General features: G+C 45.2%; 10 protein-coding genes across 14 annotated transcripts in view; 1 reads left to right on the forward strand and 9 right to left on the reverse strand.

Annotated features, from left to right (window-relative positions):
* The window catches only part of aatkb (apoptosis-associated tyrosine kinase b), a gene marked incomplete at its 5' end in the record, with an annotated part of 53,354 nt that extends 51,043 nt beyond the window's left edge, over positions 1-2,311 (reverse strand). The window contains one exon of the mRNA XM_079292960.1: positions 2,230-2,311. Within this exon, the coding sequence (XP_079149086.1) occupies positions 2,230-2,311 (82 nt within the window). The remainder of the gene's footprint in view (positions 1-2,229) is intronic.
* A 4,335-nt stretch (positions 2,312-6,646) lies between these two features.
* st6galnac (ST6 (alpha-N-acetyl-neuraminyl-2,3-beta-galactosyl-1,3)-N-acetylgalactosaminide alpha-2,6-sialyltransferase) lies at positions 6,647-18,314 on the reverse strand. 2 transcript variants are annotated; one of them, XM_079292951.1, is made up of 10 exons: positions 18,174-18,314; positions 16,644-17,003; positions 12,791-13,043; positions 11,486-11,651; positions 10,793-10,967; positions 10,364-10,502; positions 9,561-9,664; positions 9,038-9,121; positions 8,735-8,834; positions 6,647-8,360 (listed from the first exon to the last, which is right to left on the reverse strand). In XM_079292951.1, exons 2-10 carry the CDS (start codon positions 16,793-16,795, stop codon positions 8,190-8,192), a joined length of 1,344 nt encoding a protein of 447 aa, XP_079149077.1. In that variant the 5' UTR covers positions 16,796-17,003; positions 18,174-18,314; the 3' UTR covers positions 6,647-8,189. The 2 variants fall into 2 exon arrangements, with proteins under 2 accessions (XP_079149077.1, XP_079149076.1); XM_079292950.1 differs by having other exon boundaries at positions 12,791-13,046.
* A 3,257-nt stretch (positions 18,315-21,571) lies between these two features.
* Positions 21,572-38,915, reverse strand: cep131 (centrosomal protein 131). Of its 3 annotated transcripts, none has more exons than XM_079293821.1 (30): positions 38,805-38,915; positions 37,167-37,365; positions 36,899-36,993; positions 35,306-35,417; positions 34,860-34,987; positions 34,401-34,505; positions 34,104-34,283; positions 33,889-34,006; positions 33,665-33,781; positions 33,171-33,363; positions 32,920-33,014; positions 31,696-31,812; positions 31,432-31,594; positions 31,023-31,120; positions 30,755-30,934; positions 30,452-30,643; positions 30,194-30,325; positions 29,966-30,091; positions 29,761-29,877; positions 29,470-29,499; positions 26,906-27,008; positions 25,954-26,155; positions 24,349-24,456; positions 23,897-23,993; positions 23,700-23,774; positions 23,179-23,321; positions 22,562-22,739; positions 22,272-22,468; positions 21,994-22,054; positions 21,572-21,882 (listed from the first exon to the last, which is right to left on the reverse strand). In XM_079293821.1, exons 2-30 carry the CDS (start codon positions 37,350-37,352, stop codon positions 21,811-21,813), a joined length of 3,720 nt encoding a protein of 1,239 aa, XP_079149947.1. In that variant the 5' UTR covers positions 37,353-37,365; positions 38,805-38,915; the 3' UTR covers positions 21,572-21,810. The 3 variants fall into 3 exon arrangements, with proteins under 3 accessions (XP_079149947.1, XP_079149946.1, XP_079149948.1); XM_079293820.1 differs by having other exon boundaries at positions 29,725-29,877; XM_079293822.1 differs by lacking the exon at positions 29,470-29,499.
* Positions 38,916-39,207: 292 nt separating this feature from the next.
* Positions 39,208-74,247, reverse strand: rnf213b (ring finger protein 213b). Its single transcript, XM_079293928.1, has 65 exons — positions 74,203-74,247; positions 73,654-73,796; positions 72,898-73,571; positions 72,440-72,595; positions 71,352-71,521; positions 70,984-71,264; positions 70,657-70,904; positions 70,187-70,393; positions 69,824-70,037; positions 69,670-69,725; positions 69,425-69,590; positions 69,201-69,350; positions 68,707-68,805; positions 68,445-68,573; positions 67,881-68,034; positions 67,618-67,785; positions 67,379-67,528; positions 66,180-66,811; positions 65,498-65,657; positions 65,199-65,416; positions 64,974-65,117; positions 64,325-64,477; positions 62,540-63,857; positions 62,186-62,370; positions 61,950-62,102; positions 57,482-61,276; positions 57,249-57,385; positions 57,063-57,161; positions 56,830-56,942; positions 56,046-56,159; positions 55,874-55,920; positions 55,630-55,786; positions 55,320-55,455; positions 54,938-55,126; positions 54,451-54,590; positions 54,159-54,334; positions 53,876-54,079; positions 53,470-53,657; positions 53,266-53,386; positions 52,625-52,725; positions 52,354-52,530; positions 52,112-52,257; positions 51,916-52,015; positions 51,239-51,350; positions 50,880-51,078; positions 50,597-50,787; positions 50,271-50,393; positions 49,815-49,916; positions 49,484-49,726; positions 49,271-49,355; positions 49,141-49,175; positions 48,954-49,051; positions 48,720-48,870; positions 48,474-48,636; positions 48,287-48,381; positions 47,602-47,850; positions 46,782-46,914; positions 46,612-46,695; positions 45,866-46,022; positions 42,786-42,987; positions 42,619-42,696; positions 41,471-41,668; positions 40,882-40,971; positions 40,108-40,286; positions 39,208-39,581 (listed from the first exon to the last, which is right to left on the reverse strand). Exons 2-65 carry the CDS (start codon positions 73,741-73,743, stop codon positions 39,443-39,445), a joined length of 15,321 nt encoding a protein of 5,106 aa, XP_079150054.1. The 5' UTR covers positions 73,744-73,796; positions 74,203-74,247; the 3' UTR covers positions 39,208-39,442.
* A 6,583-nt stretch (positions 74,248-80,830) lies between these two features.
* Positions 80,831-89,930, reverse strand: nploc4 (NPL4 homolog, ubiquitin recognition factor). The gene is made up of 17 exons (XM_079293980.1): positions 89,816-89,930; positions 88,470-88,550; positions 86,429-86,538; positions 86,003-86,251; positions 85,872-85,920; positions 85,662-85,756; positions 85,461-85,584; positions 85,104-85,283; positions 84,765-84,851; positions 84,108-84,179; positions 83,894-84,020; positions 83,072-83,232; positions 82,819-82,890; positions 82,603-82,695; positions 82,113-82,229; positions 81,825-81,927; positions 80,831-81,711 (listed from the first exon to the last, which is right to left on the reverse strand). The coding sequence occupies exons 1-17, from the start codon at positions 89,828-89,830 to the stop codon at positions 81,551-81,553; spliced, it is 1,896 nt and encodes a 631-aa protein (XP_079150106.1). The 5' UTR covers positions 89,831-89,930; the 3' UTR covers positions 80,831-81,550.
* Positions 89,931-91,808: 1,878 nt separating this feature from the next.
* On the reverse strand, positions 91,809-92,249 carry pde6gb (phosphodiesterase 6G, cGMP-specific, rod, gamma, paralog b; the record flags this gene model as incomplete). Its single annotated transcript, XM_079293734.1, has 3 exons — positions 91,809-91,885; positions 91,978-92,018; positions 92,104-92,249. The coding sequence occupies 3 exons, from the start codon at positions 92,247-92,249 to the stop codon at positions 91,809-91,811; spliced, it is 264 nt and encodes an 87-aa protein (XP_079149860.1).
* Positions 92,250-96,255: 4,006 nt separating this feature from the next.
* oxld1 (oxidoreductase-like domain containing 1) lies at positions 96,256-98,276 on the reverse strand. Its single transcript, XM_079293924.1, has 2 exons — positions 98,103-98,276; positions 96,256-97,598 (listed from the first exon to the last, which is right to left on the reverse strand). The coding sequence occupies exons 1-2, from the start codon at positions 98,151-98,153 to the stop codon at positions 97,227-97,229; spliced, it is 423 nt and encodes a 140-aa protein (XP_079150050.1). The 5' UTR covers positions 98,154-98,276; the 3' UTR covers positions 96,256-97,226.
* Positions 98,277-106,466: 8,190 nt separating this feature from the next.
* On the reverse strand, positions 106,467-111,172 carry gprc5c (G protein-coupled receptor, class C, group 5, member C; the record flags this gene model as incomplete). 2 transcript variants are annotated; one of them, XM_079293901.1, is made up of 4 exons in its annotated part: positions 106,511-106,566; positions 107,032-107,166; positions 107,536-107,636; positions 110,173-111,172. In XM_079293901.1, 4 exons carry the CDS (start codon positions 111,158-111,160, stop codon positions 106,534-106,536), a joined length of 1,257 nt encoding a protein of 418 aa, XP_079150027.1. In that variant the 3' UTR covers positions 106,511-106,533. The 2 variants fall into 2 exon arrangements, with proteins under 2 accessions (XP_079150026.1, XP_079150027.1); XM_079293900.1 differs by lacking the exon at positions 107,032-107,166 and having other exon boundaries at positions 106,467-106,566; positions 110,173-111,160.
* Positions 111,173-118,166: 6,994 nt separating this feature from the next.
* gpr142 (G protein-coupled receptor 142) lies at positions 118,167-120,180 on the reverse strand (the record flags this gene model as incomplete). Its single annotated transcript, XM_079293401.1, has 2 exons — positions 118,167-119,125; positions 120,042-120,180. The coding sequence occupies 2 exons, from the start codon at positions 120,178-120,180 to the stop codon at positions 118,167-118,169; spliced, it is 1,098 nt and encodes a 365-aa protein (XP_079149527.1).
* A 10,661-nt stretch (positions 120,181-130,841) lies between these two features.
* Positions 130,842-135,073, forward strand: btbd17a (BTB (POZ) domain containing 17a; the record flags this gene model as incomplete). The annotated part of the gene is given in 5 exon segments (XM_079293421.1): positions 130,842-130,859; positions 130,862-130,976; positions 130,979-131,071; positions 132,712-133,006; positions 133,999-135,073. Coding segments are annotated over 5 exon segments (1,596 nt in total), but the record flags the coding sequence as incomplete, so codon positions are not given.
* Between the last annotated feature and the right edge of the window lie 7,093 nt (positions 135,074-142,166).

Here is a 142,166-nt window from a genome sequence, read left to right on the forward strand (position 1 = left end):
GCTTTGACATTCCCATTTCTTCTCTGCCTCCATCTTTTCATTTTCTTTCCCTCGCATCCACCTCCCTTCATTAAACTCATCCGTGCAGCTGACGCTCCCTCAGACAAACAAACAGAATCCGCTCGGATACGACCAGCAGCTCCAGCTCTGTCCGGCGAACATATGAACTTAACAAGGAAGACAATCTACTGGCTGAAGGAAAACTGCATGTCTAGTAAGACCTTCATGGAAAGAAAAATGATAATGAGTGAGTTTGCAAACTGAAGATCAAAATAGTCGAGCAATTAGTTTACCCATTAACCGTTTACTCTGTAAAGAAATGGTGGGAAATGCCATCACAGGTTTTTGACGTTTTTGATTTGTCTGATATTCAGACGACCAGATATCAAATTACATTTGAAGTATTCAAAGACCAAGAAAATCAGCAAATGTACCGACATTTACCAACAAGACGATGAAGACAAACACTTATTAGAACATACAACAAACCAGAAATGAACCATCAAACCAAATGAAATCCCATGACTGCATGCCTCCTCGTGGATGTCTTCTTCTAAAGACCACCGTCTGTCAAACATCACAAAGTATCCAAAGACACCATGTGTGACTTCAGACTGTCGGTCAGTGTTGAATAAGAAGATCGTGAAGCTGTTTTAAGTGTGAAAACAACACGTGGCTTAAAGGAAAAGTCTTTCCGTGATTGAGACCAACAAGCTCACACACATCAACACTCTGAAGAAGATCTCCACAGGTTAGCTTCAACAGCTGATCCAAGGATGGCTTCTGCCTAACTCAGAGACAAGCCTTTGAAATGATTCACACTGGATGCGTAATATGTCCAATATATGACATGTAATATTTGGAAAGCTCGTCATAATACAGGATGTGTGGCCAGACTCCATGTTTCTACAATGGAGGTCGCAATCTGGGACTAAAAGTATCGGATGATGATTTCAGCACTATGGTCAGCTCCATGACAAAGACTGACAGATGTTTGCTTTAAAGAAAGAAGTGCATTGAGTGTGTAAAGAGGAGTCTTTCGTCCTGAAGGCCTTCACAGGCTGGATGTAGTCTCAGACTGTGTCTGTAATGGCTGCTGGTTTTTGAACTGCATGTATGAAATCAACGTGCGCTCAACTGCTGCCATCTTAGATCACCATCGTAAAACACATTTTATCTCAATCTGGTGAAATAAATCCAAGAAGCACAGCTGGCAGCTGTAGGTCTATTAGAACACACACAATAAGTAACACACACACACTCAGTCAGAATTACCAGTTGAGTTAAGAATAGAACATTTCAGTGAGCCGTCACATGCACATGTTGTAAACGTGTGAGGCAGAGTGCAACAAACAAACAAAAAGAAAGAGACGAAGGAGAGAATGAAAAGCTTCATCTGGTAGAAAACCAACTGCTGCCGCGACTCAAACGCTGGAAAGGATTCATGCCGCTGAATGGATGTGTTTGCAGGCATTATGAACCCACGGTGGCCGAGACAGGAAAGGCAGCAGAGACCCACTGAAGCGTAGGATTACAACAAACAGCAGGATTAAGCCGGCTTCTGTTTGATGTCCTCACCACGATGCAACTCTAGGAGATGCTTCGGCTCTGTGGGGTAAACCCATTTTTTGGAGACGGGAAAGCCGGAGCCTGCTGCACCTTTTGGTTGCCTAGGAACCATCTGAATGACAGTAGCTGCTTATGCTGCATAATGATAAAATAGACGGGCGCTTTGCAGGGATTTCTGATTTATTTCCAAGATGGGTGTGAGAAAATGAGGCACTCTGCCTCCATTCATCATCTCCCACAATCCTGTTCTTTCCCAGCACTAATTGGATAACACGAGCTGCTCCAATTAGAGGAAGCCTTTCTGCTCCCACGATTCACCTTTCACCTTCACGTCTGCCTTTCACCTGAATATGCTTTGCAGCTTTACACCCATCTGACCTGAAAAACGAATCTCAGAGCATCTTAAAAAAGACCGTTGATCACACATGATGTTTCCCCAGCTCGCTTTTCTTTTCATGAAAAACATCAATACGGACGCACACGCAAGGACGCACAGCGCTGACAATTGCGGATGAGGACAACTGCGCCGTTTAAATCCTGAACTGATGCGTCGGCGTTTATCGGTAACCGATAGTGTCCATGCAGAAAGAACGAGTGTTAACAGAGAACAGCACATTAACAGCATTATTCTGGGATGTTAGCAGCGGAATGTCGGCTCACCTGAGCTGAATTGGGAGCTGAGCGCAAAGCCGGGGCTGAAAACCACGGAAGACATCGTCACCAGGAGCACCAAGGTCTTCATATCGGTGTTTCAACAAATTCTATTTAAAAAGTAAAACAGCAGGGCGCTGGTGGCAAAGAGCTAGGCAACACTATTTCTTGAACACAGCTTCATTTCCCCTCGTGATCTCTCTGCGCGCCCCTCCATCTCACACCGGCGTGACTGAGACAGACGCGGACACAAACGCGCTCCTCCTCCGGTGAGAAGTCACCGCAGGCCGAGGCCGGTGGATTTATGTCTTCCTCCTGAACTCTTCAGTCGAGACTGTGGCTGCAGAGGAGCAGGAGGAGGAGGAGGAGCAGGAGCAGGAGGAGGAGGAGGAGGAGCAGGAGGAGGAAGTCCTGTTCAGCAGTCAAGTTGATCCAGAATTTGATTTCCCTCTCTGGCTGCAGCTAGTAGCGCACAGTTTCTTCACGCGACACCTGGATGCAGTCGCAATCATCTGGACGCTCTGACCGAACCAGAGCAGTCACGTGACACCTCCGCAAATAAATGTAAAACAAATTAAACAGACTCAGTTTAGAGTCAGAGCCAACGGGAGCTGTCCGCGGTGCTGACAGGCAGGAGCGCCATCTTGCTCGCCAATGCGCCCAAATAGAATTTATGTAGCGCGTTTTTGCGCTCTCTGTCTGCAGGATGGAGGGGGGGGGGGGGGGGGGGGAGAGGCTGATAGGCTACTGTGCTGCCTGAACATGTTCAGCTGACGGAAACATGCAGTGGCTGTGTGTGTGTGTGTGTGTGTGTGGGGGGGGGGGCACTTTCTATTTACGTTGCTGAAACGGGTGCATCTTCACCTACAAAGTGAATATTCCTGTCATGACTTGTGTGTTATTGTACTTCTGGAGGCAGAGCCTGCGGCTGTCTCTTCCTCGGCCTCCGTAGAGACTCCCATGAACTGTGATGTAACAGCAGAGGAAAGGCACACAGCGGGACGTGGCTCTCCGGACTGTCCCCACTGTAATCCTACTGTTCATACATGTTGGGTGAGGCCCCCTCCCCCACCCGGCAACATTCATCCTCTCCCAATCCCCCCTCCTCTCCCCCCTCCCTCATCCTCTCTTCCCATCAGATTCCTGGCAGCAGAGGGAGTCAACTTTCCCCTCGTGCATGTTGCACGCTTACAACGGTTGTGACAGAAATGTCACAGACTGAGCTACTGAAGAAAAGTAGAGAAAGATCCGTCCAAGCACAATCGTCTGTCTGTTTCCCCGTCAGTCTCGCTGTGCACGCTCCTCGTTGCATGGATGAACAGTTATGCAATGTATCATTTATAATTAATAGACATTCATATTCTCAGAGACTTTCAGTGCTCTGTTTGAAGGAGCTCCTTTAAAGCCAAGATCATGAGACGTGGCTAAAAGTAAGCAATTATGAGAAGACATCATCTCTGCAATAGTTCGTTTAAGAATGCTCCCTCTATTGTTTTGTCAACGCAATCAGCTGACTGTGCACTCCACAACCAATATGATGACCCAGCATTACCCTGATGTGATGAAGGGTAACCCACGAGCAGTTACAGGTCTCAGCAAGCACGTACGCCTCATTTTATTGCAGATGAATGACGTGTCCTCTGACAGACGTTATTAAGACTAAAATATCCACGACCTCCCGCTGCCTGAATAACGCAGCTCTGGCTGATCACTTAAGCAGGTAATTGAGGTCGTATTGATTTAGAGCGGCGCACCGTTTGATTCAGCCTCTGAGTCCGTCAGGGAATTAAAGAAAAGAACAACAGATGCTCGGTAGAGATTCAGTGATGAAGTAAATCACCAGCAAACAACTTCCTGTCAGTCACCGCAGTGCGATCAAGCCAGAGTGGAAAAATACTCCGTAACAAACCGCAGGGAAAGAAAAAGAAGTACTTCCATCAAAGAACATCAGTCTTCTCGTCTGACTCCTCTGGTTGTATAGTCTGTGAGAACATGACTCTACTTCTCTCTTGATGTATTACCTCAGTCAACATTGTGAACATGAGTTTATGCTCTGAGCAAAGAGGCCATCAAGAAGGAAAAAAGTACATTTGTTGGAGACTATTGTATGTTATATATTTTTAATGATGTGTATGAATTATGATTATACCTTTGTCTTTTCAGTCATTACTCACTTTGTTTCTGCTTGTGTATTGTACTGTGTGTGATGACTGAATACAAATACTCCTAAAAGGAGGAATTAAATATATATTTGATACACAAAATCAAATATATATCTTGTTTTTTAAATATGAAAAATATGGAATTATGTGGGCCCGTCTGTTTCTACCAGATGGAAGCTTGTTCCAGCTGACCACGTTCAGGTTCTGTGGACCGTTCAGACTGCAGCAGCTGCTCTCTGACGAGGCGGCGGCCACGATGCAGGCGGGCGACACCGATGGAGACGGACACACGGACGCCAGAGGGGAGGAGCTTTATGACATGTTCTGCATTTTACAGTGTGTGGTGCACTGACTGGTAGTCACCACCGAGCGTCAGCAGTCAGTAACGCTTCATGTCTGAGGAGGAACGCTCACTCACACATGACGTTTAGTAAAGGAAATAAAAAACATATTTTAAAGCTTCAACAGCTAATGAGTTGTAAAATACAGCTTCATTAAGTCTCTAATGCTCCTGGCTCTGTTTCTCCCTCTTCAACCTCTGAGTTCTCAGACACGGTGAAGATGGAGAAGAAACCAAAGACGTAAGGTCAGGAGGTCAATCCGTGCTTACTGTGAAACGTCTTCAGGGGCAACAGAAGTCAAACAGCGCCCCAACAAATCAACTCCTGAAACAATCCCCACTGATCATCAGTCATTAGAGTGAATGCGTGGGAACCAGCGGTCTGAGTGCCAGACAGGATACGCAAGTGAGACCGTGTTCAGAGAGACGCAGCTGCTTCTGAGGCTGTATTTTCAAGAACACACAATCTCCATTAAAAAAAAATCAGTTTACTATTACAGGTGGAAACCTATTCAACAGGTGTACTATTGAAGATCTCCTCTCTGGGGGGGGGGGGGGGGGGGGGGGGAGGCCATGAGCCCGGCTGTGTGCACTGATGGAGAAGCACCAGCTACAGAGATCTGGACCTTTTCACATCTCACTCTGGTGCACTGACCGGGTTCCACCACTAGGAGGCAGCAGTCAGTAACTCATGTCTGAGGGACAGCAGCCCCCCCCCCCCCTCAGCTTCTCAATCTTTTACTTTCTATACAATGAATACAAGTGCAGACATGGAAGCTGCTTTCTGTGCTGTTTATTTATTCAAACCTCGTTTTTAAAGGCTGCGATCACGGATCAGAGCTCAGCTTGATGCAAAGGCCCTTCCATCATACGTGAGCACATGTTGAAGTCCACGCTGTCACGGAGGAGCAACAGCCCACATTGGTTATCACAGAGGGGCAAGACACCAAATCTACTTCTCTCAACTAACAAACATAAAACCTTCATCGTGGAACAAAACGCATCAAGTGGAAGTTGATGCAGCATCCAGACCTTCAGCATCAGGACCCGTTTGATTTTCACCTGAAAAGACGTGAACTTAGTAGAATGGGATCCACATCGTGCAATGAATCCAAAAGCATCTATTTATATCTCCGAGACAGAAAGCCTGATGTTGCAGGCCTGTGGCTGCACACTACCAACTACAGTATGTAATTGTAGCCTCCTGCTGCCAGACGTCTTGGCATCGCTGCAGCCCGACTCATGCACTCTGAAGCAGCAGCCCCCCCGACCACACCATGCACATCTGGCTGTGTGCGTCTCCCTCAGAGCCACGCAGAAGAGGTCACGAGGTCACTCCGTGCTTCAGTGTGTTACTACGGAGAGCTTGTGATCTCCTCTCTCTCTCTGGATCTTCATCAGTTTGCCAAATGAAAATGAATGAAAAGGTGAATTGTTAAAACGACAGTCAGCCACTGATGAACCCTCCGAGTGTTGAATGATAGAAGCGTTAGCACACAGCTGACGCCTGAACACACATTCTGAGAACGACGGCCTCAACCTTTTTATCAAGGTCTGACTTCCTGTTTCCTGTTGTGACCAAGAGAGCTTCAGGTCCGAGATTTCTAATCATCAACTCTTTCCAGGAAACTTGCAAAGAGTTGATTATGAATTTGGCACCAATGACAGGAAATTAGAGATTTTAGACATTTGAGGTTTGCTTTTGATCTTCAGAGAAGTTTCTTTACACACACACACACACACACACACACACACACACAGAATTTAAAATTGCCTGTAGACTCATCACAGAAAATGGATTGAATTCAGTAAACGTGTGCCAAATTGCGACAAGTTACAACAGTTCATTTCTGGAAAATGATCCCAAATGATGGAACCAGACCAACCAAAAAAAATGAAAGAATCACAAACCAGCCGATAGAATCACAGTTTAGTTTATACAGATTATAAAATGGTCAAAACCAAAAATTGCAGCATAAAGTTAACCCCTTCCCGGTTTGCACTTTGTCAGAATACGAGCCCACACTTCAGTCCACTGTCTGGGTGTGTGTGGATTCCACAAACAGTAAATGTTAAATACAAATGTTCTCTGATCTGCAGCTCGTCTTTGGTTTCTTCTCCATCTCAGACCTCCAGCGCGTCGTCGTTATCACAAGAACATCTGATATTACTGCCGAGGACGTGATGAGAGTCCAGTTGGAGGTCGAGTAGCAACAATAAATCTGGAGGCGCTTTGGCCCATCGGTGCCCCGGCTCACAGGAGTCCAGGTGCAGATTCCACCAGACGGGTCCTTGGAAACCACCACGAAATCCACAACAGAGTGAAAATGACTTCCCGCTTTGTGTCGCTGTGGAAACGTCCAGAACCAGCTCAGAAATGTCCACCTCAGCAGCAACCAAACCACCGAGTCACATTTATCCTTTTCAACCTTTTCAACGTCACGCTGTGGAACCTCGTGGCAGAAAGTACACGCGTGTGCTTTAAGAAGTCACAAAACAAATAAATGACGTCGCTTTAACTCAATACACTTTCAGGTTCAAATGCTTTTCTTAGTAAGCTCTTTAGTCACACTTAGTGTCACACACACACACACACACACACACACACGGCCAGCAGGGCTCTGACCGTCTATTTAGGGCGGGGAGACGGATATTTTAAGAAAGCAGCGAACTCAATTGCAGGCTTGTCAGCGCGCTGCATCACACGGACTGGACTTTGACTCACACGGGCCGATCGTGTGACACGTGATTCGTCTGGGTGAAGGGCGGCTTTTGTTCCAATCGCCGTTTAAAAGGTTGTCTACACGACATTAGTTCAGCAGCAAACATCTGTGCGAGGCTACAGAGGAGGGATGAGGATGAAGTGTTGAAGTCAGCGTCGCACTGGCTCCCTAAAGACGACGGCAGCGTCCCTCGCGAGGCTGCGGCCATGTTGAGCGAATAGATCCGACTTTAGAGTCGAGCACCGAGACGCGGCGTAAGAAGGCCGATGAGCCGGTGGAGCCTTCAACACCAGGCGATCGCATGTAAAGACAGAGAACAAAGAGACGCCGTGCAGAGTTCCTCCTCAATGAGAGGAACTGAGTGAGCCAACGCAAACAAAGGGCGACGCCTCCTCAGCACAAGTGCACAGGCAGCAGTGTGTCACTCAATAGAAACAGTTTAAAAAGAGCTGATCTCACCCTCACCCGAATCCTTTGGACCCACAAATCACCCAAAAGTTGATTTAAATGTTTCGTAACAAATACTAAAAAAAAATGTAAATAAAGAAGTAAGTGTCCATGCTGAACAATAACCGCAGCGTCAACAACAAAGACTCCTCGTTTGCTTCAGAAGAAGGAAACTTCTTTTCTTCTTGCTTTGCTCAGTTCAGAGTCTTGAACAAAAGGTTCGTCCCTCTTTGGACTTCCTGTCTGCTGGTAAGCCGCGTGCCGACGGGTCGCCGTGGTTACCCGGTCGACCTGGATTCACGCGTGCATGTAGAGTCGTATGAGGCCCGCCTGGTGCAGCTGCTGCCACAGAGCCATCTCCATACGCATGTCGTGGTTGGCGAAGAAGCCCACTGGGTGGTAGGTGCTGTCGTAGTAGTGGTCCGAGTAGTTCCTGTAGTCCGGGGTCATGAACCCGTACGCGCTCACCTTCATGAACACAAGAAGCAAGAGCTGCAGTCAGGATGAAACAAACCCCGTCATGTGAGAAATCTAATCTTTGAACAGCTTTATGTCGTGTTTTAACAGCTTCTTGTTATTCCCCACACAGGTAGAGAAAGCGTGAAGACTCTGATCTGAGGGGATCTCTGCCATCTAACTCATGAAGCATACATTCTGCCACGGCAGAACAACGTTCATGTTCCCCGAGTTCCTGGCAGCACCAAGTCAAGGCTGCACAAGTTCAGAGGATTCACAAGGCCGGCTGCAACACATCCTCACGCTATCAGGCGAGTGCAGCCGCGTCCCACAGTGAAGGAGCGGCTGACATGGAGCAGTGAAGCGCAGTAATGATGCATTCAAACCTGGTCGCAGGCGTGCAGCGCCGCCAGCAGCATCACGGCACCTGTCGACGGACGGTACATGTTCTTATATCTGGTTTTCAGAATGCCGGAACGAAGGAATCTGAAACAGAAAAAGTCAAACAACCCGACATCATTACATCTGCAGCGTCGGGGGTTAAAAGCTGCACAAACTCCGTGAGTGGGGGAACTCCCCCTCTGCAGCTCACTCTGGTTTCAGCCTCCCGCTTCTCTTTCAATCTCACTTCCAACTATTTGAAAGGTGAGCCCGGCCTTTCAGTCGGTCCACCTGCTCATTTGGCTCACCTGTTCCTGAGGTAACGGAGGAAGTCGGGGTGGTACATCTTCAGCTTCTCCGCTGACACGTCCTCTCCAAAGTACCTGGATGGACTGTGGGATCAAATACATCACATTGTGTGACATGAAGAGTAGAAGATGAAACAGTGTGAATGTTTACTGTACATATCTTTCTCTAGACGGCCACAAGGGCTGCAACACTTGACCGGGTGTGACTATGGAAGTGGTAGAGATGACACGGTGAGGTTTGAAGTCTTCCGTTGGTGAAGCAACAGCACGGAGCGCTGCCCCGCTGCCTCCCTGCCCCGCTGCCCCGCTGCCTCCCTGCCCCCCTGCCCCCCTGCCTCGCTGCCCCCTGCCCCCCTGCCCCCCTGCCCCGCTGCCCCGCTGCCTCCCTGCCCCCTGCCCCCCTGCCCCGCTGCCTCCCTGCCCCCTGCCCCCCTGCCCCGCTGCCCCCCTGCCTCGCTGCCCCCTGCCCCCTGCCCCCCTGCCCCCCTGCCCCGCTGCCCCCTGCCCCCCTGCCCTGGCTTACTCTTTGTCCTTCTCACGTCCTCTCTCCACGAGACGGTGTGTCGCTGCAGCCTTCATCATCAGGTAATCGCGGTCGTGATCCGGCAGAAAAACGTAGCGCGTTTCCTGTTGGAGAGCACACGGTAGAGTAACCGTACGAGACCTCACGTAAAGTGGTGCTTGGACCCCAGCTTGTAGTCACGAACAGGTTCGAAAGATAAACACAGAGAAGGACGCACCAACATCATTTGACACGATGAGGAGAACAGGGTTCTGTATTCGTTCAGGCACCAGGTCTGACGGTGAAATGTGGTTTGGGACTCGATATAAAAGTCACATGTTCAAAATAAACTTCCGTCTTTACAGGAAACAAGGCAGTTAGCTCGAGGAGAAGATTGTGTTTTGGGTTCAAATAAGCAGAGCAGAAGAGTTACTGAAGTGCAGACGTTATGTGACCAATAACCAACGTCTCCTGATCAAAGACCGCTTTCTGTTTGACCCAGGCGCCGCCATACTTCCTTCAGTCTCTGTACCTCCTGATCACGATCACGTGGATTACAGACAAAGTCATTTTGTGGGACATCTGCAAAATGAGAGCGCATTCGTTTATGCGGTTTATCTACGAACGCCGTATGAGAGCAGCCTGCACGGAGTCATGAAGCCCAAATACAAAAGAATAAACAGAAAAAGAAAAGTTTCCTACTTGCAGAAAAAAACTAAAAAAAAATTGCTAAAACAAGACCAAAAGAATAATATGAATACTGAATAAATGATACAGAATTTAAGCATTTTATGGAGGAAAGACTTTGAATTGTGGGTCCTCACTTTAGACTGAGGGGGTCCTCTGAAGCCGGCGCCGGCGTAGGCCCTCATGGAGTTCATCATCGTGTTGGTGGAGAAGGTGTAGTGGGTGGTCCGAGACCCCACGTCCTGCTCAAAGCCCTCAATGATCGCCCCGTTGGTCCTGAAGAGACACAAGTGTCCACAAACAGATGAAAACACACAAACGTCCTGGTAGTCGGTCCTGTAAATCTTCCTTTAATCGCACGGAGGACGTCTGCTATGCTCACTGTGTGTGGAGACCCTGAATCTCACACACACACACACACACACACACACACACACACACACACACCTCGAGACATTTGTACATGTTAGTAGCGTATTAAAAGCTGCTTAGAGGACAAAAACATGCGGCTTCAGAAACCAACAAAAGCACAAGAGCCTTGAGTGGACGCTCTCGACAGCGTCTACCTGAAGACGTAGTGGTGAGCGTCGATCTCCTTCCCTTTCTTCGAACCCTTCAGGACGCCACCGTTCCCCACCGCAGCGCAGCGGATGCACTCAGACTTATTGCTGCGATCCGGCCAGTCGTCCAACAGCTGCCAGCTAGACGTTGAGTTGAGGACGGACAGAGTTTCCACCAACGCTGACAGACAGACAAACCAATCACAGCATGACTCTGGATGAGCTTCATTCAACACAGCATCACAAACAATCCTTCAATCACGAGGAAAAGATTGAGCTGCTGATTCTGTCTGTGCATCCGCCCACAGACGTGATTGTCTGAAAGAAAAGAGTAGGCCCACATGTCCTCAAATACCCACAATGCTTTGCTTCTGTCTGGGTACATTTGGAACGTGAGAGCAGATAATCAGCTTTTGACGTCCATTTGGTTCATTCTTTTGTTTTTTTACATTGTGAGGTCGTGTTTTTGTACGAACCCCAGGAAGAGGAGTTTCTACTGATGATGGAGATTGCAGGATAATAACAAATTAGAATTAAAATTTAAGTCTTTTGGGAATTTGATAAACTGCAAATTAAAAATATAAAATAAAACACAATAACATTTTTAAAAAAAACATAAAATAACATTTTAATAAATTAAAAAGTTTAATAAAATATGAAAAAAACAAATCAAAAAATGTAGAAAAAGCAAAAGCTCACTCTTGTAATCGAGCTCCCCCCAGCCATGAGCTCCTGGGTACCGGCTCAGGCGCTGGTGCTGTTCAGGAGTGACGTGTCCGGCCCACTGCAGGACCGCAATGTGTTCCAGGAACCGGCCACCAAATGCCGTCTTTGTGACCCGACTTCTGATATTGTCTGGGCATTGCTGAGGGAGGCAGGTGACACATGGCCTCGTTATCAAACCACATACAGGAAGCACCTTCTCCACGCGCCGCAGAGGACTCAGCAGCAACAAACAGTTGTGTCCCACATCAGCATCAGTAGTTCCACTTGGCAGGTTCAGGCTCTCACTGGAGCTAATCATCTAGGACTGACACGCTCACAACAAGAGCTTTCAACCCCTGAGAGACATATTCATGATGAAATTTACATGCACACATTTTGCTGACGCATTAAATATGAAACCACATGAGGGCAAAACAAGTACCAACATGGCAACGCACGCATGGGAAGACCTCATCTCGTCAACTGCGTTCTCTGTGGAATGGATCATCAGCCTGTGTGCACTCTCCTCTTCAGTAACAGCTCCAAACCTCAACGGCAGCTGAACCGAGCTCACTGGAGAACAGCGTGTGCACGGCAGGAAACGGACCACGTTGATGCGTTGCTTTGTTAAGCTCTTACAGAGGTCTGGTTCAAAGGTTCAAAGACTTTGAGGCGGATTTGAGTTCCGTCCGGCGGGTTTTCTTCCCCGGTGGACCATCTGACAGATGGACAAAGACATGTGGCGTTGATGACACATTCAGGGTGGGAGCGGGAGAAAGCAAGAGCCGGGCCGAAGGAGGCGTGGCTGTGTTTCCTATCAGGCGTTCACTGCAAACACAGACCCACCCAGCCGCCCTATGACAGCATCTCCAGCCCCATGACGAAAACCAGAAGCGTGCGACCATCTGAAGCGCTGATGCTCCACATGTCCTCAACATCATGTGACTCAGGTCACAAGTTTACAAGGTAGAAATCACAACTCTCACCACCAAACCATGAGGAATATTTACATGTTTTCAAATCTCCAGTGGGGTATTTTTGCCATTAATTGGAGGATAAGATAAAAATCAACAATTAACTGATCCAACCAGCAAGTAGTGACTGTTTCAAAGCCTGATGGTGAATCAATTTGTCTCATTTAGCGGCTAGCTAGCTTTTTAATCTGACAGGAACTGGACTGAAAGAAACATGTTTAATTTCCTACAAATAATAAATCAAAGATGGAATAAAAAGGTGCTGTAATCACATAAACAAAGCAGTGAGAGGTCTGCACCAATGAAATCCAAACAAGTGACCAACCGTTAGTGGCGGGATGTCTTCACTCATGTAAGTGTCTCCGATGAACGGAGGTTCTGTTGGCCCGTCTGCCTGGACGAGCTGCAGCATCGGGGGGCCTTTGGTCCTGGTTCCGTCCGCTTCATCGGTCCTAGAACTGGACTTGGAGACATCCGGGGCGTTGTTCTCTGCTGGTTTGTGTTGAGCGGCCGGAGGGGGACGGGTCCACTGGTCTCTGCTGGTCTCTCGGTCAAGAGGCTCCTCAGAGTCTCGTGAGCTGCTGTGGAAGACGGAACAAGAGTACACACACACACACACACACACACACACACACACACACACACACACACACACACACACACACACACACACACACACACACACACACACACACACACACACACACACACACACACACACACACACACACACACACACACACATTTTAGTTTCTTACACTGATATTTGTACTCGTTTTTAATCGAATGTTAGGTGCATTTGCATTTATTTTTACGATATTTAATGTCTTCCTCAGCTGCTCTCAGATCTCACCTCCGTGTGTGTCGTCAGTATAACTTCTTAATACTTCATTTATCTTTACTCTATTGTTGTGTTTCCTATTGCTGTAATCTTTGATCGATCTCTGTCACAGAGATTATGAAAGTTCCATCTCACCACATCTCATCTGTGTTCCTGACTCGGGTTAGATAAGAGGATTGATGAGAATAATAAACTTCATTTTTAAAGCTCCTTTAGTGCAAGAAATGCAGCACAAGGCTTTACAATAAAGTAAGACAGATGTAGAAGCAAACGCAGACCGTCCCAATTAATCACATCACACGAATCCACACCCGGTATTTACACGGAACTGACGGACTGAGAAGGTCAGGGTGTAACCTCACTGCAGGTCTTACCAGAGTCCAGTGCAAACAGAGACACAGATAACAATAGAAGTTGAAAAGATTAGGATTGGTACCCATGTTTACCACGAGCACACAAGAAATATAATAACAAATAAAGTAAAATGAAACATTTTAAAAGAAGCGCAAAGAAGACTTTCAGGCCTTTTACAGTTCGTTAAAAGCTGAAGTGAAGAGGTCAGTATTTAAAAAATATAAATGTCCAATAGCTTTGGGGCTTAATAACTGACAAAGTCAGCAGCTACTTAGCTTAGCATAGGCAGTGGAACCAGTGGGGAACAGCTAGCCTGGCTCAGTCGGATCCTCAACGCTGTGCATCTTCTTTGTTTACAGCGTTGCAGGTTCTGGCTGAGGGATTAGCTTTCAGCAGCTCAGCCATTTCCCCGTTTCCTGCCCTTATGCTAAGCTAAGCTAAGCGACTGCTCACTCCGAAATCACATACAACGGACAGATGTGTGGTATCCATCTGACTAAGGAAGCAAAAATTCATATTCCCTGAATATCTAACGACTGCTTCAAATGTGTTATTGTAGATTATTGTATTTTAATTGACAGATTAATTTTACCGTTGGGCGCCTCTGTGGCTAAAAACCACAAGGGGTAAATCAACCCTTTAATTAAGTTAATAACTTTCCACACTAACACGTTAATCACGTGAGGATCTGAGGTTTATTTTGAAAAGTACGCTGATTTATGACTCCCACTGCATAACTTGGAAAACATATTGCAGACATGAAGAAGAGGGAGGAGGCTGCATTTCGTCTGAGATATTTAATGTTTGTGTGCTCAACTAACTCAAGGTTCACTTCCTAGCTTTTACAGGTTCGACTCATCTTTCCCTCGGCAGGTGGGAGCTGTCAGCAGGTATGAACCTTAAGGGGGAGGGAGTTGAGGAAGGCAGCGAGATGCAGCTGAAAGTTCCAGAAAAAGCCAGTGAGTGGACCCTGGTTTAAGATTTGCTGTTGTGACCTTATCTTTATCCCATTGTTGACCTTTTATAGTCGCCCTGATGCACCAGATGCTGCTGCTGCCGTCACCCTCATGAAAGATGCCAACGAGGCACAAATGCAATAAAGCGGCTGAATTGAAGGGTAAATGGAGCTCGTTAACGTTGAACAAAGATCAAAGGTCGACCTGCAGACGGGACAGGAAGTCAGGAAGATTAAGTTACAATGTTTTACTTTTTCATTTACTAAAATAATATCTATATCTATTAAATGATTGAATAAGTCATTATGTTTGGAGTGATGCAGGGTAAAATATTTTATTTATTTATTATGATGAAAAATGAATTGTATTGAAGATTAAAAATAGAAAAATGTATCTTTATTTTCCATTTTTTATGTTTTTCCCACTAAACAATGATTTCACTGTTCTTTTGTCCCGTGACTATTTAATACATATTCTAATATTGAAATTGAAAACGGTGTCCTGAATATAGTTCTATAGTAATAGATTAGTTTTATAAACTATGTTTATTTGAATATTAAAATGTATTTTATTTTCTAAATGTAAAAGAATCCTCCGTCCATTAAAAACATGGAGGTCTGCTCCTTCAAAAGCAGCTTCAGAAGGGAAGTGAGGAGGACACTGAAATTAAAGAACAGCTCCTCGAGGCCCAAGCCGACCCGTCAGTGTCTGGAACGGACCTTTGACAAACAGCCATCTTTTCCATCTCTGTCCCCTGAACTTCATGCGTTGTATCTGGAGCTGCTGGCTCTTACAGCTGGCGCGCTGCCCGATACAACAAAGCTTACGCTTCACAGAGGCGTGGAAGAAACTGTGTGGCTCCTTTGTTAAAACCACAATGACTCAATGAGAGAGGGAATAAGTGCTGCTGACAGACAAGTACATCGTACCACTCGTGATCCAGATCAGGGGAGAGGACGTCCTCGTCCAAAGGTCCTGAACACCAAATAATGTCTCAACTCGAGTCATGATGTAGTCCCATGTACAGTGAACAACAGTTGTATTAACGTCTGTATGTCGTCAACATCTGACTGTCAAAGCAAGTAAAGAAAGTTCAGTTGAACTGGATTCATTATAAATAATATACTCCAATGATAAATAACTCTTCTCTTATTTCAAGTAACATGTAGGCTGGATTAAAACATTGAATACACATCAGTAAGCTTTGGAAAAATGTGACTCTTAAAATACTTAACTTTAGAGAAATGAATGTAACTGAATTGTGTTTGTCCTGCAGCTTCAGATTCAGTTCATTCAGGTGTGAAGTGGTGAATCAAAGACGCCACGATATCCATATGATCCTCATCTTCTAATAAGGGCTTTCTGTGTGTTGTTAAACAGATTGTTTCAGCTCGATTCTCTCTGTTAACATCATTGTTAGGATTCTGATCGTTTTGGGCTCTTAGATCGTTTATGTTTTGTACCTTCATGTCAGAGGTGAGTGGGTTCACATGACCGTTTCTAAACTCACTCCATAGTCTCTGAACATACAGTATGACGCACACTGCTTTAGAACTGAAGAATGAAAACAAACCATGACTGAAGACTGTACATTCGTGGTGAAAGACTCTTTAATCTCTGGTCTCTCTGGTCTCTCTGGTCTCTCTGGTCTCTCTGGTCTCTCTGGTCTCTCTGGTCTCTCTGGTCTCGCTGGTTGTCAGTGGGCGGGTTCAGTGGGATTTGTGTTAACTTTAACTTGGATTGTTGCTTATTGAGCCAGGATTTTTAAATGATTTGTTTTGCAGCTTTAAGGTTCTGGTTTCGTAGGAGGTGTAACCCTTTGATATCATGAATCACTTTGCACTATGGGAAGTGTAGAATCCAGTGTTTTTGCAACTTTCCTCAAACTAGGGGCTAAAAGTCGGCCTCTGGCCTCTCTGCATTCATTTTGATGTTCTGATTTTATCCAAGTCTCTGGTCACCTGCAGCGTCTCCTCTTATAACCTTACATTGTATTGCATCATCACGTACAGGTCCGTACGGCTCACCTCTCGTTCGTTCCCCGTATGAAGCCCTGGAGATGTCTGAAGGGCACCATGGACCAGGACAGAGGACCGTCCAGGCTCACGCACAGCATGTAGACGCACAGCAGGGAGCCGACGGCCACCACGCCGACCACCAGCCTCCGATGGAGCGCCATCCCCGTCAAGGAGCGAGCGAGCGTCGCCGCCAGGCCGCGTGTGCCGGTCCCGCTCTCAGGAACATGAGGCAGAAGACGGAAAGAAGAGGACGCTGTCCCGGCGAGGGACACTGTTGTTTTGGTCAGCCAGGCAAGGGGAAAGTGATGGTGGGGATTTAATTAGCCCACAATAGGTTCTGGGCTCCACTCTGAGCTTCTCTCAGCACAACTACAGCAGGAGAGGGAGACAGGAAGAGACACAGAGAGCTGGCACGAGGCAAAGACTTCATCTTTCAGCATCAACAGTCCCAAATAATCCCTTTTTAATGAAACCTTTTCTCATGCCCCTGAACACAAAGTGCACGGTCACACGCTTCATATCTTGCTGTGAGCCGCTCTTATTCATCTCCTCTCTGCACTGAAGGTACAGCAGAGGGAACACACAACAGAACGTACACGATTAACAGTGAGAGGAGCTGCAAGCGTTTCCTCGCTGTTTCTAAGCTGACAGAAGGAAAAAAACAGGAAAGTCAGCTGCAGCTGATGGGCAACTACAAATACAGAAAGCCAGAAAGCCCAATCTGACAGAAACCTGTGACGCGCCGGGTGTGGCTCAATGAGGCTCGCGTCCACTCTGAGCACCTGCCCGCTCCACTTCTCACCTCTTGGTGAGGCTAATAAACCGGCCCGAGGCCAGGCCCGAGGCCAGGCCCGAGGCCAGGCCCGAGGCCCGGCCCGTATATCTGCTCTCTGGACTTTCAAGTGAATTTTGAGGAGAAATCTACAGACAGCAGTGAAGTAAAACACCTAAATGTGTATTTGATCTCAGAGGAGCCGTGTCTTTGCTTTTCTTAAACCCATCAATCCTCCCAAGTAGACGCTTGATAACGATGTGAATCAGCAGAATAATAACGGCACGGACCACAATGCGAGTGATGGCGTTCCCCCCCCCCGGCCCATGTCCTCCTGACTGAGGCTAAAACGGGGGAATGGAAAGAATGTGTTGCAGCGATGCAGTGATAAACTCCGATCTCTGATAAGAGACACAACAGGGAAACTCTGGAGGAAGATATCTTTCCAATCAAAAAGACTTGAACTAAACAGTTGAAGTAAAGATTTCTACTTTCAATGAATGTCATAGAAGTGATTAAATAGTCTCTAATGTGGCTGACAAAGAGTCAGAGACTGAAATAAGAGGGGGAGGAGACCAGACATGCATCATGTGACAAACCATGACTCCGTCTCCTCCTTTCAGTCAGAGGACTCTACTCCTAGTGTGTGCCTCTCCTCTCGTCTAGCAGACAGTAAGCTCTTCACAATATCAGGTAAAGTAAAGAAGGTAAAGTAAAGAAGGTAAAGTAAAGAAGGTAAAGTAAAGAAGGAAAGCGCGTCCTCTCACCCGTAGAGTCTTCTGTGGTCTCAGTCCGTCCTTCACCGCCGCTACAATGAAGACTTATTCCTCTAAGTTGGTGAGCTCTGCTGCTCATATAGTGTGGAGCGCTGCACTGTATGGGCGGGACCATTGCGAAATGAGCAACAGCTGCTGGCAATTGGACAACCCCCCCTCAACTCCACTGCATGAGAGAGAGAGAGAGAGAGAGACAGAGACAGAGAGAGAGAGAGAGACAGAGACAGAGAGAGAGAGAGAGACCCACTCCAGGTTGCAATAAAGTCATGAGCAGCTCTGAGGATGTCTGCTATGCTCACAATGTGTGGAGACCCTGAATCTCTCTCTCTCTCACACACACACACACACACACACACACACACACACACACACACACACACACACACACACACACACACACACACACACACACACACACACACACACACACACACACACACACACACACACACACACACACGTAAAAGGTCAGGTGACAAGCAGGAACATGCAGACTGACACTTCCTCCACGCAGCTGACTCAGCTCTTTTAAAACCTCTTCCGTCGGTCAGCGGGGCCCTCCCAGCCGAGTGGGAGTCAATGGTCGTGGTGCCTCTCCGGGTTCTGGTTCCCTCTGTGGAAAGAAGGGATATTAGGCTGAAAGGAGAGACACGTTTCAGTACGCACCACCGGCTGCTTTGGCAGTCTGGAGGAAGTGAGCTAGCTGCAGGGTGAAAGAAAAAAAGAGAAGAAGAAAGTGGGTCAGCTCTGGACATTATTCCAGATGTATAGGCTGAAACATCCAGAGGTGGTTTTAACTTCCATAAAGGCAGCTCGTATTGTGCCAAAACATCAATTATCAAGAAACTGTTCAAGGTTTACAGACAATTCAGGAAGGAAGCGATGCATTTAAACGCTGCAGAAATGCTGTTAATGAATCACTTCAGGCTTCAAACCGCCAGCTCTTTGGGCTCATTGTTGGAATTCTCCAGCGTGTTGAGTGGATGTGACTGAAGACACTTCTTCGTCTCCCTCGACGCCGTGAGTTACGTCTGACGGAGCGAGGGATGATGAGGGCGGGGGACGGAAAACAAGCAAACAATTGTCTTGTTTCCCCAAAGCGAACAGAGACGAGGAACAAGCCTTTGTTCTTTGTTTTTATTCAGTCACCATCTGCACAGTTCAATTCAACCATCATCACCACGACCAACCATCACAACTAAACTAACAAGATGAAGATACGTGTTCGGCACAGAGGTTACACGTGCAGAGATGGATCACAACAGAACCAGAACTGTTGACAGCTGGAATGGTTTGTATACAAAGGTAAAAATGAATAAAAAAATATACAAAATAAACTTGTGTGTATCTGACACCACGAGGGTTGACTCAGGTCACAATGGGAGGACCGCTGGCGCACACACACACACACACACACACGCACGCACGCACGCACGCACGCACGCACGCACGCACGCACGCACGCACGCACGCACGCACACGCACACACGCACAAAAGGGAAGGCGCATTGGCACTTGTAGGGCGGGCATGCGCGAGGAATTGCATCGCCACCGTCTGCTGAGCCAACACCGGCAGAGCAGTGCTGCCTCCGGGCCAGAGTCCTCGTGGCTCACACTGGACCTCGTGGCTCACAGTGGACCTCGTGGCTCACACTGGACCTCGTGGCTCAGTGGACCTCGTGGCTCACAGTGGACCTCGTGGCTCACAGTGGACCTCGTGGCTCACACTGGACCTCGTGGCTCACACTGGACCTCGTGGCTCACACTGGACCTCGTGGCTCACACTGGACCTCGTGGCTCAGTGGACCTCGTGGCTCAGTGGACCTCGTGGCTCACACTGGACCTCGGTGAGCGGCCGTGAAACTCACAGCGACGTGTGACGCGCATCATCCACCTCCCGCCTCGCTGACCGACCTCCAGTCGGGGCTTCTGTTTCAGTTCTGCTCCGTAAACTTGGAAGTGATTTGTGGCGACAATCACTCTGATTTAGTGCTTCGGGTCAGAAACCACATTACCCATAAAGCTGCACTACTCCTACCGCTCACCACGTTACACTTCATATGAACCCTTCACATTGGGGCTCGGACGACTTCCGTGTCAGAAAAACCTGACGTACTGTATTTAAACCGTCTACAAACTGCATCGTTTTAAGGTGTCAGCATGGCGGTTAGCCGCTCTGCTAAGTTACAGTAAAAACACTTGATGTGCTGACGAGCTTTGAGAGAAGAATACTTCAAAGGACCTTTGTGTGGACCAACAACACCACAAAGGGTTGTGTAAGAGCGCTGAGCTGGGAAATAAATAAAGAAAAGAGGAACTCAATAAATATGTTGCTATGTGAGGGTGAGTTTGGAGCCTTTACAATCACATCAGAGTGATGTCATTTCACATCATGTTGCACCGAAATAACTTCATTTTCAGCTTTAGCCCCCCCCCCCCCCCCACACACACACACTAACTCATGCTGTGGACCGTTCTCACTGAAATCTTATCCACAGAGACTTTCAGTGAGAGTGAGAGTGAGAGGGGCTTCGACTCATCTTCAACCAACGTCACGGTCACAATGAAGTGAGGAGCATCACCAAACATCCCAACACAGGTAGTGTGTGTGTGTGTGTGTGTGTGTGTGTGTGTGTGTGTTTTGTCACAGTGCAGCCTCTGAGTCAGGGCGGTGGAACATACCTCTGGTCACATGCTTTGTACCCCTCAGACCCTCCTACCACCCGGATCTGTCCCAGCTCTGCTTTCCTAATCCTATAAACATTTCTATGCGCAGTCCTTCCTCCTTCTGCCCCCCCACCCCTCCGATCCTCTCTCCTCTTCTTTCTTCCTCACATTCAGAAACTTCCAAAGCCTACAATCCTCCGTCTTTCACCTCGAACCTTCTTCTTCACTCGTCCTTTTCCTTTCTTTATGAAGTTGTCCACTCATCAATCGCTCTTTCTATCAGCATCCTACATGCGCTGTAACTTCAGTCTGTCCACGTGTCAGTACTTCACTTCTAACGTCAGGTCCACAGAACAAGCTGCTCAGAGACCCGGGGCCTTCAGGGGGCACTGGGACAAAAACACACGACTCAGCAGATAAAAGGGGGCACCAGGAGCTCCACTTGGTCCCAACAGAAGATAATTCTGCAGCTCTGACTGATCCCAGTTCTTGGTTGTAAGTGGTCCCCCCCCCACCCACCACACCTTCTCCCACTTCAAACCAGCGCAGGTTTCTTCGTGCTGGTTTCAGAAACATCTGGAACAGTTCTCCGTGGCAGCTCTGTGGGGAACATGGAGGCATTCCTGCACCAGAGGAGGGGGGGGGGGGGGGGTACAGTAACAAAGAACTGCAGCAGTCCTCCTCGGGAAAGGAAAGAAGAAGAATTTGTGCCACCTGGTCTGTGGCAAGTAAATTAGGGAAGTTCTAACAACACGCTGCTCCATGGGGGGGGGGGGGGTGCATTTCCCCATTTTGTGTTTCTCAAATGAGGTAGGAGAAGGTTCAGTCACTTGTTCACCGTCCTGAAGTTCCACAGGTTCAGTCCAAAGACTGAAGACTTCGTCCAAAGAAGAAACAGAACTCTGGTGGGGGCTTCACAGCGACGGGGGGGGGGGGCAGAAGGATGAGGCCCTCCTGTCAGTCACTTCTCCAGCAACTGCTTCCTCTGCTGCTCCCACAGGGTCTCCAGGTGGTCCGCCCTCTTCAGGGAAGCCTATCAGAGGAGAGGACGACATTAAAACACACGCTGTCAATCATCTCTCATCCAACATGTTTTCTGATTGATCACGCTCTGACAGAACGACGGGGGGGGGGGGGGGCTCACCTCGTGCTGCTTCCGGAGATGACTGACGGTCTCCTCTTTCTTCAAGATGGCCGACTTCACTCTGTCAACAATAAATCACAGAGAAGAGGACGTGAATGAAAATGTGACTTCTTTTGTTTTGTTGTTTTCACACCAAGCAGACATCGACTGACCTCATTCAGAAAGAAACAGGAAGTGAAACATGTTTGCAATTAATAGATTTTAACACATTATACAACTAAATAAATAATAATCTTTAAAACAGGATACAGCGAATGAATAAAGTAAGTTAAACTGACCGTTGGTGGACTTCAGCCAGTTCCTCCTCCTTCTCCCTGGTGACTCTCTCCACCTCCATCCGGAGCCTCGCTCGGACCTCTGACACCTCCACCTTCATCCTGCGGTTCTCCTCCTCCGTCATCACCAGCCGGTCGGCGAACTCCTGCCGTATCACCTCGGCCAGGCTGCGGCGCTCGTCCACCAGCTTGTCCCTGGTCTGAAAGGATGTTGGAGAGGAGGAGAGGTACCAGAATGGTGAGAAGAGGCCTTCAGAGGAAACATGGAAGAACATAAACCGCCTGCTCCTCACCTGAGTGACGTCCTCGGTCTCCTGTTCTTTCTGTCGGAGCACGGCCTGCAGTCTGATCCGCTCTCCCTCCGCCTCCATCTGCTGCCTCCTCAGCTCCTGTTGTTTCTCCACAGCCGCCCTCTCAGAGCGCTCCAGCTCCCTCAGCTCCGCCTCGTACTTATCCCTCACCCGCTTCACCCTGAGAACAGTGTTCACGGGACAGCGGTGTCGGTCAGAGGCCGTTGGAGAGGAAGAGTGGGAGAAAAATAGGTTTTGCAAAAAGTAAAAAAGATTCCCATCCCAAATTCTGCAAGGATGCAAATCAATCTGTTCACATCCCTTACACGTCTGTTCATCACGTTGCTCTCCACTGAGGTTTCTTCATTTTTCCTTTATCTGATGTGACGGTCCACAGTCAGAGGATGTTGTATGTACGCTGTACAGAATCTAAAGCCATATGAGGCACATTTGTGATGCTGGGCTCCACAAATAAATTGAATTGAACTGGAATCATACAGTTATGGATGTCCACTACAGCAACAAACTCCCCAAAGTACATTTTAAGAACGCTCGTGTTTCTGACAACATCTTTCTTAGGAACTACATGAGTTCATTGTGACGGTGCAGTCAACACACACCTGTTGTCAGCTGCCCTCTCACACGCCTCCTTGTCCTTGCTGGTCTCCTCCTCCAGCGTCCAGATGGCGAGCTCGATCTCTTTGTCGCGTCCTCGTCGCAGTTCTTCTTTGAGTTCACGCTCGCGGCTCAGCAGCCACGCTTCCTGCACACACACACACACACGCACACGCACACACGCGCACACGCACACGCACACGCACACACACACACACACACACACACACACACACACACACACACACACACACACACACACGCAGAATTTCTTCTTTGTTGGTAAATCTTTCACTTATTAACAGGAAGTTCCTGGATCAGAGACTGATTCACTACCAGTAAAACGTTCCCACAGTAACTCTAAAACTGATACATGATGACTAGTAATGCAGAGAAGAGAAGTTTAAACAGGTGAACCTGCAGGTACTAGAACTCAATTCGAAAGGTTTGACACATTTCCATGTGTTCGCTCAGGAGGAAGCACATTCCTGCAGGTTTAGCTTCTTACACCTCACTGTGAACAAACCTCTTTTTTCTTGTAGTTTTCCTCCCACGTCTGCTTTTCAATGTCCAAACGTTCTTGTAAGGTCTTCATCTCCACCTGGTCGCGCAAACAACACTGAATCAGGTTCCTGCTAACTGCCTGAGATTCGTGTGATGGATGTTAGCAGAGGTGCAGCCACTAGTTAATGATGCTGCTGTTGTTCTGCACCTTATCCTCACCTGGTGCCTCCTCTCCTGCTCCTCTCTGGTCTTGTCCAGCTCTTCTTGGAGGGCCCTCCCTGCCAGAGAGCTGTTCTCCTCCAGCTCGCCGCGCTGCCTGCCGGAGAAACACAAAGAAGAGCCGTGACCAGGAGAACACAGTCGATTCCCTCAGCAGGTTTTGGGAAACACCAAAAGGTTTCTGTGGAGCCCAACAATGAGGTTGCATGTACGAGATACATTCAGTGCTCTCCGTTCATCTCAGCATCATCCATGTGGGACGACATTTCTAAAAACAAACTACCAGACAAGACTGGAACCACAACTCGGAACACCCAGAAGAGTTTAATGATTGAGCTGACGAGAATGACGACCAACTAGTGGAACATTCTGTGGATGTCTCTCGTAAGAAAAACAACTCCGGTTCACGACTTCAGATTTTCACAGTGGAAAGACGTGACCTCGGACATTACCTCGCAGCCAGCTGAGCCAGCCTCTCTTTCTCATCAGCCACCTCCTTGTAGAGCCGCCTCCTCTGCTGCTGCAGCGACAGCTCCTCCTCCTGAAGCTGCTTCTCATATCTGACACACACGTGAGCAGAAAGACAGGCTGCTGAAATGAAGGGAACCGATGTGGACTCATTACTCACTGGCAGAGCACTCAAACATGAGCGCGCTGCCTTTTAACCAACTCTCGAACTCTACCGGCCTGTTCCAGGTTTTAAGCTCCAGGCAGGCTGCTTGGTACGCAAGATGTTCACTTTAAAGCTGCTTCCTGCTTCCTGTCTGAAGAGTTTTTCTTTCAGTTCAAAGTGTGAGGTTGGACAGTTGTAAGCTGACTTTTACTGTGTTAATGTGTGTGTGCTTGCATGTTGATAGTGTCCATGAAACTACAAGTCACGAGATGATCAACTCTGTTATCTGTGTTCATGTACAGACCTTCAAACACCAGGACAGAGACTCAGAGGACTTTATTCAGCGGCAGTCAACACGTTCGGTAGCTTGTAGCCGAAGCTTCGGTTTAAACAGTGACAGTTCATCAATAATAAATTCTAATATAAAATATTTTGCATTATTCAAACTGTTTATTGCCTAAAAGTCATTTTTGAGTGACAGAGTGACCGACTACTTATTTTGTTTGTTTTACAGTCACTCGTCATCAGATCTTCTCTCTCCTTATTGTTTTTGTTCATTTCGCTCATTCATATATATATATATATATATATATATATATATATATATATATATATATATATAGTCTCTGATATCCAATTCAAAAACTAATTGCAAATAGCTTAATATTTATATTTAAAGATTACAAATATGAAGTCATATCACACCTCTCCTGAAAGCGCTGAACATTTTGATATTTGAACAATTTCTGTGGCTTAAAAAAATTCATCAGTGGTGATATTTGTAGCAGTATAAGTTGTAGTAGAAGTATTATTCGTAGAAGTATTCGTAGCATTAGAATAAGTACTAGTAGTAGTAGTAGTGATATTTGTAGTAGTAGTAGAAGTTGTAGTCGAAGTATTATTCAGATGTTGACGACATACAGACGTTAATACAACTGTTGTTCACTGTACATGGGACTACATCATGACTCGAGTTGAGACATTATTTGGTGTTCAGGACCTTTGGACGAGGACGTCCTGTCCCCTGATCTGGATCACGAGTGGTACGATGTACTTGTCTGTCAGCAGCACTTATTCCCTCTCTCGTTGCATCATTGTGGTTTTAACAAAGGAGCCACACAGTTGAATACTTCTGATATCAGACAACTGTTAAGTTACTCCGAGCCACCACGGACTCGGCTGAGAGTCACCAGTTAACGCGATTACTCGTTTAACATAATTCAGAATTCAAACATGTAAAACTTAAGTCAGCTGTTGGAATATTGATTCTGGCAACTGAACACTCAACAACCAGACATTTTGATGCTGGTGACAGTTTGGATTCCATGTTTGAAGCTTCTAACTCGTCTGGACGGCCAACATGCACCTGCATATTGTTGATGACGTCGGCTGTGGAAGGTTCTACAGAAGGCTGTGATGAGTACTGATGGCGTGACATGCCCACCTCTGTTTGGCGAGCTCCCTCTCTCTCTGACACTGCTCCTCCTTCTCCCTCTCCAGCTGTTGGCGGAGCTCCTCACACTGGCAGACGTAGCGCTGGGCCACGCGGTCGTCCCCCTGCAGCAGCTCCGCCTCGTGGAGCGTCCGCAGCTTCTTCAGCTCCTGTTTGTGCTTCGAGATCAGCTTCTGGATCTCTGGCTCCAGACCTGAGGGGGGGTGGAAGAACAGAATCCAGGTCAGGGCCTGCGAGAGGTTTACGGCTCACTGGATAAAACACGCTGGGAGGAAAATGTGATGATTGGTGTTTTGTTTGAAATAATGATTCTGGATAGTCATGAGTCAGATGACTTCGAGGCAGGTTTACTTTAGGTCCAGATATTGGTGAAAACAGAAGTAAATACACCGAGTAGAGAAACACAAAGAAGGGCTCTCGAGCTCGGTGACTCTACAAACACTCCATCAGCTCTGGCTGACGACGGTCTGGGACTTCTCATGGACTCTCATGAATCCTCACAGGCAGGAAATAGTGGAGGAACTCGGTAAGTGTCTGCTCCTCTTTGTTCATGCCAGTACAATAGATTCATGATGGACAAAGTGTGTTTACTACATGTCATAGATGCAATGCAGCATGCGTCGTTGAGTTTGATGGTGAGAGTCAATACGAGTACATGTCAGATTCCTGCTAAAGGATGCATGAATAAAAGAGTACTTGATATGAACTTACCCCCAAGCAAGTTAGAAGTACACAACATGACATTACACCATGGCTGCAACAAACCATTTCCTTTCTTTGTCAATTATTTTCTCAATTGATCGATTAGTAGTTTGGTGAGTAAAATGTCGACTCGTGTTTCCCAGAGCCAAAGAAGACGTCGTCAAATGTCTCACAGAGGAGAGAAAGCAGAAGATATTCACATTTAAGAAGCTGGAATCAGAGAACTTTGAGGCTGAAGTACCTTTCACAGTGATCTCTTTGATCTTCTTGGTTTTCTCGTCGATCCATTTCTCCCGGCGGATCTTCTCCGTGGCGCTCATTAGCTCTTTTAACTTCTTGATTTCCTGAGGAGGGGAAACGATGGAGGTGGTTTGGTGTCACAGAGAGGCGGCACTGATAAATCAGCAGCAGGGTATTATTCTCACGTAAAGCTCGGGAGGGACTTTGTTTAGCTTTCACCAGGTGAAGACAACAGTGACGAAGTCCAGGGGTATGCATGTTAAGATCAAAGAACCACAAGGGAAACTAGAAAATGCATTTCCTGCTGAAAATGCGTTGGAATGCTGAAAGCTGAAATGAATCTCAAAAACATTGCTGAAAATAGATATCCAATTTTAAAAAAATTGCAAGAAGCTGAATAATTCAAAAAAGTTGAAAGATTACAAATATGAAGTTATATCACCCCTCTCCTGAAAGAGCTGAACATTTTGATATTCGAACGGTTTCTGTAGCTTCAAAGAATTCCAGCGGTAGTGATATTTGTTGTAGTAGTAGTAGTAGAAGTTGTAGTCTAAGTATGAGTAATTAGAAGTAGTAGAAGTAGTAGTATCAGCAGTCGAAGTAACAGCTGTAGTAGTGGTCGTAGTATTTTATATAACAGTAGTAGTAGTATAATAAGTAGTAGTAGTAGTAGTAATAGTAAAGTCAGTTTTTGAAGTAGCAGTAGTACTAGTAGAAGTCGTACTACTAGCTGTAGTAGTATTAGTACCTGTAGTAGCAGGAATAGCAGTATTAGCAGTTGTGGTATCAGTAATAATAGTAGTGGTAGTGGTAGTAATAGCAGTAGTGGTAGTAATAATATTTATGGTAGCAGTAATAGCAGTAGCAGTAATAGTAGCAACAGCAAAAGTTGAAGTAGTAGTAGTAGTAGTGGTAGTAATACTAGAAATATTAGCAGGAGCAGTAGTTGTCGCAGTATTTGTAAGAGCATTCATTATTTCAACAACAAAGCCAAATTTTGAGCTAAACGTTCAAATACAGTTAATCCATGGGGCTTTTATTTTGAAAGGGTGGGAGAGAGGAGACATAATCATAATGTCTGACACACACAAACAGAGGTTATTGAATGACAGGCTTCATCACAAGCAGTTCAGTTAGAATTCACTCTCTGGGGCTTTTATTTTGAAATGGGGTGTGGGGTGTGGGGGAGAAGGGGAGAGGAGACAGAATCATAATGTTCGATAAACACAAACCGGTTATTAAATGACAGGCTCATCACAAGCATTTCAGTTAGGATTCATTCTGTGGGGCTTTTATTTTGAAATGGCGTGTGTGTGTGTGGGGGGGGGGGCGGGTGGAGGAGGGGGGAAAGACCTCTAAAGATCCATAAGACCTGAATGACTGTATGAGAGACACAGAGAGAGAGAGAGAGAGAGAGAGGGAGAGGAGTGTATGTGTGCGTGTGTCTGTGAGTCTGTGTGTTTATCAACATCACTAATTGGCTCAATCGTGAACACCTGTGTGCCTGAAGCCATTTCATGGAGATAAAACAGGGAAACACCTCTCAAACAAATCATCAAAACTCCCATAACCGTAGCTCCTATTGCTCCGATATTAATGAATGAGAGGAAGAACAGATCCTGTAAAAATGTGTGGAAGTATTATTTGTAGAACTATTAGTAGCATTACAATAAGTACTAGTAGTAGCAGTAGTGATATTTGTAGTAGCAGTAGAAATTGTAGTTGTAGTAGAAGTATTAGTAATTAGAAGAAGTAGTAGAAGATGTAGTATCAGTAGTAATAGCTGTAGTATTGGTCGTAGTATTTAATATAACAGTAGAAGTAATAGTAATAATAATGGCAGTAGAAGAAGTAGCAGTAGTAGTAGTACTAGTAGAAAATATGTGGACCAACTAGAACTCGGTGTTTGAGCAAGAGCAAGGAAGAGGAGCGGTTTGACATTCAGTACACTGGGTGTGTTTCGTCCTCGTCAAACGTCTGCCAGGAGGTGATAGGGAACAAATGAATGTCAGTGCCAGCTGCAGAGCTGAGCATTTAAAGAAGTTCAACGCAGACAACGCTCGACATTTAGACAGAAAAGGTTTTTCAGGTCTGAAAACGTGCAGAAACTTCTACAGTATGTCTTTTCTATAATACTTTTACACTTGTAGCACAAATAGGTTTGCAATAATAAAACATGATTTGGATTTGAAAGTTGAAGAAGTTTAAGAGGATTTGAAAATATTCTCCATAGAAACCCATTCAAAAATAAAGTTGCTAAAAGCTTAATGACTCAAAAAGTTTAAAGGTTAGAAATAGAAAAAGTCATATCAGAGATGAGCTGAAGGAGCTGAACATTTTGATAGTTGAACGGTTTCTTTTGTTCTCTTTTGTTTCTCATTGTTGGAATGCTTAACAGCATTCCAACAATAAGCTCTATAGTTACATCTAGAGATGAATGAGAAAAGACTCACATGCAGACAGACTGTCCAACAGAAGGTGTGAGGGACAGAGAAATGAAAGGAAAAGGAATGAGAGGGATGACCGTGCCATGATGACCAGGTAAGAGGAGAAAAAATAAGTTACCTCGCACAAGGGACCCAGAATTTGCCACACCTAAAAGCCAGGGAAAAAAACAGAAATACAGAAAAGGACGGAGAAAGACAGTGAAGAAGAGGAGGAAGAGGAGAGGGAAAAACAGTGGGAGAAAAGACAGTTAGACAAAAGCAGCACTGCAAGAAAGCGCTCGTTGCGACACGATGACGCCAGATGCAAAGCAGAAGAAGAAAACTCAGAAGTGCACGAGCAAATTCATGAATCTCGGCGGGAACATTGGATCACCATCGAGCCGTTCAGCTGGAGGGAACGTCTTCTCACCATCTCATGCTGCTCCTGCATCTGTGCAATCTTCTTGGTGTACTTTTGGTCCACCTGCTTCAGCTCTCCCAACACTCCTTCACAGCGCTCAGTCAACAGCTTTTTATCGTTGATCAGCTGAAGAAAGACGGAACACAGTTTCAAACCACGAGAGAAGACGTGTGAGAAGAGCTGGATGCAGGTTAGGTTGTGTACGTGCAGCTACCTGATCGATGAATGTGAGGTGTCTCTGGATGGTGGCTTCATATTGTTCCCTCTGGAGCTGGAAGCTCCTGCTCAGCTCCTTCTCGGTCTCCTTCACGTGTCTCACGGTGAGCTCCCTCTGCTGGCCCTGAAGGAGATAAACAATGCTGAGGCTGGGTATCGTCACCCAAGGCAGCGAACGGGTCCGCCCACGTTCAGATGCACAGTAATGTGTGTGAGTTTCCCCCACCAGTGCGGCCTGCAGCATGTTGACTGCACGTTTCTTCTCCTCCAGCTCCAGCTTGATTCTCATCATGGAGCCGGAGACGTCGGCGGCGGACGCCTGCTCGACACCAACCAGCTCCTCCTCCGACAGCACGGCCTGAGAACACGCAGGGGCACAAGCACAAGCGGTCAAAGTGTGTCAACTGATTTATCGCTTTTGTTATTAATCAGGAAATCCAACAACAGCGGGATTAACATATCCTGAGAGCGGACAGACGCGGACCTCTCTGTGCGAGCCCGAAGTCACCGAGCGTGGTCTCTCCTGTTCAGACTTCTCCATCTCGTCCAGGAAGCTCATGATGCTCTGCAGCTTGGCCTCGGAGAGCAGGGCGCCCCCGTCTGGCAGCGCCGGGTGGTGACTCAGCTGGCCGTGACGCTCCAGGTTGTCGGTGGTCAGAGAGTTGGAGTCTCCGTCCTTTAGGGGAGACACAGTGGAGATGCAGGTTAAAGTCGTGAACAGAGAAGTGCTCTCTGGCTGGTGGTCAGCGCTACATAACTAGGAAATGAATACCGGTATTAGTGTCACCTCGTCTATCCAGGCGTATTTCTCTTTGCTGTAGCACTTGGGCTGTGACAGCCTCTCTGGCTCCTCCTCCAACAGCTTCAGGGTGTCCAGCAGATCGTTCAGGGTGGTTTTAGACGGAGCTCTGCTGGACAAAGCTCCCTGCCGCTGGTCCTCCACACTCACCGACCTCTGCAGGATCTCCTGCAGCACGGAGATCACAAACAAGCTTATAACGGACGGAGTCAATCGTTTTGAATCAATAAAGTGCAGCTGGTTTTTAATTCTTTACCTGGGAACACTGGGAAGCTCTGCAATTGGACAAAGCTGGGGAAACTGCTCTGAAGCTGGAGAGCTCACCGAACTCAGCCACAACGTTCAGATTGGAGTCTGTGGAAACATTGAAACCGAGACCACGTCAAGACCAGGACCGGAGTGTGTCGAGGCCGAGACAAGACCAAGACTTTGAGGGGTTGAGACCAAGACAGAGACCAAGGTAGGGCGAGACCGACTCAAACACACGGGCAGTCTCGTGATATCAGCTGCAGAGGCTTCTTCGTCTGAGACCGAGACACCGGGACTTTAATAAGCGGTCTAGAGATCCAGTCCACCTCGAGTACTCCAACACCGCTACAGCTACAGTATTACAGGTTCTTTCACGTGATCTACTTTCCATGTTGTTGGTGGTCAATAAGGCTCACCTGTGTTTTTAGCTTTCACATCTGTGGTCGACGTCGGGCTGTTGTTGCCCGCTGAGGCCGACCCTTTGTTGGTGAGAGAAACCTTCCTGCGTCCGACCACACCCGTTTCTCTCACACTCTCCAGCTCCACCTCATGCTGAGCCTCTGCAGAGCGCTGCAGCTCCTGTAACACACCACCAGAGGGAGCCGTCAGTCAGTCAACAGCTGTGAGCCGCAGCTCTGTGTGATCGTTTCATTAATTAGGGTCTAGAACACAGTACGTACCTCAGGTGTGTTCACCTGCGTGGCAGCGAGGAGGACCAGACGGGCTTTCTCTTTACGGAGAGACTTCCTGTCGTTCTGCTGCTGCACCAGACAAACCTCCACCTCGGCTCTGTCCTCCTGATCCCACAAAGGAAACACACAGAGGAGGTGTTACGCACCAGGAGAAAGAGAGAGGAGGTGTTACGCACCAGGAGAAAGAGAGAGGAGGTGTTACGCACCAGGAGAAAGAGAGAGGAGGTGTTACGCACCAGGAGAAAGAGAGAGGAGGTGTTACGCACCAGGAGAAAGAGAGAGGAGGTGTTACGCACCAGGAGAAAGAGAGAGGAGGTGTTACGCACCAGGAGAAAGAGAGAGGAGGTGTTACGCACCAGGAGAAAGAGAGAGGAGGTGTTACGCACCAGGAGAAACACAGAGGAGGTGTTACGCACCAGGAGAAAGAGAGAGGAGGTGTTACGCACCAGGAGAAAGAGAGAGGAGGTGTTACGCACCAGGAGAAAGAGAGAGGAGGTGTTACGCACCAGGAGAAAGAGAGAGGAGGTGTTACGCACCAGGAGAAACACAGAGGAGGTGTTACGCACCAGGAGAAAGAGAGAGGAGGTGTTACGCACCAGGAGAAAGAGAGAGGAGGTGTTACGCACCAGGAGAAACACAGAGGAGGTGTTACGCACCAGGAGAAAGAGAGAGGAGGTGTTACGCACCAGGAGAAAGAGAGAGGAGGTGTTACGCACCAGGAGAAACACAGAGGAGGTGTTACGCACCAGGAGAAAGAGAGAGGAGGTGTTACGCACCAGGAGAAAGAGAGAGGAGGTGTTACGCACCAGGAGAAAGAGAGAGGAGGTGTTACGCACCAGGAGAAAGAGAGAGGAGGTGTTACGCACCAGGAGAAAGAGAGAGAAGGTGTTACGCACCAGGAGAAAGAGAGAGGAGGTGTTACGCACCAGGAGAAAGAGAGAGGAGGTGTTACGCACCAGGAGAAAGAGAGAGGAGGTGTTACGCACCAGGAGAAAGAGAGAGGAGGTGTTACGCACCAGGAGAAAGAGAGAGGAGGTGTTACGCACCAGGAGAAAGAGAGAGAAGGTGTTACGCACCAGGAGAAAGAGAGAGGAGGTGTTACGCACCAGGAGAAAGAGAGAGGAGGTGTTACGCACCAGGAGAAAGAGAGAGGAGGTGTTACGCACCAGGAGAAAGAGAGAGGAGGTGTTATAGAGAGGAGGTGTTATATACCTGAGAGCCCTGAGAGCCTCTGTGATTGGACAAAGCTGGGGAAATGGCCCTGAAGCTCATCTCAATTAAGTCAGCCGTAACATTCCAATTGGACTCTGTGGAGACACATTACAAATCAATACATCTTATAATATTCATGGCTTGTGCTGACCAGTACGAGTGCCCTTAAATACCACACAACAATATACCACGAGAACGATAGGACAACAGACTTATCAATGCCCAGAAATCATGAACAAAACAATACCGACCGGTGTTCTTAGCTTTCCCCTCAGTGGGCGACATCGGGCTGTTGTTGCCCGGTGAGGCCGGACTTCTGTTGGTGAGAGAAATCTTGGGCGGCTTCTTGCGTCCGACCGCGCCAGCCGGCCTCAGACTCTCCAGCTCCACCTCCGCTGCATGCTGAGCCTCTGCAACCCGCTGAGCTCGTTTCTGCTGCAGCTCCTGTAACACACCACCAGAGGGAGACACAGGACAACGTTGTGAGCCAACGTATTCCAGGGAAAGCAGCCGCAAAGACACTTGTTTCCAATGTTTGGTTAGGGTCCAGTGCGTGACCTGATAAAGTAGATCTTAGATCTCGTGATTTCAAACATGTGGACGTTTACAAAGCAAGATGCTTCTCACAGAAAGTGCTGCTGTGAGGTATTTGGACCACGGCACAAGGATTAAAAGTCAGACTGTCTCTGCCTCTCTGCTGCATCAGTGAAACTAGAACGGCTGGAGGTAAATGAGAGCTGGGTACCTGGATGGCAGCCAGGCGGGCCAGGCGAGCTTTGTCCTCACGAATCCGTTTCCTGTCTTCGTCTCTCTTCTGCTGCTGCTCCGGGCGACTGTCCTCTTCTGTTCTCTCCTCCCACTCCTACAAGGGAAACACAGAGATAGCGTGACAGTTGATACTCTGTGAATAGAAAGAGAAACTAGACCAGTCCAGGCTATGGAGAAGAAGAGGTGAGGACGGAGACACACCTTTCTTTTACTGGCGAGGATGCGTTTGAGCGCCGCCTGGTTAGTGTGCCGTCTCTTGGCGTGGCGTCTGTACCAGCGCTGGATGGTGACCGCTGCCTGGTTCACCTGCTGAATAAACCTTCAGAACACACACAGGGGCTGCTATGAGCCACGGAACAATGGACGGCAGAACATCAACGCCAACAGAACAGTAAACACACAACAGTGGGTCTGACCTCTCGGCCTCCTCCTCGGTGACCTCCCTCCGTCGGGACGGCACGGGGCTGCCGCGCTGAGCCGACACCGGAGACCTGTTGTTGGAGGTGGAGGACGTCGAGGAGAAATTCTTCTGGGACTTTGTCAGGGAGCTGTTGTCTTGTGACACCTCATCGTTTGCTGTGGCCTTCAGGATGTTGCTGAAGAAAATTCAATTCAATGAAATTCCAATGGCTTCGAAAACGTTACAAGAACAACTCTGATTGTGATTGTGATGAATGAATAAAGCAAGCAATGACGTTCATTTCAGGACATACTTAAAGGACGGCCTCTGGTTGGAGCTCTTGGGCGTCAGTGGTTTCTCAGAGTAGTTGTTGTGTAAGATGGTGGTGACCGAGTTCCCCACAGCTCCCTTGTTGCTCCTGGGAAGAACAAAGACACGGTGACCCTCTCCAGGAGACGTGTTTGTGTGATGAGAATGCCACTGAAACGTTTTCACACTTCACCCCCCTCAAGGCCTTACAGTAACAAATACTGTCCATGCTTTGAAATTCTTACCATGTTACAAACTCAATTGTTATGAAAGAAAAAGGTCTCAGTGTGTGGATGGAATTCCTGAAGGCAGTATCAGCTGCCATGACCAGCAGGTATGAAATGTGAGAAGCAGCTCGAAATCTAGAATGCTGCAGAGCAAGTAGTCACCGGACGGATGTCAGGCGTGTCCCTGCTCTACCTGGTGTGTGTGTGTGTGTGTGTGTGTCAGAGCCGCTGCCCACCTGTTGTTGGCAGTGAAGGTAGCAGCCAGAGCGATGCCAGGCTCCCTCTTCTTCGGGCCGGTGGGAGAGTCCACGCTGCCGGTGCTGCGGGAGCTCGAGTGCAGCGGGACAGTTCTGGGCTGATCGTCCTTAGAGACAGGAAACAAACACGCGTTACGTCTACAACTACTGAGACAGTGACAAACCTTCAAATCGCTTTTTATGTCTGGAAAGGAGGAACATCGGCTACGTTGTTTAGCTATATAGCACAGATGATGATCAAGATGTTTATTAAATCAACATGTGTGTGGAGGTATCTGATGTCTTTCATGTAGTTATGTTGGATGTATAATGCATTTATATGCCGATGTATTTATGTGCAGACTGTAGCAACACATTTCCTCAGAAAAGGACAAAAAGGATCTATTTATATGAAATGAAATGAGAGAGTGGTTGAAGGCAGCTACCAGGATGTTCCACGTGGTTCTGTCTGGTGAGGCTTTGCTGAGGCTGGCCAGTTTCTGGCGTCCATCTGAGCTGCTGTCGAACAGGGCCAGGTAGTCCTCACTCTGGTCCTGACTGGGGAACACACAAGTCAGCCACAGGTTGAACAATACTGCACAATACTAGCACTGCTATCCCCATGAAACCAAAATGATTTGCATAGGAAGACACCACTAGAGTGGGCCAAAACATATTTGTGCAATTAGGATGAAGTGTATTTTTCGTTGTAGCTGTGAGCCAAGAACTTTTTTTTTTTTTTTAATCTGTCCTTCAAGTGGCAAAAAAAGCATTATGGGCTCAATTTACACACAAGCAGGGCTTAGCAGTGCACGATATGCAATTAAACAACGGCACACAATGCAGGAACCTCAGGTCATGGCTTTCAGAAGATTAAATGTTGTAATGACAGCTGCAGAAAGGGGACTCATCCCCGTCTCTTCTCCTCCCCCAAGTACTGGAATTCAGTATGTGGCAGCTGACCGTCTGCGAGGGGGAACTCCGTTACGGATTCCATGTAAATGCGTGCATGTGTTGATCCCGACGGCCTTCAAATAGCCGTACACACCAGCTCCTCCATCAGGAGGCACAGATGTAGGCTGACCTCTTGTCTGGCCTGGCCTCCTACGCTACGTGTGCTGTGCAGCGTGTCTGGAGAAGTATAGAAATGAGCATGTGTGTGAGCATGGGTGAAGCCAGCTGGCCCAATGAAAAGCAATCGGACAACACAATTGAGGCAGCACATTCCTCCACTTTCTGCTTTTCAAGAGAGCGGTGCACGGAGGGGAGGAAGCAGTGGAGAGGCAGAGGGGTGGTGAGCGACCCAATGATGACCCTTAAAGACTTGGGGGGGGGGGGGGGGTTTCGGTGGTACTTAGAATTTAAAGCCCCTCTGCTCTGCATCCTCAGAGGCAGAGAGGGGAGGGGGCATGGTGGCAGCTGGCGGACAATAGAAGCAGAGCGTGCACACACACACTTCTCCTTTCACTGGCTCCTGCTGGGGGGGGGGGGGGGGGGGGGGTAATTTGACCCCAAAGTCCCGGCCCTCCCCCCTCTAACCTGGGACAAAGCAAGTCGCTGCACCCCGCGACAGCCGCCCAGCTCCCCTCTACTCTTTATCATGCCGGAGCGCCACAATTCCCATTGTCCTGGAGCTTCAGGGCTGCCAGCTGTTGATGCTGAAGAGAGACTCTGGTTTAAAGAGCAAAGACACTGCGCACGAGCTCCAGGGATTCAGAGCACCAGCACCGCTCCAAGACCGTCTGACACACCTTATCTGAAATGCACACATTCTTCTCTGTCGTTTACAAAAACATGTGTGTTACTGTAAAGGTCATCTGATGATCCAACAGGAGGACATGTTGTGCCTGAGGCTTTGCAGAACACAATCAGCACATACTGTACTCTGTGCACCTTAGTGTGTCAATGTCAGTGATAAGGAATGAAGGGAAGAGTTCTGGCCCAGAGGAATAAGAAGGGATACCAATGTGCTACAAGCATGCATAGTTCCAGTGTTATTACCTCAGCAGGTGTGTGTGCATCTGTGTGTGTGTTTGCACCTTAAACTGATGTTGGCCTGCTGATTAACCTGCGTGGTGCTGTTGCACCGCCGGAGGTTCTTGATGGAGCGGGATCTCCCAAAGCTGGCATCACTCTGTGGATTCAGAAGGGTTGTTTGCAAACATTACACAAATCATGGTGTCCTGGAGAACTCTGAGACAGTTTGCTCTTTCCTGCATCTTGATTCGATCAGAACTCGTAAACAGTCAGCAGCTCCGTTCTGCTGCCAGCTCAAAAGTGCACATATGGCAGCTGACGGTTACTCACCAGGGTGTTGCGTTTTCCTCTGCTGTCACCAGCCACAGAAACCGACACGGACCGAGAGAAGTACTTCCCAGGTGAAGCGCTGCTGGGTCTTCTGGACATGGACAGCTGGGAGCCTGCCAAGCTGAGGTCCAAGGCATCTCCTGAGGCCGCTGTCGGGACGGATGAAGGGCTACGTGTCGCATGCATCCTTTAAAAAAACCTGAAAGAGAGTCAAATAGGCTTGAATGTAAGACACACTTCTGCCGCAACGACAGAGGAAGTAACATCACTTTCCCATCGACTGTTTTGTCTCCCTGGGTAACCGACAACAAACCCACTCACTGCTCAGTCAATACATCTGGGACAGTCTGACAGTAGCCACCGCTGAGGTTGTGAGGACCCGTTACTGTGTATCATGTTAGCAACGGACCACGCTAACGTCAGGTAAGTTAACTTATACATAAAGCTGTGAGGCTAACAGTAGCCTGGTGTTGCTAAAGTGGAAGATAAGATATATATATATATATATATATATATATATATATATATATATATATATTATTGAACCGTTCGGTACGAGGCTCACGGTTCGGTTCGCATGACGAACCGAACAACACGTTTGAATAAACAATTTAAAAAAATATATATATATATATTTTTTTAAACCTTTATTTCACCAGGTAGTCTCATTGAGATCACAAATCTCGTAAGTAACAATACTACATAACATTAAGGAGCAGTTTTCGTTTTTTATGCTTCTGTGTTGCTAAGAAGACACCCCAGAAGATGAGTCACTCAGGTATAGTCCATCATTGTTCAAAGTCAAAGAATAACTTCATGATGTTAGTTGTAATGAGTAAATATATTTTAAAATCAAGTACATTTCTCTGCATTTATAGTTTTCTACTGTACCGAAACGTACCGAACCGTGACTCCACTGTATCGCACCCAACCGTGAGTTTTGTGAACCGTTACACCCCTAATATATATATATATATATATATATATATATATATATATATATATATATATATATATATATATATATATATATATATATATATGCACAGTGGATAGTGCAAACAAGAGACATAGTAAAAAAACAGATCAAAACAAGTATTGTCAATAAGTAATAAAACAGTAAAGAATATTTAAAAAGTAAAAAATCCACAATAACTACAGTATTATATATATACAGACAGAATACTTGTAGTGTTGCAGTGTGTTTATTTTTGCACAGATGTTTGGTGTTGTGTTGTTGTGAGGTCTGTTGGGAGCACAGCTGGTTGTGCATCCTGAGCTCGTGCAAGACAAACACTTTGTTTTCTGACATGTTACCTGCTGCTCCACTTCGACAGGTGTGTGTGTTATCATCATCACAAGCAGGGGGTGTGATAATAAATATCGCTGCGTATGAAGCACCGCGAGCACGAGCAAAACAACACATCTAACGTTAGTCAGCATAATAACACATGCAAGCTAACAGATACTGGTACAGCAAGCTAACACGGTCATGATACCGTTAATAATAACGGTACATCTAACGTTAGTTACGTTATCTTATCGACTATTACCGATTAGTCCAAACTGATGCAACGTCATCAATCAACCGTCCCATCGACCCTAACAATGTCGGTTGTCGCTTTTCAGACTACTTACTTCTTCACAAGCTGGATGGCACCATTGCTGATACGCTCTGTGTTCGGTTTCGCGGCTTTAGTTCCCGACACAATCCTCCTGATACCCAGAGAAAGTACTCCGTTGACTCAGTGGGAGCCAAATAACGCGTAACATCATCTCTGGTACCGAGGCACATAGCGGCAGCCTCTCGACGTCTGTGATTGGCGGAGGTAGAACATTGTCTCTTTGTACGTGGATCTGATTGGCTAAGCCGAGCTGTCCGTCTGCCGTGTGGATTCCAAGGGGCGTGGATCGAGCAACGGGTTGGTTGACTTTGCAGAGGGAGGTGTCAGAGGGCAAAATCACATTTTTGAGTGTTGGGAAATACTTGAACAGAAAAAAAAACTCAGATTTCTTTATAATGATTTTATTATTTGTTCCCAGACTCCTTATTAACAGAATCAACATGTAACATAAGGAATATAATAGGCCTGCTTCAAATGCATTGATTTGCACGATACCCTGGTCACTTTCAGACATCTCAACATATACAGAACGATTTAATCAGAACATGCCCTATCATATGGAATGAATTACATTCAATATCCAGATATCCCAACAGCAAGATATCCCAACAACAATAACAAAAATATCAGAAATAAGTCGGTAGAAATAATTTATCTTCTTTTAAACTCCACAGCAGCCTTCCACACGTCGGCCCCGTGTCCCAGCGTGATGTCCTCTGGTAGAAGCTTGAGCCCCAGCAGCACTGGAAGGTTTTTCTGCTCCAAATGGACCGCTACGGTGGACCTGATGCTGGAGACGGCAGGGAGAGGAGGGCATGAGGAAAAACAACTGTTAGCACTGCCTCCATTGTTTACACCACACGCATGCCTATTCACTTCCCTGTCCAGCTGCTGCTTCAATAGGAGTGACCTGTGGCTGAGGGGATACAACTTAAGCTCCTTTCCCCTGACAGATGGCTGCCTGGAGGGGTCACGCTCTCTGGTCCTGGAAGTCAGAAAGGCTCCAAATCCCAGGGGAGAGCCCCGGGTGAGACCTCCACACTTTGCTCTGTCTGGGATCAATGGATTCCTTTAGACGAGGGTGGTGATCTTTAAACTGACGATAGCCACACGTCTTACATTCATGAGCTTTCAAACACATTCTCATTCCTATAAACACCTCTTGGGTAAACTAGGGATTAGATGTAAATCATGCAAATGTTTTGAGGATTGTTTTACCATTTGGCACATGACTTCCTGCAAAAACTAAACTCACAAATGGTCAGTTTGGTTGTGTTTTCACCACGGAGGGGGCAGTGCAAATGGTTTGTGCTTACTCCCAGTGTGGTTGGTAACCCTGCTCCGGCACGGCATTGCTCGTCTTCAGCAGCAGAATTTCATGCAGCTCCAAAGAGAAAGTGTCAACATCTGTGCCGGCGAAGAAAACCTTCAGCTCCTTCCGCGCTTCCTCAGACAGCTTCTGCTGGAACTCGGGGGGAAGCGTCCGAAACGGGTCCTGAAACATGAACGTAAATTAAGTGTAATCTGTTCTGTGGCAGAAACCGCTGTGGGGATTCCTCAAATTCTGTTTTTATTGGGGTCAGATCTGGGGGCGCCGGCCGTGTCAGGCACACTTTCAAAGGATTACAGCCCAGAACATTTAACTCTCCCTGGTGTTTGGGGTCAGCCACTGGCAGCCAGCGGAGGTCACGACAAGATGAAGTCTAAAAAACAAATGCTGTGGTCACTACGGGAGGAGTTTCTTTCATGGATGTTTGCGTTTAAAATTCTTAAAAGGGGGCTTTGGCGTATGCACAGTTTAACCGTTGTTTGGGCTTCGTGATTGGCCTGTTTTAAATGTCTAAAATAGTTGGAAATAAAACGATTGATTGATTTCTAAGGCTCTTTTCTATACAATGCTCAATTCATGTACCACAAAAATGACATGTTCTAAAATAAAGTATATTCATTTGGGGGCTTTTCCACACAAATACTGATAGATGTGAATGTTTGCGATTAAATCAGCGTATGTATATATATGTATATATTTCTGCCACCCCGTAATAAATATTTCTCTTGATCCGCCACCGTATGTTACATATTTTACTTACTTGATTTCTGTTCAGCATAAGCTCAGATTTCCAAGAAGTCAGGAGCTGCCAGGTGAATACGCTGTGTTCAAGTCTGCTCTCCCCCAGACCCTGACATGAAAATCAAACAGACACGTTTTAATATTTCAGAAACATACCGATTCGTTTAGTTTTAGCTCCTCACTCACAGCTCTTCAGGGCTTATTTATTGTAATTTCTTGTTTGCAGCCTTTGTTTCTGTATGAAAACGAGTGAAACTTGCTCGACTTGTTTAATCCATCACAGTGAACATCGGCACTGGTACATTCTCATTGCATAGTAGATTTTCCCAAAAATAAAAATGTACGTTATGATTTAAAGTACAATGTAAACTGACTTATGGACCTGAACACTATCTGTTTTAATTAGCATCAGAGCACTAGAGCGGGCTGTGAGATTTGATTTAATTTATTTCCACACATTAGAGTAAAATAAATCGTATTTAAATGTGTGTTTTACAGAAAGAAAAACAACCCTGTAGAGATGCACTGCTTACTAAACGATGTCAACATAACGCCATTCTTCACATGGCAGTGTTGTCAGTCATAGCTGTGGGTCTGGAGGTTTCTACCTTGGCTACAGTGCTGGAAATCTGTGTTTCCATCTGCAGCGACTCAGCGAGGTAGGACAGCAGTTGACCTCTCGGATCTCCGCCCGTCTTTCCGAGAAAGCGAAGGCCGATCTTCACCACATACACGGCACCGCAGACGTCCGTGTACGAGCGCAGCACCGTCCTCATGGCGCTGCTCACCGAACCCTTCAGCGGTTCCTGTAGGACGGACGGGAAACAGTCAGCAGGCCAGCGAGAGGAGAGCGAAGGGAAGGAATCTGACTTCGAACAAAGCGGCCTCACAGAATCCCACAGGGGGAACGACTGTGAACATTCTTAAGACCTTCACACACGAGGGGGCGTGGAGAATAAACGACACGAAGATGCTAAATAATGCAGCACATCTATTCATACCGACAGCGAGGGGAATTTGAGACGGTCGAAACACTTTTCGGTAAAAGTTTTGAACAGATTCACAGGCAGAGGACCAACATCCAGGATCAGCAGCGTCTGACGAGAACTGTTGTGTAGCTTCAAGAGACTCGAAGATATTTGATTGAGTTTCCTTTTCGTGAAAGGCTCGGAGTTAATTTGAGTTCCCTCTGCAAGAGTTACAGTGTGTATGTCTAGTACTTTTATTGTGAAAGGTAAGAAGGGAAAGAGTGGATCTAGCTGCCTTTGTCAAGATTGAAAGGAGTAATAAAGTTTGCCTTCTTGGGTCGGACTAGTCTACACTTTAATGTACATTTTGAATATGTCTGTTCCTCGCAACGTGATTGGTTGATTCTTTTATCTGCGGTGCGAAAGCTAAAAAAAAACTTTTTAGCGGCGCAATATTCGCATTCTGTGTGAAAGTACAACAACTAATCACACGATGAAAACAGGCTGCTGTCCATCCAGATTGATCTTTAGAAAGACTGGACAGCAATCAAAAAACATGACATGTTTGCAAATTGGATCCAAAATACGTTTTGGAAGTGTTTAAATGAGATTTCTACAGATGTGTCTGAACTCCAGCTGCTCAAATCAGATTTGTGGAAGTACTGATCAGAATACATGCTACTAGCATAGGATTTGAGGAACAAATCGGTTTTGCCAGCAGTCTTAACGTAGTCTAAAAGTCAGTTCCAGATGAAGACTCAGGTATCTTCAAATAGAACTGGTCTCACCTGATGGATCTTGTCCCGGACCTCATTAAGAACCACAGAGAAGTCCTGCAGGTGTCTGTTCAAGTACCTCGAGGTGTCCTGATCGTGATCAGAGAGGACAGCAGTGCTGGTTAGTAGAATGTTTGGTTTCACTTGTGCGATTGGTTTCGATTCTTATTTATTTTTACCGCTTGGATGAGCGGTTTCCCGGCCAGGAAGCGGCGGGCCAGCTGGGTCTGGATGCCCAGCAGGTCGTAGTTTCTGTCCGTCTCCCCGCCTTTCTTCAAGGTGTAGTGGCAGTGGGATAAAACCAGAGGCAGCAGCTCTCTTTCTGGGCTGCACAGAGTCAGCTGGGTGTCTGAGACGCTCTCTAGAGGAACACTGTATTCACTGGGGAAAGAAAACAGGAGCATGTCCGTCATCAGCCGTGTTAAACAGGTACAGGTACTCACCTGTTACAGGTACAGGTGAGTTTGTATGACACATGCGTGAGTCTAAAGTACACATGCGTGAGTCTAAAGTACACATACGTGAGTCTAAAGCACACATGCGTGAGTCTAAAGTACACATACGTGAGTCTAAAGTACACATACGTGAGTCTAAAGTACACATACGTGAGTCTAAAGCACACATGCGTGAGTCTAAAGTACACATACGTGAGTCTAAAGTACACATACGTGAGTCTAAAGTACACATACGTGAGTCTAAAGCACACATGCGTGAGTCTAAAGCACACATGCGTGAGTCTAAAGTACACATACGTGAGTCTAAAGTACACATACGTGAGTCTAAAGCACACATGCGTGAGTCTAAAGTACACATACGTGAGTCTAAAGTACACATACGTGAGTCTAAAGCACACATGCGTGAGTCTAAAGTACACATACGTGAGTCTAAAGTACACATACGTGAGTCTAAAGTACACATACGTGAGTCTAAAGCACACATACGTGAGTCTAAAGTACACATGCGTGAGTCTAAAGCACACATGCGTGAGTCTAAAGTACACATACGTGAGTCTAAAGTACACATACGTGAGTCTAAAGTACACATGCGTGAGTCTAAAGTACACATGCGTGAGTCTAAAGCACACATGCGTGAGTCTAAAGTACACATGCGTGAGTCTAAAGTACACATGCGTGAGTCTGAAGTACACATGTATAAGTCTGAAGTACACATGCGTGAGTCTAAAGCACACATGCGTGAGTCTAAAGTACACATACGTGAGTCTAAAGTACACATGCGTGAGTCTGAAGTACACATGTATAAGTCTGAAGTACACATGCGTGAGTCTAAAGTACACATGCGTGAGTCTAAAGTACACATACGTGAGTCTGAAGTACACATGTATAAGTCTAAAGTACACATGTATAAGTCTAAAGTACACATGTGTCAGTGTAAAGTACACATGTATAAGTCTAAAGTACACATGTATAAGTCTAAAGTACACATGTATAAGTCTAAAGTACACATGTGTAAGTGTAAAGTACACATGTGTAAGTCTAAAGTACACATGTATAAGTCTAAAGTACACATGTGTAAGTGTAAAGTACACATGTATAAGTCTAAAGTACACATGTGTAAGTGTAAAGTACACATGTGTAAGTGTAAAGTACACATGTATAAGTCTAAAGTACACATGTATAAGTCTAAAGTACACATGTGTAAGTGTAAAGTACACATGTGTAAGTGTAAAGTACACATGTATAAGTCTAAAGTACACATGTATAAGTCTAAAGTACACATGTGTAAGTGTAAAGTACACATGTGTAAGTCTAAAGTACACATGTATAAGTCTAAAGTACACATGTGTAAGTGTAAAGTACACATGTATAAGTCTAAAGTACACATGTGTAAGTGTAAAGTACACATGTGTAAGTGTAAAGTACACATGTATAAGTCTAAAGTACACATGTATAAGTCTAAAGTACACATGTGTAAGTGTAAAGTACACATGTGTAAGTGTAAAGTACACATGTATAAGTCTAAAGTACACATGTATAAGTCTAAAGTACACATGTGTAAGTGTAAAGTATACATGTATAAGTCTAAAGTACACATATGTAAGTGTAAAGTACACATGTATAAGTCTAAAGTACACATGTGTAAGTGTAAAGTACACATACATGAGTCTAAAGTACACATGTATAAGTCTAAAGTACACATGTGTAAGTGTAAAGTACACATGTGTAAGTGTAAAGTACACATGCGTGAGTCTAAAGTACACATGTGTAAGTGTAAAGTACACATGTGTAAGTGTAAAGTACACATGTATAAGTCTAAAGTACACATGTGTAAGTGTAAAGTACACATGTATAAGTGTAAAGTACACATGTGTAAGTGTAAAGTACACATGTATAAGTCTAAAGTACACATGTGTAAGTGTAAAGTACACATGTATAAGTCTAAAGTACACATGTGTAAGTGTAAAGTACACATGTATAAGTCTAAAGTACACATGTGTAAGTCTAAAGTACACATGTGTAAGTGTAAAGTACACATGTGTAAGTCTAAAGTACACATGTGTAAGTGTAAAGTACACATGTATAAGTCTAAAGTACACATGTGTAAGTCTAAAGTACACATGTGTAAGTGTAAAGTACACATGTGTAAGTCTAAAGTACACATGTGTAAGTGTAAAGTACACATGTATAAGTCTAAAGTACACATGTGTAAGTCTAAAGTACACATGTGTAAGTGTAAAGTACACATGTATAAGTCTAAAGTACACATGTGTAAGTGTAAAGTACACGATTTAAGGATCTTTTATGACCACTGGTACAGAGCAATGTGTTTCACTCAGCATTCAATTGTTTTGACAAAACAACCTAAACTCAAGGTCCACTTACTCGCTTGTTCTGGAGCTTTCGACCACGTTACATGCGCTTCATCAGCGGACTCTTTGACGCTCAACTGAGACAAAGCAGTGCTCAGGATCATGAGACTTTTTGGAGAGTCCTGGATCCTTCGCTGAATCTGCTGCTGAAGACCGTGTGAAATGGTCGAAAGCTCCAGAACAAGCGAGTAAACGGACCTTGAATTAATACTGATGGCCAACTGCTGTCAAACTCCAGAAGTTTTGCAAGCTTCAGATTTTTTACCAGTTCAAGACAAGTTTGCGAGACGCACGAGAAGCTTCCAGAAGAACTCTAGATGGTCGGCTGGTGGTTTCAATTTCAAGTAAGTAGCTTTTATATTTCACGGTTTTGCTCGATGGACCCTGCGATTGTATTTGCATTCTCACACTTTGACCCTCGGGTGTACCGACCTGTCCTCTTGGCGGCTCGCTCTCACCAGGCTGTTGTGAGTCTCCGACAGGAAGTCCACCAGAGTCCGGAGACACGACCCCGGTCCGTGTCGGGACGGAGTCAGAAGCTCCGCAGAGCTCTCGGCTGTCAGGTTCACATCCACACCCGAGTCTGCTGCTGTAAAGACACACACAGGCGTGAGAGAGAGTCAATGAAGCAAATAAATAATAAAATACAACCAATCACTGCTCTACACGGAGGAGTGAGCTTCTGCTTTCACACCAGTTCAATTAAACAAGTAGTTTTACTCTCAATTCATTCTGATTTAGCTCATTATGATTCATTAAGAGACTAAATGTAACATTTTCAATCGTTCCCTAATTATTATGAAACCAAACACTGAAGACTTCACACTGTTTACATTAAACACTGCTGTTAATCACTGTTTAACAGCAACAAATCGAACAATTACTGTTCTTCAAATTGCTGTAGAAATTGCTTTTAAAATCATAACTTTATTGCATAGTTTTCAATGAATGAACACTTTTAATTTGATCTTGTAAATCCCGTAGTAACTTCAGCTTAGAATAGGGCTCAATAACTTCAGGTTATTGATATTGTTCGTGTTATATTAGTAGAAGACGTAGCTGTAATATTCATAGTGCTGACGTTGGTAGCGGAGGCTGATTATTGTGTCTTTTGACAGACCAACACATGATCAACAGAGGAGCAGCTGCACATTCACACATCAGAGGTAAATGCTTACAGCTGTTGGCCACCTCGGCTCTGAGGCTGTTCCACACCTCCATGAACGTCTCCACTCTCTCCAGCAGCATCTTCCTCTGGTACCCTGACGAGGATAACGAGAAAGCTCAGTGCGCGTGTCCCTGTTTCCTGGTTGTTGTTGTTCGTTCAATGACACATTGACCTGCATACCTGCAGGTATCCTCTGTAACATCTGAGCAACGGTCTGATCTGCAGAGTGTGAGGTCAGAGGAAAGGCCCTCAGCAGGTCGGACTGTAACGCAGCCAGCTCAGGTAAGTGACGGAGCCGCCGCACACAGCGAATCTGTGGGACGAGCAGAGTCAGCGCATGTCAAACGCATAATAACTTATGTCATTGTGAACATCTGCAGTGATGAAACACGCATTCATATTCACTGAGAAATTACAAAACATGAGTTTAAGGAGAGTCTTAGGAATCACTTGTTGAAATGTAAAGTGTAGAAGCTCAACGTTTTCCTGGATGCTTTGGTTTCACACCGTCATGTGATTTCTCTCTTTTCTTTTGCAAAACACAGTTTTTAACATTCAAAATGTCATCCAATCTTCAAACAATGTGTTTTATTTGGTATTTTAATATATTTGTTTGTTAAACTTGCACACATTTTTCAGTGAGAGTTGTAGGTGGCACTGAAACCTCAGAGGTCCTGGTTTGAAGTGTTGCACAATATATTCTTGCCCCAATATTCCCGGCCAGGATTCATGTACAAAAATCTATTATTGTGATTTTGATGCAAATAAAAGTCTAGATGCAGATTAAGCTTCTAAACAATTTATTTCATTCAAATAACGTATGTAAATAATGGTGTTGGCGGTCGTCCTGATAGCTAAGTGGATGTTTCGTGCCATCAGTCGTCACGACTCCTCAGATCAGGATTTAAAACAGATCTGGTGTACCGAGGTGTCGGTTCCTACTTATCCTCCGCTGGGTCCCAGTGCAAGGATCTCACATGGCCCCTGATGAGGATCGTACCTTCTGGAGGAACAGGCTCAGCAGCGGTAAGGAGCTGCGTTCCTGTGCTTCTCCCACCAGCTGAGTGAAGCGCTCCACCGTCATGGACTCCGGCAGAGTCCAGAAGGAGGAGCGATGTGTCGGGCAGTCGGAGGGGAGGGACAACATGGGCCCCGGATCGCTGAAGAGGAGAGTCATCAGGGGACTTGCAGCAAGTCCGTCGTCGCCACCGATTCTGTCCTGAGCTTCGGCCAGATTCTCCTGCAAACGCTGCAAACGGAAGAAACAAGCTTCCATCACCCGGTCGCACAAAACGTCTTACTTTTGAAAAGGTCACAAGTATTAAACCCAGTTACAGCAATCAATGCGCTGCTTCAAAGTGTAAGTAACCACTTCGTTCAGCGGAACACCAATACATGTGAGTATTTAGTGGCGTTTTGATGGATTCAGGTCCACATTAAGGATTGGAAATCTACATATTGTGATATAAATATGCGTAGTGACTGCTCTCTGCTGGTTGAAACCTGGCATGAAAGCCGAACATTGTCTCTCTTCTTCTTGGACACCCGGACGGTAACGAGAAGAAGCCGAGCGTGTGTCGGGTTCCAGCGTCTGCATGGCGTCATGGTTGATACCTTTTCACGTTCTAAAGGGGTTTTTACTTTGTAATTAGAGAGTTACTCCTTAAATACATCGTATTCCTCACTTGAAGTACTGGGTTGATGGCAGAATCACAGACCAGCTTCTCCCAGCGCTGCCGTCCTTGTTTGGAGGACAGATCCTGGTTCGCTCCGCGGGAACCTTTGTTAACATTCAGCAGAGTTATGTCACATTCTTTACTCTCTGAATATTAAAAGCAGCGAGCTGAGAATCGTTGGTAAGCTGAGCATCACCTGGAGACTCTGCGCATGTATTGAGAATCAGATGAAGTGTAACCGCTGTGTTGTCCGTGTTCTGATCCAGCGCCTGGCCCAGCACACGCAGGTCCTTTTCAAGGTGTCTCCACAGGAAGTTGAGGACGTCATGGGGCCTCGGGTGGATCATCTCACCAACTCCCTACAACCAACCACCACAGGAGTATCATTAAACAATGCCATCGTTTCAATGCCACTGACATAACATCTGGTGCAAAGTCTCACTCTGTCGTTGGTCATTGCGCCCTGAAGCATGGCGAGGTGTGTGAGCAGCCGCAGGATGCAGGACTTAGCGTACGTCATCTGTCTCTCTGGGGCGTCAGACCTCTGGTCGGCGTCTCCTAAGATGTGTCCCGTCCGCGTTTGATCCCTGACACTTTATGCAAACGAGGAGGAACAATAATTAAACATTTGACTGAAAATACCGGCACAAAGCTGGATGACTGAAGAGATTCATACCTTTGCATTGGAGTAAATCCTGCTACTGGGTTGTGCTGCACGCCACCGATTGGGACTCCACACACTTGGCATGTTATTTTAACCATCGGTTTGCCACACTATGGGACAATAGAGGAGCATGAAATGTATTATTTATTGAACTTCTCTGTTCTTAATGAAACCCTGTTCAGAGGGAAACGGCTCATACCTCTGTCACAATGCAGGGATGTCCATTAGCGCAGGCTGTAAAGATGTCAAACACATTATATTCATAACCTGATGGACAGTTTAGAGAGAAGTGATGGTCAAATAAATCCTTTATACTGTACAATACTTACAGTACAGCTGTGCCTTTTTGTCTTGAGTGAACCACTGTCTGACTTCACTCATGTGATCATCGGGCATGGTTGGCAGGAAGGAGTTCTAGGAGGGAAACGTGAGTTGAGTTAATGTGCTACATTCATGGAGTAAGATATTTATAATGAGCGCGGTCGCCTCACAGCAAGAGGGACGGTTCAGGTTTGAAGAAGTAAAGATAAGAAGTGTCTCACTGTAACGTTCTGAGGCTGGGAGGCGATCTGATGAAGAGGAACCAGCAGAGGGTTTCCACTGAGGAGCACAGAGTCCAGGTGGACCAGCAGCTCCAGGAGGGTTTGTCTCTGGGCAGAAAGATGCGCGTCGATGCGGAGACACGAGCGCGGTCCGCCGATGTGATTTGACAGAAGCGCAGCGCAGAACTTCCTGAACTCCACCGACTTGACGTTCTTCAGGAGCTCCTCCAGCTTCGCCAGCTCCTGTGAGGTCATGTAGTGTTTAAAAAGCAACCAAAGAACGTAAATCTACTTCTGACACTTTCAACACGATGACATCATGTATTCTGACCTGAGGGGAGGGAAGCATGCTGACGTCAGGTGATTTGTAGCGACAGGTGACCTGTCTGAACAAGGCCAGGCCCAGCAGGCGGATCTGAGAACCGCTCAGCTTCTACACAGAAAACACATCAAGATGATGTCATCCAAAACAAACGGACAGAATCTTCTTTGGCAGTTCATTTAAAATTGAACCGATCATGTTTTGGTTTTTATTACCAGTTACTGTTTCAAATGGGAAGTACCCAAGAGACATATTCAGCATTTATAAGCAACATTTATTAAATGTTTGTATGGTGCTTATGAATGCTAAACGGCCTCTAGTGGTCGTTAGGAGCCATGACAGCGTCAGGATCATTAATTCCTCTTTTCTCCTCTAAACAGAGCACGCTGCTCACAAACTAGATGAACTAATCATCTTCATAGTTTATTATGAATCATGTTATTTCAGCCGTGGAGTCTCTCTGACCCGTATTTGTGTCATGAAGGAGTCCGATCTGTTCTCCAGCAGAACGTGGCCCACAGCGTCTCTCATGGCTCGGTACGGCGCCCCGCAGCAGAGGAACTGGTCCACGTGAGTTGGAATGATCTTCTGTGTAGAAACAAATATATTTGAGTGATTTAGATGAAAAATCCTCTTTGCATAGTCATCAGTTCCAGCGTATGGATCTTATTGTAAGTTCATAGCCGTTAACAGAGCGATGGAGTTCCTTGGTATGGAACACATTGTACCTCGTGCTCTAAAAAGCTTAGTTTACGTTAGTCACGTTTAGTTTAAGAAGTGTTTGTCTCCACCTGGAGTCGAAGCAGGTCTGGAGGGAACAGCCATCTCCAGGCCGGGTTGTTCATCATGGACAGAATGCAGTCCACACCTGAGAGCCTGTGGAGGGCTCGCAGCAGGTAAACCCTGTGCCAGTCGTTAGCACGGCTCTCACACACCGCCTTCACCTGCTGCAGGTACTGAGCCTCCACGCCTGCAGGTCTGCCTGCATGTCACCAGGAAACACGGCGCTTTATTTCCCTTTCAAAACCCCCCAGCGTTGATGCATCACATGTCACTTTAACAGAAGTTTCCCACCTTGAGCCTCCTGCAGCAGCCGCGCAGCAGAGCTCAGACACAGTCTCAGTCTGGCGACGTTGAGCAGGAACTCCGCTGGGTCCTGTTGTCTGTCTGGAGTCTGTTGACTGGCGACGCTGCTCAGGAACACCGTCTCCGCTCGTCTCTGCTGACCTCCGCTCTGTTCCGCTCCTCTCGCCTCTGAGCACAACAGAGAGTCCTGGAAAACGTAATAACTTCATCAATGACAAGTGATGGCGTTTGATTGTGTGTAAATGCACGTTTTTAACAAGTAGGCATTAGCACCAAAGATGAAGCCAAAGTAAAGCAACAAGAAGGATCCTCATCACGTCAGAGATGGAGGACTGATGGACTTTTACCTGGAAGCAGTTCACAAACAGCAGGTAGAGTTCAGTGCGGTCTTCTCTGGTCAGAAGATTCTCCTCCAGGTTCTTCAGGTAGGTCTGAATGTGAGTCTTCACCTGCTCAAAACTGACAGAAACAACCAGTCACACACGCGTTACTGTAGTTACCATACGTGAACATCTGTAAACATAAATAATGATCCCACAGGCATCGAGTGAAACTAGGAGAGTAAACTGAGGAGTGCAGCTATTCTCAACCACTGGTGGGGATCAGAGCGCCATCTAGTGGGCCGCAGAGGTACTGCCAAATGAGTTTAAATTAGATTAAGTTTAAAAAATGATGTTTGGATCATTTACAAAGAGTTATTAAAATGTCTAAATGTGCTTAGAAATTCACACAAAAAAAAGAAGTGAGGAACTATGACCCTAAATACGTTACATCTGGATCATAAAAGCAGTGATGGGTATTTATTTTGGTCACAACAGCTGACAGAAGCCTAACACATATCTACAGATTATTGTGATCATGTTGTGTTTATTTCTTATTCATTTGGGAAGGTGGTCCCTGGACTCATTCCTCCACTTCTCTGATTGTTATTATTGCTGTTGAGTGAGCAGCTCTCCACGAGGCTTCATGATAATCTACCTGTAGAGCTCACGAGCCTTCAGCTGATCTGAGACGATGAAATCACCTGTGCTGCAGCAGCAGTTTTGGCAGCACGGATCGCACCACTGGACTGTTATCCACACACTCCAGGAAGGGAGTGAGCTCTCTGGTCCTGTACACGTCTCCTGCATCGCACAACAAGAACACAAGGAGGCCGACTGTGTTATCATCGCAGCGTCATCGATCATCAGTTACCCTCATCGCCTGACTCCCCCACTGACCGTTAGCGGAGACGAGCAGGGAGAAGAGCAGCTCCACCACTCCGTCTCCGGGCGTCCGTCCCTCTGAGAGACAGAACCTGGACACCACCTCCAGGAAGTAGGAGTTACAGCAGTCCCTGACCGCTGCTTGCTGCTGAAGCGCCGCCCTGAACCACGAAGAGAAAAGTCACCATGAGAGCTGAACGACAGCGTCGGACGGCCGGACGCCTCAACATCTAACGGACACATTTGTCTGAACTCACTTGACGGTGGGGGAAACAGTCGGCGTGAAGTCGGGTGGCAGGTCTGTCCTGCACTGAGGACAGTGTCTTTGCTCCTGAATGCAGCGTTGGAGACACGGCAAACAGAAGACGTGCTGGCAGGGCAGGACGGCCGGATCTGTTAACCCCGACAGGCAAACCAGGCAGGAAATGCCCAACCTTCAAAATATCACGAGAGAGATTTATTATTAGACTGTGAGATAATAAAATAAGAGATTCTAGTGGTGTTTATTGTTATTATTAATATTCTGACCTCAGCTCTCGGCAGATACTCTCATCATGGAAAGAATTGAGGATCCGGATCAGCTGCTGCAGTGTGTCCACGCTCCTCACATCAGGGCACTCCTGCATCAGCTGTCAATGAGAGAAACACTAATGTGAGGACCCGTCTGACCGCAGACAACGACCAAAACATTTGACTTCTGTTGTTCACTATGTTTCTTGTTTTTAGTAAGAATTCCTTTACTGATCCTTTCTGGTTCTTCTGCACTTAAATGTCACTCAAGGAGACACGTACAGACCAGGAAGAGACCCAAGTGACCCTTAAAGACACAAATAGACTTCAAAAAACCAACACAAATAGACACAAAAGATACACAAAAGGACTACAGACACAAAATCACGAAAAAGAGACGCAAAAGAACAACAAAGTGACGTAAAATGAACAGACGCGTAACAACAATTTCAAATCGACACAAAACAGCTCGAAAAAGAGGCTTAATCACGACAGTCTGTGTGTCTTGCTCCTGTGTAGGAGAGGTGGCGGGGGCTGTTGTCTCATGGAGAGAGGTCACCTCAGCTGACTTACTAACGACTAACTCATCGATCATGAGAAGAGATGCGTCCGGATCCGGGAGGGTTACAACCTCTTTCTGTCACGATGAAAACACTCACGCTCAGGAGAAGGTTGCAGTGTTTCAGAGCCAGTTCTCTCAACCTCGAGTCTTTCTGTTTCACTCTGAAGACGACGTGCTGGATGAAAGATGCAACAACCAGCATCCCGTGCCACAGCGACCTGAAACAGCAAAGAGGTTATCGAAACACTTTAAAACACAAAAAAACATCATTTTTTCCTGCTGCACGTTGTGACAGACTCACCTGATGGAGTCCAGATGCTGCAGACAGCCGGCGCTGCAGAGGGTTCTGTATTTCTGACCGAACACTCGGTCCAGACACGGCTGCAGAAACTCCACTCTGCTCACGAAGGACTCGCACTCCTGCAGCGACGTCACGGTCAGCAGTTTGGTCTGTTCAACACAGACACCGAGCGCTCCAATGTCCTCCACCTGCAAAACATCCACCTTTTTAGATCTCACAACTAAGGATCATGCTAATGTTTAGCATGTTAGCTCAGGTTCCACACAGTGTTGTCAACTCCTCAGTGAGGAAAGTAGCTACACACAGTGTCTAAGCAGCTCTGCTTCCAACCCACTTCATATTTCAACAAATACTACAATTACATCCTTCAGCTAACAACTGAAAAAAACATCTAAATTGTTCTCACCATTTCTCGGGGCTCCCTATTCGACCCCTGCTGAGCGACATCGGTGGCTAGCTGTGGCTGCAGCAGAAACATGTGGCTGAGAGCGTCCAGTCGGGGGGCAAAGTGTTTGGCAGCAGCTGTTATCCAAGCAGGCGAGAGCTCCGCGGCGGCACCCACGGAGGTCTGGAGCTCGGACACGCAGCCCAACATGGCCCTGGAGAACACCTGGACAACAAGTCGAGATTATTACCGGCAGTTCCCCAAAATACGTTTCACCTAAATGTGAGGCTCAAAGCGTCGGTACCCTCAGCTCGTCATTTGACTTGATCTTCAGAGAGAGCAGCAGGAAGTCTTGGAGGTAGAGCTGTCCGTACTGCCATCGATCCTCGTCGGAGAGGTTCTGTATGTGACCGCCCAGCTGGCTACTGGAGAAGGTGCTCACGAACTGCAGAATCCTCCCTGTGCCGTCCTCTGTTGTTACTGAGGAACAAGTCATCAAAACATTTGTGACCACACTATATATACTGTATCTGCTCATCGTAGGACAGAGATTATATATACAGTAGTGTGTAGAAAAGTCGAAGATGAAGGCAAACCTGGCATGAATTCAGATTCTTCCCACAAGCCTTCAAGGTGAATCCTGAGGAGCCAGCTGAACGGAGCAGCGCAGGATCGTTCTTCACCATCCAGCATGAAGTAGTGATGCACCGGCACCTCCTGGTCTGACTCACTGGAGCTTATAACAAGCGGAGAAAAGGTATGCCTTTGGTTGAAAAAACAACTGACAGACATCACCATGAAACTTCACCAGATGATTACGGACTTTAAGAGGAGTGTTTATTGTATTACAAGTTATCTGAAATGTTTTGTTTAAATATGCAAATGAGACATTATCTAATGGTAACTTTTGGTGAATTTAGTAGAAATCTACAGACGTAAACAGACAAAGTAGTTGAATAAACACCTAAATATGTATTTGGGATGTTTTCTTTTCATTACTCTGAAAGAAGACGTGTTAGGGAAGCTAAACAGCCCAGAATCAGGGAACCGTGGGAATTAGACAGAACAAGTAACCCTTAATACCTTGAGCTTTGAAGAGGTGTTAGGCCTAAAATCTGTGAATCTGACAGGATGTCCAACCACAGCTTTACCAGGCCCTGGCTGAGCCTGTCATCAGACAGCAGGTCCAGATTTGCAAATCTGTCCATAACTTCCAACATGTTGGCCAAGATTGGAGTCACGATGGACTGAAGACGGCGCCACAGGGTGTATCTGTCAGTTAAAGACGCAAAAGAAAGCTCCACTCCATCAAATCATCAACTAGAAACACTTAAAGAATGCACATGAAGCACCAATGTGCAGAGAGAAATACTAAGGTCCAAAACTGGAGCCAAAGCCACACCGAAAACAAATCACTCGATCCAGTACGTTAATCTTTATTAAAACGTTTCCAAGTTAACGTTACCTCAGAGTTCCCCCCTCCTGCAGAGCCTGGCGTTTCATGGCTTCTCTGCTCACCCACTCCTTAGGAGAGCCCATCATTTCTTCTGTCTGTTTCAAAGCCTCGGCCAGTCTACTCAACAACACCTCCTGAAAGTGAGCTTTAATAAAGTATATAGTTGACATATATCAGACACAAATGAGGGATGCAACAAGTGAAAGAGTCAGATGTTTGCTTATTACGGACAAAATGAGTAATTCACAAAGAAAGTGATTAGAAACAATCAACAAACAAAAAAAAAACGTATTCTCAGATGATATATATCTATATTTACCTCCTATTTGCACTTGACCAGCTCCCAGAAGAGTCAGAAGGATGTGCACCCGCTGCATGCTTCGCGATGTCACGCCATCGGGGTCCCTCAGCAAACCCACAGCTTTTTGGATACACGATCTCACTAAGGCAAGGCTGTGGAGGTGGGCTCTATCTCCCTGCATGCAAACACAGTGACATTTGTTTTTTACGTGAACGCATATAAAGGAACATTTATTTACTTTTAAACTCACTTTTGTATCTACCTGAGAGTCTCTACTTGTCCTCGCAGTTTCTTCATCGTCATGGTGTCCTATTAAAGTAAAAACATATGGTTTATTTTAAAGTACAAATTAGCCTAGAGAACAGTAAAAACACTTTCTTTCCCATTTGTAACACAACACACTTGGTAGTGACCAGATGATGAATAGCGTATACCTGACAGTGCAGGGTGGAGTAGGCTGCTGATGAGAGTTCCACAGAAAACCAAGAGGTTCAGGCTCATGTCCTCTGAATCCCTCAGGTCATCAATGTGCACGGAGTGCCAGACTCCTTCGGCGCGAAAGACAAAATGTTCCTCAAGTCTTGTTATACGTCAAGTTTAATGCAGTCAACAAATAATTGACCCTCCATTAAGCCCGCTGCTACACCGTCAGGCTGTCAGCTACATTACCATGGAGCCCACACTAACTGCACTCCCTGAATAAATATCATCTAGTTTTGGGAAAAACTAAAAATGTATTTCAGAGAGAAGCAGACAGAAGGGTCTACAGTATGTTTTTGAAGGATATATTCAGCATGTCAAACTGATTCAGCAGTGAAAACAGGTTAAATCGATAAAGAGAGAAGCTAAAGCTACAGCTTACAGTGTAAAAGTGAACCACTACATCACCTGGACATCCAAACAAAAGACAATGAAATTAAGGAACAACACTGCAATGCTGCAAAAGCAGCAAGTGTTTACATTCAGTATACCTTCAGTAGCTAGCATAGAATAGAAGTGCTAATGCTAGTTTATGGTGCGCTAACGTACTCTGCTAATGTTAGCTCCACAGGTTTTTATGTTGGCATGAGAGTCTGTGGAGCAGAACTGGATAGTTGTCGGACCCTGGTCAAAGATGGCCGATGCTACGCTTTGATTGGCCAGTCTGCGTTCGAGGGGCGGGGCTTAGCAAGGGATCAATTGCATTGCAATAAACATCATATTACACGTAGTACTCACCTCCTTGGAAACCGATGTACTGAGATTTGCTTGTGAACCTAGAAACCTTCACAATGAAAATCACCCAACAGGTCTGATCCTCCAGTGACATCAAGTAGTTCATGGTGCAATATCTAGAGGCAGATGAAATCATAAACATATCTGATCTGAAACGCCTGAAATGTACTTTTTTTTCACGGAACATCCATAAAATCATATTGCAATCTGTTCAGGATGTTGTCATTGAGCCCTACTTTGCTGATGCTATAAGCTCATCACTGCTGTGGGATTCCTCGAGGTCCATCTGGATTAACAGGATGCGAAGAGAGGGGCCCGCATCTTGAAGGAAGCCCCTGACACAGAAAGGAGAGTAAGAGAAAGATTTAAAGACACAATTTAAATTAAAAAAGCCATGCTCCTGTTATCCAAATAGTTAGTACCTTATCTTGTTGCAGAAGGAGACCTCAGTGTCAAACTGGTGGAGCGAGAGAAGGAGGATCCTCTCCGTATGCAGTCCTAGAGCAGGGGCAACAACCCTGACATCCGATCTGGTTAGCAAGCTGGAGAATGTAGTTATCTGTGAAAACCCACAAAGCGGACAGTGGCATCAACAATTTGTAAAGATTTTGAACAAGTGGCAAAAACTAAATTGGAGCAGTAGTTTGTGGCCTACCTCTAGAAACTTGCTGGACCCCTGATGCTTGTTCAGGCAATCTTCCAGGAAATTTCGGAGGGAATGGTGATGCTGATGTTGGAAATACGTTCTCTGGAGTTTCTCCTTCTCTTGGTTTGCAAAATCGGAATACTTGAGCCTCACAACAGCATCAGGGGTGGCACAGTTCAACAGGAGACATTTTGCTAAATCAAAGATCTCTTCTTCCTCGTTTTCACCAGCAGCAACTTCCGTCTCCATCAATTCTTCGCTCTCGGACATCACTTTGTTCTCGTCATCACATATGTCCATTGACATATGTTCTTTTCCATCAATCTCTGTGTCCATCGCATCACCCAACTGATCGTCCTCTTCATCAGCTACCTCTTTCTGTTCGTTGGAATTTGACTCAAGTATTTTGTTTGGTTCATCTTCTTCCAGTGAGTCATCCTTTTCATTCTGCTGCTGTTGTCTCACTGCACCGGCATCAACTTTTTGTGCTCTCCTTTCCAGTGCTTGCAAGAGAGCGCTGGCACAGGCATCGCCATGGTAGCCGACAAAAATGTCAGATTGCTTGAAATCTGCTGAGGCCTCACCTAAGAATTCCTTTACCCACTCCTTCAGTTTGTGGAGAACCCTGTGCTGCCACGGTTCCAGGTCGGTACTCCTATCCACCCTGTGTTTTTCAAGCCTGTTGATGAGGGGCATGGGAAAGTGCTCATATACTTTCTTCTGGTCCTCTACTACCACCAGTCTAAAGTTTGTATGGACACGACATTTGACTCTGTGGGAGCCGAGACCGAGATCAACGTACTGCTGCTTACTGAGGTAAACATAATACTGGTTCAAGGCATCGTACAAGCTTTCGTAAAGATTTTGCATGTTGAGGAGGATGACAGTACGCCCGGTCTCCATGCACGTTTTCACCCGGTTAACGTTACGGCAGATTTGGGCATATTCCTGGTCCTTTGGGAATCCCGAGCCAAAGATTATTTCAGGCGGTGGATTGTCTCCTTTGGCAAAGATTTGTTGCTGAAGGATATGGAGAGCTGCATTGTTGGTGGTCAGCAAAAGGAGGTAACGGCTCTCCTGGTTGGCGTCAAGGTCAAGATTATTTTTCACCATTTGCAAGGTGCTTGGTCTGGGAATTTCCGTAAAGTTTTGGAGAACCTCTTGGAAAAATACGACAGGGTCAAAACCCTCTGGTTGTCCACTGAAGTTACGCAAGATGGCCTCTACCAAGTGTCCACCATCTGGCTCTTGTTGCGTTGATTTGACCACGGCAAAGAGCATTTTGACGAGGCTGTAATAATCCCTTAGACCAAAGAACTGATTCTTTGTGGTCTCCTTACATATGCTCAAGAAGGCCTTCGCCAAAGATGGGAACAGGTGTTTGATTTGCAGGAGAATTTGAGTTGAGGATGAACAAATTCCCTTTGCAGTTTCCACAAGTTCATCCTCACTCGGATCCCATCTCGACACAAATATTCCTCTGTTCATCTTTGCTGGGTCAAGAGCCCAGTTGGAAATGCCAACAAAGCCGACTTTCATGTGTGGATCTGGCTTGTCATTGTCAATGCAACCATCCTCCAAGAGAGGATGGAGGGTCTTCAGGGGCATCTGAGGAGAATCTTCTGCGAGTCCTATCTCATCAAGCACCACCACAGATACATACTCGTCCATGTTTTTGTCCTTCTGGAAACGGGCACAGTTCTTGAATGTCCCTATGATGCCTTCCGGACTTGAGTGAGGACTGCACTGGAAGGAAACCATATGAACTTGCTTGAGTTTCTTGAATAGTTCACAGTGGGAGTTCTGGCCCTGCATGGCATCAGCCACCACTGTTTTAGCAAGCGACTTAGAGCTGCCTGGCTTGCCAACCAGAAAGAGTGGAATCCTGAGCTCAATGCAAACCACCATGAGAAACACATTCTCTTTGAGTGCAACATTTTTGGCTATGGTCGCCCTTGTCTGAATGTTCTGAAGAAAGAAGTCCTGACAGGATGAAATCTCTTCCTGCAATGCTATTGGATAGCAGAGAGGGTCTGGGAAGTACCGACAAATTACAGAGAGGTAATGCTCTTTGTCTTCCAGAGATGGGTAGTAGCAGACTCCAACTGAAAGAATCAAGCACTTCAGTGCTTTATGAGCCTCATTGAGATGAGAGCAGTTGTTAAAAAGGACCTCGCTATGCTGGTAAAACCAAACTAGCACTTTCATAGACCTCTCCACATCTCTGAGACTCACAAAGCTGCACTCATTTTTCCGACTTCGCATGTATTTCTGTGAGTCTGCCAGAACATTTGAAATTATGTCCTTGCAGACCTCTGGCAAACCATGGTTAACAACTTGCTTCTGGACAATCTGTTTGATGTAGGAAAGTTCAGTTGAATCACTCAGCTGACCAAAGTCCCACACCAAAGAAGCCATGCTTGGAGGCAGAGGATGGACCCTGTACACCAGCTGTCGCAGAGGGACTTTGCCGAGGCGGTCTTCTGTTTCATCTGCCTTCACCCTGTATCCTAAACCAGCACGTTCCAAACGTTTCACCATTTCAGGTGAGTGCTTCCTGTAAGGATTGCAAGCAACTATTATTTTCAAGCCACTGTCTGCTTTCAGGGGTTCCCCTTTCATTGATTGGTCACACAGGATTTCCTTGATGGCAAAAATGGCCTCTGTGGTGTTGCCTTCATCGAAGAACAAAATGGTGTCCAGCTTGTGCATTCTACGGTTCTTTGCGGCAAGTATCTCGGCCTCCCTCACCTTTCTGTAGATCATCTCTGCTGTTGTTCCACCATGTACCTTGACAAGTACCATGTTCTCCACTGGTTTGTCCTCCCTCTGCAGAGCACACAGGAAACGGACTAATCTGGTTTTTCCACAGCCGGTCTCTCCCATGATGACAACTGGAATTCCACACCGGAATCTCATGTGTATGGCCAACATCTTCATCACATTGTCAGCAGTGAGCTCATATGTTCGGTCTGGATCAAATGTTCTGTCCGTTATTCCTTTCTTTGCACCGACAACGCAGGAAATCCTTTTGATTTTGTCAGGACGTGGCAAATTATCAAAGTTTTCAGTGAGAGAGATCCTTTGCCGTTCCAAACCCTGAAAAAGGTTTTGTGACATCACATTTTCTATCAGGACCTTGTGGCTTCGAGGATCAACTGCATTGAGTGTGTTTCGCGTCTGACATATCACATTAAAGCCGAGGAAAGACATTGAGAATCGGTCTGCATTAAAGAAAATGTACGGATGAGACTCATTTTCCCAATGCTTACGAATTGTCAGACGGGCAAGAAGGTCATCCTCCAGACTGTTGTCAATGTGTAGCTTGCGGCTTTCATCAGATGTATTCAGAGATGGCGAGGCAAAATCTCTTGACATTAGAATCATGAACTTCACAATGAATCCCTTGAAACCAGGCAGCTGGTCTGCCAGAAAATCTGGATCACAGAAAACTGAGTTCTCACAGTCTTTCAGTTGCACATTGAGGAACCAGGAGAAGTTCTTCAGCTCAGCCCAAGATGGATCTTGCATTCCACAGTATTTCAGAAATTGATTGACACAATCGATGGGATCCCCCATTGTGGATCCCTCCTGGTAGTTAAAACGATCCAGATTCTGATTGTTGCTGTAGAGCTTTAGGTATTGATAGGGTCTTTGAACCCCCTCACTGCAAAACTCCTGTTCATCCATGAGTGGATCAAAGGTCTGCTTTGACAACACCCGACTACTGGCCAACAACTCTTTCACCTCTTTTGGAGGTCTACAATTGATGGTAGGCAGAATGTCAAGAAGGCCAAGCTTCATCTGTGTGAGCAAATTAAACACAGATTTAGAAAATCAATGGCAGCCTGAGGTCATTTTTGTAATTTTGGTTTACATTAAAAAAGGGGCAGAACCTCCTAATCTGAAACTTTCAAAGCTACTCAACACAAAACAGACGGAACTGTTTTAATAATTTAAGCAATGCATGCTAATTAAGTGAAATTTAAGGCATTGCATTCAGAGATCTATGGGACCCCAGTTAATTCAAGCAGGTAAGTGTGGATTATGGGATATAAATATCAATGCATTTTAATGCTTATATTTGGTTTAGCTGTAGAATTAAAATTAACAAGCTAGCCAGCCATCTAGCAGGCAGCTGGCTAGTTACCAAGCTTACTAATTCCACGATGCTTTAATGCAACACTGGTTACAGATAATGAGCCCAACCACAGGCTGGTGTCCAGCAGCAGGACTTGGACTGACAGTCCCTCCGCCTCACTTCTCGCTGCTCTGGAAAAGGACAGCTACCTAGCTAACTAGCCAGCCATCCGTGTCTGGTGCTGCGTTTCCTGGAGAGCAGGCTACAACACTTTACGGCCCCGCTGACGTCAACAACCGCCATTTTCTTTTGTACCCCGGAAAATAGTACTATGTCAATTCTACTCCAGCTCGATGGTTTGGGAACTTGTTTACAACCTAACCTAACCTTACATACCTCTTTTGGCTGGTTTTGAGAGGATTTGTTTGTTCTCAGGACTTCAACGGTGGTCAAATGAGCGACATTTCTTCTCCACAGCATGCCATGGCTGTCGCTCAAACAGCCCAGAACTAACAGATGGAACAGGAGCTCATCCAGACCTGAACGAACCTGACAGGAAACAAAAGTGAAGGAGAAGACTGTCAAGTACAAGCAACGACAGAACAAGTGATCTGCAGAGAATGTATACTTACTCCAGCGGTGTCAATGTGCAGGAGAACAGGGTCCTGCTCTCTCAAGGGTGCCAGTTTCTCTGATAGACTCTTAATCAAAGAGTCTATATCAACACATGGCTCAATCAGTCTGATCCTGATATGATTTGCTCTGGGAGATTTCCGCTGGAACTTCTCAAACAAACGATCCACATAAAGGGATTTCCCTATTGATTGACAAAAAAATGCATTCTGTCAAGAACAATATGCCATGCCCCTATGTTTAATTTAATTTAGTAACGATTTTACGCGAGATATATCAACAAAACAACACTGTTTTTACAAACTAATCATATTCTACCCCTATTGATGAAGCATTTTCAGGGTCACCCTTACCAACTGCAGGCCGTACAGATGACACCGTCCAGACTGAGAGCTGATCTGGAGAAACCTGGGCGACGGGGCTTTGTGGGGATGTGTTTTGTGTGAAGTGGCGATGTAGATATTTCCGAGCAGTCTCTGCTGTTAGACTCACACCAGCCTGCACTTTGTCATTGCTAAAGTAAGAGGGCACATATCTGTGCTGGTGCTCAACCGGACTAACTATGATCAAGCGATAATGCGGGTTGCCGCTTCTCTGAAGACCCTCGAAGAGCTCCCCCGAGGCCACACTGACGTCATATCCCAGCAGCCCTGGATTGACGAGAGAGTATATCTTCTGGCAGTTTCTAGCGGCGCCTTGGCCGAGAGCTCGGCGGAGAAAGATCTCCACCTCCTCCTCTGTGGTTTCCTCTCTGCAGACTAGAACCTCGTCGGTAGACGGCAGAGGCTGCTCTGGATTCTGCATGTAAAAAGACAGGACGGAGGTGAAAACTTCTACATCGGGGCAAAGCACAAGATTGGGCCTCCCCTCCTGGAGGACCGGGGGAAGGTTCCTGATCATGTGCTGCTGGTTCGTTTCAGAGAGGCACGACAGGAAGTGGGCCAGAGACGAGATGTCCAAGTACTCATTGAGGTACTGCGGCATGTCGTCCTTGAATTTACACCACAGTTCTTCAAGACTGTCCTCAACGAGTAGCGAGTCCTCTGCGGCATCCTCATCGCATTTCGTTACACCATCATTTTCGTCCTCTGAAGAAAACTCCATCAAATTATGAGCCTCTTCCATGTCCTCTTCGGCGTGCCCTGGTGAAGCTGGCGTTAAGTCCAAAGAAGGAACGAACACCAATTGATCTTCGTTGTCAGACTCAACATCTTCTGGTTCATCAGGCTTTGAGGTCCGACTTGCTGCATTAGTGTAAGCGACTCTGACATCAGTTAGCGTGCACTGAGGCTTTATGGGAAAAAGCAAAAGCCATAACTGTGGAGGAACTGGCACCTGCCGGTGACACACTTTGTGTATCCAGTGGCACAGGTACACCATCTGCTCTGAGGTGTAGTGGTTCAGCAAGTTGAAGTTGGAGCGCATCTCACCGATGAAGGAGCGCCATTCCTCTTGGCAGCTTTCCATGGAGTGCGCCAGCGTTTGCAGCCGCTCGGTCACCTCGCCGTCGTACGCCATCTCTTTACCCTGCAGGGATAAGAAGGTGGCTTTGATGCATGGCTGCTGTTGTGGGCAGCACTGGACCTCAGCATGCCAATCCCTGAACAGCATGTTGCCAGAAGTTTGCATCTGAAGAAGGATGGTGCCCAGTCGCTGAACTCCTTCAAACACCTAGAGAGCAGGAGAGTGAGGATTAACAAAGTTAATCTCAAAAGATAAACAAGACCACACACTTTGGTCTTAGAGGCCTTTGCACGCTGTTTTTATCGTGTGATTAATACGCTTGTCAGGTTGATTTTCTGAGCTTTCGTATCGCGAATAAAGGCATCAACCAATCACGTTGTGCAGAACGTACATATTCAAAACGTTCACTATAGTGTACCACAACACGGAGTCTCCGTAGCCCAAGCCAAGTTACTGTAACTACCGTCAGTCACAAAATATTCAACCTGAGCTACTTTCTAATGTCATTTAAATCACTTCAGAAAATAAAATGACCTTTTGGATGAGAACATTTTTATTGATTTCTGTTGACATACCACATATTCGCTGTCGTTGAAACATCCTCTGAAACACCTCTTGCCACTGTACATTGGGCAGAGAGTTACATGAAACGGTCTTTAATAAATGCCACCGACCTCTGTGAACCTGTTGACTTGCTCTCGGCCGTGCTCCCCTTTGGACGACATGAGCATGAGTTTGTTCTGCAGCTCCAGCAGGTCCTCCAGCTTGTAGCGCTTCTCCTCTGAGTCGCTTTTCACTGTGACCGCCACCATGTTTTGTAGACATCTCTGCAAGCAAGTGTCATAAATAAATCATAAACATCTTAAATAATTAAGAGGAATTCAGTCAGCAAGGCCCTACATCTTGGTATCTTTGACTTAAAGTTTAAATTACAAAACATATATCAGCACAAGGGCAATTATCCTTCTTCTGCCGTCCACACATGTTTCAAAGTACCGGTAGGTTAAGTGTGCACTCAAGAGCAAATACGTCAGAGGGAGACTTGGAAGGAAATAGAATAAAAATCAAAGGTTTTACATATTTGACCCACAAGAGGAAGAGAAAAAGTAAACCTTTCCAGAATTTACTTTATCTCTACTCGTGTATCTTGAGGGTTTCAGGAAGTAACCAGCGGATATGAAAATGCCAAACACGTATTCCAAAAATATTCTCACTATCGGATCATCAACGGCTCTTTCATTTCAATGTTCCAAGACCATATTCTTTCCTCAGGTCCTTTAAATGTCCCTTCTCTGTTGACTTATCCTTTAATGACAGACTCACCTTCTCCGTGTTGTGAGCAGACCATCCGATGTGATAAACTCCGTGAGCATTGATAGAAGAAGCCAGGGAGAGGGAGGACTGCTCCACAGAGCCGTGGCTCTCCTTCAGTGCTTTCAGCCAGCTCAGCAAGCGAGTCGACTCTCTCTGGAAAAACAAGGGCATCGTTATCACTCCGCCACAGTATCGGGGGGCTTCATGTTAGATGTTACATGGAGAGGTCATTACCAATTTGTCTGGCAGCTTCTCGTCTCTGTTCTGGGTGTCCCACACCTGCTGAGCACACCTCATGAACTCCTCAAAGCCGGCGTGATCGGGGAGGGCGTAGAGCAGAGGGCCGTAGCCCATCACCGCGTCGTGGAAACAGGCCACCTGGTCGATCTCCGTGTCGTTCTCTCCGGCAGATATGGAAGCTAAGTCGACGTACACCTTCACGTCGCTCATATCTGTTAAAGGGGGCAGAGAGGTGAGCAGGCAGGCGTCGTCTGCAGAACTAAACACAATACATTGCTTTTTGTATCTCTCACTTTTCAGGTTCTCTTTGACCCAGCAGACCAGAGTGTGGCTGGCTAGAAACTCCTCCAGGCAGTAAGTGTGCTGCTTGGTGACGGTGGAGAGTCGCCGTTTGGCACGAAACAGCTCGTCGCTGAGGGACCCCAGGGCCCTCTGCTGAAATGTGTCTTCTTCCTGTTTTCAGGATTCAAAGATTAAACATTTTCTTCAAGAGAATGTCAGGAGAAACATTTCCACATCACTTTGCATTATCTTGAATATTGAAGAGATATACGTTTGAAAAATCACAACATCATTTTGTGTTCTTGAAAACACAAAATACCCACGTTTAATATTTCACTGTAATGAAGTCTCTCCTGAAGGGAATGCATTGATCAGAGTTATTGTTTCTCTCATCAGATAAAGAAACTGAAGGAACGTTCATATCAGACTCGTTGTTAGAAGTAGACTAAACTTATCAGAACAATACGAACTCATGAGGCTCAAAGGTGAGCTGATGATATAAATGTGAAATAAAAGACGATGGAAGAAATTCTGCAAATGCATCCGGCGACCCACCAAATGTCACTCTTCACCTCCTGCTATTCATTCACTGTTTGTGAAAAGTCCTTAAATTAAAATAAAGATAAACATGAATAAGAAGAGTATGTTTTCTTCTGGCGACAACTTTGTAAGTCAACAGATCACGAGACTTACCAGCTGGCTCAGAGTGACGATTTCGGTGAAGTTCCCCGAAAGCTTCATTTTTTCAGCGATCTTCAGCATCGCCCCGGCTGCAGCCGCTGCCTCGTGCAGCTGTCGATACTCCTGGATCTGAGCCAGTCTCTGCTCCACCCAGCTCTCCTCGGGTTTGGACCGTCCTGACTCGCAAACCGTCTCGGACATCAGACTCAGCTCCGTCTTCAGCAGCTTCCCGTCTCCCTGATCGCCAGAATCCTCCAAAACCTGATCCAGCTGCTTGAAAGTGATGTTCGCGTTCGCGAAGCCGGAGCCGAGTTCACAGAAGTCCTTCAGCAGCGGCTTCCAGATGTTTTCACAGATCTGCGTGAGGCTGACTGGAAGAGGAGACGAGCCGCTTTGCCTCCTTGCCGCGAAAGACGCGGCCCCCTCGACCCAGCGGGACAAGATCAGGTTGCTGCGATGCAGTTTGAGCATCTCACCGGACATCTTCAGGACATCCTTGCTGGTTTTATACCAGAGGACCTGCGGGGGGCCCGGCTTCCCCAGCTTCCCCTCAGCATCAAAGGACTGAACCAGCACCAGTTGGCTCAGGCTCACCGGCTGGAGATCCGCACGGTGCTGCTTCTCCAGAGCAGACATCTCAGGAACTGGATACATAAGAACCGGGTTACAGAAGAAAACCGCCCGTAAACCCACAAAACAACGTTCTCTCACTTAAAGGACCAGTGTGTAGCATTCCAGGGGGTTATTCAATTAAATACAATATTCATAACTATGTTTTCATTATAAATAGTTATCGATAGCTTAGAATAAGACCTTCATATCGGGAGCGGGAGGCGGAGTCCGCCATGTTGCATCGCCATGTTTCTACGGGAGCCCAGAACGGACAAACCAAACACTTACCTAAAGGTAGGGCTGAGCAATAATGCAAGATGACAATTTATTGTCTTTCAATTTTCAAGCTTTATAATTTACCTTCGCCCAATACTCATTTTTCTGAGCAGAGCTTGAACGCACCATGCAAGTCAATGCAACCTCTGCTAACATCAGCAAATCAGTCGTTCAGATTCATCCCGGTGTACTTTTGTGACGGCGTTGCCACGGTTTTGCACTCGGTGGCTCGATTGACCGCACCGCAGCTCTAGATGGCACTGAATCCTACACACTGGCCCTTCAACAGATTCTAAGCGGGCAAAGGGTTTCTCATTCCTCACCTGTGATGCTTTCTGTAACCTTTGCTATCATCTTTATCAGCGTCTCCATTTTCTCTCTCCGCTGCATGAAAGAGTTTAAATCCATCTCTCTCTGAGACAAAACAGCGTCTGCATCGACGGGAACCGGCTCACTTTTGGTGTTTTTCTTGTCTGTGGACGACACGATGCAGCCGTTATTAAATAACACCGTTTAATTTAGTAATCACGGGAGGCTTATTCTGTGACGGTAATGCTCTTACACTGCTGATGAAGCCTCTTGAACTCCTCCTTATATTTCAGGCAGGTCTGCAGGTGTCCCCGGGGCACGTGTCCCTGCAGCAGAGAGTCCACCAGAGACTGCAGCGCGGACAGACAGCTGTGGACGACCTGCCCTGCAGCGTCATCCACCCGGATCGACGTCCAATCACCTGGAAAACAACGACATCGTCAGCATTACAAGCCGTTAACCTCAAGGAAACACGACGATAAATGAATCGCTAAAATAATGAATGAAATGAAGTACTGTGGGACAGCAGGTGGTTGATGGCGGACTGAGGATCGAGCAGCTGGACGACAGAGTTGTCTCTGAATCGAGCTGCTGATTCAACCACGACGGCAGACATGACAACATCAGGAGGGTCCTTCATCTTCCTCATCAGGTCTCCCTCCTGCCCTCTCTGAACACATGAACGTAGCATCATTTATTTAGCTTTATCATTATTTCATTGTTAAAATAACCCAATTCAATTTCTAGATTTTGGTCCATTTTTCTTCCATAACACGTCGTCTTCAGACTAATGGAAAGAAAACATCCAAAATACACATTGAGTTGTTTATTTCACTACTTTCTCTATTTGCGTCTGTAGATTTCTCCTAAATTCCCCAAAGGTTACATTACACAATGCCTCATTTGCACATTTAGAAAATAACATTTCAGAAAACAATGGTCTTAACCTCAGTCATCGAGTGGTGACGTTTCATGGTGATATCTGTTAGTTCACTGTTCTACATGATTCACTTGTAGTGTCTCCCCTGAAAGGAGGTTGTATTGTCATTAGACATCATATATGGTGATATTTATATGCACCTGGCAGATGTTCTTGATAGCAGACTGACACAGCTCGTCGAAACACGTCTGTACAACAGCGTCGCTTTTCCTTATAGCTGCTGAGGACGACTGGCGGCAGCAGATCAGTACTCTCTCCTCCTCGCTGGCCTGCAAAGAAACCAGTTCACACGTGCTGCAGAAGGGCAGCGTGCACCTGCTGCCACTGCACTGTATTCTCCCTCAGACGTCACTAAAACAACAATACTGTCTATTTTACACTGATCAATGAACGGTGGCTGACCTGGGAGATCCTCTTCTTCAGGTCTCTTTTCAGGCTCGACGTCCAACTGGAGGAAACTTCTTCAAGAGAGCAGTCGGCCTTCAGCAGCGCATCCCACATCTGATTCAGCACAGTTATTACATCATCATAAAATAAACATGGTCGCCCTGTTCCTTCTGTTTCTCATAAAGAAATGAGGTCAATTCATATACGGCGTCTCTACGTCACTCCTCCGTACTACCATATGGTAAAAATCCTGTTCATAGGTTGCAAGAAACAACAACATGGCGAATTCAAAACATCAGTCCACAAACCAATGAGTGATGTCACGACGACTGCGTCCACGTCTTATACACAGTCTGTGGTTTGAGTACATGAAATCAGAGAGAACGGGGTTCACACATATTTTTACGGTGTGCCTTAAATAGAGACGGAAATGTCCTGTTCGAGCTGTAAAGAAGCCAAAGTCAACGGAATAAAAACATAAACTGCTGGTGAATATTCAGACTGCGTACCTCAATTTCCTTTGGAAAGCTGAGAGACTTTGACGGCGCCACGAGGGGTTTCTGCAGCAGCTCATCTCTCCACTGTCTCATTCGCTGCTGCGCTGGCTTTACAGCCTCCAGGAGTTTCTGCTTCAAGGTCTCAAAGTCCCCGTCTGACGACTAAAAGACACAAAAAGGAATAAGTTCAAGTCCCACGATGAGGCTGAAGCAGCACACGACCAACAGACGATTACCTCTTTCCTCAGCTGGGCAGCCAACATCTCTGCCAGTTTCACCACCAGCTGGTAGGAGAGGACCGCGGCCTCGTACCACTGGACGAGTCGCACGAGTGGACACGTGTACTTCAACACACTGATGCTGCTCATGAAGGCTGGCTCGATGTTTCCACCTTCCATCATTCTGCAGACACGAAGCAAAGAGTTACAGGGAGCAAACCAACAGCACGGTGCATCAGAGGGGATGTTCCAGACGTCCTCACCTGTCCTCCTCTCTGTCGACCTGCAGCAGTATGTGGGTCAGGGTCCTCCGAGCGTGCTGCACGTAGAAAAGAACACCATAGAGGGTCATTTTGAAGGGAACACGAAGCGTACTTTGAATGTTAAATCATGTCATATGTGTATTTTCCGTCCCACCTTTGCATTCTCCTCTGCTCTGTTGTTGTCCGTCGACTCGCCACATTTTCTCAGTCTGTATAACAGACTCTGGATCAGCTGTTCTGCAGGTAACCCCGTCAGGTCTGAAAACTCAGGAAGATCCTCAAAAGCGACCAGAGAGGACCAGCTGATCCGGAGCAGAGGCGTCTCTTTAGCCGAAGGTAAGCGTGTCCGGATCAAACCCAGCACTCTCCTGTGGAAAGTGTTCCTGAATGAGCATGCCGCTCTGCAGAGATGACGTATTTCATGGAAGAGCTAACGGAAGTTAGCTCCACACCGGTTCCCTCAACAAAAAGACAATACTATTTCTCTATTGGAAAGGTTGCTTTGAGACAAACTCACGTTCTCTTGTCGGGGCTGGACTGTATGTTCTCCCTGAAACTGCAGAAATTGACCATTTGAAGTCCTGACCAGTTCTCCTCCTCCACAGCTGGACCCAGTCTCGCTGCGTCGGCTCCCGGCTGTCTGAGCCTGAAGAGCAGAGGAACGAGCAGGACGAGCTCCGACACGCTCTGCAGCGCACAGCGGTTCATCAGACCCAACACGGTGCTGACGGGACGACAGAGGAGAGTGAGACGGTGTTACACAGGGTCTTACGTCAACGCCTCGATGAAGGTCGTGAGTCGGGATAACCCCCGAAACTCCGTTCTTCACGGGAACCGATTACACAGCAGAGAAAACCCGGAGTATCGACGCGGTCCGGAGTTATCGGTTCAGTACGAGTATCGATAAGGTACCGAACCGATAAGCAGTATGGATCCCAACGATAGGATGTCAGTGGACCTCCTTTCTGAAGCTTTTGCTAGACTCACTATTGTGGTTGTTGGAAAGCACTGAGCATCCCGTCCAGGTCTGTCTTGTCCATTGCGGTGTGTGAGGACACCAGGAGACACAGGTCAGACCAGCCTTTCAGCCCAAGGTTGATGCTACAGCTTGCGGCGACCACGAACACGGACAGGCCCCGAGCGAGAGGACCGCTGCTCCTCCAGCCGCCGGGGAGTTTCTCCTTCGGCTCGCCTTTCAACATCTGAACCAAAGACTCCGCTATCAGCTCTGATGTCTGTGAATAAAATAAAAACATGTGGTTACGGGTGCAAGTTTGGATTCATTATAAAACGACTGCTTGTTGTTGCACCTACCATGACCATGGGAGGATGTGAACCGTCTAGGAATGTCATCCTCGTGGGTGCAGAACAGAGACTCCACGTAAACTGCATCAAGCTGTCACACAAGCTCTCGGTGCTCTGTTTGTCTGACGGGGACCACTTCTGGAAGATCCTGTCCAGCAGAGTCCTCGCTGAGGCCTGCCAGGCGTCTGATACCTCGTCCCCTTTTGATTTCTGGAAGCCGAACATGCTACGGCCACTTTGCCAAAGACTTGTGTCGTGACGAGTGATGAATCCTTCGTAAAGGTGCACCTCTAGAAGAAACAGGCCGCTTCATGTTCAAGACTCAGACCTACAGTTGTGTGTTGACGTGCTGACGGTAAATCACTTGCTTGTCTTACCTTTAATGTTGCGGTCGAATGGAATTTGAACGTGTCTCCTGATAATTCCTGAAATCTCTTTGCGCCGTTGCTTTACTGCGTACCAATAAGTCCACCAATCGCCTCTCCTCAAGTCCTTTTCTTCAACGGTAAGACTTGCTTCTACCAGATACCCTTCATGTTTTAGTCCACTAAAGCCAAAATAATGAACATTGGTTAATATCGATGCCGGTGAAGGAGGTGTAGTCACACACAGTCGGGACATTGATCCTGAATATACGATCAAGACAACCAGGGAGTCTGCAGGGCTTTAAACCAAGTCAGACACAAGACCTGACATCAAGACATCACAAGAACAGGAAGTGACCATATGTGGACTGAGGAGTGACGTAGAGACGCCGTATACGTCTCTGGTGGAGACCTGTCAATCACTGTGTAGCCCCGCCCTAAAGCATCCCCTGCTTTATGGTCTGTGTGACTCTAAATGGACCATAATGTACTAAATGAACATCATGCTGTATTGAAGAAGACTTGAAACTAGAGATTGAGACATAAACTCATGTTTACAATGTTTACTGAGGTAATAAATCAAGAGAGAAGTAGAGTCATTTTCTATAGACTTCTATACAACCAGAGGAGTCGCCCCCTGGTGGACACTAGAGAGAATGCAGCTTTAACACATGAAGCTTTGACTTAAACTCTTCAGAACCGGAGGCCATTGACTGCTTGGTCTATAAAATGCCTATAAATATTCAGTTTACTCTCACAGAGGAGGAAATAAACCAGAAACTCATATTTAAGAAGCTGGAATCACACAATTGTTTTCTTTAAAAAATACTAATTGATGAATAGAAACCCTTATTCTATTTTTTGGCCATTTGCAGACCAGTTATAAACTGCTGCTGAATGTCGCGATCTGTGTCCATCTCCTATTTAACTGTCATGTTGAAACAGGAACGTTCCCCTAGAAACTAAAACACACTGTAGCTGTACCACCACGACTTCAAAGTCACTGTGAGGATGAAAGTGGCTACAAGCTCCAGTCTACACTGTTCATCTGATGTGAACGCCCTGACATGAAAGCTGAGAGTCAAACAATCAACACTCACACGAAATGCGTCATCTTTAAGGGTGAAGACCCTCCGTCATAACACAGCAGAAGCGCGTCGTGGTCTGGGGTGAAGCGGAACTTTTTGTCCAGCACAGCGTAGATGTGGAAGGCGAAGGTGGGAGCAGAAGGCGGAGCTCTCACTGGGCTTCGGTCGCTGTGGAGAGAGAAGAAAACACGTTGATCAGAGGATCAATCAGTATTTAATGCAGCTGTAAAACTGAAGTCACGTGATAAGAACGCTTCACAGTCAGTGGAGCAGAAGTCTTTGTGGACCAAACTTTGAATCATTTTTTTATTTCACACATATTCTATTCTATTTTTCTCATTCATGCTCCGCATACTTCATACTGAGATTAACTGTACGATGCATGTTTCCTAATAAAGAGTTTTGAAAAAGTGTCTTTGAGTGTCGACCGATGCTTGTTAGTAAATGAAAACCCTGTAAGACGGTCTTACCGAGAGCTTTGTGCCGGTTGAGAGCTTTTATCTGCAGCTCTGGAGGCTTCCTGACCTCCGCCCGCAGACACAGCTTTGGCGTAGGACTTCGCTTTGGCATCTTTTCCGGCTTCGCCCGAGACTCCAGCGGTTGGATTCTCCTCTTTGGACTTGGACTCTTTCTCTGAGTTTCGGTCCTTGGCTGAATCCGAAGACGCTCCGCCGTCGTCTGGACGTTCATTCTGCTTTACCGGCGTCTGAGCGCCGTCCTTCCCTTTGGCCTCAGGTGCGCGTTCGTCTCGCTTCAGCTGCGTCTCGGCCTCGTTCTTCTTCGTCTCTTCGTCGCCTCGTTTTGCACCAGAGACGTCTGTCTGCGTTTCCTTGTTGCTCTGACGAACAGCTTGAGTTTGTGTGAACTTGTTTGCACCTTTGTGTTTCCTCGTCTGAGTCTGAGCCGGCACCATCTTGGCGTCTTCGTGCCGTTGTTCTCCCACAGTTTGCACGCTGTCTTCAGCTCCTGCGGGGACACTGTCCTCCGTCTGGCTGCCTGTGGTCTCCACCGCCTCCATCGCTCCTTCACTTTTACACTCAGCATCCTCTTTAACGCTGGAGACGCTCTTCCTTCTTTCTTGACTTCTCTTCTTCCTCCTCTCTTTGTCTTTGTTCTTCCTGCTGGAGCTGCCTCCTCCTCGTTCCTGGAACACAAACGTGATCTTAAACTGAGGATCTGGTTTTTAATTATCTCATGCTCTGAAATCTGTTCTCATGCATTTCTACCTTATTTCTTTTCCTGCGTTTTTTGGTCGCCACATCCTCCATCTTGTTGGATCCAGCGGTGCTGTGGGGGTTTCCTGCACCCTCCTCCATCTTTAGGGGACTCTCTTCCTCAGGGGAGTCCCTGGTCCCGTTATCTGTTATCTCTGGAAGTACAAAGCACAGCAGTTACGTCCTCCACGTCCCAGTCAGTCTGTTCAGTCCGTAAGGGAGGGGCAATGAGAGACATGTTGACCAGTACAAGTCTTCATCTTTGTACTTTCTACAAGCATTAAATACTTCAGACAGTAACTGTGCATGTGTGGCATCATGCACAGTTTTTCATACTGTGCGTGATGCCACTGTCATAAACTAATTATGACACTGAGTTAGTCTGTAATACATCAACCCATTATAGTTAGTTTCAGTAAGTTTAACGTTTCTTTAAGTCACACAAACAGGTGATTATTATCATTCAAAGTAACAATAATAAAATCAGAGTTGTGTTTACGACGTTGGTCATCTTTTAATAATCTGCACTAAATGTCAAACATAAGTTTTCTTGTTTCTTACCTTCTCGGTTTCAGGTTGACTCGGTCCGTCTGTCGCAAACATTGAGGAAACGTTTGTTATAAACACCGTAACGTCCCGTATGTAACCGCAAGGGAGCGTCGACAAGTTCACCCACTTCTCTGAAGTCGGCGGTTATTTCTCCACGTAAACTGTATCTAAGTGGAAGTGTCGGTTCATAAAACCCGACTTTACATTTAAATCATCTTTAACAGAGTTTTGGTTAAAATATCGCCAGTTAATTAACGTTTTTCTGTCTTGATTAAGTAACTCATTTGACGACGGTCCCTAAAGCAGAACGAGTCTTTTAAGTTTCATTTCTCTCACAACAGACAGATGCTGCGTTCAGGGGCTCGTCGGAAGTTTTCGGTTTCGATACCGCAGTCTCGAAACCTATGACAGGTTTTAAATGAGTTAGGATTTCATTCAATTATAGTTTATTTTTGGATCTAAAATGAGGTAATATAACGTTATATATATTTGTTATATTTGTTATATATTTGGAGGCTTGTCACCTCAACAATTTATACATGAAGCAAAAGGCCACTTTCACAATGCAAAGCAGTTTACTTCCACAGGTATTTTGTGTCAAAAAACAAAAAGTAATTGACAAGATCAGAGACAAACTTAAAAGTTGGTGCCAAATGGCTTAAACTTAAAACACTTACAAACTTAAAACACTTCTGAAAGGAGCAATGTGATTGGCTGACAGGAAAAGTACAGAATATGTGTATATATATATATATATATATATATATATATATATATATATATATATATATATATATATATATATATATGTATATACATATATATATATATATATAGATATATATATACATATACATATATATATATATATATATGTATATATATATATATATATATATATATATGTATATATATATATACATCTATATATATGTATGTATGTATATATGTACTCTAACATGGCGGCAGACGAGTTGACTGCACGTTCAAGCTTTGTCTAAAAGCCGAGTGGACGAATGAGAACGGCTCTTGTCTGGTTCTTCTTTTGATCTGTTGCATGTTAATACGTCTTCATCAGGCACATTCTTCCTGAAGCTACTTCTACACTCTTTTTATAGAAGTCTACTTGAGCACATTTACTTTAAATACTTTTGCTAATGACTATTTCTGCTGAATAACGTTTGTATTACAGTGTGGAGTATTATTGTAATGTTGTGCATGCTAAAAAATAAAAACAGATCATCTTTGCTGACTCATAGTGATAATTTCTCTGCTGTTATGGAAAACATTGACGTACTACAAACTTTACCAGACTGTATCATCAATAAGGTGATATAATAATACAACATAAATCATAATACTGAGAGGCTTATTGTGTGAATGATGCTGCCGACAGTCTGATTATTAACATGGAAACCAGTTTGCACAAAGTTGTTTTCCAGAAGCAAATGAATTGATTGAATTTAATCAGATAACAGGTCAAATACGCAAGAGATCATGTTGCCTGATTCACCTCAAAGTGTACAACAGAATGTTAATATTGATATTTACACAAGTTTATGGACTAAACCCAGAGTACACACTGATGTTGCAGCGCCATCTGGTGTTCGAATAGACTATTACAAGAAAAACATGTATAACCTCCATACAGGTGAGAAAAGATGAATAAATGAATGAATGTTTCCACCCCAAATATACTACCAATTCAGTAAAATTGTTATATTTGGTCAATTAGGAGTTAAATAAATTTCACCTGTTTTCATCGTTTTGTGTCACCGGAAAAAAAGTGTTTTACAACACAAGAGTCCTAAAAGATGAGAAACAACCTCAGCTGCACCTGAAGAAGTCAAATCTAGCAGATGGTAAAAAAAAAAAAAGATGTATGAACTCATTTGGAGACTTTATTAAGAGAAACTTCCTGCATAAACATAACATTAAACCACATCAAACAGTGATGCTGCTGCTTCTCAGCGTCATCATCTCCGGTCCAGCTTCAGTCCTGAGGACCTTCAGGTTTCTTGATCCTCCGAACTACGACCCTGGTTCTCCTTCCTTGAGGTCGACCTGCAGGCTCCGCCTCTCCCGGGCGTCGGGGTTCCCCTCGGGGCGGTGCGGGGTTCCTTTCGGATCGCACGCCGTCCACGAAGCCCTCCACTCCGTCAAACTTGTCCGTCAGCTCAGAGAGACGCTCCTTCAGGGCGTTGAATTCCTTGTAGAGGTCTCCCAGGGCGTCGGACAGCGGCTGGATCCTGAAGGAGGGAGAAATAACTTTCATTACTAAAAGCATCTTACAATGACGATGGGAGAAGAACCTACAATGAGCACAGGGCCAGGGGCCGTAAGTGTCAGGGGCCCCCCGGCTTCAGCTACGAAATCCCAACTCAAAGAGACACGTAACAAGGAAGAGATTCAAAAAGACTCACCAACAAAATCAAGGAGACAATGTGACTACAAAGAGACATAAAACAACTATAAAGAGACACAAAATAACTACAAAGATACAAAGAGACAAACAGTAGCTACAAAGAGACACGTAACAACTACAAAGATACAAACAATGAGACACAGTAACTACAAAGAGACGTAAAACAACTATAAAGACACAAAATAACTACAAAGATACAAACAATGAGACACAGTAACTACAAAGAGACATAAAACAACTATAAAGAGACACAAAATAACTACAAAGATACAAAGAGACAAACTGTAGCTACAAAGAGACACGTAATAACTACAAAGATACAAACAATGATACACAGTAACTACAAAGAGACATAAAGTGACCAGACACAAAATAAATCAAAGACAGACAACTTCAAAAATACAACACTACAAAGAGACACTTAACTACAAAGAGCCACAACAAGAGGCTAAATAACTGTAAAGTATGCATGTCTGTGCCCAGTGGTTCTTGGTCTCATGATCTTCCAACATGAGGAAGCGTCCTCACCTCCCGTAGTCGGGCAGCACGGTGCTGTGGTCATGAAGGAGCAGATCTTTGACCTGCGTCACGATGGCGTATTTCCAGTTGTCTAAAACCAGCGTGAGGTTGGCGCATCCTCTGGTGTTCACTTTCTCTGCTTCAGGCGAGTCAAACAGAGCAGGATGAAATGTAATCGAGTATTCAGAGACAGAAGGTTACTCCTGCTGCAGGGCAAAATAATTAAATATATGAAGAAAACCTTTACAAGAAAAACAGAAGAAACGTAGAAAAAACAAAACAGAAGGACCGAAGTCGTCAAAACAAGAATCATACGAGTTACAAGTAGTTACTGAATGTAAAATCCGTTTCTGTAATACGAGTCGTCCGTTTTGGTGATTTGCAGGACAAAAGACAGACTGGGCTGAAAGTAGTTACAACATTTTAGACGCAGATTATATAATATTAATAAACCGTATTTCTTTATCCTAATTCCTGCATGAAATGCAACACATGCTTCATAGCCAGTAATCATAAACGTTTACATACAAAAGTGTAAAGACCATAAATTATGATTTAAAATCCATAAGACATATTTCTAAAACTAGAAATGTACGGTTGCGTTTAAAAGTCCTCAACGTACAGTAACAGTAATACCTGAAGTGCATGTATTTTATCTGAACACTATTTAGGACCTGCCTCACTTTTAAAAACAGTTAAAACAGCGTAACCATTTAAAACACTTTCCTCCGGCTTTAAGGCGAGACAGACTTAAACCTGAGATTAAAATGAAACATATTTCCCACTGAAATAAAGTGGAGAGGAAAATAACTTGAATGTGTGAGAGATTTAACTTATTCATCACTTCACGAACCTTCATTCTTGTGATCCTCTGGTCTGTTTCTGAGCAGAACTCAGAGTCACCGACAAGAAGAAGAGAAGTCCAGCCGTCTTCATCCTTCAACACGTCTGAGCGTCTTTACCTTTCAAAGAGAAACGACTGAAGAGTTTAAACTGGTCTGCGGTGATGAAACGGAGGAAACGTGCGGCAGCGGCAGCTCGGAGTCAAACAGTCCAGTGAGGATGCGCTTTCTTTCTTTGAGGGTCTTTCATCTGGAGGAGGGTCCTCAGACTCCACCTCCATCAAAAAGCATCAAATATCTGCACTTCAAACCTCAAGTCGGTTTCCTGTTAGATCCTTTAATTATCGTTTCAGCATCGAAGTAACGAAAGCTTTTGTGAAAATGTGTCAAACCTTTAAAACCAACACTTAAGAGAACAGGACGAGAAACAGGAACGCTGGACACTGGAGAGGCGATCAAAGGATTTACGGCGACGACTGAACTTACACATTCCTGTTCTTCATCTGTTGTCCATCTGCAGTCCTGAGGAGGCCTCCTGAGGAGGCCACCGGAGGACCGGACTGGACCGGCTCGGATCGCTCGTTAGAGACCCGTCACGGCTGAAACCGTGACAGGGAAACCTGGAGACTAGAACCCCGCTTTACGAGAAGGTTTATGGACACGCATCAGTCAACATTAGCTCGTTGCATATTTATCTGGAGGTATATTTGTCGGCTCATAAATAACAAGTCGGAGTAAAAAAAAAGAAGCAAAACTTGGTTCGAGTTCATTTAAAGTCGAGATTAAACGGAAAAAAATACATTTTAATTATTTTAGATCAAATCTTCGGTCCTAACCAAAAGAAAATCTCATTCGTATTTTTATACAATTTTTCTTCTTGAAAAACCAAATATGTCGTGCTTATGTAAGCTTGTACCGACCAATTACAGCCAATAATATCGTGACGTCATCAATCAACTCGCAACTTTCCGTGACACAGAGGTGTGTCACGTGCTTCATTCTAACCCCGCCCAATCTTTTTGCAGTCCAATCAAATGCAAACTTCACTTGCTACACGTCAAAGACAAAATAAACAAATTATTAATATCAAAGCAATAAAATGAATTCTTCAAATAAAAATAATGTCTTGAATAAATTATGAACAAAAATAAACCTACATCTTAAAGATCACTTTGAATGATTTCAACTAAGATTATACATTTCGGGACAGTGATGCTCAAGTTGCATTCTGGGACGGTTTGGGGAAGATGGTGAAAAAGTAAGTGGAGAATCACCTTTGCAAAGGTGCGCCATGTATTTTTTCACGAGCCAATCAGAGCAGACTGGGCTCTTAAAGAGACAGGCGCTAAAACGAAGCGTTCCCGACAGACTGTGAATAACGGTGTAATGAGACAGACGGCATGAGAACAATAATGTGTTTTAAGAACATGACAGCATGTAAACATGTTTGAGTAGAAACAAGAAAGACAACTATGGATCTAAAAATGAGCATTGGATGTCCCCGTTAAAATGTCCCGTGTTGTCCAAACTGTGAAAACTGCCCTAAAACAAACACGATAGAGCGCCTAAATACTTTGGTCTTATGGTTCCCACTAAAAACAAAGTCTTTTATAATCTTTCAGTTCTCATTTGTCATTTATTAGTCTCCAAACAACAAATGAGAACTCTAAGCACATACTTTCTGGTCTATTTGGACGAACAAATCAAACAAGATTATCTGCAATAACAACTCTGTTTTTTTATTGTTATTATTTTGTCTCAAATCCAGGTCAACAACGTCCAGGCTCCTCAGTGAGCGTCCGATAGAATCCGATAAAACGCTCTCGAGAACTCAACACGGAGGAAAGAATCATATCACCAAGAAAAAACTAAAACAAGCAGTTTTAAATGAACCTACAACTAAAAATATATTCTCACTTCATCAATGGAATCACTGTCACGCTCATGAATATTTAGATAAACGACTCCTCTTAACTGAAGAGGCCCGATGGACAGTACGTATTTAGTCACTCGGCTTTCGAGCAGTAACAGAGTCACAAAGTTGTGCGTGTGCGAACAGAGCGGCGACCGTTAAAGTGTTGGTGAAAGGTTTGAGTCTGCAGCAGCGTGACGAGGAGTCGGGAGTATTTAAAGGGAACGTGCAGCTTGTTAGCTTTGTATCTTAGCATCAGCGGCATTAGTGATTGAGGGTCAAATGTGTCAGCTTCAAACCCACACTGGCTCCTGGTGACATCTTTCCCTTCCTACACAGCATCAGTGCGTTTGATTGGGCTCAACGGGTAAATGTCAGGAACGTGACGCGCGTCGACGTCGTGCCACCAGAGCTGAAGGTTCTTGACTCTCGTTCTCCATCCACCCATCCCGATACGTTAACGGCTTCAATCGCTGAAACTAATGAGAACAAAAACACCACGAGTGGGTTCTATGGAGAACGTTCTGCCAATGAAGCACATTTCAACGTCCACTCACCTCCATCAATCTCAGACCTCAACTGTCTGTTCAGCCAAACACAACTGAAGGGAAGTGAGAAAACGTTTGTCTTTTAATTGTAATTGTGGGTGAAATGAGTCTTTGAGTGAAGTTTGCTATTTTGAATGCCATCGAGGAGCGTTCAGTGCTCTTCACATTGTTTTAGGCTCCGCCAACGACGGACGACGCCACTCGTCATCCTGCTCACTGATGTTCAGCACAGACGTCAGATGAGTCGGCCATCTTTTCCTCCCCGCGGTGACCCTGTGCAGCAGCAGAGTCTTTGAGGGCCGATCGATGGAGAGACCCCGAGGGGCCACATCAGCAGAGGACGAAGAGCACCGGCTGTTTCTAGAAGCACCTCGCGGCTAAAACAGTGAGTCAGTGATGATGATGTCGTTTTATCAGAGACAGAACATACAGCTGGGAACATACGCTACATATCGGACCTGCTCGAGTTCAAACCACAAAATCCCAAAAGGCTACAATTCCAACAAACCGGCAGATGTTTAGGAGTCATCACTCACCGCTGAACAGCTGTTTGTGCCGTTCCAGCGCCGGGACTTTAAATAGAAACTCTACATCGGTGGGATTACTCTGCAGCTCTTCAAAGAGCTTTCAGGTCTGAGTTTGGTGATGATTGTCCTTGTAGGGGCTTGTCAGAGACCAGGACCTATAAAGACCTGACCGAGTGTCTGAGTCCACGCTGAAGATTCTAAATGTAAAGCTACTACAATCTGATAAAAAACGACAGAAAAGCTGAATTAAATAACAGTATCATTCCTCAAATGTATTCATACACAGCGAGATTCATGTGAGCGTGAGAGGGGCTCTGATGTGAGAGATCCAAACACTCCAGGATTCTTGTGAGGGGGGGTCCGGCGCTGTGAGGAGGGATCCAAAAGAAACAGTCTGGTTTTTATCTGATTTACTTGATGAATTCGATGTAAACGAGTGCATCCTCTGGACAGACGCTCCAACGGGAGGCCGAAGAAAACAAAAACAGGGGGGGGGTGGTCCGAATCTCGCAGCTGGTCCTGGTGCAGCGATGATGTCACTGGCGAGTTACGTTGAGGGGGCGGGGCATAAAGATCAGAGTTCTTTTTTAACTGTGGGGCAGGCTGCACATCTCACAGAGCTCCGTGCCGGGCTGGTTCATGAAGGTGCAGTGGAGGCAGGACCACATGGCAGAGGACGAGGCCGGGACCGAGGGGCCCCCCATGGCCCCGTAACCCTGAGAGCTGGAGGGCTGCCCGCCCACGGTGCCTGGAGGGACAGGGGGGCCGGGTTACACCACTCAAACTGCTGATTTAAACTTTAAATGAGCTGAATGGTTCTGTATAAACTGTTCCGGTCTGGTCTGATTCAGAGTGACTTACTGCACAGCTGCTCGATGGTGGCCCACTGCTCAGACTTCTTCCAGGTCTGAGCCAGATCTTCATTAGAAGTCCTCACTGCGTCTAGTAGCAGCCCGATGCTGTCCTAAAGAAACAAACACAAACTCTGATCCATCCACCACACGCACACCACGAGCATCTGGATATTATAGAGAACATCCACATCTGATTAAGCCGTTCATAATCATCCTCTTTTGATCGTCATGTTGAAATCATCCTCGCACCAGTAACCGTGGAGTTATTCTAACACAAATGGAAGCGTGGACCTACTCTCAGAGGCATGACTTCATTGGTGACGAGGAAGAGGAGCAGATGGAAGTCCGACACGATGTCCAGGAATGCCGTGGAGGTGCACTGAGACATGTATGTAGCTAAACTGTGGAAGTCCTGCAGACAAACGAATAAGAAAACAAGTGTTTAACTTCCTCTGAGCTCATCGTAGTGACTTTAACACGAGCTGGAGAGATCTTAGCGTTTCGTTCTCTGATATAAAAGAGGTCAGTGAACGCCCCTCTGGTGAATCTTAAAGAGTGTAAACGAGACGACTCCTCCTTTAGTTCAGTGGAGGAGAAATCTGTGGTGTAAAAAGAACAACTTTGATTCCAGTCGTTAAAGAATAGTGCTTCTTTCAGGCTGAAACACTTTTCAAACACAAATAAACTATATTTTACAAGATAATGTATGAATTAATTTTTCTCTGAGGTCATTCTTTAGATGTCTTGGCTGGTTCAAGCAGAGGTGAGGAGGTGTGAAGTCTTACTTGCGTCTCTCTCAGGATATCTCGGTTCTCGATGGGGAAGCGTTGTGTGGAGCAGAAGGTGTACTGGGGGTCCTTTGGAAAAGTGGTAGTTATCTGTAGAAGAAGAAAAACATTCAGTACACACGCACGCGCACGCACGCACACGCACACGCACACACACACACACACACACACACACACACACACACACACACACACACCGTAAACTCCACTCACATCTATGATGAGGTACTCCACAGGAAGAGGCCGAGCTAGAAACGTGACATCATTCCCAAACTTGTCTTTGTCCTTTTGGATGAAAGGAGGAAAAAAAACAACATCGTCAAATCTGAACATCTGGAAAGAAAACATCTGGATGGACCAGACTCATAATACCCCAACAACAAAGTAAGAGTCTGTGTATTCTCAACCACATGAACCATACTCCATTGTACGTTATCATTCACATGCTCCGTGGAGGAGGGCTCACCTTGTAGAAGACGTCTGGGACGTACTGCTCCGAGCAGGACTCTTTAGCGAAGCCCAGCTCCGGAGCGTCTTTGCAGGGCAGTAGGCACTCGTCTTTCACCAAAGCCATGCACTGATTGGACACCTGATATCCCTCAAAGTGCACCTGGTTGTCTGGACCACCTGCACGCAGAGAGAGGCAGCAGCCACCAACATCATTGAACTATTATTGTGTCGGTGTGCTGCTCGTATTTCTAGCAGCTCTTCATCGTCACACACGAGGCTCACTAGCAAACAGACGACGTCTGCAAACAAAGGGAAAGTAAAACAGCTGGCAGCGGATGAGTCGCTGCGACGTCGTTGAAGCTCATTAAAGCCAATGGCAGTGACGAGGTCACCGCTACGACCAGGTGGTCTCTTTGTGAAGGAGGGAAAGCGTAAACTCTTGGCCTCCATCCCACAGAGCATCTGGTTTGTGTTACGCTGCTTCACCGCCTCAAAACTACTACGAACACAACGCAGAGACTGAAGAGGAGTTAAAAATAGAACACGGAAACCTCACAAGTCTGTGTAGTTAAATCCAGCTTTGTATTTCAGAGAAGGTGAAGTCTCAGTGCTACTTGTACATGTGACTACGCTGGTTTAGTTAAGACTGTTAACAATGTACACAAATAATGAACTTTTCAAAATAAGACCGATGATCACAGGAACAGAACTTCTTCATTGTAGCTCGTATAACACGTATTTATTCACACCACATCGTGGTTTAGACGATAACTGCGTATCAACAGGAACAGTTGAATTGAATTGAATTGAACTGAACTCATAGTGAACAAAAACATACCTGTCGCCACCACGGTCACAAATTTAGAGCCAAAATGGCCGTCTCGAGAGAGTCTGCAAGAGTTTGAGTGTAGATTCTGGAAGTATCCGGCTGTGATGCACTCCTCCGCGCTCAGGTAGTGAGACTCCTAACAGCAGAGGGGACAAGGTGTAAACGTGGGGGGGGCAGCTGTTACTCTGATGAACAGGTGGTCTTTAGGGGGGTTCATCCTCACATGGTTCCTCACGAAGCGGACCGTTCCTATCCTGGTGTCCTCAGACAGCAGGTCAGTGAAGATCCAGCCCACCTGGAGCGCACACAGAGGAACACAGAGGAACACAGATACATGAGTAGAAGCAACTGATTGAACGGTTTGTTCATAATGTCACAAACTGTGTGATTGTTTTAAGACGTCACTTTTCTGCTGCACAGATGTGAATATTTGTCTTCTATAAATAAACTGAACACAGATTTGTTTCTGACTGTCGGTCAAATAAAGAATATCTCATCTCTGGCTTTGGGAAATGATTCTGGACATATATTTCACAATTTCTGACATTTTTTAAATGATTAATTGTGAAAATAATAAACAGATTAATCTATAATATTGCCGGGTTAAAAAAGTGATTGAAATCATCTTAATGAAGAATAAATCCCAAAGGAACACAGAAAGAACAGAGAGACAGTAACTCCTTCCTGCATGTCTAACTGATGTAGGCGCGGTCATTCCCATCAAGACAAACACACGCAGACATAATGTTTAAAGGTTCAGATGTTTCAGGTTAAATTCATTAAAAATGCTTCATAACTCTGCCCTGAGTCTGTACAAGCTGTCAGTACTAGATGTGAAACAAGGTCAGACACCACAGCGTCAAACAGAGGGGGGGGGCACCTTGCACAGGCCCAGCTTGGCAGCGATTTCGTCCACAGCAGCAGCTTTAGGATCCTCCACCAGCTCCAGGCTGTTCTGAGTCGCATTCTGAAACACAGACGAGTGTCTTACCATCACAGTGAAGGAGCGTTCATGCTCCACGTACTGTTTGATCAGTGAACTATTTGTGAATGTCTAAATACGTTCTGATGCAGGTCGTGATTACATCATTTTGGCTTCACTCCTTTAATTATAAACTAAGTTTAATACGGACTGTTACTTGTTGATGGAGGAACAAATCTAAGAGTCAGTGATTCATTCAGAGGAGAGTCAGTGATTCGTTCAGAGCGAACGGCTCACCTGTGGCGGCTCGTAGATGGCGGCCACCTCGGCTCTGATGCCCAGCGGGATGTCTTTGTGCTCGGTGTAGCGGCCGTACAGGTAGCCCATCCTCTGACTGCCCGTCTTCCTCCAGAAGTCCAGGAAGCGGTCGGCGATGGTGTGGTTCTCAAACATGATGTTGTCCACGTGTCTGTATTTCTGGGAGAAGAACAGAGGAAAGCTTCAGGCTCAATTTAAACATTGTTGTATTTAAGATGATTATCGATTTGATTTATTTTACGCTTTTGCAAATCATAGAACGCCGCTGAGAGATGTAAAGCACGTTGGTGCCATATAAATGAATCAGGTTTATTATGATCGCTATCATGATGATACCTGTCTGTTCAGTGTGAGGGCACTGGGCTGGCACTTGGTGCAGATCCCCTCCGGCCAGGGAAGATGTCCCTCACAGCCCGACTTGATCTTACAGCTGATGTTCTCCAGAGCTGCAAACTTCCCTCTGCAGGAGACAAAGAAACAGTTAGAATGCAATTTAAATATCTGGATCTACGCGGAAAATAACGGAAGACTTCTCACTTATCAGCTCCACCGGTCAGCTTCCGAAGGTACGCGTGGAATGACATGTGCTTCACTGGAGGGTCGAGGTGATTCAGGTAGTCTTCGTCAAAAGGCTGAAATTAGAAGAAGAAGAAGAAGAAGAAGAAGAAGACAGTTTCAATAAGTAGAATCTGAATAAACCTGAAAAGCATCACAGCCTCAGTGGAAGAAACAAGAATACATTCTTACCTCCAACGGTACACAGTGCACACATTTTCCAAGAGAACCATGGTGACATCTGTAACAAGACAAACAGAATCATTAGTGTCTGATATTTGTGTTTGTTGCAGATGTTTTCCTCCAGCTGCTCTCTTTCTTACAGCTGTGGATCTTTGTTTCTGTAGATCTTTCCGTCTTGCTTGGTCAGATACTGATCGATCTCATCCTCCTGGACCTGGGGCGCTGAGAAGGACCGGGGGATCATGGAGGACGAAGAAGAAGAAGAAGAGAATGAAGAAGAGGATGAGACGGACGGTAGGGATGAAGAGGACTGCGGGGTGGCAGTGTCCATGACCTCCCCAGAGGAGGAAGAGGATGCTGAAGGGACCAGATACAGCATGTCGCCATGCCTAGAGAAGATCAGAAAACAAGTAACGGGTGACATTGTGTACGGCGGCTGTTATTCCTTTAAGCAGATTCATCGTCATTGATTATACTTTTAAAAAGTTACTACAGGTGTGTCTTTACAGTAACTCAGTTAAAATAAACTTTATTAGCACTCAACGACGCTGTTCGCTCTCACTTACTTGATCTTGAGCAGGCTCATAGTTTTGTTCTGGGAGAGGATCTCTTCGGTCTTGTTGCGGTTCAGGTAGACAGTAAACTCATTGGAATTGAACCCGAACTCTTTGCCCACCTGAGAGAGAAATGATGCCGTGTGCCGATTAGACCGGATGAACACATTCTGTCATATGGCGGAGAAATGAAAACTTTCATCACCATGAAATGCATCAACGTTGAGAAAATCAAAATACACAAAGATTTAAATCAGTCTCAGCTGTTCAGCAGCTTAACGTCTCAGAAGCTCTTCCACCAATGACAATCACTCGCAGGCTACATCCACACTATATGTCTGAGATTTAAAATGGGTGGGCTGAAGTCCCTGTCGAGCTGGAGAGCATTTTTTGCTTTAGTTCGTCTACAGTTTCTTTGTGAACTTTACAATAGTTGTGCAGAACAAAATAAGCATTGATAAGATCCAACGTCCTCCTCAAAGCCGCAAACCTTCAAATGTCCGCTTCTTAGGGCGGACAGCGCCGCTGGACGTGCTCAACAAGTAGCTTCCTTCCTCCACTTGTAGGCAGTAGTAAAATTATTAAATGCAGAATTTAGACAAGGTCAGCAACGCCTGTAATTCGCTATCCATGCTGAATTTAAGCACTGGTAGTCGCTCGGTTATCAAGACTAATGTTTTTTGCTTTCTTCCAGCGGTGTGACGAATCAGGAAAGGACATGTTGTGACTGCTAAGACCAGATCAAGTAATGAATGTGGGTGTCTGTGTCATCGTTTTCAAAGATCACCGTATCTGCCCGTCCAGACTAAAACGCAAGCCCGGAGTTTTCAAACTAAAACAACGTCAACAGCTTTATTAAATGTCTCAGTTTTAGTGGTTGTACAGCGGCGGAGTAGTGTGGACTCTACGCGTCAACGTAGTAAAAGTTATTCCTTAGAGCAAAATAAACTCTGTTTGTAGGAAGACCTTCTGACGTCATCACTTGATGTTAACTTTCAACACGCATGAGTGAACCTTTGTAATGTTAACATAAGAGCACAATGATTATCTTGGTCATGACACTTATACAGAACACAATGCCTAAGACAGCTGCATTGAATCAGTGACATCTAAACCAACAGACAACCACAAACATCTACCACTGGTTTCTACTCATCTGTTAAAGTCAGTGCTGGTAAAACAGTCAGAAGCACTCAAGGTTCTTTGAGCCTTCAGTCAGTACTTCTCTGAAGCCACACGAAAAGAAAACCACTGTAAGATATTTTTACTGTATTCTGGGTGAAACTGTAGACTGGCAGACTGCATGAGACAGGACATCATGAGTTTCATCCATTCTGTCTCAGCTGCAGAAATAAAAGCTGCAGGGCTCAGACTGACTCTGCACTGGTTTCCTATTCCCACCATCGCTGGCTGCAGGGAATGAAGACAACTCCCTACATCGATCTGCAGGCTACACCATCCTAGCTTAACACGGATGCATCCATTTTTAATGAGGTGGTGCTGCAATGCTCCGCTGTGACTGGAATGCAGTTTTATTTAAGGTTTTTAAATCGATTGATTCAAATGCATTTTGAGTGCTTATGTATGAATATAGGTACGATGGAGCCAAAGTTAGAAAGGATTGTTCTTACAAAAATACAACAATTCAGGAACAAATTATCCGTCCTATGTGTTGATCATTCCCTGTAGTGCCTGGGTTGTAAACCACAACCTGCTACGCAGCTGTCATAACAAGTGAGTGGACCACTACGCGTGTTAATAGTGGAAGCCAGCCGACCACACGGGAGCAGTGCAGGACTGACCTGCTCTGGTACTTTCTGCACAGCTTCTCACACAAATGAACAATGATCAGCCACAACAGCCAGAGAAACACTAATATTGTTTGTGACAACAATGCACGTGTTGACTCTTGCATTACTGTAGAAATAGTCTGACTAAAGATGAGGTGCATGAGATTTTTATGCATAAATTGACCCAAGAATGTAGCGTTTTGAAGGAATGTGATTATGTATGAAAAAGACTGAAGACTTTTATCATTAGATAGATACAGTACCTTCTTTAAAAAAGCAGCAGCTGTCTCCCTCTTGGTAGAAGCAATTTTCTTCATCCCATCTGGGGATTGTACCCTGATGACCTAAGAAAACAACAACAAAGACATTCAGAATCAGAATCAGCTTTATTGGCCATGTGTACGTACGCATACATGGAATTTGACTCCGGTTTCCATGTTGCTCTCAACGTATATACATAGAATATACAAATAAACAAGACAAATATAAAAACAAGGACATTAAAGACAACAAAATAGGACAGAGAAACTAAGCATAAATATTGAACTACTATGTACAATATAAATACATATCGAAGAATATATATGAACATAAAGAACAACAATGACAATGGATTTGGGATATTAGTGCAGAATGAAGAGGTCTAAGGTCTAAGTTACCAATTCAGACAACTGGGATCCTATAAAGCTCAATTGTTAGCGAATTAAAAACTAAAATAACGTGGATATATTAGTTTAAATATGACTCTTTACTGTGGTGTCAGTGGCAGAATATTATGACAACGATGACAATGCATAAAAAAAAAGTAATGTCAGCATTAACCTCGGAGCATCTCCTGTTAAACAAACAGCTTCTGTATTGTGACATTAAGATGTCGACTATTAAACCAGACAATGTTAGCTGAAGCTAAGTATCACTTTTAATGAATCAACAACATCTTGTCCTTCCTTAAATATTTACATATATATATATAAATATATATACACATATATATACACATATACATATATATATATATATATACATATACATATATATATATACATATATATACATATATATACACATATATATATATATACACATATATATACATATATACACATATATATACATATATATATATATATATACATATATATATATATATATACACATATATATACACATATATATACATATATATACATATATACACATATATATATATATACACATATATACATATATATACACATATATACACATATATACATATATATACACATATATACATATATATATATATATATATGTATATATATACATACATATATATATACATATATATATATATTATAATCTGGTTAATATTTAGCTAATAACCTGTGCATGCTAAACAAAATTCTATTATTTATATTCTTGAATGTGCCGGTTATGTAGCTTTATTATTCAGATGTATATTAGCCGGGTTAGCTAAACAAGGCCCCACTCACACTCACTGCTAACGTTAGCTACCAAGCTAATTCTGCTGCCTCATCACTCCGAACTTCGGGCTAACAAGCTAAGCTAACGTTAGCCAAGTCGACCCCTCAGCACGGCCGTTAGTACAACATGCCGTCATACTTACAATAATATCCGCCATGTTACCGATAGATATCGCTGCGTTAGTAGACAGAGACACTAAATATAAATTTCACGTAGCGTTGCTGTCAGTCAACGAAACTCCATCCCACAACTCAAACACCGGGTGTTGCAGACATTAGCGACCGACCGACCAACCGTTTCTCACACCGGTCCCACAGCGAAACAAGCACGGCCGAAACAAGCTTGTTTTTATCGTTCCACTTGTCATTGTAAATGCAGTGGGTACATGCTGTACTACAACTGCAATGGAGAGGACAAATCATTGTATTAACTGGAAATATGTGGCCCTGACTTGTAGAGATAAATCTAGAACGTCATCATTGTAGCTTCTATTGTACTCACATGATAAATACAATTGTGTTGAATGCTATCAGAGACACAGCAGCACAGTACTGTTTGGTTCCTGGGTCTCCGGGCATATCATTCATATCATTTGTTTATGCTGTAGTGTGCACTGTACGTGTGAAATGCTCAACTTTAGCAACACCACTACTTCATTAAGGTCTATGGAGAGATGTGATGTTCATATAGTATAAAAGTAAGAATCCCCCTTTTCCTATAACTGTAATATATTGTATATGAATGAGTTGCAATGATCTTAAATAGTTGTGATTGATGTTTGTAATGTAATATACATAGTAACACGACTATAATGTCATGATATGGCAGAGCTGATATAAGATATTAAATGTTATATACAATATTATATTATGCAACCTACATTTTCTTCTGGTATTTGTTGTGCGTGTTGTTTTTTAAGTTCTTGAATATAATTAACAATAATGTCAAATAATATTTGGCTTCTGAGAGATCACATCTGCCAAAGCTACTGTTGATGAAAACCTGTACGAGAGCAACAACTATCAGACCAAATATATATATATATATATATATATATATCAAAATACACACTCATAATCGAAGGAAATTTTTTAAACAATAATAAATAATAATAGATCATAAATAAATCTCCACTTTCACGTTCCTGTTTTTGTGCTTTATTTTTTCTCACCTCCTGTAGAGGACAAAGCTCCATTATGCATCAGACACTGTGCAAACATTGGAAACATAATTTATGAAGACAAATCCAGCAACTCTTCCATCACCATGAAAAACATACAGCAACACCTTTGTTATTATCTTCTCGATTTGAAGTCAGGATAACAAAAAATTTAAAGCGAAAAGCTAAATGTAACTCAAGCTGTGCACGCACTGATCTCATGTGAACAACAGATCGCTAATTCTTCAACGTCTCAACATGAACAGAGCGAAGCATCAGTGATGATGACGAGGACAGCAGAGATGAAACGATGAAGAACAGTTTAACGTAACACTGAATGATGGATGAAAGCTACAACATTGATCTTAAAGACACAGACATAAACACACAGTGTCGCGTGAGAAATAAACATGAAACAAATACATTAATATTAAACAGATAAGAAGGAATATGAAACACAAGCGAACACTGATGGAAGCAGAACAATACACACTTCTGGATGGACATTTATTCTCTTCTCAGCTGGTTGTATCCTGAGGGAAAAGAGGGATATGATGATTGACTGACGTTATCCACTGAAAAGCTATGCGCTGAGCGATGGCAAGCTGCTGTCCGTCTCTACAGAATTCAGGTTTTTGCATTTTACTCGTCCGGCAGGCTGCCTTGCATGGTTCATGTTTTGTCCGTGAGAAGATAAAAAAGAAGAAAAAATGAGTTAAAAAAAAGGAAGAGCAGTGAGAGAAGAGGAGAAGAGGAGTTTAGAGCAGCGGTGCAGATCTAGTGAGGACGTGAGATGCTAAACGTGAGCAGAGGTTGTGAAGAATCCCGTGAAAGAGGACTGTTGCTTTTTGTAGATTTCTTTTTCTCTTTTTTCATTTTTTTGGTGTTTGTTGTGGTAAATTTGTGTGGACAAGTTCGGTTTGAAGTGTCTGGACGTGTCCCGCGAATCTCGGCGGCGAAGGTGCAGGAAAGGGCTTCAGATGATGCCGTACTTGGCCAGCTCGTTCAGCTCCAGGTGGTTGAAGGCCTCCCAGGGGCAAATGACAGTGATGTCTGCAAAAAGAACAAAAAAAAGAAAGAGGTGTGAGGTCATTCAGATGCCACGCCGATCACAGAAACCCATGAGCAACCGAAAGGGAACTCACCTGTGCCTAAGCCCTCCATTCCTGGGATGTCATCACCAAACCTGAAAAGAAAAAATCCAAAACAATTACAAACGACATTTCTAAACCTCTAAAGGAAGAAAACAAAGTGCATCATGGGAGACATACCCCTGGATTCCCTTCTTCGGAGGCTTGCTCTTGAACTGGCGGGTCTGCCGCTGCTTGAATTTGGGCGGTCCCTTGCGCGGAGTGGCGGGGCCTCCGGTGACCCGGGTGGCCGACTTGATCTCGGCTTTGGACGGCTCCAGGTTCATTGTTCAGCCGGTCTGGTGTCTGTGAGCAGGCTGCTGGCTTTGCCTCTCTGAAGGGCGGTCGTCGTGATGATGGCCTCTTTTATTTTGAAAAAGGAAGAAAGACTAAAGTCGGTTGAATGTCTGGATGAAGTGTTGGTTTCATGGGACTGTTAGCTCACAGTCACCTCTGTCTGACATTACAGGCCTTAATCCTCTTGCTGATCTGACACCAGATGGGATTTACACTCATCACACTGATTGAATGTCTCAGATGGACTACCTCGTTCTGTGAGGATGACCCAATTTCCCATAATCCCAGGCTCAAGTTAATAAGGACACCCCCCCCCCTCTTCTGTTTCAAGCTAAATGTAATCTCATTAGAGAAAGGACAACCCAGAGATCTGCTGAGCACGCTCTGAGGGTCTGAATGATCAATCCGCCCTGAGCGAGGCTTAACACAGCGGCTTTATATCACAATGGAAGTGTTGGAGTGAACATTGTTCTTCATGCTGATTTTGTGCTATTTTCCTTCCATCACACGTCGTCTTTCAGACTAATAGAAATAAAACATTTATTTTATTACTTTGTCTGTTTACGTCTGTAGATTTCTACTAAATTCAACAAGAGTTACCATTACATAAAGCCTCATTTGCATATTTAAACATAACATTTCAGAAAACTTGTAATACAATAAACACTGCTCTTAAAGTCCGTAATCATCTGGTTTCGTGGTGATGTCTGTGAGTTTGTGACTCTGTTCACCTGTAGAGTCTAAATGTCTGTAATGTCACTCACCGTCTCTTTAAGACGTTTCCTCTCAATGAGTTTGTTCTCAGACTCTGATGATAAATCTGCACTTCAGCAGCTCTGACGTTCACCAAACTTCACACTTTCACTCCTCTCTGTGTGCTGAAGGTTCACACAGAACTGATAAGAGAATGCCTCATTTGCATATTTCAACATAACATTGTCTACACTGGTCAAACTTTCAGACTTTTCATGGCCAACAGTGACGCTGCAGCCACGTCTTATACATCTTATGATCTGTAATTCTTCCATCAGACACATTTTTTATAAAGCTTCTTAGATATTTGAGAATCGTATCTTCTCTTGAATGGAGAAAGTGTGTTGTACAAGTCAACAAGACCCCTTGTCCTCGCAATCATTCTGTTACTTCTCCATCTTTTCAGATCCTTTGCGCTCTAAACTATAAAGATTGTAAAGTCCATAAGTCTCCACTGACCTCCTTCAGCTCTCTGCTTTTGTTCCCTCTGACCCTCAATCAGTGTGTGTTGGTGATGTGTGGCAGAGCGTCTACTCACCGGCTGCTCTGGAGCAGGACGAGTCGCTGTGCGCGCAGCAGATGTGAGGAGCTCTACGATGGGCTCGCTGTGAGGGCCAGCCGGGGCTCAGGGCCCCTCTTATATACGCTGAGCCTGCACCAGATTACGGACGCGCCCGCTCCCGCACCAGATTACGGACGCGCCCGCCTCCCGGTTTCTCATGTCAACAGGTCTCATGTCTGGGGGTTTGAGTCCAACGGAGGGGAGAGTGTGCAGATGTGCACGGTCACCTGATGTGCACGGCCACCTGATGTGCACGGTCACCTGATGTGCACGGCCATTGGAGAATCATTTAAAGTCACTTTGGATGGAAATCTGTGACATTATCCAGTTTGTGAGACACATCCTGCATCATTTAATGTCTTAAAAGATGTCACTTGCGATGACACAGCCTGGAGTATTTGGGCCTTTATTATACACTCAGAGACAGACAGGAAGGAGCGAGAGAGACAGACACAGACAGAGAAAACTAAACTTTGAGCAGGTGGTTTTGTCCGCAGAGTTCCCGCAGCTCTCCGAGCAGCTACTCGGTAGAGACGACCTCAATGTGAGCGAAGAGAGCGCGCGCTCGAGGCCTTCCTGCGCTGGATCGCCCACGAACCCGAAGATCGAAAAGCAGAAATCGCACTGCTCTTGTCTCAGGTATGTTCACCGTATGTCACCAGATTTAGTTTGGACCATTGCACCTTCAGCATTTGGCTGAAGGTGCAATGGTCCAATTTGGCTGAAGGCTGCAGGTTGCTTTCTTCCAGATATGATCTTAGTTCATCTATAATTGTGTTTGCAGTGTTTACAATGGCTGTTATGACGAGGTCGCTCTGACTTTTCTTTTGGACTACTTTTTTAATATGTCTGGACAAATAATTATTTTCGTCATGAATAATGCTTTCTACGAGACACTTTTCTAAAAACGGCCCCCCCCCCGGGGACTCGGGTAGGGGAGGTTAAATGATTATAGAAAAGCACCAGAGGTCTGGACAATGGACTCGAGTACAGGCCATTGAGTTCAATTGAAAGATTGTGTCCTGTTTTTCTCTGTGTAGGTGCGACTGGTGTTGACAAGTAAAGACTACGTGAGGTTGAACGTGGTGTCCAATGAGCTGGTGAAAAACAACGCAGAGTGCCTGCACAAGGTCAGGGCAGTCAAATCCTAAATCCCATCATGAGGTTCAGACCCTCTGCGCATCTCAGCAACCCTCTCGCCCGCCCTCGCCTGTAACGCCATCCTGTTGGCCACTGCTGTTCCTCCACAGATTTTATTTTCAACTTTTCAGTTTGTGCAACTTCTAAGTTTGATGTTCTGTGAGGGGGGTGCTGTGTTCCACCTGCAGACACACACGGGTTGATCCAGAGTGCATCGTTGCAACGTTAACACCTTAATACGACAAATACCAACTGCTGTGTTTCATGCGTTCAGGTTTTACATCGGCCACCGTATTTCTCCTGCTCGCGTGGCACAGCTTGAAAACGTTTGGCTCTAGAAAGGGCATTGCCTGCTTTTTGCGTGAGGTGACGTCACCGTAGTTCTCATGACAGGCTTGTAAAGGGAGGGGTGAGCAGAGGGGTCGTCAGTCTGTTGCAATATGCCACCTTCACACTCGATGCCACAAACTCGAAACACACTGGTTCTTCAAACTAACATTATCAGCCAGTGTTCAATCAATTCGCCTTTGGCGGTGGAAATAACACGTTTGTATTCAAGATTTTGGTGCCTAAATGTTATCTTTTGAAATAGAAATAATGAATGTCAAGGGTTAGCTGTCTCTGGCTGGCAATGAAGTTCGTAATATATAACTTATTTGGGACTCAAAACAAAAGGTTAAGGATTTAGGACATAATAGTTCAATTGAATAGTACAGTATAGTGGATACAACTTTGCAGTATAATGACATACTGTATGGGGAAGCACAGTCAACTATACTTTCAAAGTAAAAGTTAAATGATATGATTTGTGTGCATACGACTGACTACATGCACATAACATGGCAAATAAATTCTCAAAGATATTCTCTAAGTTAGTAAGTAAGTAAAGTAAAGTTAAGTAAGTTATCAAAGAATAACTGTGTGTGTGTGTGTGTGTGTGTGTGTGCACCAGCTCCTGTGTAATACAGGATTCACAGAACATCTCCATCACCATCACCTCACAAAGTGGACCTGTGAGATCCGTGAGACGTACCGGCATCGGGCCTCGTTCTGCTCAGCCGACCGACGGACGTCATTCTAACGGGCAGATCTGAACCGGATCAGCTTCGGGGTCCATCAGGGTCTCACTTCTGGTCTGCAGGACTCCTCCTATATTCATCGGAATCTCATTCATTCACATCCCTGATAAAAGATTAAAAAAAGATTCCCCGCGTGATTCCTCATATAATCCAAGGAGCGTCGCCATATCTTCTCAAATGTTTTGCTCTTATTCCTCCACCAAGAAGTTATTTTCTCTAAAGGTGCAACTATTCATTTCTCTGGAGACACATTCCAGTTGAGAGACATCTGATTTCCATTTGGCCACGCGGTCACACGGACATGTTTATAGCAGAGGACAGATCTCTGTGAGCTTTATCACGCGGTTGTTTTTAATAAAGTTACCTAATAAACAACAGTCGCAGCATGAACACTGACATTATATTTCATCCTCATGAGAGCAGACAGACAGACGGACAGGCAGACAGACAGGCAGCTTCATGTCTGTCTCTCTGGTGAAGTGATGTTAAAGGAAATCTGTTGCTCTCAGAAACATTTATTCAACAAAGAACTCGTATAAATACATTTAAAATATATTCTTAAATATAATGAAGATCAGAAAACACAAATGTGTTTTTAACACTTCAGTTCAAACTTCTGATAAATAAAACAAATGTGCAAAATGTGCTTTATGACTAAAGTACCACGAAGATAAACCAAAAAAAAGTTAAAATAAACCAAATGGATTTTCTAACAAGGCCCCAAAACATAACTAATGTTGTTAAAAACATGCACTTTAAAATGCCACCACGTCAAGCACCTCGTGAAATAAAGAAGAGACTTCTGTGAGGAACAGTTCCCGTCAGTAACAACACTCACGACCAACCGCTGACATCAGGGAACCAGACGTCACTCAGAAACAGGAGGTGGGACTATCAGACGGTTTGGAAACAGATCTCCACTTATTCAAACTTATTGAGGAGAAACAGTCGCATGGAAACAGTTTTACAAAGACTGAAAGTCAGTTTCGACAAACGTTCTGCTTCAACTTTGACCTCTCTAATCTTAGTGTTACTGCTCGATGACGGATTATTTTCATCCTTTCAGGAGAGCTCTCCTTCAGCTTTACCTCGAGATGAACTGTTAGGTTGTAAACAAACCAACAGTCTGATCACCTGACTGATCCTGTTTCCTGTCAGACTTTGTCGTAGTGATGTCAGCTGTTTACAGTCGAGTCTTATCAAAACAAATAGAAACGATGGACAAAGTCAGCACAAGAAGATCCTGCCAGCTTGTGTCACTTCTCTGAAATATTCTGCAGATGTGAACAGTGTGAGCCACTGGAGGAGGGAGTGAAGATGAGGAGGTCAAAGCAGTGACTGAAGTGAGTCATAAAGTGCTTGAACTGTTACTACCAACGCTCACAACACTCAGCCGACGCTGTGGTCGAAGCCGCTGGCAGTAAAAGCTTCGGTCACGTCTTCTTCAAGAGTCTTATCTCCATCTTCAGGTAGGTTTTAAGGTTCTCATCCAGGACGTTCTCCTCGATGGCGGCGAGCGCCTGGTCCCCTCCGTCGTGGTAGTACGCCAGCAGCTGCTCTGCATGTTCGATCCACACACAGTTGTGGCAGCCGCTCATGCAGCAGTGGGTGGGAGCCGGCGGCGGACCTTGCACAGGAGACCAGGCGGAGGTGATGCGGCCGGGTTCTGGTTCAGAGCAGTCCGTCAGCATTGGAGGAGCAGAGGAACCTGGTCCAGCACAGAGGCTGCGTCGGCCTCTCCTCCATGACGGCACCGGGCAGAGATAGGACCGATGTCTCGTGTGTAGCAGGGAGAGGATGCACAGCTGAAAGACAGCAGGATGAAATATGATCATAATCAAACTCTGTAAACACGCCATGCAGTCATGTATTCCCTGTTTCTATTCTCCTCTTCTAACCGGTTTATTTAAGTATTTGGTTGGTGGCAGTTAGAGAGGACAGCGAACCTGCAGCTTGTGCTCTGAGCACATGTCAATAAAGTTGAATGTGGAATCTAAAGTTCATGTATTTATAGGTGTAGAAGACACTGATGAGGGCGACAGGGCTGCTCACAGAGCTGTGGTGTCATGGTTGAATCTGTTTCTAAGTTTTAGCAAAAAGCTCTGAAGTAGAAGAGGAAACGTAAACATGTCTTATATTTCAGTTTCACTTGCAGCCATTACGATTATCATCTCACACATAAGTCTGTATATTTAATCAAATAACGTCACTGTATACTGTTAATATTACCCAACAGTGTGACCAAAGGAAAGGTTAGGAACGTTAGCTTCTCTACTGTTAGCTTAGCTACCGTTAGCTCAGCTACCAACCTTCTGTAAAGATAACGACGACCTCGCCACATTTACACCCAAACACAACATCGTCGCAGTAAACACAAGGCTCGGTTACGCGTCTGTGTGATTCATTTTCTCAGAACTGTCGATTTTATAAAGTTGTTTTCCTCCTGGACGTTAAAATCCACCGCAGCAAGATAAGCAAGTCGTCCCGGACTATGACCTTTGTGTGTGGTTATAACAAACACGTTGATTGGCCGACAGGAAATAATGTAACCAATCAAATAGCACCTTTCTGAATGTAAACCAATAGAAAGCGCAGAATAGTTTCGGGGGGCGGTTCCCAGAAGACGAGCTGCATTACCAGTCTGTGTCCAGCAGGTGTCGGTGTTTCACCTGTATGTCCTGCGTGATCTCACACTAAAGATCATCATACCAATATCACATCAAGCTATAGCTGATACTAACGCCATATGAATAAAATATATCGATATATATCTTAAACTACATTATAATACACATTATTTACCCTTGAATCAATGACATGATCTGATAAGTGAGTTTGTGTGACTTTGGTTCATGTTTATTTTGTATTGTTGCAGCTGAGAGGACTGAATGTGCCTCGTCAGGACCATGACATCAGCTAAATGTATAATTCAGCCAAACAGACTCAACACTATGATCAGGGCCTATTTGTTTTTCCTTTATTTCCTTTCTCTGTGTCAATATGCCGAGTTACACATTTCACCAATGACTGTCTTTGACGCAGGTTTTTATGGCAATGCCATAACAATAAAGGCATTTTAATTGTTTAAAAATAAATTGGTTTTGCATTTTCTTGTGATTTTTCTGTGTTCATGTGCACCTCAAACAAACTACTTGAGTCCAGGAAGCTGCCCTACCCAAACGTTTGTTTTAAAAAAATCAAATCTTTATTGTCCTGCAGCAGCTAATCACGCTGCGAAAGCAAGAGGTAAAGCACACAGTCATCAGATGATACCTCGGATTATCACGTTAAATGTAAAAACTCAGAGAGCAACAACATTCATATTAGAAATTACAATTGACTGTACTGTAACTGTACATAAATGTGTTTATTTGAAAGTAATATATATATTAAAACCATTCTGTTAATGTCCTTTACTGTCTAGTTCAGGATTCAAAACACAACCTTCAGGACTTCAGACTTTCTTGTAACTTAGTGGAGGAAGTGATACGTTTCCCACACACCCGTATTGAAGCTGAGATCATGTTGGTTAATGAACCATCATTAGAGGCTCAGTAGATGCTTGTTTGCCCTGAGGTATTTCCACGGCTCTACATTTAGATGTATTATGTCTCTGCTCAGAAAGAGCATTACAACCACCGTTGTTCTGTGAAACGACTCCTTTATGCTCCTGACTGAAAGTAAACCCTCTTTTGATGTCGTTTTTGTTCTTTGTGTTTTCAACAGTTCTGCACCGTAACCTGCCGGTTCCTTCACTATTTGACCCATTCACTGATGCGTGAGGAGATGTGTGTGTGTGTGTGTGTGTGTGTGTGTGTGGAAGAGAAGCAGTCTGAGCTCCCCACAGGCCTCAGTGTTTGCAGGCCACATCCATGGTAACGCGGTGTGGAAACACGGCAGCTGCTCGGCCTGGCGTGAGATACCAGGTGTGTGGTGGGGCATGTTATCTCACCAGAGGCTCACAGTGCGACTTCACCCCGAGGAGAGGCTTCTCCCTCAGCCGTAGAAACGCAGACCTTTGTCACGCCGCATAAAGCAAACGGCCATTAAAAGGCTGCTGATGTTGTTGTGAAAGAACAGATGGATCTCTGGTAATCTCTAATCAAAGGAAGCTGAGTACACCGACTGTGTGAACAAAGACTTCAATGATTCAGCCCGTCTCATGATAATGCATGAATCAGTATCATAATAGAGGTTTGTGTTGTCACGAGGCGAGTCTGATGGTTCATATTTCATCCTAAATGCAAGGACAGAATAGATTGAACTCTATCTGTAGGACGTCATAATGAGGATATTAAAAGTGTTTCAGAGTCAGATCACTGAGTGAGAAAGTTAGAGTGCAGACAGAGTGGTACAACCAAAAGAATGGACCTTTGATAAAGGTTTCAGCTAGAACCCTTTCAGAAGGTTCTACTCAGAACCCAACATAAAGACCAAAATAAACTCAAAATGAACGTTGCTTGTAGCTTTAAGTCTCTGAATACTTCCTCGAGCACTGACTGTGTGTACTCTGTGTGCAGTGATCTACAGGTACAACATGATGACACTACACGATCAAAAAGAGGCTGCATCCGTGCACGATGAGACTGGATATAGGTCGAGGTTCAGATGGTCCGGCAGTGTGCTTGGGATCAGCTCGTGTAGGTCGGCTCAGAAGAATCTCTTTAAGTACGTCGGTGTGTGAGCACTGAGGAGGCTCACGGAACATATCTACCACTGGAGCGACTGCCATGACATGTGACACAGATATATATTCATGGTGATCCGCTGACTTTTTATTGAGCAACCATTATGTTGACGTTCGTGGTTTTGAGTGAAATATTCTAAACAGTTCCCTGAATTCTAACTCAGAAATGTTTTGAGGGATTCTTGGAAGAGAGAAAGCTCAGCAATGCTCTGGCTGCAGGCGTTCTGCATGAAGAGGGATTAACTCCATCGCTGATAATCCTGCTCAGTATTTCTAACAACTTGCTGCCATGATGGATTAGTGAGCGGGCCGACCGGGCTCAGGTCCAGGGGCCCCTGACTGTCATCTATAAAATGTCACTCAAATAGACATTCAGAACCAGGAAGAGACTACAGAGAGACCAGAACACAAAGAGATGAACACAGGAGCAGAGACACACAAAATGACTCACAGCAGCTTTAAAAAGGAACAAAAGAAGCAGGAAGGGACTCAAAGCGACAACAAAGAGACAGAAAACAAACACAAAGAGAATTTTAGAAATGCTTCAGTGCAAAACAACAGTGGGATGTGAGTCAAGTTATCTGAGCTCCTGTAACGCTCCTCTGATACAGCTGTGCTGCTTGAAGCCTGAAGAAGTGTTTTCTAGCTGCAGCTGTCAACAGCTCCTCTAATCTTAAAACCGGGAAAAGTGGCAACAAGGTGTTTTCTGTTTCACTGAAAACTCTTCATGTGCTGAAATTCACCCAATCAGCATCTTTTCCACTTGTGTGTCTGCAAGAAGGACGAGCTCAACATGTGACAGAAAGACACAGAGAGGGAGGTGTGTCCTTCATCAAGGTCTTCCTCTGGGACTCACAGCAGCAGCTTTGTCCTGAAGCTACAAAGACCTCCCTGTTCCACAACACACCTGAAACAGTCACGACTGGTCAGGAGGCAGCAGAACCGTGTCTGTGTGTCCGTCAGCAGGCTGAAACAGGAAGCGTGTAAGAAAACAAAGAACAAGTAGAAACAGTGCAGCTCAGAGAGTGACATACGTCGTTAACGTTTGTTACATTTCTGTCATCTTTCTTCAGTGTCTTTCTCTGTGTGATGCCTCCTCGATTCCTTTCCTTGCCTCCCCGCATCCCCCATGGGCGGGACTAAGAAGGGAGGACACGAGGGGACAAGGAAAGGAATCGAGGAGGCACAAAATGAGAAAGAGGAGAGAGGAGTCGAGGCAACAGGCAGTTAACAAATGAGACATCCTCACCTCGGAGCCACATTTTAAAGCGATGTCTATGAAATATGACGTGTGGCCCCGCTGATATATATATATATATATATATATATATATATTATATATTAATTCAATTTCAACGTGGCATAATGTGACAAGAACGGTCGGTTGTCACGCATTGATCTAAAACACACGTATCGGCTAAATGAGATCAAGACGATATATTTGATTGTGTTTTTGTAAAAAGACATTTCAGTGTTGATGGATCAATAAAGACTCATCTTCTCCGTCAGTGAAGCCACTCTGTTCACCCCGACAACAGGTCGGGTCAAGCTGCTGGTGATCATTCTGCAGGTCACACAGAGGTCTGCGACGGTTGAGTCACTGCAAATGAAGAATGCATAACGGGTTTCAGTGAAGGCGCATCGACCAATCAGCGGCCCCGGATACCGACACCTCGCTCGCTGAACACCTGCACCGCTCAGACCTGAGCGGCAGCAGGCTGTTAATCAACAACAGGCCTCGCAATCAGAGGAGAAGTGCTTCATAAGAGAAGCAGCGAGGTGGAGGGTTGAGCCGTGGGAGCGAGGTGTGTGTGTGTGTGTGTGTGTGTGGGGGGGGGGGGGAGAGACAGAGGTGCTTTGACTCTGTGAAGTGCCAGAGCTCTGGTTCTGGTCTGGCTGCCAACTACGCTGAGATAAGTCGGTGCCTTAACGGGGTAAACAACAGGGAAAGAATAACACCGTCATGGAAGTACATTTACTGAAGAGCTTTACTTTAAAACAAGCCTTGAGGTAGTTGTGTGTCAGTATTAAAGCTGCACTGAACCACAGACTGTAGATAAGAAGTGGACGTAGTCGTAGTGACATCACCTATTGGTTTACAGACTGCCATTTTGAAGCCTCAAATTTGGCGTTTTGGCCGTCGCCATCTTGGCTTTTTTCGGCCAATGAAGTGAGCATATCTGGACTGAGGAGTGACGTAGAGACGCTGTATACGTCTCTGGTGTCGACCTGTCAATCACTGTGTAGCCCCGCCCTAAAGCATCCCCTGCTTTATGGTCTGTGTGACTCTCAATGGACCATAATGTACTAAATGAACATCATGCTGTATTGAAGAAGACTTGAAACTAGAGATTGAGACCATAAACTCAAAAATAAGTTTCAGAAATATGTTTCATATTACCCTGTAAATGCACAATGATGTTAATAATTGGTTTGGTTCAGGCAACAAAACGAGATCTAAAAGCGATCAGGGTTTGTGTTAACATAACACCGAAACAACCGAAACAGCTTCCCGACCGTAAACAGACAAACAACCTCACTGGACGTTGTGACGAGCAACAGGAACAAGGGTCTTCTGAGTGAAAGTCTTGTGTTCCCACCAGCCCTTATTTTACATTCCCGCTTGTTCCACTTGGATCTTTGGTACCACATAACTTTGAGTCGTTACACTACGTCACTCTGACCGAATGCAAATAAACCAAAACGTCCACATTCAATGGATCCGCGGTTTGCAGAAACGAAGTGCGAGGAAACACAATGAGCACAAGCTACCTGCAAAGTTGTTGAAGTCGGCTATCGGTCATTGTGATGCATGATCGATGCGTGTGATAACATCTTCATCACATGATCAACAACGTTCAAATGAATCAAAAAGAATTACGTTTCAGCTCATTTTCTGACCGCATCATGACACACAAAGAGTAACAACAAGCATTGGTCTTTTGGCCGTGTGCGTCCCCTTTAAGCGTCCCCCTGGAAACAGTTTCGCTGGGTCGTCAAATTGGTGACGATTGTTCTTCTTCTGCTCGTGTTGATCTCACAGGAACTCCGTAAATTAGCCCCCAAGTGGCCCAAAAACAAATCGAATGCAGCTTTAAGTTACCGTACTGTGTACTTTTACTCCACTACTTTGATATATGTCGTACTTTACAGTCCCATACCGCAATAAATAAATATAAATAAGCAGAAGATGCAACTTTGTTCCACCACTGACAAAGTGTACACGCATTGGAATGAACAGGAGGCTGTTTGAATGAGTCATTGTCCACATTTCTATAGCACCGTGTGTGTTGACGACATGAGGTCGTCTGCTGAGAGAAGCTGAGCAGCAGTTAAAGACACCAGAGGCTGCTTCTCACAGCAGCTTCCTCTCGTCACTGCAGTTCTCTCCTGAGCTCCATCACACGCCATGTTTGTGTGTCACCATAACTAATTGGACAAACCGCTCGGTGTCTTGGATACACGCGCTATCAGCAGGAAGCAGGCGCTGACTCCCAGCACCAATCAGCTCTCACAGTGAGGCTGTCTCACACTCCTGACACTTCCATATTCCCCCGGACACACAGCTACCAAACAGAGGTCCACACCTCGACTGTCATCGTCAACAGATATAAATATATATAAATATACATATGTATTTATATATATATATATATATATATATGTATAAATATAAATATATATATATATATATTTATATATACATATATATATATATATTTAGATATATAAATATATATAAATATACATATGTATTTATATATATTGTAATCAACTGAACTCCACCCACTCTTCATCTTTTCCCAAACTGTGGCGACGCCCCTCTCAGGGGTCGTCCTGACCACAGTAACCACTCTGAGAGCTACAGAGGTTGCTGGTCTGTTCTGGGCTGCTGTAGAAACTTGTGATTATACACGAACGAAAAAACATACAGATCCCCTGACATGATACACACCGGCCCTTTAAGAAGCGATCGATGTCAGGTTTGTACGTTTATTTGTGGATATGTTTCTCACATTTGAATATTTGAATGTAGTTTGTCACACTGGACCTCCAACTTGTATTTGAACACAGTCACGATGTGGAATAAATACAACCGTCTGGCAAAGACTGCAGCTTTATTCACAGCTCAAGTGTGAACGTGGTAAATAGTTAAATACATGTCAGAGTGAGTATCAACAGTCAGACTCTTCTTCGTCTGCAGCAGGACGTGCATGACCATCTTTTGCATGTTTCATGAATGCATCCTTCTCCCATAGAATACAGGACACTTCCTGTTACACCCTCTGGCTGCCTCATCCCATTCATTTGCTGTTTCAAAGACATGTCACACACTGGCTCCACGTGAAGTCAAAGGCATCATAAACAGCTGAAGCTGTGAGATCGTTTCTCTTCAAGGGTTTCTCTCATTTGTCTTTCTAACAGTGAGAACATGACACGTTTGTTTTCTCTCGACAATGAAACCAAATGTTGCGTCTACTGTTCCTGTTTTCTTTCGTTCGAACGTATCTTCAGTGTCATGGCAGTTTGTGAAATAGTCACGAAATGTAATCTATTGGTTCGTGTTCATGGACACAAATTGTGTGTTTTTGTTTTCTTCAAAAATAATGCCAATGGAAAGTCAATTAGGAGTGTTCTTGATGGACACACAAAAGAAATGCATCAACGTGACGAAGCAACAGTCAGAACAAGTGACCTACTTTATAATAGCCAAACAGACGACGATCAGGTGGATGAGTTGTTTGCAGATATGCAGACATGCCAACATCTGTCCCTGGCGAGTGGGATGAAGATGTTTCCAACAGCACCAGAAGATTCATTCTAGAAGGATCCCTGTCTGCACAATGCATGATGGGAGTTAGCTTTGAGTAACCAAAGATTGCTCACTCAGAGATCTCAGTGTACATTCTGACAACACGCTCGATAAGACTGCAGAGTGAAGAGTTCATGGTTTCGTGCAAATCCCTTGAGTGTTTTGTCAACATTGAACTACAACTCCCATGAGGCTTTGACGGCGCTTTTCTGGAGCTAAAATGAAAAAGCTTCTATAATGTTGCTGTCAGTGAACATAGTGGATACATATTCACTTAATATATATATATATATATATATATACATATATATATACATATTCATTTAATATATATATATATATATTATATATTATATATATATATATATTATATATATATATATATATATATACATATTCATTTAATGTATATATATATATATATATTATATATATAATATATATATATATATATATATAATATATATATATATAATATATATATACATATATATTATATATATATATATATAATATATATATATATATATATATATATATATATTATATATATATATATATAATATATATATGTATATATATATATATAATATGGACACAACCTTCTGTGAGAACGTACATTGAGCGTTATAAAACGGTGAAAATAGTTCATCTCTATTCGTGATTGTTTCAGTAGAAATAAGATTAAATCATCAAATAGCACACAGTGGTGCTATAAATAGTGTTAAATATACATATTCATACAATGCCTTCATGCAGTGACAACCGTTGACACATTAACAACATATTTACATCAATCTAACACCAGCTGCTCCATTTTATGTGAGACCTTTGTGGTTATTCACAATATTCACAATCCTAAGTGAGTCGATAAAGTTCCACTGGTGCTGCAGGTTTGTTTGTGGTGTGTTTCGGGGGGGGCACTGTGTGGATATCATATATTTGTGGCGTCAGCAGCGTCACTCTTCATCTGTGTGATTTGGGTCCAGCAGAGAGCTCACAGTCCGGCGACCGCAGCAGAAAGTCTTTGTTCTGACGTCCAAATGAAGCTTTACACTGTCTGACAGCCGGCCGGCCCAGACGGAGCCAGTCAATAGAAGGTTTGTCTTCCATCAGCAGGGGGGGGGCTCCACATGTCTGCTCCTCTAGAACAGCTTAGACGACCAGCAGACACACAGTCAGCGAAGCAAAGGAAGAGACGAGAAGTTAACGTGACGAGGTGTTGAGAGCGTCAGCGGCTTCACCACTGGGACGTCCTATGAAGACCCTTCCCCTGCAGAAGAAGAGAGACGGTCCATCAAACAGCAGTGAATGAGACTTCACATGATATCAGTTTACACTGGAGGGGGGGGGGGGGCTCGGACAGCAGCTTTGATTCACAGTCACAGCTGATTCAAATCTAGAAGTGACTACAGGCAGCCTCTTCAGAAACATTCAGAAGAGACATGTTAAGCACAGAGCAATATGGAAAAGAATAAGACCAGAAAGAGACAAATGATGTCAAATCAAACCCTGTCTCACCAACAGTTCTTCTCCACTGAAGAGATGGAAGAACAGAGTGAACTACAGACGCAGTGAAACACCAGAGAGCTCCAGCAGGCAAGAAAGAAGAAAAACAAACAGACAAAGAAGTGATTCATGGTCAACCTGTAGAAGAAGTTGCCATGGATACAGCAGGAGCCGAGAGGTCGGGGGGGACAGAAGGAGTCGAGGAGGGAGGAGCGAGGAGGCGACCTACGCTGTTCCCGTTGGTCTGAGTGTGAGCGGCGCCGCCGGCCTCGCCGCGCGTCGGCGGCGTGCTGCTCCCGCTGGTGGCTGCTGAGTGGGTGGACGCTCTGGGGATGATGACGTCGTAGGAGACCTCCGGAGGGTGCTGCACATCAGCCCCATGACACAAACATCCAATAAATGAGGGGGGGGGGGCTCTTTGGAGAGACCTCCACAAACCGTTTACCAGAACTTAAGAACCTCAGAGTCCAAAAATGTAATCAAGTATTTTAAATCTTTGCCCCCTTTCTGCTCACGTGCATGTCCATGGTTTGTGTCTTTGCTCCATTTGAAATCAGCTGTTGTAAAATCAGCTGTAATCCTGTTCACACAGTTAACCTTCACTGTCACATTTCTTTTGACTGTTTCCTCAAACTGTTCTTTGTTTCAATAATCATTGTCCACCTCCGGTCATAAGAGAGTGAACCAGCTCGCTGTCTGTGCCACGTTCAAATGTGTCTGAACAAATACTCACGTCTGCCGCTGCTTTGCTGATGAGAGCCAGCTCAGTGGGCTGGTAGACGGACCCACGCAGCTGCCCGGTGTAGCCGCTGTACGGAGACACCGGCTTGGACGCTGTGATGGACAGACGGGGACAACACACGTTATTCATTCGTCCCCCTCAACAAGCCTCAGCTGTGATTCACAACAGTCACAGCTGATTAGAACCTATAGGCGACCAAGGACGTGTCAAAATAAAATGCCTTAGTTGAACCAAAAATATGTGGTTTCCATAATATCTGCACAGTTCCAGGAAACAAACCAGCAACACAAAACTCCCAGAGACTCACTCTGACTGACTCTCACAGGCTGGACTTCCTAACTGAAAGACGGGGGAGCACCACGACTAAAGACACAAGGGACGAATTAACTAATGCGACACGGAAAACACACAAAATACAGGAAGTAAAAGCAAACATGACACATGGGGAGGGAAACAGCAGGCAGGAGAATAAAATCACCCAATGTGACCGTGGTCATATTTATCATAACATATAGAATAAATACAGGAGATAAAGTGTTCGTTGTGGAAGGAATAGTGGTACAGCATTGATGAGAAAAAAACTGAAAGATTATGGAAATATCCATGTGTTGTGTGTTAAAGCTGCATTCTCTCTAATGTCCACCAGGGGGCGACTCCTCTGGTTGTATAGAAGTCTATGAGAAGATGACTCTGCTTCTCTCTTGATCATAAGCCCTCTGAGTGACATCTTCAGGGCCTCGTTCCGCATCGGTACACAACAATCCCTCAAGATACTTCATCAGGAGAATAAGAGCAGAGGAATGGATGTGAGAGACGACTCCGTCGCTCTTTTTGAGGCTCCCGACGTCAAACTGTCGCCACGCCCCAGTTGCTGTGGAGACGATGCAAACACAAGGCGTGATGCTTGTGGTGGGAATGAAGAGTGGGAGTGCTGGTGATAGGGACGCTCATTAACAGGAATGATTCAGACGACACGCTGCCGCTGAATAACTCACTGAAACTCTGACCGTCCTCATGTAGCCACACATGTAGCTCACAAAGCAGAGAGAAGAAGTGAACTCTCTGTGGGAGTCAATGATGAAGGATGACGTCAACGTGTTGCTGCACCAGATCTGAGAGTTGTGACATCACACAACAGCTGTGCGTACAGCATTTAGCATTGAACAAGAATTAAAATGATAATAATCTTAACAATCAAATATCGAGCTTCAGGGAGTTTGCTTTCAGATTGCATGTTGGAGAATATAAGAACTGGGAGGAAGAAGTAAAATAGAAGAAATAACAAAGAAAGGATGGAAAGAAAGAGAAAGACAATGGAAGTCTTGTTTTGAATGAATCTAAACTCTTTAGATGACACAATGAATCCTAAAACACAGAAGTGAGTCAGAATAGGTTCACTTCCTGTTCCCTCGTCTCTGAGCCAATGTCTTTCTTACATGTGTTTTTGGTTAGATGTCAGCTTTTACACTTCAAACATCATAATAGTGGAGTTCATTAGTGAAGATTGTCTCGATGAACAAAACCTGTAAGAATCATCAACGTTGTGAGATTTATTTTCTGCAATAATCCAAAATCCAATTGAACTGCACCAGTGTGACACTAACTTCCTGCTGGAGGACAGAAATACGTGCTCGCTGCATCTCTCTGTGTCTTCAAGTCATTTGAATGAGTGAAAAAGTGAAGCTGGTTCTGCACATCGTCCACATTTATCTCATGTTGAACATCGAAGCTGAATCTTTAAACAAACTCTTCTGCTGTTCCATACACGTGGCCGGGTACAAAGTGTGATGAGCTTCCTCACACGTTGCAGAGAGAACGCTTCAAAGGTTCTGCCAGAATGGAAACACTTGAATACAAACAGTTACTTTCCAGCGCGGTGAAAGAACTCTCTGTAACCCTCGAGGACAGAAGCAGCCACACAACACCGTCCACCTCACCGTCTGTGATTGACCTGAGAGGAGACAGACTCAGTGTTCTGGTCCTTTTGACCGCATCAGATCAGGACTCAGACGGGAGCGTCTCGGGTTCTGTGGGCTCATCACATCGATGCAAATCAGCCTTTTGAGGACTCTGCAGGGTAATCGCTGTGTTTTCAGGTTTGTGAGGGCTTTGAACTCAGTGTTCATCGGTGGAGGTCACTGTGTGTTCTCCTGTCTGTTGACCAGGCAAATATTTGCTTTACAGGGAATAAAAGGAACTGACAAGGCTTTGCATAAGACCAGAGTGATGTCATACCTGAGAGAATACAAAGTTTAAAATCATGAACATTTACAAACAGCAGCCCAAATAAAGCCACTTATGTTGGGTGATATATTGTTCCAGAAGTAATTGCGAAAATCAATGTTATTGCCATTTTATGCCACTGATATAATGATAATATAATGATAACGATAATATAAAAGCACAATAATGCAAGTACACCCTTTCAGAAAGCGGTCAGCTCTCAATTCTTCTTGATATTATTGAAAGGTGAGAAAAACATTCAAAAAATATCCTAAATGAATCAAACATGAATCTAAATGAATCAAACATAAATGAAACAACACCAGACAACAAACGAGGCTTGAGCTCTGTTAACAAAAACTGCACTTTAAAACAGATGAGAAGGTGAAATAAGCAGCTACACACCTTGTTTGGGCTCGTCCATAGAGAACGCCTTATTTTCCACGAACATGTTCTGGGAGCTCTGCTCCTTCAGGATGGTCTCGTAGCCGACTCCTCGGTTCGGGTACAGGTCTTCCCCGAAGCTCTGCGGGATCTCGTCATCGCCGCTCAAGGTGCAGATGTCGGGGATCGCGTAGAGGACGAGGAAGGCCCACGCGTTCGCCACCAAGGCGATGGCCAAGGTGGGGTCGTCCCACGTGGGCCCCCCTCTCCTCTCGTTCCCGTAGACGTACATGACGATCCACGCCACCCAAATGCCCACAGAGACCACGCTGGTCAGAAGGATGAAGGCGCCATCCTTCTTCCACTGGCTGTGTTTGCCCGCCATGACGGCGAGACCCGCCACCACCACGGCCAGGATCAGGGTCATCACGTAGATCAGCGCCATGACGAAGTCCTCGTTGGCGACGTTGCAAGGCGTGGCCGTGGCTCTGCCGGTTTCGGCCGTGGCGTTGAGCGGCCCCCACGGGTGGCGCACCACCGTGATGATCAGCCACTCGGTGTTGATGACCACCTCCACCAGCCACAGACCCGCCGCCGCCAGACACAAGACCCAAGCCCGGGGCCCGCTGTTCTGCCGGGCGAGGACGTTCAGCCTCACGCACTGCGCCAGGAGGCAGGCGAAGCAGCCGCCGAACAGCACGCCGAAGAGGAACCTCCGCGAGGCGCACGTGGAGAAGTCCTTTCCCACGATGAAGGCGAAGGTCAGGCAGAAGAGACCGGCGGTGAAGACCAGGAAGCAGGCGTGGAGCGCCACCGAGCTCCTGCGGTTCTTGTCCCGCGTGAAGGGCACGCTGGCCAGCAGCGAGATGAAAAGCACAAAGGAGAAGACGACGCCGGCCGCCGCGAAGGCCTCCAGCACGATGCCCCACGCGGCGTTACGGTCACACAGGTTGTAATAGAGGGAGTCCAGGTTCGGGCCGCAACCCTGAGGAGTGCCGTTAGTAGCCATGGGGTCTGGGAGAGACCAGAGCTCAGTTTGGACGAGTTGTTCCGGGATCCTGACGGCACCTGTACAGACAGAGGAACAGCGACAGTCTGAGAAGCTTTGGATGTGGACAGGTCTTAACAAAGACTTAAATACGTCACCAATGCTGCATTACGATACTGTAGTCTACACCCAATAAAGCAAATATTACACTGATGTGAGTCAGTGCACACACAGAAACAGGTGGCATTCAAACCGTCATCATCACGTGTACACGGAGAATGACTTGACTGCTCAGAGCAGGAAAGAGTCAGAAAGCTAAAATATCAGAGGAATGTCAAACTATGGACTCTTCCCAACTCTGACGTTGATCATTAACAGAATCGGTCGACAGATATTGCTTCTGTACATTGTGATTACAACAGAATCGATGTGGTGAAAGTGCATTCACCCTAAAGTGGAGCGAGTCTCTGGGCCAAATGGATGGAGTGTGGCGGACGTTCGGTCTTTCGAACTTGTTGTGACTCAAAATATTTTCTGGAACAATGAAATCCACCTTTTCTGGTTCTCCGTGAGTTGGTTGGTCCCTTTGGTTTCGTGGCTGTTCTCCGTAGATTATAGTTCACTGCTAATATCTTTGTTTTCATTCGGGGCGTGACCTCCAGTCACGCACAGTTATCGTGTTCGTCTCTCGGCTTCAGGTCTTCCAAATGAAGTTATTTCCTCATCTGTTCCCATGGAAAGCTCAAGGACCAAATGTTTTATGGCATGTTTGCAATTTCTGCGAGCTCAAGGTCGGAACACACACACAAAAAAATGAAAGAACACGACAGCAGTTTGGCTTTCCAAATATCTCACAAGCTTCATGTAGACGACCTGAAGAACGAAAGACTTTGATGTCAAACTGAGGAATTTCCTTTTCATAGAAAAGAGACTCCTCTGATTCCTCGACTACTTTAGAACCTGAACTAAACCAAGTTCTCCCTCCCAGGCGTCAAATACAGACGTTTGGCCTTCAGTGTCTGTATGAGTCGCACCAGGCTTCATATGCAAATCCATCACTGTCAGAGTGACGGACGTAGTGATCAAGAGCGAGAAGTAAAACAGAGCACTTTCACTCAGGGGGCCTGACCACATGATGTCGAGTGATGCCGTGTCACATGACGCTGCTGGAGAACTTATTTAAAACCAGACCAGGATGCGTCTTCAAACCCGAACTAAGTGGTTTTGTGACGGATAAACGCAGGCAGCTACTTCACATTTTCAAAACGATGTTGGACAATAAATTGTCCCAGAAATAATTGCAATAATGTTATTGCAATTTTATGCCACTGATATAATGATCACATAATAGCATATGAATGCGATTACACCCTTTCAAAAAGCAGTGAACTTTTAATTCTTCATGATATTCAGACATTATAATTGAAAAGAAATATCTTGAATAAATAGAATAAAACCACACAAACCAAAACAATGAATAAAATGCACTCGAGCACTGTTAGCACTGTTAGCACTGTTAGCGCCGTCAGCTGCAAAACACAATTAGCTTTTTCACCGCTAAATATTGACGTTCCTTGTGAAAGTACCCGAGATAAAAACAACAGCTCGACAAAATGAATCATCCCAAGAAAACAAACAAACATGTAAACAGAATCTCAACAAAAAGAAATATGAAAATGTTTTTGAGAAGACAAACCTCCACCGGCTGAAAAGATCACGTGATGCGATGGAAAGCTCGTCAACAGTTAAGAATGGAACCTGAGAAACGTGTTGGTGTTAATGCAATCACACAGAAATCAATAGAATCTTCTTAAAGGGCCACAGAGGCGTGAACAGCTATCATGCATGTGTTTGTTGTTCTGATCGGTACTTAAACGCTGAGCATGTTGTCGTTATCAATAATAAATCTATCTCGTCTGTGATATTTGATCTTAGCTCTGTTTCAGTAGCTTTTATAAAAAACACACACAGCTGCATCTCCTGCACATCTGACTGCAGCTCTATGGTGATGCATTTAATTCACCAACGAATAATGCTTCTATTACACTCACCAGACAAACATCCATATGAAGTATTTCATCTAAACCTTTAAAACAGATTCACGCACACTTCAGGATGCGTTCAGGGACATACATGAAGCCGTATGTCACACAATGAACAGGAGTGTTCATGTGAACACGTCTCTATGTTGAATGTCTGAACGTCACACACACATGATGGTAAATCTGATGCTCTGCTACCTGAATGCTTGTTGATCTTCTTCACCAAAATAAAAAAATAAAGTCACACAAAAAGTTTCCACTCTTCGATGAAGCTCGTGCAGAAAGTCACCAGACAGAAGTTTCACAGTTCACTGATTCAAGAGAAAGTCTCTCTCTCTCTCTCTCTCTCTCTCTCTCTCTCTCTCTCTCTCTCTCTCTCTCTCTCTCTCTCTCTCTCTCTCTCTCTCTCTCTCTCTCTCTCTCTCTCTCTCTCTCTCTCTCTCTCTCTCTCTCTCTCTCTCTCTCTCTCTCTCTCACACACACACACTTTAATGCTTGGATATGCAGCTCTCCCACAATATCTCGTTCCTTTTTATTTGTCCTGTTTTTAGTCGTGATAGTTTTAGTTTCCGTCACATAAACAGATTTGATCACAGCGTCACAGAAACATCTCACACGTGACAGAGGAGAGTTAGTGGTGTGTAGCGACATCTGGTGGTGAAAGATGTATTTCATCCTGCAGCAGTTTGGGAGGTTTCGTCCCATGGAGGAGCATTAAAAGTACAAAAGTCATGAAATAATAGAATACAACATTTAACTCACAGATATAATCATCAAACGTCCCCAGCTGGTGACTGGCATTAAGACAATTATTGTTTTGTATTCAAAGTTTTCTGGAATTGCATCTTTAAATATGCAAATGAGGCATTATCTGGTTGTACCTTTTGGACAATTTAGGAGAAATCTACAGACGCAAATAGACTAAGTAGTAAAATAAATGTTTTCTTTGAACCAGTCTGAAAGAAGTCGTGTTATGGAAGAAAAATAGACCAAAATCTCAAAAATGTGCATGATGTGTTACTGTACCTTTATAATTACCTTTATAATTATAATATTTTGGGATGTTTGATCTTTTACAGCAGCTGTTTGGTTCAAGACTCTTTTCTCTCGACTTCTCCAGAAGTGATGCTGCTTCACATGTAGGTGGCGCTGTAGCAATGCGTTACAAATGTAAACTCTTCCACCGCTGAGCCTCTGGAGGGTGAAGTTAGACTTTAAATCAACCTTAATAACCACGACTGTGGATTAAACAAGCAGCTTCCTGTTTCAGAGTCAAAGCTCTTCTTCAGCTGAACAAATCACACGTTCATCTTCTTCAATCAATGTTTACAGTTCAATCATGAAACAAATTCAACGTGAAGTTCTCCTTTCACGTGAAGCTGTGGGAAAGTTTGAACCACTTCATTCTAACAATTTCACACATACATGAAATCAATCATCAATTATTTTTCATCTCTGTTTAAATCGTTATCGTTACAAAATGTACCAAAACACTGGCAACGAGAACAAATATGAAGCAAAACTGAATCATTCCCTCTGAACTCAAAAGAAATGTGATATAGAATATTAATATTTGTGATACTGTGAGACGGTGTGAAATGTGCTAAAAGGGGAAAACTGGATTTTAAGGAGTTAAATGTTGGTTTCAGTCAGAGACCGTGATACAAAATCCTAATATTTGAACAGGGTTGAGGACATGGGCTTGTTCTTTAGAGATCCGACTTTAAGTGAAAGTACAAGTGAAGATGTTGGTCTTTGAGGTTGTTGGTCAATGATTAAAGGACCGGTCTGCCCAGTTCCTCTTTGCTTGTTGACTTGTTGCTCAAGAGCTGATTATTCCTGCTTCACTTCCCTGATCTCTACAAGCGGCCTTCTCTTTTCAGCTCCACGTGTCTGATGACAGTGAAGGCTTTTATTCTCCTCGTCAGATTGGTGGTTAAGAATGAGGTCTGCTTCCAGATATCGATCAGTGTCTGCAGTCTGTCCTTGACCTCGTCCCACATTGTGTCACATGGAGGTCTTTAAGGCGGTTTTCTTGTTGACCCGTTCACCGTCTCCTTCAACCAAAAACCCCAGAGAGACGTCATAGAAGAGCTGTAGCAGAGCGGCCGTCATCCTTCATCCCGCATCTGAGCGGACCGACGGCAGCCTCCGGTTCTGAAGAGTGGATCCAAAGCTTCATGCGTTAAAGCTGCATTCTCTCTAGTGTCCACCAGGGGGCGACTCCTCTGGTTGTATAGAAGTCTATAGAAAATGACTCTACTTCTCTCTTGATTTATTCCCTCAGTAAACATTGTAAACATGAGTTTATGTCTCAATCTCTAGTTTCAAGTCTTCTTCAATACAGCATGATGTTCATTTAGTACATTATGGTCCATTTAGAGTCACACAGACCATAAAGCAGGGGATGCTTTAGGGCGGGGCTACAGTGATTGACAGGTCTCTACCAGAGACGTAAACAACAGGGCGAAGGCCAAAATCAAAGATGTCGACGGTGAAATCACTGAACTCAAGGCTTCAAAAAATCATCCATGAGTGATGTCCCGATGACGATGTCCGGTTCTTATATACAGTCTGTGGGGCCGACTCATTACTGGCTACCATAATATCACTTTATACATATTAGTTACAGTCCCATGCAGTATTACACCTCTCCATCCTCCACCTGATACCCAGCCGCTCCTCTGTGACTGCACGAGAACAAGACTTTCAACGTTCATCATGTTCAGATTCACTGAAGCAGAAACTAAATGATTTGGCTGTGACGATTCAACTGAACAGACGTTTTTCACATGAACTATTCGGATGCACATGTGAGCCCGCGAGTGAGTGACGCTTTGTCCAGGATGTGTTTGAAGTCCGTCCTTTGTCCATGAAGTCCACGTCTCCAGCATTGAGACAGATATGTCTGATAGGACACACTGGTCTCTCCGTGAGGTGCTTTGTCTTGTCAGCGGGACACCTGCTGAGGACAGGTGGCAGACAGACGGGGGACGTTTGTCCTCACCCTTCTCCTGGTCCCCTCCTCACCTTCTTCTTTCATCTGAATAGAACCTGCTCTTACATCTTGGCTTCACATGACTGCTCATTCAGTCCCCCCCACCATCTCAACCGGCCACTACACGCTCTCTTACGCTCTGTTGTTGCCAGGCAGCGGGAGACTTCAAAGGAACGGTTTGTATCTAAAGAGTTTCCCCACTGGGGATCAATAACGTGTTCTAATCGAATCTATCTGCCGTCTACGTCCGGACTCTCACAGCTCAATGAGGGACGACACGAGGACACTGACACTGTGTCCCTCACTGTTACAGTCAACACAATGAGGACTGTGGAGGGACCAGAGCAGGCATGTGGGAACCAGACTGGGTGGTCAGAGGAGATATTTATGTATATATATATGTATATATATATATGTATATATATATATATGTACTGTACTTGAGAGTGCATTGCTGAGTGAAGCATTAAAACATGTTTGTGACGATACAGGAAGTGTTGTAATGAATGCTGCTGCAGTATTTGATGTACTTTGGCCCTCAGAAAACAATGAACAAGAAAACGAGCTTGTGAACAAACAGCCATGAAATCTCACTTTGTTCATAAAGTTGCAACATGTTAGCAAACAACTGACAAAGAGCAACATCAGCGTTGATCAGGAGATGTTTCTGATGCGTCTGATCAATAGAATCTCCTTCTTGCTCTGGTTTTAGTCTCCACCGACTCGTGAGAACAAACATCTGGCTGTTTGGTGCCGGGCAGCTAGTGAACGACGGCTTCATCCAAAGCAGTCGCCAGAACAAAAACCTCAGCGTTGCACATTCAAACCACTCAACCCAAAATATGTTTCACAAATACATTTCATATCAGCCCCACATCTCGCTAGCAGAAACGTGCACCGCTACGTAGCAATGCAAAGTCTGCGCTCACTTCTGAAAGTCCTCTTTGTTCGTACGAGTTGCTCCGACCAAAAGCAGAAAGCTCGACATTCATCATAATTGTGGTTTGCAGAAACACACAATGACTGAGCTGCTTTTACAACTTTAAAATTGTGGGAGTGAAATGTTTCCTGTTGTAGCAAATGGAAATGTACCAGCTATCGGTGCTCGTGTTCGTACATGCACGCGAGTGTGTATCCTCTCTGTGTGTGTGTGTGTGTTTGTGCAGACCATCAGGCTAACCTGAGGTTTGTTTAGAGCTGAGGCTGGTGATGCAGCGGGGGGGCTGTTTGAAGAGCAGGGTCTCCTCTCCTGCCGCTCAAACAGCGAGCTTTCATTTGAGGCTCCATCCAGTTGCATTTCATGCAGAATAAACACGCCTCAGCAGCTGTCTGTGCCTGAGAGCGCCGCAGAGACGGAGAGCGTTATTTCGGGGTTTTTTGCTCTATTGGCGATGCTCAGCAGGGCGGGTCGTCTTTTTTGGGGGCATTCTGCGTCTTTACACAACGGCACAAATAGCAGCCAGTTCATATTTAAACTCTCATCTTTGCTGCTTCCAGAGTGGATGTCGTAGCCGTGTGATTGGACAGACAAACTCAACGCTGTGGTAAAAGTGGGACTGCGTGGATGAATTGATTACACTCAGTGTTGCTGATCACATGATCAGTTTCCTTCCTCCCATTCTTCTCCTAATCATGGATCTAACAGAGAAAACAGGCTGTTGTTCTTTCCTAATTTCTCGTAACAACACCAAACATATTTTGTCACATTGCTACCAAATATGGAAAAGAAAACTTGTAATTTGTCATATTCTCTTGAAGAAAAGTAATAAGCTGTGAGGATTATCTGATGTACATGGACGAACAACAGCCGGTGACATGTTCTAGTACAAAAAACAAAGTTCTCGGAGGCCCGTTGAGAAGGACTCAGGGCTGACTGGCAGCTGTCCACGGTCCACGCTGGAATGCAGCGAGCCTCTGTGGGGGTCAGAAGTGCTCCGGGGCCGTGGGATGATGGGTGTTTTGGATTAAGAGGAAGGGGGTCGCGGGGTCATGAGGGCTTTCTGGCCCTGCGAGGTGACAAGGGGGTGGAGTCCCGCTGCAAGCGCTTGTTGTTCCCACTGTACAGAGAGGAGATGGAGGCGTCGGTGGGGGCCTGCGGGTGAGGCAGCGTACGTCGAGGGTACAGCGGGCCCCCCCTGAGCAGCAACACGTCCCGCACGGCGCCGCAGAACGGCTTGCTGACGAAGCAGTAGAGGAAGAAGTTGACGGCCGTGTTGAGCATGGCCAGCATGTTGGACAGGTCGTAGACCAGGTGGACGCGCCAGTCCCGGTGGACCGAGGACACGTACAGGTGGTAGATGACCACCACGGTCCTGGGCGCCCACAGCACGGAGAACACGGAGGTGATGGCCAGCAGCATGGCCGTGGGTTTCCCAAGTCGGCGAGGAGGCGCCGCCGTGGGCCCGCGCTCCTCCTCGCAGCGCTGCTGCCTCTGCCTCGCCTTCAGCGTGTGGATTATCAGAGAGTTCAGCACCAGGAAGATGCTGCAGGGCAGGAAGTAGATGATAGTCACATGCGTCCAGACGAGGACGGTGTCCAGGGCCGTGGGCGGGTGGCTGTTCCGCCACATGTCCGACCACCAGAAGAAGGGCACGCCGGACATCAGGGACAACGCCAGGACCGCCGCGATGATCCTCCTGGTGCGTGCGGGGTAGCTGATCTGGCGGTGGAGGAGCGGGTGGCACAGCGCCACGTAGCGGTCCACGGTGAGGGGCACGGTGGACCAGATGGAGGCGTGGTTGGCGGCGAACTCGGCGGCACTGACGGAGTGCAGCAGGAGCTCGGGGACGTCGCGGTGAAAGACCGCCGTCTCCAGCAGGAAGCCGACGAAGATGATGAAGAGCTGGGAGAGAATATCTGAGCACGTCACCGCCAACAGGTAGTAGTACAGAGACTTCTTGGTGCGGGACGCCAGCCGGGACAACGCCACGGCCGTCAGGATGTTCACTGAAATCATACAAAGAAGAAGATTAGATCATATTATCGATTCATGAGATTTAAAGCTGCAGTTGATTCACATTAATTATACATTTCTATAGCGTGATACCTTTTTATAGGGAAGAACAAATCAATAACAGTCAGATACTGGTTGTTTTATGGATTAAGTAATCCTAGCTTGCATTTGTAAAATGCATTGACAGCAGTTTACGTTACAAAGCATTGATTTGATTTGTCTCCTTGCCACACATCTCGTACAGTATCTCCTCTCCTCTTTTTTCCATCACCAGACGTTGAGGACCCCTCTGTTGACTCTGGCCTCTTCCATTCATTCTCCTTTGGGTACGATGACATGACGCGGCTGAACGCCGGATCAATACCAACTCACCGCCATCGTTCAGTAGACGAAGCGCGTAATGAGAACAATGCGGAGGTGAACACGGCCCATCAAAGAAGACAGTTATTTCCACTTTCTGAATCATTGATGCATTGTGATGCAGATCAAGGGCTCGATGGATGGATTGATAATCAGACGCTCAAAACAAAGTGATGATCAGATGATTGGATTATTGCAACCTGTGGAAGGAGCCATCAGACCGTAGTCATGTGCTGCAACAGTGCTGCTGGTCCTCTAACACACCAGTGTATTGATTTATTCCGTCCTCTGCAGTTTCCACTTCTGTTAGAAATAGATATCAACACAAACCGTGCTGTGACTGAGATTCAGTGCAAATACAACGAATAGAATCACGTAGTGCATCAGTTAATATTCAAACCCTAAAATGACAGTTCACCTAAATTACAAGTGTACTCACGTACAGGACTTAAGAGATACTGTCAAGTGTTTCACGTCGTTATTGAATTAAAGCCAAACTGTCTGCAAAGGTGCACATGTCTCACTACGAGGCATCGTGACAGCGTATACCTGGTACTCCCACACAAAGCAGAATGCTGTAGTAGATGACCGGGATGGAGCCCAGGACACATTTGGACCTCTGCAGCTCCTCGGGTTTCAGGCCCAGCTCCCGGTAGCCGGACGCTGTCACATTGGACCAGTCGATCATGACCGTGGCGCTTCCCCTGGGAAATAAGGTGGAGACAGAGAATCGGTCGTGAGACTCAGAGTTAGTGTTTTAATTATAGACATCAAGAAAACAAGGCAAGGCAAGTTTATTAGTACAGCACATTTCAACAACAAGGTAATTCAAAGTGCTTCACATGAAACCATTAAAAACATCAAAACACAAGGCAAAAGAAAAGGAGATTTAAAAACAATTAAAGAAACAGTGCAAGAAATAAAATGCAGAAATGCAGGAAATTGATGAATATATGAATTGAATGTGGTTCAATTAAAGGCAGCAGCAAACAGAAAAGTCTTCAATCTTGATTTAAATGAGCTGAGGGTCTCAGCAGACCTGCAGCTTTCTGGGACTTTGTTCCAGATATGTGGAGCAGAAACACTGAACGCTGCTTCTCCATGTTTAGTTCTGACTCTGGGAACAGGAAGTAGACCGGTCCCAGACGACCTGAGGGGTCGGGATGGTTCATAAGGTAGCAGCAGATCAGAGATGTATTTTGGCCCGAAACCATTCAGTGCTTTGTAAACCAACAGCAGGATTTTAAAGTCAATTCTTTGTTGGACAGGAAGCCAGTGCAAAGACATCAGAACTGGAGTGATGTGATCCACCCTCCTGGTCTTAGTGAGGACTCGAGCTGCAGCGTTCTGAATCAGCTGCAGCTTTCTGATGGACTTTTTACAGAGACCTGTAAACACACCGTTACAGTAGTCCAGTCTGCTGAAGATAAATGCGTGGACAAGTTTTACACATCCTGTTGAGACATAAGTCCTCTAATCCTTGATATATTCTTCAGGTGATAGGAGGCTGATTTTGTAATTGTCTTGATATGGCTGTTCAGGTTGAGGTCTGAATCCATAACTACACCTAGATTTCTGGCTTGGTTTGTGGGTTTTAACATCAGTGACTGAAGCTGAGCGGTGATTTTCAATCGTTCGTCCTTGGTATCAAAAACAATTACTTCTGTTTTATCTTTGTTTAATTGAGGAAAATTCTGTTACATCCAGTTGTTGGTTTGGTCAATGCAGTTACCCAGCCCTTGTATGGGATTATAGTCCTCTGGTGACATAGTTATGTACAAAGGGAGAACTCTCGGGATCTAGTTTCTAATTGTCAATGAATCCCACGAAGAGACTAAAACCAGCACCAAATATGTCCACTAACGAGTGTTGTGAGTGATATCTGTTCTACCTCTGAGCCACAGAGCGCCATGAAGAACCCATCAGGAGCCTCACAGTTGCTCCTTCATCCCCATGAACACAGGCAGTGTCGTTGATTCTGACTCAATGTCGTTGATTCTGACTCAATCACACAAATGTGCCGTTCCCTCCTCACTGCAGTGACCACCTGTTTCATGAAATCACTGATGAAACTGTATATTTGTGATGTTTGTAAAGATTTACGTTGTCGGAAGGTATTAGAAGGATTTGCTCCGTAATACTGACACCCGAAGATACAGTATGATAGAAATGATTATAATATCATGATGGTGTTTAACACAGAGAAGCAGATTCTCACATTGGAGAAGCTGCATCAAGATGACATTTCAGCTTGAAAATGTTTTTTTGTTGAGGAATGAATTATTAAGTAATCGTTAATAATAACTCCGGTGGATCTCTGGGTCTTCAGATGAAGTTAAATTTACATAAATGAACTATAAATTCATGGTTTCAGTGACAGAGGACAGACCTGATATCAGAAATGTATCGATATATAAAGATGCAGACTGTCTTGATTTGACCACATCAAGGATCAAGTCCTTTGCAGACGACGAGCCGCTTTATGTTGCCGCGAGTGAGAAAGTCCTGTTTGTTTAAGAGAGCTGGTTTTTTCACAGAGATAAAACTGGAAAACAACAAGTCGGTTTGGACTCAGTCAATTAAACCGCAGCTCCACAACAACAGATGGGCAGACAGCGGCGACCCCGTCACCCTCCCCTCCCCCCTCCCCCTCCCCCGAGTCATTATCGTCCCGGCTCCTCCTCTAACCTTTTCACCTGCGATCCATCCATCCTGTTTTTCTCCGTCTGCCTCGCCTCTGCCTACTCTCCTAATTTACTTTACTCATCCGTGAAGCGTTATCTCTCGAGCTCTCAGTGATCAACCATTTGTGCGATGCTTAACCAACGTAAACACCATCGTGGAGCCACAATCGCCCAATCTGGGAAACTGACCTCATGATGTGACTTCTAACAGTTGGTCATGTTGAATCACTGCGATTGTAAAGTACTGTTTACGTGCCAAATCCCTGCATGTGCATTTTATGACTGGAGTATTTTATGACTCTTGGCAGGAATGCGATCATAAAGTTGAGAAATATCTGAGGGCTTGGCTGCTTTAATTCACCTGAGCACAATAAACCAGCAGAAGAGCACGGATCGAAAAGCACTCATCGAGCTCAACGGCGTGGTTCAGTACGTGGTCGTGCAGAAACGGGAGCGGTCAGAATGATAGAAACCCCTCATGTCTTTATTTAAACTTAGCTGGACTCATATTTACTCCTAAAGGGGATTCTGGCTTTTAAACGGTGGATGATATACATGAAGTTAAGTGAGATCAGAAAGGATGATGCGTTGTGGTCGTCTCATGGTGGAGTTGGCAGACGGGAGTGTGAGATGTGTCACAAGAGACGACCACATGTCATCAGATATTCTATAAGTGGCTCCTTGATTTACGTCACCATCCTGAAGGTCTTCGCTGTTTCGCTGAATGTCTGGTCTCCAGCCTCATTGGTCCGCTCGTTAAAATGACTAAAAGGAACTTCTAACTGGTTCTGAACCAGTCTCAGTGTAGTCCTGATCCTCTATCAGACCTCCATCAGTACAGAGACCATCAGAGAGAAGATGGTCTGTTTCTATAGAGCTGTTCTTGATGCTCGTCATCGGAGCCACCGGGTCGGATTCTGGTGAAACCAGATGAACTCATGCAGGTTCACCAGAACCTCCTTCAGCTCAGACTCCAGCAGAGACCGGTCCACCGTGGACAGACCCAGATCCTCCAGCAGAGACCGGTCCACCGTGGACAGACCCAGATCCGGAGCTCCGGAGGGAGGAGGAGAGCTCAGCTCCCAGCAGCAGCAGCAGCGTCTCCGTCTCCTCCTCCTCCTCCTCCTCCTCCTCCTCCTCCTCCTCCTCCTCCTCCTCCTCCAGGAGCAGAGCTTCTCCTGTCTGGGAGCCGACACCACGCTGCTGGAGACCCAGGACGTGTTGCTGGACCCGCTGGAGGGAAGAGAAGCACGGGAGAACCAGAACCAGGACTGAGAGGGGCCGACTGTCAGACCTGCTGCAGTAACATGAGAGGTTCTAAAGAGAGTCGGGTGCTCAGAGACACTTCCACTTTAGTCCACAGGGACCAACAGAACCAACACTAAATGATAGTTCATATCTTTAAAACCAAGTCAATCTGAATGTTGGATTTATACGTTGTTGTACAACATGTGTGCATTTAGTCCTGAGTCATCAGACAGATTGTAGTCAGACAAACGCCTCCATATGTTGGTGTTAACATGAACAGAATATCACTCTTTCATTCCTGTCCTGTCTGTGATTGAATCTGTTTTTAACTTCTCTGATCTCAGCTGTGACGTGTTGTGATAAGAAGTCTTCAAATCCAGGCCATAAACATGACAATTCCTCAGTCTTTGGAGGAAATGTGAGCTCAGAGATAACTCACTTATATTTTGGTTGCTTTGTTCGTCTTTGGAACACTCTCATATTTCACTCTTTGTTATGTAACAACACGTGCTGAGATAGGATGTCCTCTTCAGTATTAATAGGAGCTCCACTGCTGCAGGAGGTGTAGACGCACATTCATCCTGCAGTGTTTTCCACAGTATGTGTTGCATCAACATCTTCAGTCTAAACTCATTACATGTGTACATTTATGGTTCCACACATTAACTGTTGTTAATAAGACAGAGCTGCTTATCATGACCCAACCAACATATTACTCATGAACTCACATGCAAAGTAGAAACTAAGATGCTGCGACTGCATCCACAAGTTCACAAAAACAAAGATGGTTTACGGTCAAATAAGTGCATTCATGGAATAGTTTGGTAAAGAAGTACAAGTGTGTAATAAAATGATTAACAAACATAAAACTGAGGTTTAAACTGGTGTGTTTTGGAATTAGTTTTTGGTTGTATGTATTTCATTTTCACCAGATACATTCATGAGAATTGTATGTTTGATGGAAAGTTGAATGTAAAAAGGGACGGTGCAATAAGACGTCCGCCGATATCTTCTCAGTTTCTATAAACTTGCTTTGTTTGTCAATTTCTTGTCAAACTTATTATTCTTTTTTAATCTTATGTATAAGTACTGTTCTTGTTCTATAAAGTGTTAGAAAATAGCAAAAATAAAAACATGTCACTGTTTCCTGAAGTGCACGAGGAGTTCATCAAATTGCTTGTTTGTCTGAACAATCCAAAGACTGAAGTAAAGCAGCAAATATTCACATTTGAGAAGCTGGAATGAGTGAAGTGTTGGCAAATTACTTTCAACAATTTATCGACGATGCAAGTTTAAAAAGGGAAATCAATATGAAAACACAGTTTGACGCAAACTAATGTCCACTGCTGCACGTATGTTCTCTAAAACAGGGTGCAATGGCTTCACGGGGGCCAGTTCTGCTTCTTTGGACACCCGATCTGTTTCCTCACGAGCCTCCTCTCAGTAAAAAACAAAAAGACGATCGTTGTTAATGAGGAAGAAGAAGGCACAAGGGAACAGTCATCACACTGACCGATCAACATCCCAGCAGCCACTTCTTTCACGCCGGCAGCGGCCCTCTTTAATCCCGAGAGTGCGAGATGAAATGTTGAAGCTTGGAGAGTCTACTTGCTCTCCATTGCGCTTTATTCTCTGGGAAGTTTCCCGTGCCGACTGCTCGTCGTGTCCGGTCCCTCGGGTGCTACAGATTCTGTTCTCGCTTCAGATGCGTTTGGTTTAAATCCGCTCTCAGACCGGTTCAGTCTTCGTGCTCGAGGGAAATGAGGTGCATTGACGTGACAACAGAATCATTTGATCACACTGCTTCCGTTTCAACGTCAGCAGCATCCTCCTCCGAAGAAGAATACAAAACAGCTGAGCGGCATGTCTGCCGATCGGAGGCCGAGGCGTGTTTCTGGTTGGTTCCCAGGGTGGAGATGCAGCTGGAGGCTCCGTGGGGCGCTCGGTGCCCGGGAAGCTGAGCTGAACTCTGTCTGTGCTCCACTGAGTCCTCTTAATAATTCATCATGAGACTGAACACCTGAAACAACACTGCTGGCAGATAAAGAGCGCTGCAGAAAGCCATAAAGCAACCTCCACTATGCCGAGGAGGGATTATAATGATCTGTAAACTCATGTCTCATATTAATGGACTACTTCATTACCTTTATACAAACCCCGTAAAGAAAGAAGTCAAGTACTAAAATTATTATAAAGAAGGTTGAATATCCTGTAAACTGTGATTTAGCTGGTAAAATATGTAAGCACAGCGACCACTTTGTCGCGTCTCGTCCTCCTCCTTATGTTTTCCTTCATTTTGTCCTTTCAGTTCTTCCTGTTTTATTTCATTTCCTCTCCCCTCATCGTTGTGATGGTCTGCCCCGTCTAATGCCCCCCCCCCCCCTCCCGGGGTATTCTAACCCTGTGTCTCCCCGTCTGTCAGTTCGTTTCTCATAGACTTCTATACAACCAGAGGAGTCGCCCCCTGGTGGACACTAGAGAGAATGCAGCTTTAAGACATGAAGCATCGGCTTCACTTTTCAGAACCGGAGGTTACCGCCTGCTTTTCATGCATAATCTCTTCCTAAGTAAAGTTGAGATTTAGGCAATAAAAGTACTTAGGTTGAGGAAAAGAGGGTGGTTGACGTGAACTTGGCAGACTAACACCTCACGTCACTAACGAGTCAAGTGACCAACAATGTCAACGTTTGCTTTGAGTTTTGAGAAGATTCAGGGGAAGTGAAATAACAAGAAAACACGTCAAGTTCAAGACGCTGTGATTATGAAACACTGTCAGTGAGACAGTCCAGCCTCACTCCCTGCTTTACCAAAATAACTTTTGTAATAGGACTGCAGTCAATGATGTGTAACAGCGCTGATTGCACAACAAACAGAAACATTTCATCTTTTTACAACAGAGCAGCTGAGACACTCGTCAGTGAACGCAAAGAGTTCTCTTCGGCTTTGTTTGGCCTTGTATGGTCGGTCTCGGTCTTACCTTTGAATCCAGTTCTCACAGCGACCCTCCACCTGGTTCACAGCCGGTCCTCTTCTCCGTCGTTCCCCCGATGCTCCTACAGAGTCCCCGACATCGCTGCTGGACACCCAATGAGGAGACGCGGAGGAGGACAGAGAGGAGGAGGAGGAGGAGGAGGAGAAGAAGTGGATCCATGCAGCCGGTTCATCACTGCAGCGAGTGAGCAGAGGACAAGGGGAGAGATGGGGCAGAGGGGAGTGACAATGTGGAAAGGGTGAGGAAGGAGGGAGAGAGAGGGAGGGAGGGATTGATCTGTGGAGGGAAAGAGGTGAATGAGGGAGGAAAGACATGAGGAAGAGAGGGCAAAATCAACTGAGACAAAATAAATATTCACAAAGCAGACTAATGCTGTGAATAAGTTCCATATTATACCTTTAACTCTATGCACAAGTATTCATTGTTATATTGTAGTTCCACTGAATAAAAACGCCATTCCTGCTTTCTGCATGTCAAGTTACGCATGCAGTTCATACGGTCTGCAATTTAAACGCATACGCCTGATTATACTACGTTCAGAGCAAGTGACAGTATAAAATGTGAGAAAAACGACCTATATGGTATCTAAGGTAAACAAACAGGACTTTCGACCAGCGTTCATGTCCCAAATTGTTGTATTTTTTACGTTACGTTCGTGATGTTTGTGACGTGTTCTCTGTACTTATGTTACGTTACTTATTTTAATCCCAATGATGTTTTACTTAAACCTAACGAAGTAGGTTTGCTGCCTGAACATAACTGCGGCAGTTTCACGCTAACAACGTGGTGTAAACAGACAAAAATGCGTTATCATGACAAGCAGAATGTCCTTAAAATGTCTATTTATAGCCCGTCCAATGAGAGCAGGTTGGGTAATAATGATATAACCTGAAAGTCACAGGAAGTTGAAAGAGTCTTTAGAATAGATGTTGAGGCATTGATGGTCAGCAGAAAAGTCTTCTTTGACTTTGAACCATGAAACCATTAGGTGTTGAGATATTTCACAGGACAGGTGAAATGAGCACGATGCATCCTCTGGAGGCTCATGGATGTCTGTAACAAATGTAATGGTAGGATCTCATTCTCCACACCGCTAGCATGGCTAACACTAAACATACTGTAAACTCTCCACATGCACGCTACAAAATCAATGCTTGATTTTTGAGTCTGTTGTTGATGCGCACGATTGTCCCACAATGCAATGCACAGAAAAAAGCTAGGAGCTGCTCGCAGCTGACAATCAAAATAAATAGCATTAAAAATTGAAGTGCTTTGGAAAAAAACATATTGTTTGATTTGCAACAGCTTTCTAAAGTTGCAGTTTCACAACACCATATTTGTCATGGAATTAGAACACATTGTTGGTGTGTGCTGAGGTCTGCATCGACTTCATTGAGGTCTCACGGGGATTAAACACACACACACACACACACACACACAAAAACACACAAACACTTGTTTTTGTCACTTAGGGCAAGGGACGTAGACTAACTCCAACCACAAAAATAAACTTACCTTGTGGGGACCACAAAGAAAAAGCGTGTCCCCAAATGTGACGGTGTGAACAGATGTCCTCACAACGTCATAAATACAATCAGACACACACACACACACACACTAACAACAGACAGTAAACGAAGACAAACATCACTCAGCAGCAGCAGCTTCCAAATTGCATGCATGTATTCTTAACAGCAGTTGAAATGAACACAATTACAAGCGACAGAAGCACTGAGATCCGACAGATCTGTGTTTAATTGATCTAAACCTCGTGAAACGAGCCCGTCGCACGACTGCAGATTGTTGACGATAGCAAAGCTCCAAAGCAAACAGCGCGTCATCGGGAGCAGATTTGAAGAACTAATTCATCCATCAGTTCAGTTCTGCTGAGAAAACCACTCGCTTCCTGCAGCTGCATATCATTCGATGTGTTTATTAGACGTACAGGGTCACAATAGTGAGGCACAATAGTGAGGCACTTATTGGGTGGCAGCCTGAATCTTTGCTCTTTGAGTTTTTTTTGTGTTTTTATGGTTTAAATGTTTTTCTTATTTCCTAATTGCAATTTCCTATTGTTCCTAATTTCCTAATTATTATAATAAACCTATAGCCACAACAAATACACATATTTACACATATCAACACATAATTCTGCACAACCACCATCACGTTCTCTTTCAAAATCAATTTTCCTGCTTTTTTCCGACCTTTGATTCTTTTGTTTCTTTTCTTCTCATTTGTGAAGTCAACACTTCCTGTTTATTTTTATTTAGCACTAAAATGCCAAAAAAGATGTTTTTAAAGAGAGAAGACTTTAAGTGCAGCAGGTTTCATGTGTTTGTATCTGTAATGAGGCCGATGTGAGTAATGCAGCTGGTCTGCCCTCTAGTGGACACGATGTGTAAATACATGTAGTATCTGCAGTTAGTGGTTGTTGAACACGTTGACTGAAGCCTCTCTCTCTGCAGATCAGAATCAAGTCGATCTCAAAGACTTGAGATCGACTTGAGATGATATTTCCTGTCTGTTGAGTTGTATTTCTATTTAATCTGTAGCTGGTTTGTTGTCTCCTCCAGATCTCCCTCAAGAAGAGATCTCAGGGGACTTCCTTGTTAAATAAAGGTTAAAGGTGTAACATACAACATTCAGAGCATTAATATCAGGCTCAACCTCCGGTTCTGAAGAGTGAAGCTGATGCTTCATGTGTTAAAGCTGCATTCTCTCTAGTGACCACCAGGGGGCGACTCCTCTGGTTGTATAGAAGTCTATGAGAAAATGACTCTACTTCTCTCTTGATTTATTCCCTCAGTAAACATTGTAAACATGAGTTTATGTCTCAATCTCCAGTTCCAAGTCTTCTTCAACACAGCATGATGATGTTCATGTAATAACTGATGCACTGTTAGCGCCCTAACCGCCAACTGCGGCGTCCACGCTCGCCGAGGTACTGCTCACCTGATCTGTTTGGGTCCTTTGTCCTGACCAATGGGATATCCTGACCGTACCGGAGGTCGATCCCGTACCTCAACCAATCGTCTCCGCCTCAACCTGTGAGGAAGAGCGGAGGGATTCATAACTCTGCCCGGCTCAGCCGTCTCCATGTTGAGAGGCAATACGTTCCCATTCATCGTATCAGGCTCGTGTTGTGATAGTTGCATGTAGGCCACAGTGAGCGAGGCAGAGAGAGAGCACCTTATCTCATTTCTGTTCATCAGATATGATCTGCTGTGAAGGCAGCCTCGCTCCACAGCACCACGCCCTTTAGGCCTGACCTGCTGTACCGAGGCGTCTCTGAGGCGGCTGCACTCGGTGTGATCAGCCCCTAAAGCACCTTACAATAGATGGAGGATGCTGTCAGTTACATACAATGTGCATGTTTGTTTGTGAACAAATATATTGAAACATGTTTAAAAAGTTCTCTGAATCTGCTCTTTTGTTTTACAGAATATGATTTTACAGGAAAAAACATTTCCAGAAGAGTTAAATGTTCAGACGAAGGCTTAATAATATTAAAGGTTTTCTTTGTCTATAGCAAGTTATATATTTAACATTTTTGGGCTTTATCTACAGTCATAATAATGCACCAAAATGATGTGAAATTGCATAGTTGCTCCTTTAATAATATATAAAGGTTAACATGAAGTGTGAAGTCAACAGAAAGACAAAAGGGAACCAAACATTGTATTTGTGCACATTGACTGACCTGCTGGCTGACGTCCAGACTCAGAGACCTCGTTCTGTCCAGAGTCACAGCAGAGAGGAACTCATCCTGTGACATCACCATCGACTCCGACACACAAACGATCCGGCTCACAGAGCCGAGGTCAACGGCACAAAAACCAGATCATCACGTCAAACACACACACATCAAAGTCTCGCTCACTTCTCTCTTCAAACAGAGTGTTTAGTTTGAGATGAAACACTTTTTATAAAAGAACAGTCTTGAGGATTTTAATCAAAATCAGCCAGAGAGGGGTATTGATTGTATGGCGTACTGCCCCCTAACGAAGCGCGCTGTCCCCTGAAGCTGTGAATAAATTGCTTGTGTTGCTCGTGTCACGCACAGGCTCTGGATCGGGTGAACCCACTGACACAGATAGCTGCTGCACGTGGAGTCTGAATACCGGCGGGTCATCGTCCAGCTCCAGTGTTTTGCAGACGTCCCCGATCCCGAAGGCCTTAAACCTGTGACGAAGACGGATCAATTCTCACCTCCAGACCTGCATTTAGATCAAATGTCTCCCGGTCCTCAGCTGTCTGAGGGTCCCCCGCTGCCTCCTCGTCCAATCAATATCATGCAACAAGCGTTAATACCCAAGGACAGGAAAGTCAGCATCAAAGAGGCAGCCATGGAAACAAACCCAGGCCTGATTCCACCCACTGATCGATGAGGTTCAGCGTGTGTGTGTGTGTGTGTGTGTGTGTGTGTGGTGGGCCGGATGTGGCGAGGAGGACCCCTGTCCCACATTCAGACACAGACCCCCCTCGTCCTGCCAACAGAGAGGACAGAAGTCCAGACAGACAGCGGTGAGGACGGACGGAGGACGACTGAGAGAAGATGGTGAAACAAGTTGTTCAAATCCACGTTGGGATGCTGGTTCTGGTTCTGGTTCTGGGTCTGGTTCTGGCTCTGCTCCGGGGAGCAGCTGCTGCAGGTGAGTTAGTGTTCGGGGCTCAGACGTGATTACATGAATAAGAATGTCTGATCGAGTTGTGCTTCATTTGAATGTCCTGGAACTCTCTGAGTGGACTTTGTTTGATGATTCTGAGTTGTAACAGCGATGCTGTCATTTATCTATAAAACCTTCGTGTTCTTTTTGTACATTGTTTTTGTTGTATTCGTGAACAAATATAATGAAACATGATGGAAACGTTTTCTGAATCTCCTCTTTTGATTTACAGATTATGATTTTACAGAGAAAACATTTCCATAAGAACTAAATGTTCAGACGAAGTGATCTGTGAAAATAATTAACAAACATTTATCTGAACGACAACAAGGAATGCCTTTAAGCTCTACTCAAGCTTCATTTATAGTAATAGTTATGGTCCAAGATGATGTGACATTATATGGTTTTAAATATCTCGTGTCTTTTATTCACTGAAGAAATTCAGAATGTTATAATGAATGCTGATGTCGGCCGATACAGACGGCAACATGTGGAGGAAGCTCTGCTAGTCTCCTAAAAATGACATTCCTGCACAAAGTACCTGTATTGTTTGTTATTTACATTTCAAAGCGTATTTTCTCCTGGATTACGTTTTCCGTGTTTTTGACGTGGTGAATAAGGGAGCAGGTTTGTGGATCAAACATGTGACTTGCACCCAGGAGACCGCTGTCTGTGTCTGGTGTGAAACTTTATTTTAACCCAACACATGATCCAAAAACCTAAACGTCATTGAGGATGCACGCGACCTGTCAAAACACTGTAACATTGATATCTATGTAGAAATGTTGATATGAAACGTATCAGTGGTTTGCAGACATTGCAATTTATTATGCCCATTATATCAACAGCCAACAGAACCAACATGTGTATTTTCAATATATTTGTAACATATTAAGCCCTCCTCCCAACCCAGATGCTTTGTGCACAGGCCCTCTGGTGCTTATTGGTGAGACCATCACTTCCTATGTTTACTCTGGCAGACATCCTGAAATATAACAACTTTATCCTCAAAATATTGAAACTTTTCTCTGACTGACTCCTGAATCCCTCCTGCTATGTGAACAACTGCGTCTTCAGTCTGTGATGTAAAGGGAACATCACCTCGTGTTGGAAAGGAAGTGCCAAATATTTCTGATGAATCAGAAAGAGGAACCGCACTGCTAACGCTAACGCTAACACGAATCCCAGCTCAGATAGTCTGCGGGGCGAGGAGGCGGAGGAGGGGTGGTGTGCTACACCGCCTCAGCTGAGACAAAGCATCAATTAAACGTGACCCACAATCCCTCATCATCCTCACAGAGACAGCAGCTGGACGGATCGATGGCGTGGAATTGGATGCTGCCCTACTATCGGCCGGTATCATGTGATCGCTTGGTTTTGTGTACATGGCCACAAATTCTCTGTTTTCTTTCCGTGTCCCTCAGTACAAAATAAATGCCAATGAAAAGTCAATTTGGAGCCTTTTTCGTGGGGGACACACAAATGAAATGCATCCTGTGACGAAGCAACAGTCCGAACAACTGTTGGTTTTGTTGCCTGAACCTAACTTACTTTCACTTTTTATCATGCTTTGAAGTCTTTTTATTTTGTTATAACTCAACATATGTCCCCTCCTCCTCCACCAGGCTCGCTGAAAGTCGACACATCCCAGGACGGTAGTGGCGGCGGCGGGGACACCATCAGCCACTCCCTGACTGTGGTGCAGCGCCTGGAGGCCCTGCTGCTGCAGGGGAACGGCAGCGACGTGTCGCTGAGGGTGGAGACGCCCAGCGCCGATGAGGTGAAGGTGCTCCAGGCTCACTCGCTGGTGCTCTCCCTGCAGAGCCCCGTGTTTGAGGAGATCCTGCTGAGCCGCACCGGCAGCACGCTGGTCCTGAAGGAGAGCTCCGACTGTGCCGCTGTGTTCGACGAGTTCATCAGGTGGGAGCGCAACGTTCATCTCCATGTGACGCTTCAACCCTCAGCTGTGGTTGAGTTGTCATGCCCTCTAGGGAGGGACTCTGCTACTGCAGCCCCACATCTGAGACAAGCAATCAATGAGTCCAACGTCAACCAAACCGACCAATCGGTGAACCGCTGTGTTCGATAACAGCTCCTGTGGTGTAGCGGGAAGACACTGAGGAGCCTGTGCTGCCACAGCAATCAACAACTAAATCTATTTCTATCTCAATGCTAATGAGGTTGATTAAAACCTGAGCTACAGTAAAGCTGCCATCTGCCAGACGGAGGAAATCTTTGTTCATATTAAACTGGAACTTTTCACGGAACGCCAAAATAAAAAAAGCGTTTTCAACCTTTGTAAGAAGCTGCTTTGAGGTTACCGTGTGTAGCGTGTATTAATCATGAACGAGTAGGTAGGAGAGGTTTCTAAACCACAACCGACACATTCTACTCATTCTGCCTTTAAGACAATGACTGAATTCAGTCTAACACAATTTCTCAAAGCTGCATCAATCAATATTCTCAACAAGAAGTAAAACGGCAACTAGTTTCAAATCGTAACAAACTCACAGCTGTAGAAAGTTCTTCAGCCTCTTTTAGCTCATTGTTTTGGTTTTACAGCACAGTTACTGTCTGGTTCAGTGTCCTGAAGCAGCAGGCAGTTGTTTCTTGCTGGACTAACTGGTGAACATAGTGAAGCATTTAGCACCCAAAAGCTGTTGGTGGAGACCAAAGCAGAGCTGAAAGAGAGAGAATACTGACGTTAAATAGCCAACTGTTTGCTGACAAAAGCTTTTCAAGTTCAAGCTTTTCAAACATGATTTCTTCTGCCAAGTGCCCAAAAAATGAAGTTGAACGGTGAATGTTGATGTGGGTAAAACATTTGAGCAGCCGTTTTAGGCTAAACGGTCACTTTCTGTATTTGTGTTGTGCTTCGAATGCTCCTTCATTAACCTCCTCTCTCTGAGCAGGTATCTGTATTGTGGAGAGATTTCTCTGCGTCTGGACCAGGCCACACCTCTACACAAGCTGGCCACTAAGTACCAAGTAATGGGCCTCCAGCAGGGGATCACCCAGTACATGATCCAGAATCTGGCGCGGGACTCTTCCTCGGGCCACGTGGCGGGCTGGTATGAGTACGCCCTGCAGGCCGGGGACGCCACCCTGCGGGACAGCTGTCTTCGGTTCATGGCCTGGAACCTGTCGTCGGTGCTGCAGAGCGGAGAGTGGGCGACCATCAGCAGCCAGCTGCTCATGTCGCTGCTGCAGCGCTCGGACCTCATCCTGCAGAGCGAGATGGAGCTCTTCGCGGCGTTGGAGGCCTGGATTATCCAGAACGAGCCGGACGGCCTGACGGCGGAGAACGCGCTGAGATCCGTGCGTTACGCCATGATGCCTCCCCGGGAGCTCTTCCGCCTGCAGACCCACTCGACGGTCCTGGCTCGCTATCAGGAGTCGGTGCGCAACCTGCTGTACATGTCCTACCAGTTTCACTCCGCGTCGCCGATGCACATGGCCAAATTCTTCGACGTGAACTGCAGCCTCTTCATGCCGAGGAACTACCTGTCGGCGGTGTGGGGGTCGCCCTGGATCATCAGCAACCCCTCCAGAGACGACCGCAGCACCAGCTTCCAGACCCAGCTGGGGCCCAGCGGCCACGACTCCAGCAAGCGGGTGACTTGGAACGCCATGTTCTCGCCGCGCTGGCTGCCCATCGGCATGAGGCCGATGTACACGGAGGCGGGCGCCATGCAGCCGACGGGTGTAGAGGGAGGGCGCCCTCGCATCATGATCACGCCGGCCACGTCCAGTGCGGATTTCGCCGGGGTGAACTTCCAGAAGACGGTGCTCGTGATGGCTCAGCAGCAGGGGAAGGTGGTGGTGAAGCACGTCTACAACTTCCACCAGAGTACGGAGGAAAACGGGGATTTCTTGGCCGGGGCCGACCTGTACCGCCGGACGTCCGAGTACCTCATCGACAGCTCTCTCTTCCTCCATATTGTGGTGAAGCCGCTGTACCAAACCCTGATAACCATTAAGAACTGACCCTCCACCCTCCACCCTCCCCTCACCGAACACAATCCACCCTTGTGAAGCCACATCTCACTCATATCACGTCACGGGGACCTGGATCTGAATCCTCCTCGTGCGTGATGTTTGATCATCTGTCTCGTCTCATGTCTGCTGTTTTCATTGGGCAACTAACAACCCCGTGACTATCTGAGAGCATCATGATCAAACATGTGTCTTAAAGGGTTCGTCTGGTGCTATTCTATATGTTTCTTAATGTCAACAAACCCGATGAAAAAGACCAATAGAGTCGTGCCGGAAATCCATCCGCGCCATTTTCCAACAAGTTGTCTTGAATTCTGCCGTTTCCATGCAGCTTTTCTGAAGTGATACTTCATAATGCACATGAGTGACATGTTCCTTCATCACCACGAACACACACACACACTGTAGTTTATTTAGACTCAAATCTCACACACACAGTCCTGCTGCCACAAATGTGGATTCATCCGCTGCTGAAAATAGTCCCCAACGAACGCTCTATTTCCTTCCATTTGAGTAATGCATGTTTAAAAACGACATCGCCCAGCTGTTTAAAGAAATGACTGAGCATTTTGTTGAACTAAAACTATATATTTTGGTTGTTTAAAAAAAGTTTCAGCAGGAACCAATGTTCGTTGGGCTCAGAGCCACAGACTGTTGGTTTTGGTCTTTTCATCAATTTTGTTGAAAATAAGAAAAACAAAGAACATCGCCGTCTCATCCGTTCTGCTTCAGGTTCTTTTCCTTCGTTTTCTTTGTATTGTTTTTAAATATTGGTGCGATATGACCCCGTTTACAATCAAGGGCTCACATTTGTCTTTCATCAGCCAGTGAGCACTGATTTGGTGATTTGCAGGTTAAACAACATCTAGATGCCGAGATTAAAACTGTTGTTTCAGCAGCATTTTACTGGCTGTACGTCAACATCACACGTCACAATACGTCACAATGTATTTACAAAACCTCACGAAACGTCTGATGTCCGACGACCTTTTCATGAGTTCAAGTATGTGATTAAAGTCAGTACTTAGATCCACTGTTGCATTCATCACTGTTACCTGATAAAGATTTTTAATAAAAGTTTGAAAGTTAACTCAAAACTTGTGATTTCATGTTTTCATCACCTCAAATAAAACAGGTTTTATTCAAGTTGTATTTACACAGCTCAAATGTGCAACACGTGACTCTGTACAGGTACGAATAACAAAATCACAATATAATCAGTTTATTAAAGCATTAACATGAAACCAGCAAACAGTAGAAGTAATTAAAATGAGCCAATAATGCTGCTCACACATTCATGCATCAGTAATAATATTCCAATATATTTTAGTAAATTAACTACTTTTATTATTATTATTGACATTTTAAGACCATTCAGTCGACACAAAATCAAGTGCGCGACCTGCACACATTAGCGCCTGTTAAAATAAAACCTGAAGATAAATCCGCCGCCGTAAACGCAGTAGACTACCTTTCCCATGACCCTTTGCGCGCCGAGCAGGAAGAAGGTTCTCTCGCTAGGGGCTCACACTGATCCAAGTTAGGAGCGTTCAGCTGCCAGGCTTGGCCCATCATGTAACTGCTGCGGAGAATTCTTTGCAGTGCATTTGCAGAATTACCTCTTTGCCCCGACGCCCGCGGGGCCGTGCATCCGTCACCGCGCGCGCTGCACCGAGCCGCACGCTCCGGACGCAGAAAGGCTCCAAGTGCATGAAGATCGAGGCTCGTAATTTTTCTGCATCTTTTGTTTGCAAAAGCGAGCCGCTCGAAGCTCCAGTGCGAGGGCGATGGAGGAAGGGAGCGAGAAAGAAGGCAAAGTCTTTTGTGCTTCCCCTCCCCCTCATCAAAGCAAAGGGGAAATGTCTCAGCCGAAGGGAGGTAAGAATATGAACCCGATCCGTGCACAAACTACCGACATGCAATCTCTGCTGCACGGTCTGCATCATGCACCCGCTGCAGCCGGTGCATTTTAAAGTTACATGGCTTAGAAGGGGGTCAGTTGCATTTCCTGTTTCACATCTTCCCCCTTTGCACAGTTCCTGGTAAGACGATGCTGCGTGTGCGCGCTCCTGTTGACGTTGTTAGCGGCGCTCAGGCAGGGATGTCGAGCACAGGGGCGCCTTTAATAGTCACGAGATAGTCCCTCTTTCGAATGGACTCTGCACGAGTTGGTGCACGGCTCGTGCACGTCGCTCAAGGTAAATAATGAAATCGACGTGTGCGTGGTTCTGGTTGCAGGAGGTGCAGCCTGCAGCTGTCAGGGATCAACTCGTGAGTGTTTATTGGGTGTTGATTTGCTTCTGCTTATGGGGCAGAAAATGAAAATCTAATAATATAATTAGTTTATGAGCATTTAAGTGGTGGTGCGTTCAGGAACAGGCTTTAGTCTGTCAGCTGCTGCTTCTGTCCAGGCCCCTGGATGTGTGTCAGACCCCTGATGTCCAGCCTGTTTCTCCTCAGCGTGCATACGAAAAGCGTGCATGTCACACTTTGAGCCGGACTTTAGCAGCAGCAGCAGCAGCTGCAGCTCTGAGCGTGTGGAGCAGCGTCCTGCAGCGTCCTGCAGCTCTGAAGGCTCCTCACTGAATGCAGCTTTGCAGGAAAACAACCAGCAGCCAGCTGCAGTAAAGAAAGCAGCTCAGGCCCTTTTTCTTTTTTTCCTCCCCTTAGTGTGTGTTTTCCAAGAAGTCCAAAGTGAGGCTGGTTTATTGCACAACATGCTGAACACACACACATACACACACACACACACACACACACACACACACACACACACACACAGGTAGCAGAGAGAGAGCCCCCTCAGTGTTTCTTACACACAGGAACTGTCTCGTTGCAGCCAGTTCATGAGGAATAATGCACAGACATTTATTTTGTATTTTTTTGTCTGTGTGTAGATGAATGAGTCGGTTCGGGACTTTCCTGCAGAGCAGAAGTAGGTTTCTGTCGTCATTCATTGATGACGTGCGGTGCAGGAAACACACACACACACACACACACACACACACTCATCTAGAGCTGAGGCCGACAGCAGATGAATTGATTTTTCACCTCATAAAGTTTTTTTGTTTCCCTCGACTCTGCAAACTGGAACAAAACTGAGACAAAGGACTTGTGTCCGTCAGCTGACCGCTGAGTGATGAAGAAGTGAATTATTAATCTGAGCTGCAAAGATTTGTTTATTACAGAACAACATCTTACAACTGCTCTGATCAATGAGTTCATTCTCCACTTCCTGCTATGTCATCATAGATTTGATATTTGACTTTGTATTATCTTGGACTGTGATGACGTCACCTTTGTAACATCTGTTTGTTCCTGCTTCTCCACTCTGAGGATCAGCGGCCATCTTTTCACTTTTACATGATCGTGAACTGAAACTCTTCACATCGTCGGACAAAACGAGCTGTTTTATAAATGATTGATTTGGTGAATTGATGAGAAAAATCATTGTTATTTGCAGCTCCAGACAAAATAGATTTTCTCATAACTGCAGAAGGGAATGAAGTTACAGTAACCAGCATGTCGTTGAAGTCAACTTTGAACATATGAGAACTAACACGGAATATCATTTGACTGAATTATTAAAACTCAACCCAAGTAACCTGATCCCAAGCTCTCGTTACTTTAAGGAAGTAAACAGCGTTGTTTTCACGTTGTTTTCACGTTGTTTTCACGTTGTTTTCACGTCGTTTTCACGTTGTTTTCACGTTGTTTTCACGTCGTTTTCACGTTGTTTTCACGTTGTTTTCACTTACGATTTCTTTTCTGTCGTGTTGTTGAAATGCAAATGTTCCCACGCTTTACCTCTCGGGTGGTTGTTGTTGTGGCGGCTTCGATCGCTGGTTTCCTCCTCTTAGTGTTGGCCGACAGAACAACAGTCTTGTTTTACTGATCAATTAGTTGTCGACTATTAAATGAATCGGCTACTTTGATAAACCATAAATGGGTTTCGTGATTTTAAACGTGACTCTCTTCTGGTTTCTTTCCTCCTCGGGGACAGTGAACTGAACATCTTTAACTTGTGGACAAAACAAGTCACTTGAGGCTTTTGGAAACGTTGATGAACATTTTTATTGATGGTGATTTTTGTCAATGCTTTTTTCTGCAACCAATGAATGGAGGTGACAGTATTTGGAATGTGTGATGTATTGACTCTAAATGGACCATAATGTACTAAATGAACATCATGCTGTATTGAAGAAGACTTGAAACTAGAGATTGAGACATAAACTCATGTTTACAATGTTTACTGAGGGAATAAATCAAGAGAGAAGTAGAGTCATTTTCTATAGACTTCTATACAACCAGAGGAGTCGCCCCCTGGTGGACACTAGAGAGAATGCAGCTTTAGGACATGAAGCTTTGGCTTGTTCTTCCGAACCGGAGGTTGCCGTCTGTAAACGGGATTGTGAATCTGATGAACATCGTTCTGATCCTGCGTGTAAAGAACACACTGTTCTTGGTGCCGAACTGTTACCTGCAGCGCCGCAGACATGAAAGTGTTGCGTAACTTACAACCGCTGAAGGAAATGAGTAGAAATGTGCGGAGGTAAAATAAGCGCGGTGTGCTTGTGTTTTATTGAGATCATGCCAGACTGAGTGAAGTCTCTGCTGCAGGTTTCCTGCTCCTCTCACATCACTGCGCTCAGATGCATGTTGTGTTTTGTGTCTCTGACGCTGCTCTGTGTCCTGGACAGTCTTTGTCCTCGTCGTCGTGCTCTCTGCTCTTTATCTGGTCCTCGTGTCCCCCTGCAGCCCTGGCCGGCCTCGCTCCCCTGCAGATAAACGGAGGCTGCTGCTTCCACGGGTCCAGCTCCAGGCCTCGAGCTGCTTATTTCTGCAATAACAGTGGAAATGTTCAGAGCGTTGTTCACATGATCCACTTACTGTACTTCTCTTTTTCTGAGGGGGGGGACTGAGTAAGCATGCATGCATTCACTCTGCAGCTACGTCTCTCACAGCTAGCGACAATATTTAGGACATTTCAAACCTGTGCGCAGAGGTTTATGACGCGTGTTTGAGATGCTTTTGCAGAACAGTTAAGATCGTGGTCGAGGTCGTGACGGCAGCAGGTTCGCTGCTGAAATGGGGGGGGGGCTGCTGCAGCGTAGAACAGTCCTGTTTTCAGCTTGTGTTGAATAAAACGAATCATCAGCAGCTCCACTTAGCACGGCAGCTGTGAAGAGAAACTGTGTGTGTGTGTGTTGCGTTAAAACCCAGTGGAATGTTTTAGATTTGCATAAATTACTCATCTCTTGATACATTTGTTTGATTTATTAAAAGTCAGAAAATAGTAAAAGAAAATATCAAATGTACTAAATTAAATTTGTTTTGCATTTTACTTGATAAACGCCTTGAACAATTAATAAATAATCGACTAATCCACTAACATGCTGCCGTTATCCATAGTGACCGTGAAATAATCAGCTATGAATTATAATATTGTGCTGAATCACTAAAGAGTGTGTTTCGACAGCAGGAGGCCATTTATCAGATAAGATAGAACTTCTTGTGCCAGAGTTTCATTAAAGATTAAAACAGAATACAAATACAAACATGTATGAACAATATAATAATAGTAATACAATAGTATTGAAGAAGACTTGAAACTAGAGATTGAGACATAAACTCATGTTTACAATGTTTACTGAGGTAATAAATCAAGAGAGAAGTAGAGTCATTTTCTATAGACTTCTATACAACCAGAGGAGTCGCCCCCTGGTGGACACTAGAGAGAATGCAGCTTTAACACGTGAAGCTTTGACTGCAGTCAGCAGAACCGGAGGTTGTCGATCAAATCATTCTTCATCGGCAGTTGTGGTTACGGACTCTCACTACTCTCATATCTTGAATGCAATTCATGAACCATAAAAGAGAGAAAAGGCACAATAAGCAAAGTGAAAGTTGATTTGACCGCCATCATGGTACAGTGAACATCTCATGTCCTCGCCATCGTGGTCACCGCCTCGAGTTGATCCGAGTGCACAGGAAGTGCGACGCGAGCCGCTGGCGACATGATCCCCAAAGCAGCGTCCGACAGCTGTAACCTAAAGGAGCGGCCATCTTTGGAGGTGTAGAGTATCTCTCACACTGCCAGAGCGAGCTAAGGGAGTTATTTTCAAACCTCCCTCCCTCCCTCCCTCCCTCCCTCCCTCCCTCCCTCCCTCCCTCTGTCCTGTGTTGATCTCAGTGTTGTCTCTTCCTGTTCTTCCTTGCATCTGTGATTGATCCGTCTTCCTCCGGCTCTGGAATTCCATTCAGGGAATTCTTAGGATTGTTGGAATTCCAGAGAGAGAGAGAGAGAGAGAGAGAGAGAGTGTGTGTGTGAGTGTGTGTGTGTGTGTGCCATGTGATCCAGGGCTCGTTATCACGCAGGCTGTCCGTCATCTGCCCTCTCTCACACGCACACACACACGCACACGTCTGTTTCTGCACCACCGGGCAGCCTTCCCTGTCAGCAGTATTTCTCTGCACGGCGAGGCCGATGCGTGCTGCTTTTCCCGGGTGTGGCGCAGCGGGTCTCGCGCGGCCCGGGTCTCGCGCGGCCCCGCTCATGTGCTGGCGAGTCGCTGGGACTGACGCGCGCTGCTGCTTTCATGAACCCACTCCGCCTGACGCGCGCTGAGCTCGGCAGGAATAAAAGGAAGGAATTGTGTGTTTGAGTTATGCAACAAAATGTGGAGCGCGGATATTTTTAGGTTGATCACGGCGTCTCCTTGTCAGCCTTCAAGTACATACGCTGTTTAAGTTCAGCTGGAAGTGAGTCACGTTTAGTTTTCACTCACGATTTATCTGTAAACTCATATCTCACTTTATTGCATTAATATATATATACAAGTACTAAAAGCATTATAAAGAAACAAAGGTTCAATATCCTGTATTTGGCTGGAAGATGTTTATCTAAATGTAGATTTTTAAAGCATCTAAAAGTGAATCCTCAGACATCAGTGAACTGTTGTCAGTCACGTGATCGCACCAAGCTCGACAAAAGCCGAGGTGCCGGCTTCACGAGGACGAGTTTAAACTGAGCTTTGGTGCTCGAGGGGTTAAAAACAACCCGTCTCGTGCTTTGTGGGTTCAA

Source organism: Melanostigma gelatinosum (assembly GCF_949748355.1).
Source record: "Melanostigma gelatinosum genome assembly, chromosome: 21".
NCBI classification, from domain to species: Eukaryota; Metazoa; Chordata; class Actinopteri; order Perciformes; family Zoarcidae; genus Melanostigma; species Melanostigma gelatinosum.

Bases quoted from the DNA above. Each gene is read 5' to 3' on its own strand.
- st6galnac (XM_079292950.1), bottom strand. From the start codon at position 16,795: ATGGCGCTCCATCGGAGGCTGGTGGTCGGCGTGGTGGCCGTCGGCTCC. The intron at 10,503-10,792 runs GTAGACGCTGTC...GTGTCTCTTCAG, and splicing joins GCTCACCACTACGTCTTCAG to GACCAACGGGGCGATCATTG. The intron at 8,835-9,037 runs GTGAGCCAAATG...TTTCTGTTTCAG, and splicing joins CTCCGTTACCTCAGGAACAG to ATTCCTTCGTTCCGGCATTC.
- cep131 (XM_079293820.1), bottom strand. From the start codon at position 37,352: ATGCATGCGACACGTAGCCCTTCATCCGTCCCGACAGCGGCCTCAGGA. The intron at 35,418-36,898 runs GTGCAAACACAC...TGTGTTCCCCAG, and splicing joins CAGGCCAACATCAGTTTAAG to TCAGGACCAGAGTGAGGACT. The intron at 27,009-29,469 runs GTAACTTATTTT...TCCCCTCCTCAG, and splicing joins TTCTGGGTCCCTTGTGCGAG to GAAATCAAGAAGTTAAAAGA.
- rnf213b (XM_079293928.1), bottom strand. From the start codon at position 73,743: ATGGAGGAGGGTGCAGGAAACCCCCACAGCACCGCTGGATCCAACAAG. The intron at 48,637-48,719 runs GTGAGACTTTGC...GGTTGGTTGTAG, and splicing joins GCGCAATGACCAACGACAGA to GGAGTTGGTGAGATGATCCA. The intron at 40,287-40,881 runs GTAAGTAAAATA...TTCATGTTTCAG, and splicing joins TTATGCTGAACAGAAATCAA to GACCCGTTTCGGACGCTTCC.
- nploc4 (XM_079293980.1), bottom strand. The intron at 85,284-85,460 runs GTATCATCATGA...TTCTTCTCCCAG, and splicing joins CCCTCACACTGAACAGACAG to AAATACAGACACGTGGACAA. The intron at 84,180-84,764 runs GTGCCCCCCCCC...TGTGCGCTCCAG, and splicing joins CCAAGCTGGGCCTGTGCAAG to GTGGGCTGGATCTTCACTGA.
- oxld1 (XM_079293924.1), bottom strand. From the start codon at position 98,153: ATGTTGTGTTTGGGTGTAAATGTGGCGAGGTCGTCGTTATCTTTACAG. The intron at 97,599-98,102 runs GTTGGTAGCTGA...GCTGTCTTTCAG, and splicing joins CGTCGTTATCTTTACAGAAG to CTGTGCATCCTCTCCCTGCT.